The sequence below is a fragment of the Pinus tabuliformis genome, chromosome 1_1 (assembly GCF_031772625.1).
Source record: "Pinus tabuliformis cultivar Carrire ecotype Pingquan chromosome 1_1, CPIR1, whole genome shotgun sequence".
Classification (NCBI taxonomy): Eukaryota; Viridiplantae; Streptophyta; class Pinopsida; order Pinales; family Pinaceae; genus Pinus; species Pinus tabuliformis.
Window position 1 is genome coordinate 581929623 of NC_142297.1, and position 144179 is coordinate 582073801.

The window sequence follows — 144179 nt, forward strand, 5'->3', positions numbered from 1 at the left end:
AGGCATTCAAAGGGGATAAGTAGTCAGCAGAGAAGCAGTCATGCTAAAGCATTTACTATGACAGTAAGAATAGATGCTTGAACAGAAAGTTGGTTCTTATGCAGAGCTTAGTGCAGCTAATAGTAGACTCACTAAAGCTGTGTGGAGACATTATCAGATGTCATGAAGGCTTTTAGAGACTCTGTGTGGACAGTATGAAGAGTTGTAAAGACTCCTTCATAAGAAGGTTGGTTGTCATTTATTCTGTAGCATGGATACTACAGTGAAGTTGTAAACAGACAGAACTCAGTAAGAAGAGTTCTGAGAGCAGAACATTCCTATCAAACATGCCTTGACAAGATTGGGTCGGAACCCTTAGGGTTAGTGCCTCAGAAGTAAGAAGGATTGGAGTCCTTGGGACTGGTGTCTCAGGAATTGGAAGGATTGAATTTCTTGGGAGTTGGTGTTCCTAAGTCCAAGGTTGGTGCCTTGACAAAAATAGAGTTGGTGCTCTGGAGGTTGGAGCCTCACAAAAGTCCAAGTTGGTGTTTGGCAACTAATTGCAACCATTTATATATTGTATCGATTTTATTGCAAAGATTATATTAATAAAAGCATTGATACTTGTTGTTCATCTTGTGTTCTGAATATAAATGTTTTAACTGGTAAAATAATAGTTGAAAAAGAAATATTGATTCACCCCCCTCTTAGTATTTCCAACAACGATCTCCGTTTGACGTGAAAAATACCTTGTTAGAAAGATCTATCTGAGGACTACAATTTTTGAGTGAGAAACATCAATATACGACCCATGTTGCTCCCGGTTTTCCCAACAAACGTCGTTTAGGCCCTAAAAACGGCTCTGGAAGTTCAAGACCCGAAAAACTGCCAAAAATAGTAAATTGCGCTAAAATTAAAGAAACTGAAAGAAACAGTTGTGGGGGTCCAAGTGGGATAGGTGGGTGGCCAACAACATCCACCTGGATCATTCCTCTCCCCTTAGGAAGCAATGGTCCCCATTGCGTTGAGTGCCTCCATGAGATGGGGAAACTTCTATTGAACTTTGTCTTTGGTGAGCTGTTCTGCATCTCTGATGTGTCTAGTAATGGTGGGAAGCATGGTCGAGGGCGGTCCACATTGAACACTCAGTGCAAGCAAAGGTATGGGGGAATGTTGTACTCCAAAGCATTGTTTCCCACAGCCTTGGTAATGGTGTAAGGACCATATCATAGTGGTCTGAGCTTCTAATGGGCTCTTGTAAGGCGTTCTTTCTGCAGATGCAACTAAACTTTGTCGCCCACCTAAAACTTGTGTGGCCCTCGATGTTGATCATGTCGCTGCTTGTACTTGAAATTTTCCACAATGGAGAGTGATAAATCATCCCATTGGGTAGAGGTGCTCTGGGAGTCAGATCGAACGAATGCTTGACCTGATAATGCAACAATACCCTTGTGGGTGAGGAGAAGATGTTCTTGTATTCTTTCATGACTGTATCCACCTGCTTCTGCTGTGTGGAGGAACCCTTCCTGGGGGCCATGGATGTGGCTACGATCTTCCCCTTACTTTGAGAGCGAACCAGAAAGAAAATAAATTTCCTAGTCTAGGAGATGATCTTACTGCATTTCTTAGCAGAGATCAAAGAGGTGGCAGTAGGTGGGGCTACCTTCAGTATCCTGTATAATGAATTACCCAAAGAAATAATAACAGCGTGAGGCCTTGACTCATACACAACATGTCGCCTCCACAAGTATGGTTGGCCTAATAATACATCACAAACATCAAGAGGTGCAACATCACACAATACCTCATCTGTGAAGGGCTTAATGCTGTAGGGAAGGCGGCACTACTGGCAAACTAGGAGATCTTGTTCTTGGTGAATCCACCTGATACTATACGGTTTCGGGTGTGGTGTAGTCGGTAGGCCCAACCGCTTCATGACCTCTACTGAAATGAGGTTCTTTTGGCTGCCACTGTCGACAATGAATTGCAGTGGCAAACCCTTCACCCACATTTGTGAGTGGAAAAGATGCTCCCCCTCCTTTGGATCTTCAGGCTCATCCTTATGGATCTTGGTGGTGGCAATAGTGACGTTAGGCTCCACATCAATGATATGCTTCCCTTTATCATTCCTCTTGTCGAGTTCTGACTCAAGGTCAAAACATGCATCTGATTCTGAAGCCTTCAACTCAGCCACCAGTGACTGCTTGGTCCGACACTCACTTGTGCTATGAGTGGGACTCTTATGGAACTCACACCACTTTCCTGTGTCCTTCTTTGACTTTGTGGTGGTTTTCTTTTCTTGTGGCTTTGACTGGTTGTCTTGGGTCACCCCGTCTTGGCTTTGTCCTCGGTTCTGCAATTTAGGGAAGCCTTTCCCATGTTTTGGATTCGTGGATCTAAAGTCTCGCTTCTTTTGTTTAAACTTTTACTCGATCTTGATAACATATCGATATGCCATGCCAAGCGAGGAGATGTCCAGGAACTCCATCTCGTCCTAGATGTACCTATGTAGGCCGTCGTGGTACTTGAGAACCAAATGCTTCTCAGAATCCTTGATACCCAACTTTGTGCGAAGGGTATGAAAAACATTGGTAAACTCTTGCACATCTTGGTCCCTTCCCTGCTGCAACGTGGTCCACTTTATTTATTTATCCTCATAGCTTCTGACAAGGTAGTATTAGTCCTTGATGGCATCCCAGAATGAATTCCAAGAGGGTTCGGCTGAAAATAGTGAGGTCGTACTTTCATCCTTCTACTCGTAATAGGTTTCCAACTAGTCCTTGACATGGGAATCAGCTTTGAGAAGAGCGGAGGTAATATTTTCCTGGCTGGAAAAATCATGAGCAGAAAAATACCCTTCTAGCAAATTTAACCATTTATTTACAATATTTGCATCTATCTGACCCTCGAATATGGGTATTTCAAAGTTAACTTGTACCTTAAATGGTGTGGCGTTTCTAGAGTAGCTGCTGGAAGTAGATGCATCGCCCCTGGGTAGTCGATGAAGGATCTGGGCAAAGTTGTCCAACATTGCGTTCCTTTGTCACTCAAGGGCTTCTTCAAGCAAGATTTTGATAAGATCTCCTGCCCCTCATCTTTATTTTCATCCACCATGGGAGGTCGTCGAGATTTGCAAGGCTAGTCTTGCAAAGATTCGACCAATTCAAGCCCTAACTCCTTATATCCCGACCTTGTTGGGGACATGCAAAGAAAAATAGAGAAAGAGCAGACCACTCTAATACCACTAATCCAGATTTAAACAGGAACGCAAATACAGAGATAATCATAAATACAGAGATGCAGCAGAAATAATACTTCATTTCTTTAATGTGAAATACTGAAATATGCTTACAAACATAAATGGAAATAAACTAGCTTGGGTGATGGTAGCTTATCTCTAAGGAGAGATGTAGCGGCTACATGCCTTTGAACTATGTTATAATGAGGCTCGAAGGCCTATTTATTGTTGAGAAACAATGGAAAACCCTAAACATCCAAAAACTTAACCCTAGGAGATGAAACGCCAAACTATGGGCCCCATTTGGGTAAATTGGCACATCAACTTCCTGGGGTCGTAACTTTGGCATACGATCTCCATTTGATGTGCACAATACCTTGTTAAAAATATTTATTCGAGGACTACAACTTTTGATCCATGTTGCTCCTATTTTTCCCAAAAAATGTTGTTTAATGCCTCAAAATGGCTCCGAAAGTTCAGGACCAGAAAAACTGCCAAAAATAGTAAATTGTGCTATAATTAAGGAAACTGAAAAACTGAAAGAAATAGTTGTGGGGGTCCAAGTGGGATAGGCGAGTGGCCACCAACATCCAGTTGGATCATCCTCCTTCTTCAACTCTTCGATTTTCTTTTGTAGTTCCTTTGACTCATTAATTTTTGTGATCCTCTACGAGATTGGCAAAGTCTTCGTAGCTGCCCAACTCTCTTCCAACTTATACTTCTTTTGTTGCATCTCCTCCTGCAGTTTCCAAACATTTGGATCTTCTTGCAGCGAAGTCCAAATTTCCATGCTCTCATCCAACAATTTTCCACAGTCTGCCAATGTTGCGAAGATGTTGGCGATCCCACTCTTTAAGTTAATCTCCCATTGTTCACGCACTTCTGGTGGTGTGTCGCGTTGCAGCTTTAATTGAAATTCACTGATCTTTACCTCATACTTGAATTGTACATCTGCAATTTTTTTCTTGGATAATTTGACTACAAAATTGAGCTTCGTGACCTTGTCTTCTATTGATTCATCCTCACCACATCCATGTCTGGAACTTTGCTACAAGTGGCTTCGACCACCTCCTTCAGTCTATGTTGTTGTTGCTCTACCTATTCCTTGTCCTTGATGGCCTGGTTGAGTTTTTTCTTTAGTGCAACGTGACCTTAGTCTATCTAAATGTTTTAAGTGTGAGGTGTGATTTTCATGCTCCTTGAGCTCATTTGCGATACCCTGGTGCAATTCATGTAGGACCGGAGTGGGCAGTGTTTCCATCTTCATATTGACATGGTCCCAACCTTTTGCCTGTTGCTTGACTTCGATGGAGTCGAACTGTAGAGCTCCGGCAGGTATCTGCATTATCCTCATCCCAAATTTTATTTCTATCAATCTTTCTCGATGGAGTCCTTGGCCTATCTGCATTGGTGGTTTGGATGTTTGCACCCAAATATTCAGCTTTGCAATACTCTGCTGCACACATGTGATGAGCTCACCATAGTGATCTTCCACCCTATTCTAAGATTCCATTCTTATCTCCTAAACCTTGTCTCCGATTTGATCCAGGTCACCTTTAGTGAGAACCATTGGTGTGATTTCTTTTGTTTTATCTGCCTTATGCTTCTTTCTTCTCTTAATGGTAGCTTCGCCTTGGATATTTCTTTTCTCTGCGGTAGCTTTCTTTATTTCTTCCTTTTCTATCTCCTTAGTCGTATCCTCACCTCCTTGAGGATCCTCTTCATGGTGTTCTTTGTCATGGTGTTCTTCTTTGTGGTGTTCTTCTTCCTCTTCCTCTTCCTCTTCCTCTGCTTCCTTCTCCTTGTCTTTTCCATTGGCTTTGCCATGGTGCGAAGTGTCCAACTCTTCTTATTTTGTTGTGTTGTCTCCTGCTTCCTCCAATGGAGTCATCCATTTTGTGGGCTATGTCTGTATTACTTCTACCAGATCATCCTATTTGACCATATATAGAAATGCATGCCATTCCTTCTTCGTGTCTCTATGCACCTATATGTACAATTTATGAAAATATACCTTGAACCTCGCCACAGGATTGTACTATTTGTGCAAACTCAGCGAAAGGCACGGATGTTGGTTTACTAACATGTGTAGATCCATTTGATATAATATGAAGAATATTATATTCTCCTGCGCTCGCGATGTTTGAGTGGTATGGCATAGCCATGCATACCTCGCAACCTCACATATATCTACTTCTATTGAAGGAAACTATGTATCCTCCAGCTCCTTCCATGCCAACATATCAATGTTCAAGATTAACGAGGCAGAATGGAATGATGTACCTTTCCTGGACCTCACGGTAGTCGTCCAGGAATTCCTTACATAAGTATCTAGCCTAGTTATACTGGAATCCATTTGTGCATTGTGTGGCTAAAGATACCATTGACGCAGGAACTTCATTTGCGCGGTACTTCCTCATAATTTTTGCTACAAAAATGTGTGCGGAAAATAAGACTACTTGGTCACTGATTGTGTTTATGTCATAGTAGGATTCTGAAAATCTCTTGCAAAGTGACCTGCCTGGCCGCAGTTGTAGCAGATAATCTGTCCACGCCCTCAACTAGCTCTACCACCTTGACCTCTTCCTTGATAACCACCTCGACCACTCCATTGTCCATGTTCTTCAACTTTAATTCTATAGGCATCAGTACTTTGCTGCATCATCAATTCATAAGCTCGGTAGTTGTTATCATCATGTCCCATTGATTTACAGAACTTGAAATATAAATTCTTTGGAGTCTGCACATATTTTTGCAACAAATAACGATCTTTTGCATGATGTTCGCCTCTAGTTCTGCATATATCACACCATAAGTTGAATCTGGCATTCAAAGCATTTGGTGTTCCACTAGCCATGTAATTTCTAAAGGGAGGGCATTGTTCTTTAGAATGGCCTTCTTATTTCCACTTTGTACACCACACTTCTTCGTGAACTTCTTTACTTTTCTTCATATCTTGTATCTGTAGAGTCAAATTTGTCAGTTGACTATGGATTTCCTACATAACTGCATTGTATCCCCTATAGGTGAAGCTTCTAATTTCATCTCAAGTTCTAAAGCTTTGGCTTCAGTTTCTATCTTATGTTGCGATAAAGGCAACCTTATATGTGGAAGCACCGCAGCTATAAACCATTCCTTATGTTGTTGTGGATCTATTTCAAAGCTCACCTGATCTAATAATATATTGGATCTTTGATTGAATTCCCAAACAGACTCAGTAGGCTTCTGTTTGATCTCTTTTAGCTATGTGATACACTGCGACTCAGACTTCGGCTTCTTAAATTATTTTACCACCGTTGTTTTAATGCATGCAAATGATCTGCTCTGATTGCTCAAATACTTCATGTACCATGTCAGCGCTCTATCTCGAAATGTTGTGACAAGTTTCACTTTCTTCATATTTTCATCAAAGACCTGCTTCGTTTTCCATACTACTTCGCATAAAATCCAGAACTGCTTTAGATCCTCTGATCTAGTCCCTTTAAATATAGGTAGCTTAATATCATCAGCCATAGTTCTTGTCAGAGTGGGAGGCGTACAAGGGGTAGGGGGACAGGGAAACCCAAAATCACCCTGATTACTACTTGATTCTGGCTTCGGTGAACTTTAAGGCTAGAAAGGTGAATATTGCGAAGTTACTTCAGGGTTCTTAGGGCGGTTTTCCTCACTTTTAGAGTCACTTAAAAGAGGGCTATAGTTAGTTTTTATAAAAGTCTTTGGTTCTTGGCCACAAGATCTCTTTCTAGTGTCTATTCTATAACTTTTTCAACGTCACGTTGTTCTAGTTTATTCTTCAGACCTTCTCCCAAACATAAGTAACTAATAATCGGACTACATTTGTAAAATCCCCTTTTCGCACAAATGCATGTTAATCCAAATTTTTAGAGATCTCAAGAACTTACCTTGTAGTCCTTTGAAAGAAATTTGTTTTTCTTCGTTGTAGGACACAATCAAGTCTACCACCAACTCAGTAATAAATCCTACCAAGATGATATCGATCCAGAAATCAACAGCTCTTGACATCCTATTGTTGGTGTTCTTGAGTCATTATATCAATTAAGGAGTCCACTCCTTAGGTTCGTCTCCTTTAAAACAATTCTTTCTCTCAGTCAACCTTGATATCCACTCATATAGCTCCACATGGAATGAACCGAAGAAGATTTCGTATTGATCTTCAAAAATATACTTCTCCAACCACCTTTCAGTTGATAGACGAGGGTTTCTATTTTCTTGTTCTGCAAATTCTCGTTTTTTCTGTTCTACCCACTCTTGGATTTCCTTCTTTGGTGGATTCCACATAAACATATCTTGATCATGGCAATAGAACCATTTGTTGGCTTAGGTTGGGCTGACCCAGGTTCGATTCTTTACTTCACACCAACAAAACCCTTAATCACTAGCCCTTTCGGCAACAATATGCAAGCAAGTCGCAGTCTCACCCGAAGTGACTATGGGAGGTTGCAGAACCAAGTTTCTGCAGCCTTGAGGGATACTGCAATGTGGAAATTTTGTATTTTCTTATGCTTTAACACTTATAAATTAATTCACATTCATGACGTAATTCATACTTATATATTACTTCCCAGAATTATATTTATCACTTAAACATATCATAAACATCCATAAGCTTTACAGTATTGAAATAAAGTGCAGATAATAAGCAAATCAACACATGAAGACACAGACTTTACCGTGGTTCATCCCAATGTGGGACTGCGTCCATAAGAACTATTTCTTATAATAGATAATGTGGTACAACAAATAGTTCTTCACCTGCACACGCAACTGCAAGTTGTCTGCGCACTAAGTTGCAAACAGTCTGTGCACTAAGCTACAAACCCAGGCCTCTGTGCACTCATTTTTGGAGCCTCACCCCTTTTCTCTAAAATACAGATCATGAAAATGCAACCATAAACATAGATCTAGATTCAATCATGCCTTCCTTTTTTATTATTCATCCCTATATATACTCTTACATTGAGGGATTACATTGCTACATTACCATGGACTCAATACCATGGTTTTCCAAAGTATAAGGGACCATGGTCCAAAACCATTCAAATTTTACAATATTATATGTTTTTACAAAAAAGGAGTGCTTCACCGTAAAGCCCCTATACTGCACACTGAGTTTGTTGTGCGATCCTTGTTATACTCTACTACGCAGTCCATTTCACACTCTATGACATCCTTTCTATTGCATGCTCCACAAAGTTCGGAATCCTTGCCCAAAATTTGTCCAAGTTTGGTTGCACCCAACATGTACACATGGCTACATGCAAACATCAACATGCATAAGCAATGTGTAAGAAACCACACACACGCATGGACGCATGTAATCAAGCATAAGCAAACAATACTTGTAACCAAACCTATAAGAATGATACATGTAACCAAGCATACAAGAATGTAACCAAACATTAGAGAAGGTAACCAAGCATGCAAATGATACATGTAAGTGACATATAACAACATGTAACCAGTCATACACTCATGACAATGCACTCCACAATAACAACATCAAGCTCTACATGGTGACATCACTACAACCATGATCAACAACATGCAAATGCAACAAGCACATGGAATGCAAGTGTAAGAGACACACATGCAACTGACATGCATGCATGACCAACACATAGCCCATCTAGTCTAAGGGGTGAACCACACTCTGATACAACTCTATAACACCCTCCTCCCACATCTACCCAAGCAACCAGCCAACCGGGGTAAACATGCGAGGAGAGGCTACTATGGTTTGATTCGACCTTAAGGAAATGGAATCAATGGAAACACAACACACAGACCTTCCCCATCAACTACAGGACCCCTGAGAACCATGCCAACACTTCAAGTAGCTTTCCCCTAGGTCACACTAAAGCTTTTGATCACTTGCCCTTTGGATGCTCTCATGTTATGGGCATGCCAGCGTTCGGGGACCTATGGACACTCTCATAGGCCTGCAATCTAGTGTCCGGAGACCAATTTGTCTAGTTCTGTGCCAGCAACCCCAGGATTTGAGCCACTTTTTCAGACCCATAGCCTAGGTCACTACCCAGAATGGAATGACATCTTAAGAAAAGTAAAATAACTTGGAAACAATGATGCAAAAGCAATTAGTTAAACGAGCCCTTAACCATACCCCTACTAGCCATGATAGGAATTCCATCAAACATATCACAAACATGTAATATATAGGTGTAAACAACAAAATTAAGCATACAGATCTCATACTTATATGAGAATCGCTAAGAACCATTGTTCCCTCATGTCATTTGTTGCATTATCATCTATTAAGTGATAGATACATTCTCCATTCATTTACAAGTAAAAACATGATGAGAGCCATACATAGTTGTTGTCATAAAACATATACATAACTAGCATAGTAACAACAAAATACATAAATACATCAACCATAAAATCCACATATAAACTAGTAAATTTACACATAAAAACCAAGGGAATGAATTTCTCATTAATGAATGCAGAAACCAACTGGGGATGGGAGCACCACATTCCACTTGACCATAGATTGGTTGAGCCAAGTCTCTCTTCATCCAATCACCCCTGTGCCATATTCTAAGCATGAATGTGGGACTCATAACCAACTGAAAAGAACCAAACAAGCATGGATCTTACCAAAGTTCTCCACCTACATCATGAGGAATTATAGTGCCTCCTAGTCTCTCAAGATTTACCGTAATCCATAGTATTATCCAGGTATCACTAGGCCCTACATCAAGACCCACTCTCTAGGCTTTACCATACATCCCATCTCGAGACTACTAGGCCCAACGGAGAGAAATCCACCTCTTGGATTTACCATATATCCTGCCATTCACCAGCAAGGATTCCTAGGCCCACCGAGGCACACAATCCTAGCTTTACTGCAACCCACGGTCTGGATCAAGGGTTACTAGGCCAGTGGCTTTACCGTGATCCATAGTCCGGTTCAGGGATCACTAGGTAATGTGTTTTTCATTTCAGAGATCCATCCCACTCAGCGTCGAATCCATTTGGAAATCCAGCTCAACCGAAGTATGAGAACCCATCTCATCGAAGCTCTCAGGAAATGGCAAGGCTAGGCTTAAAACACGGTTACACCTGGAAAAATCCATGCCATGACAGAAAACAACCACATGAAACACCATGCATGCCAAATCTAGCAAGGAAAATACACATGCAAATCAATACCTACAAAGAATCTTGTTGTAGCTGCTTGATCTTGATTTTCCCTGCTTGATCTTTTCTTCCTCTTGCCTTCTTTTCCTTTCTTGCTCCAATGCCAAAGTGCTCGAAGAAAACTCTAAGTGTCCAAGAGTGTGAGAGAGAGAGAATAATGAGAGAGCTCCAAAACTGAACTGACAAAAGGTTACCAACTGATCCGCATAAGCCATTTTATCAATGAGGCCTCTAATTTCTTCATTTTCCATTATTTTCCTTCATTTTCCTCCTCACATGCAACCTGTGACCTTTCACCTCCCTTTTCTCCTAATTTCCTTTATTTTCATAAATAAATGTGTCAAAAATGTCATTTTTCCTTTCCAAATCCTTAGTCATCGCCTTTGCGAATTTCCATAGCCATTAATAACCAAATGAACACCCACACTAGGATGTCTTACCCAACATTCAGCTTGGAATAAGTGTCCCATCAACCGTGGTTATTATTTAACTTTTATTACATGGAATTTTCACGAGGGTTACTACATGTTAAGGAGCAATATGCACACCTTGCTAACGATTGAAACTTCAGTGTGAATGTACAAGGATTATTCATATTTTAGTTTGTGTACCTATATGAAATATCACGAGTTATAGGGATGTTGAAAATATGTACATCTTCCTATACCTTTGTTTGAGTAACTAGAAAGTTAAAACCCTTTGTTGTACAAAGAGTCAAAAATCCTTCTTCAAATGCATTCACACTTAAGGGAAATTTGCTCCTAGTGGGGAATTTTAGACGATGAGATGATGTATATATAGGTTGTTAGGTAATGCATTCTTTAATATGAGATATGTATTCCTTGATAAGAAAATGCATGCTCAAAATGGAAATTATATGTTTTTTGCATGAAAATAAGGCATGCTCTAAAACACACTCCCTATAATGAACAACGCAAGTCCTATGTTAGGATTTGCATGATAGCTTCGTGAAATCAAAATGTTGGTTAAAATTCATATATTTATATGAATTATGCACATTAGGCACATTTTCCCTATCAAATCTCATGAAAACAATTATTTGAGGGAAATGCATGCACTATTAGGAAAAAAATGTATTCCCTCAACTTAAAGTGCATGTTGAATGCCTAAAATGGTTTTAAGGGTGAATATGCACACCTTGCTAAGGATTGAAACTTCTTTGTTAATCTACAAGGTTGATTGACATTTTAATTTGTATACCTACAATAAATATCATGAGTTAATGTTGGCATTCTCAGTTTGGCGATTGGCATTGGTGTGTTCGTAGATTGTTGGTATTGTCAAGTTGGCAATTGGCATTAGTGTGTTGGTGTGTTGGAATTGATGTCATAGTTGGCATAGTTGCTTTATCTTCAACCTTCATGAAATAACTACTTTGTTCTCCATATTAACCCTCCAAAGGGTCTTGGATCAGCATCGGGACCTTCTGAGTTATCATGCAACGTCTTCATTCTGTCATGGTCTAGGATTTGCTTCATGTCTTCATTAAGGTTCTTCTTTGTGTTCTTCTCTGCAAGTGCTTCTTTGTTCCTTTCCTTGAAATATTCCTTGAGAATCACCATGTCATGTTGAGATGGTACACCTGCCAATGAAGATCACTCGTTACAAGGAAAGATCAGTGTTGAAAATAATCTATTCTACCCCTAATTTTCTCATGTAATAGGTTGACTGTGACGAGCCTATGTAAAGACAAAAAAAGAAGGCTTGCTGGGAATGGTGCAATTGAGCTTAGAAGTGGCTGAGGAAGGAACCAATGCTCACTACAACTGTCACATGTGCTATCAATAGGGGCTCCTTAGGGTCCATCGCAGTGGGAAAGTGCAAGAGACATTGTGATGAGCTTTCTGACTAAACCTGTGTAATGCACATGGCTCAAGGAAGGAGGAGATAGTGATAACGCAATTGAGCTTCACAGTGACTTAAGGAGGCCCTAACTATGGACTAGAACAATGATATGTGTTGAGGAGGCAGGGTAGGACTCAGTGACTACACAATGAGGGAGTCTAGTGGATAAGGGTTGATAGTTTATTGACAAAAATTGCGACATGCGCTAAGACTAAGAGGCATAATTAAGGAATAGTGTAGCTTTTCTCAGCAGTGATCTAGGAAAGGCTCCATTTTCCACTAGAACTGTGACATGCAATAGCAAGTCAAGAAGAACAAGGCATGGTGCAAAGAGGAGTTCCAATCAACAAAGAAGGCAAGACTAGGCATTATAATTGTGACATGAGATGTACTTGAGAGGCAGGCTTCCAAGATAGCACAATCTACTTCTTCATTGGTTGACTATTCACTAGAAATGTGACTTGTGCTTAGGAAGGCTCACTGAAGAGGAAATTGCGCAGTTGGCTAAGCAAGCAGCAAAATGTCAAGTCACTTAGTTAGGAAGGTCTCACTGCATACTGATAGGGAAGAGAACTTGTATAGCACAGTTTTCTTTTGCAAAGGGCCACTAGAAATGCTCCATGCTCTATACAAGGCAGAATTGCTCAAAATTTAGCGTAGTGAGTCAATGCATGCAATAAGGGTTAGTGACTATGCTTTGAAAGTTCTCAATGTGCATTGATAGGATCTGACCTTAAAGAGGACTTGGTGCACAAGTTTGGGAAGGTGAGATTTCATTATTGAGGCTCGTGGACAAGCTATGTTCATCACCTGGAGGAGAGTTCATGTATTCACAACTTTCACTAGGCCGGAGGACTAAGAAGAGGTCTAGAATGGCTTAGTGTGGTACCTATGGAGTAAGAGAGGAAAAGACATTTGAACAAGTCCAAAACGTTAAATTTTCTTAGGGCTATATTTTTCTTTGCTTTGATAATTGCATTTCTTCATTAACACATTAAATTCACCCCATAAAATCATAACATTATTCATATTTACATCATTATTCAATAACATATGAAACTATATATAAATAATAATATCATAATCATCAATGCAGTAGAACATAAAGGAACAATAGAAGAAAAAAGCATTCACACATAGAGACACCATGATTGGTCAGATACCGGGGAAAAACCCACTATGGGGAAAACCTTTTCAAATTCTTCTTCTTATTAGATTGTCATTGAATGATTTAGAAAAAAATAACACAATGATCCATATCTTCATTCATTCAACTATCCAACAAAAACAACCACACAATATCCATGAAATGAACCCAATAATTCTTGTACTCAAAATTCTAATTTTTGAGCCTGTAATGAATTGTCCCTATCTGCGGTTAACTACCGAACATTACGATAACTGAGAGAAATATTCAAAAAACTGAAATTTCATCATTTAGGTCTCGATCGCATGGAGGAGTCATGCATGCAACTATTAAGTTTCTAGTCGCTCCCCGAAGCCTATAAGCCAGTGACTACGGTCTGCAAATGAGACTCAAAAACCCTAGATGTTGGTCACATGGAGGAGGCGATGAGCATGCGACTGAAAAGTTTCAGTCGCACGGATTCTTTGGTTAGTGTGTGACTGTGGTCGAGTTCTTCCTATTTCATGCCTGCGACTAAGGCCCAAAATCGTAAAATAGAGATGCGAGCTTTAGACCCTACAATTTCGGCTTCGAGCAAACCCATTCCTCTGCAAATGTGCCTCATACTTGTGTTAGCCAAAAACCAAGAAAGAGAATAGACGAATGTCTCATGATGATTTCCAAATGAGGTAGAGGTCACTTGTATTTATATCCTTCCAAAAGTGTCCACTTTTATTTAGGGTCAACCTAATCAAATATGCACATGGCTCATAATTCAAAAATACACTTTCCCTTCTCCAGATTTGATGATCTTTAGGTCGATTTTAGTCCTCTCGAAAAGAGGAATTAAATGAAATCATTATCTCCATCAAGTGAGTTTTCCAATGTGGAATTTGACCATAGTTTCATATTCTAACACTCCCTCTCAACTAGGGAGAATTCCACCTGCATCATGTCATGTGTATTTGGTCATCAAATCATATCCAATATCAAGTATCTCATCATCTCGTATCATCATTGTTCATCTTGATTCATATATTTATTATTCATGCTTGTATCTTGATTGTCCTCGTTCATATTTTGAATATTCTCGAATCTAAAAGAAGAATTTGTTATCGGATGGGAGCCTAAGCTATCAACCTCTATTCATCGATGAGCCATTGCTACCACCTAGAATCTCTGCTAGCGGGGAGCCCAATGCTACTAGCCAAGAAACATTAGTGGGAAGCCAAATATATGAACCACATCATCATTGGGGAACATATCATTAGGGAGCACATCTCAGCCTTGAACCACATCGGGGAGCTCAATCTCAGCCCGAAATCTCATGGGGGAGAAAAACATTTACAACCCCATATCAAGCAATAGGTGATATAGGGGAGCTACTACTCAACTCATCCTATTTTCTACCGATCTTCCCAACAATGACCCTCAAGTGGTATAACACCTGCATCATAATTAGCTTGGGTTGTACACCCCAAGTACACTCTCAACCCATTGGCCAGATGGGGAGTGGTAATCCCAACAAGCCTAACTTTTCGGTAACATGCCAAGTGGGGTATACTTTACAAATATCAAGATATGGGAGAAACATATCCAACCCTATGGGTGATAGATAGGGGAGAAACACCTATGAACCTATTGTCCAGAGATCCCTTAACCCTAGGAGCCCTTTATCTCAATTCCTCACCCTGGGAGCTCAGACAGGGGGGAGAGTTGGCTCAATGTTCTCGATCAGCGATGCTCTCTGTAGATCAGCAACATATCATCATGCTCATATCTGATAATCATCATGTCTCAACAACAGTTGTCTCATATTCATACAGGACATCAAATCAAATATCATATTAGAACAAAAATATATATCTCACAAAAAAAAAGATACCATAGTCATCCTCCTTCTTAAGGAGGTACCAACCACAAGCCTAAGCTTGTCTCGTACAGTAGCATTGTCTCAATATATGAAGGCCTCTCATTCCTAGCTATATATGGGATTATTTTCCAATCGGTTCCCACTCTTCGTCATCACAATGTACCCATGTCATAATCAATATATGTTCAAACAGCTCTCCAAAGAGCATCTTCATCCTACCTCATAGTTAGCTATGCTAGCGACATCATACCCAACCTTGGTCGAGTTTAAAGATATTTACTTCTCATCCAAAACATCATGGATGTTATCATACTAAGGCAACACCCAAATGTTCTTATCTCATCAACAATGATCCCAAATAGCATCAATACATCCATGCAGTCACATATCACAGGAAAAATGTTCCAGACCAAAAATTTATCATCTCATGCAAATATCTCGAAGGGTGCTTGGTGGAAATTCAATGTGTATGAAGTGGCTCAATCATGAATTCACTCAGGTTCTATGCACAACATATATGTATATACATACAGATGTCCACATGGAACATCGATGCTTTAATAAATTGTCGGTTGCTAAGTCAAGTTCAACAATATCTCTTCTTTAAATTTAAACGAAGTGCCCAAGAATTTGCAATTCCACTTTCCAAGAATTCTTCAATAGCTTCACGATATAGATTTTATGTTTCAAACTTTAGGATGTGATGCCATGATTCTTCATTTCTAACTTCAGAGGCCATCTCCCTCTTACTTTGATCATCAGATACTCATTACCTGTCAAGAATATACCATCAGCATATAAAACCAAAATCAAAAACATTCCTTGGACCCCTTTTGAAGTAGAGACTTGGATCGACACATCTTCTTGGCTTCACCAAGTAACTGTCAATGCATACATACCCAGCTCAAGGAGCTTGCTTCATACAATGATTTCTACATACATAATACTTTACCAAACCAATATTCTCAGTCTTACATAAATAAATATTGTCCCATACCCCGGTAACCTCACATGAAAATGCAGGGAGTTAGAAATTTTTTTACACAAACTACCCACATGTAATTATCCAAATCACTATTCCACATTCCTCATTAACCATTAGATATAGTGTTCATTAGTACATAAAGTAACTTTAGTAGAGGAATAGTATGTTGCATAACCATTAACAACCACTCTTGTAGTATATTAACATAAACTATATGTTGTAACCTTGCATCTATTTCATGATTCCTTCAACCACATTAATTAATCACATACTTGACATTATCAACATCACATTATGCAAGGAATCAACATCACCAAACTGACATAATAAGCAATCACATCATTGAACACCGATATACCTTGGAAACCCTGTAGGCAAACGTTTAATTTTATTATTAAACGCTCGTGAGGGTGTTCACCCCTCACTCAATGGCTTATAAGGGAGTCCATCCCTTAACCATTGTCACAAAATATTACAATGAAATATCATTAAAATACAACATACCTATCTAAAATCTATTACAATGATCATGAAACCATTTACCCACAAATGACCACTCTCTACATCCTTGTGGCATGATTATTCCATCAGCAGACCATCCTACAACTCATACTCATCAGCATGGACCATTAGTTCTTATCTGCCACAATGTTAAACATAATTTGTCTTTTGCACAAATCACCATCCTTTCCTGTCATTATTGTCGCCAACAATCTTTGGTAACATGAAAAGTAATGATCAATCAATAATCATTCTTTAAAAGCAATCTTTTAACATCTATTCATGTGCATACATGAGATGTAAATATAATATCACATGCTTCTTCTAACAACATTGTGAATGTATAAACAAATAACTATCAAGCATGTCAAAATAATTACCCCATTACTATGATCATTCTCGCACCAGCACATGTTCATATCCAAAAGAAACCATTGTAACCATCCATTTCACTTAAAGGGTACTAGAAACTTATATTTGTTTTTCATGCATGTAAATAGATAAAAACTTATTCGAAGAGAGCTAGCCCATTAGCTTCTTCTTTGTGCATGTAACAGTAGATGTTATTATAGTACATAAGAATGCATGTCCCCTTCTAAGGGAAGGCTAACATGATAGGCTAACATATTAGACATCATTATCATGCAAGCAAATGCAAGTCCCTTTTTGAAAAGCTTCTTTCCCAAGATAGCACTATTTACAAAATCTATTGTATGCACAAAGACATGTGTTGCTCTAAAACAAAACTATTGTGTTAGTCATTATTTCTTGCATGCAGATATATGTATCTTACAAAGGAAAGCTAGTGCATTTATTGCAAGTAATTACTTGTTTTACTTTCCAGGATCTAACATAATGCTTATTATTTTCTGCACACAAATCCAAGTTTCTCTTTAAAAGATCTAACACAATACCTCTACAATCCATGTTTCTCTTTTATTTTTTCACCACCCGTGAAAATATTTCACAATTACCCTCTTTAATCTATATTCACTTCCAAGAAAATAACTTGGATTTGTTATTATTTCATACACCAGTACGAAATTCTTTTTTAAGAAAAGAGAAAGCATCCTATCTTTTCTTACATAAAAGGCATATGCAATGTTATATATAGACAAGCAAGGTTACTTATCTTTTAATGATGCAATTATATAATAACAATATTTATCTATATGTAGTAATATATTTTCTTTACTAAGAAAAATATATAATAACAATATTTTTTTTTCTAAGTTAGGCTAATTCTATTACTGGAAAAATATTGTACACTGAGGCCTTAGCCTGTGCCTATACACATGGCTTCACAAGCCTACATCGGTGCAGAAAATAAATTAGACTTGGCTATCCGCCCACATGGTGCTCATGGTAGCATGAAATAGCCCTGATAACTTGTCTCAACAACTGATGCAGTCTCGTGGAAACACCTACAGTGTGTCTCTGGTACCGCAATGGCACCTCATTGTTGGGTTGTGTTATATTCTTTCCACGACTAGCCCACGTAGTTAACCGGGGGGTTAGAATGGGGGCGGAGGCCCCCCTTTGTTGTGCGCAATTGCGTAGCGGGGGGAGTCACAGTGGGTTTGAGGGGTACAGGTAACCCCACTCTATGGGGTCTGGGGCAGCGGCCCGGAAAATTTTGGTTTCGGACACTATGTTAGGTTGGGCAGACCTACCTATGGTTTTGTGCACGATTTTCGCACATGTTTTTGGACGCGATGGTTTTCGATCCATGGTTTTGGACGTGATGGTTTTTGTTCCATGGTATTGGATGCTTCAGCATGTATAAATATGTGTTGTAACATTGAAAGGAACATAATGAAAAAACAAGCTAGTAGTCCCAGTTTTGGGATCCAGGGGAAAATACCTGTGTATATGTGTTTTATGTGTTATGCTCTCACATTGTTTATTTTCTGTGTTTTAGAATTTGTATGCAGGTAATTTATGTATAGGATTAAAACCTACATTTGGTATCGGAGTTGTTTTGGCTTCAAGGGGATGCCTTTGTTGCTAAGGGGTTTCGCTCAGGCCTGTGGTAGACCCCATCTAGTGGGAGATCTGTGGGATCTATTCTGGTGGTGAAAGAAGATGGCGAGCAGTGGAAAGATAGAGATTGATAAATTTAATGGTCAAAGTTTTGAGTTATGGAAACTCAAGATGGAGGATCTGTTGGTGGATAAAGATTAGTGGATCGTGATATATCTGGTACCAAACTAACAGGAGTGTCTGATGAAGAATGGAAGAAGTTGGATCGGAAGATAAAGAGCACAATACTATTGTGTGTCTCAGATTCAGCATTGCTGAATGTATCAAGGGAAGCTACGGCGAAGGCTTTGTGGAACAAGTTAGGGACTTTGTACCAACCAAAGTCTCTAGTGAATAAACTGTTCCTACAAAAAAGGTTGTATAACTTGAGGACGAAAGATGGAGACTCAGTGACAGAGCATCCGAATGTGTTTAATACTGTGGTAAGTCAGTTATCATCTGTTGATATCAAAATTTCATATGAAGATAAGTTCATTTGTTTGTTGTGTTCTCTACCAGATTCGTGGGATAATCTGGTTATTGCAATAGGTAGCAATGCAACTGCCTTGCAATTTGATGAAATAGTCTCATCCTTGCTAACAGAGGGGATGAGACAGAAAAATATGGAGAGCCAGAATGGTGATGCCTTGTTTGTACGAGGACGGTCCCGGAACAAAAACAAAAATAAATCATCGAGTGGGAGATCTAAATCTCCAAGAAAACCTGTAAAGGTGGTGTGCTGGAAATGCGGAAAGGAAGGGCATTACAAAAGGGACTGTAAATCTAAAGCTCCTGACAAAGGAAAGGGATCTGATGATTCTCCTTCTGCAGAGGCGAAAACCACCTTAGATGAAGGTGGGGATGTGTACTTGGCTTCTTCAAGTACACATGTAGATCATGACATGGTTGATTGAATCAGGTGCATCCTTTCACTTCACTCCCCATAGAGAGTGGTTCTGTGAGTATGAGAAATACGATGGTGGTGATGTCTTCTTAGGGGATGATAGGAAGGCTAGAATCGTTGGTCGCGGAAAAGTAAAGTTGAAGTTGCAAGGTGGAAGGGTTAGAACACTTCCAAGTGTTCTACATATTCCTGCATTGGCCAGAAATCTGATTTCTGTAAGCAAGTTGGATGATGCAGGTGTAAAAACAATGTTTGAGAAGGATACCTGCAAGATGGTTTGGGGAGCACTAGTATTGATGCAGGGAGTTCGGATTGGAACTCTGTACAAGCTACAAGGTAGCACTATTGTTGATGGGTGCAACAGTTCTGTGGTTCCTGAAAGTGGAGCAGAAAATCTAGTGGTCTCTGGAGAGAAGACCATGTTGTGGCATCAAAGGCTTGGACATATTGGAGAGAAGGGCCTTCGAATACTTCATAGTAAAGGTATGGTAGAAGGTATGAGTAATAGCTCTCTGTATTTTGATTTCTATGAAAATTGTGTATATGGGAAGTAGAATCGGGTGAGTTTCCCCTCTGATGGTAAGAGGGCGAAACAGATATTAGAGCTTGTGCACAGTGATGTGTTTGGACCTGTGAAGGTTCCATCACTGGGTAAGTCCATGTACTATGTATCATTTATAGATGACTTCTCAAGGAATACATGGATATATTTCCTTAAGAAGAAATCATAAGTCTTTGACAGGTTTAAAGAATTTAAGGCTCTAGTGGAAAACCAGACAGAGAAGAAGATAAAGGTGCTGAGTACAGATAACGGTGGAGAGTTTTGCAGTAAGGAATTTGAAGAATTCTGTAAGAAGTGTGGTATAGCACGGCAGAAGACTACTCCATATACACCTCAACAAAATGGAGTTGCAAAAAGAATGAACAAGACGTTGATGGAAAGGGCAAGAAGCATGCTCAGTTGTGCCAAGTTAGGACAGGAATTCTGGGCAGAGGCGGTGGAGACATCATGTTACCTGGTCAATAGATCACCTTCATCAACGTTGGAGGATAAGACTCCACAAGAGGTATGGACTGGTAATAAGCCCTCTCTTTCACTTCTAAGGGTATTTGGATGTGATGGATATGTACATGTTCCAAAGGAGAAACGAACAAAGTTGGATAGTAAATCTGAAAAGTGCATCTTTATTGGGTATAAGGATGGTTTAAAAGGTTATAAGCTTTGGAACCCAGTAACAAGGAAGGTTGTGTACAGCCGAGATGTGGCGTTCAGAGAGGTGAAAGATGTTATTAAACATGAATTCCAACTAAAGGAACTTGGGAAGATAGAGTTTTAGCTAAAGGAGGAAGAATCAAACTCTACATCAGAGGAGGAATGAGAAGATGAAGAGCCACAAACTCCGGGTGTGAGAAGATCAGTTTGAGAAAGAAGGCAGCCAGAAAGGTATAGTCCATCTGCTTTCTGTTCAAATTTTGCTTTATCTATTACTAATGATGATCCCAGAACTATGAAGGAAGCAGTAGATTCAGAGGATGGAAAACTCTAGAAAGAGGCCATGGTTGATGAAATGGAATCTTTGCACAAAAATGAGGCTTGGGATCTGGTGGAGTTGCTGGCTGGAAGGAAACCCATTGGCAACAAATGGGTGTTCAAGAAGAAGATGAATGCAGAAGGAAAGGTGGAGAAATACAAATCTCAATTGGTAGCAAAAGGTTATTCCCAGGTGCCAGGAATTGATTTTGGTGATATTTTTTCTCCTGTTGCCAAGGTAACTTCTATTAGATTACTTTTATCTGTTGTTGTTTCTTTTGATTTTGAGTTAGAACAGATGGATGTGAAGACAACATTTCTTCACGGGGATCTGGAAGAGGAGATCTACATGAAGCAACCTGAAGGCTTTGCGATGAAGGGTAAGAAAAATCTAGTATGCAAGTTAAAGAAGTCTTTGTATGGGTTAAAACGGTCACCAAGGATGTGGTATCAAAAATTTGATACATTTATACGGGGACTTGGCTTCACCAGAAGCAATGCAGATCACTTTGTGTATTTTAAATTAATTGGTGACCGTGTTATTTATCTGGTCTTGTATATGGATGATATGTTGCTGGTTGGAAATGACAAAGAAATTATCCAGGATTTGAAGACCCAATTGTCCTCCAAATTCGACAAGAAAGATCTTGATGCTGAAAACTATATTTTGGGCATGGAAATTAAAAGAGATTGGGCAAAGAGGAAGCTCTGGTTAAACCAGAAGAAATATGTCGAGAAAATATTACAGAGGTTTGATATGCAGGATAGTAAACCGGTGAAGGTTCCTATTCCTGTAGGTGTAAAGTTATCTGCTGAACAATGTCCCAAGACACAAGAAGAGGAAGAGGATATGTCCCATGTTCCATATGCAAGTGCAGTCGGTAGCCTGATGTATGCGATAGTCTGTACTAGACCAGACATTGCACATGTAGTGGGAGTATTGAGCAGGTTTATGTCAAAACCAGGGAAGGAGCATTGGACAGCAGTGAAGCGGGTTTTCAGGTATTTGTGTGGCACTAGTGATTATGGTTTGTGCTACCAAGGAAGATCAGGATTGGATAGAGTTTTGGATATATGTGGCTTTGTTGATGCGGACTGGGCTGGAGATCTGAATCAGAGAAGATCTACAAGTGGATATGTGTTTAACCTATTTGGAGGTGCAATCAATTGTATGAGTAAGAAATAATTTGTAGTGGCACTATCAACTACAAAGGCAGAATACATGGCAGCTACTCATGCAAGCAAGGAAGCAGTTTGGTTGCAGAGATTGTGTTCAAGTATGGGGTTAATACAGGGAGCTATAAGGATAGACTGTGACAGCCAAAGTGCAATTTTCTTAGCAAAGAACCCTGCATATCATTCAAAGACAAAGCACATTGATGTTCAGTATCACTTTGTGAGGGATATGATAGAAGACATAAAGGTGTTGCTGGTAAAGGTGGACACTTTGAAGAATACTGCAGATGCATTGACAAAATCCGTGAGCTCTGAGAAGTTCCCTTGGTGTATAGAAACAATGGGAATTGCAGGGCTGGATAAATGACTAAGCTCTCTTGTGGCCCCCTGTGGAAAGAAAACAACAAGTGGGATAATGTTGGGTTGTGTTATATTATTTCCATGACTAGCCCACGTAGTTAACCAGGGGGTTAGAAGGGGGGCGGAGCCCCCCTTTCGTTGCACCGATTGCATAGCGAGGGGTGTTACAGGGGGTTTGAGGGGTGCAAGTAATCCCACTCTATGGGGTCTGGGGCAGCGACCCGGAAAATTTTGGTTTTGGACCCTATGTTAGGTTGGGCAGACCTACCTATGGTTTTGTGCATGATTTTCGTACATGTTTTTGGATGGTATTAGATGCTTCAGCATGTATAAATATTTATTGTAACATTGAAAGGAACATATGAAAAATCAAGCTGGTAGTCCCGGTTTTGGGACCCATGGGAAAATATCTATGTATATGTGTTTTATATGTTATGCTCTCGCATTGTTTGTTTTATGCGTTTTAGAATTCGTATCCAGGTAATTTCTGTATGAGGTTAAAACCTACACTCATCTATCGAGGCATACTTTGGAATGCCCCTGGTTAAGGCTTCTAGGTTATGCTCTACCTCAACAATCAGATCTGCTCCCTCCTCATAAGGAGCCTCCTCAATCTGGCATGCCACTCATATGTCTATCAGAGAAACCCTTGGAGGTCTCTCTTGTGCCACATATGGAAATCATCATAAGTAAAATCTCAGTACACATACAAAACAAATAAAAAACTTCAAAATAATTTTTACCTGCATCAGTCCACTGTGCGCCTGGTGGAAGTGGAAGATCTGAATCTCCTTGGAAATTTGTGCTTACTTATGCCCAATCATCAACCAAGATTAGCTGCTAACGCAACAATCCAAATAATGTCGGAGGGAATGACATTTGTTGGACACCTCCATGTCGAGGGATCAAATCTCCCCATCTAAGTAATTGTGGATCTCAGGACGCTGGTGCGTCCACCTCTATCTACTAATAACAAAACAATGACACATGTTCCAAAAATAACGTCACCAAAATGGAATCGTACCCGAATTGTTTCAGTTTTCCTATTATGGACTTGGTTAGTTGGTCTTTTATATTGAACAACAAACCCTCACACTAGTCGAAAGTCATGGGGTTCAAATAGTGAATAGCATACTGGAAGTTAGATTTCATTGCCTCATGTGATGCTTGGGCTGCAACAATTCAAGCCATAGTATGCAAGATATTTCTCAAAGGGATATTTTTGATCATTTTTATATCGATCTTCCCACTTTTGGTCTTTCAAGAACCTGGGCAGTGCTTAGCAATCAATGTCTCTATGCTCTACCCAATAACATGAGAACTAGATAGCTAAATCCATTCTCCCATCCTGGATAACCGATGATGAAGTATATGTCTGAGATATCTATCTCGAGCTCCTGATCTCCAATAATGATCATTTGGTGGTTTACATCCCACCAGCTGACTAGATGTTGTAACAACTCAGGCTGGCTCCTAATCCCAAGAATCTTGAAGAATTTTAGTAGCCCACAGTCTCAAAGAGCAGCAATGCAATTCAAATCTTAATCTTCTTGATGATCTTTAGCTTCATGTTCTTGTTCCTTCCATTCAATCACCATTTTGGACCAATTATCATGTGGAAAATCAATAAAACAACATTTCATGAGATTCCATGGAGACAAAGTTCAAGAAAATCCATTAAGCATAGAGGATTTCATTAAAAAACTTTTACCTCAGCGACAACGTGACTATGTATAAATTTTCACGCACTGCCAACGCACTAGCACAGTTTATCACAGTGTTATCAACACGGGTACAATGGATAAAAACTACATTGACCGCCCTCGACCTAAATGTTTAACCAGTCCTCCTAGCAGCCTAATCTATGGACAGAAATGCATGAAATATCAGTGAAAATGAGGGGAAGGGAGAGAGTTCTTACCCGCAGTAGACGACTCAACGAATAGTGTCCTGAGTTGATCGTACTCCTTGCCTGAAGTTTAAGGTAAAATAGGGTAAATTTTCTCTCCAAGTTATGATATCTATAAAAGAGGAGGAGAAGGTCATTTGGAAACATCTTGGATCTTGGATTTGGTACTATTTCTCCTCCAACAGTACCAAAAACCTGGTTCTCTACTCCAACAGTAGCCCCAAGACAGAAACCCTCAGGTGATTTAGTGAGAGTGGGTGAGCACCCATCTCTTCCCTTGATGAATCCATTCAAGGTTCACAGGTTGCAGTTATTTGATTTCATGTTTCAGTTTGGAGGCCAGTTTCAGTATTATTATCTTGGAGGGTCGTTTCCAGCTATTGTATTGGATGCTTTGGATTACCTTTCCTTAGTGTCACACACATAACACTGTTTTTGCACTTACAGTCGTCGTTTCGGCGAATTTCTTCATGAGCTTCTTGGTTCTGTCATTTGAATTATTTTTGCACTCGCTTGAATTGTATGCATCTATAACAGCTTCGCCCACACATTCACTCCTTCGTGTTTCTGGGTTGCCATTAGGTAGATCCGGCCTATCTCGACCTTGGTCCTGTGTCTCCCAACAAGTTTTGTGCATTCTTGGCAAGCAAGGCTCTGCCTTGCCTCCAGGGATTGCGTAGAGGCTGCCCACATTGTCCCCAGGTTGTTCTTTGCGCAATCCCAGGAGGCAGTGCCCAATCCTGCCCATTGGAACTGTGCAATGCACAGTTCTAGCTAGCAACCCAGCTTGACTATTCTGCACATTGCGCAGTTTCAATCAGTAGTCAACCTCTCTTGACTGCGCATTGCTCAGGTCCAGCCAACAGTTAGCCTCACTGGCAGTTGGGACTGCGCAATGCATAGTTCCAGCTTATAGTCTCCAGCTTCCTAAAGTCAGTGTTTCGCAATCTTGCCCAGCGGTCATCAGTTTGTTGCCCGAATGTTTCTCGAAGTTGTTTGATATTTTTAGCTGACATTGTCTCGCCATGAGTGTCTTCTTTGTCTCCAGGTACTACAGATTTTTGAGCATCTTCTCAGCAGTACACGTATCATGGCCTCCAAGAGAGTTGGATCAAATGACAGGTATCTTCCTGAATAATGAGCTGAAGTCGACAGGAATTGATCCATCGAAGGAGGGCCATAATGAATCCCACATCATTGACACAAAACAAAGCATGTAGTAGAGTAGATAAGTGTGATCCAAGAATGTGGAAGAAAGTCAGACAATGTATAAGTGGTAAAGAAATGTAGATAGGAATTCTCTTCAACATATCGGTGACGCGACTCTGGAGTTTGGCAGCATTTGACTCAACATAAGATCATAGGTCATGATGAAAAAGTGGTATAATCAGATGAGAGGCAAAATGGATTTCCCAAACCCAGGAAGGAAAATGACTAAGGGAGGATGTCCCAAGCCTGGCACGAGCAACAGATGAGTGTCATGTCCAAGAGTGACATGTTGCATTTACAAGATACAAAAGATGATCAATTTCACCTTTTCCCCCGCCATTTCTAGTGGGTACCCCACTATTTTTTATCACAAGCTTGAAGGGGATAGCATATGCTTGCTATATAAGTTCATCCTTCGGATGAATCCATCCTAGTAAGTTTTATGAGCCCTAGGAAGGAGAAACTCAGTCTTGTCATGGTGACAAGTCCTGCGTCATTTAAGTTTTATGAATCCGACGGAGGGGAAACTCGACATATTTTCATTTTTAGAGAGTTTGATAAAGAAGCAGAAAAGAAACTTCCAAAGGTCCCTTTTCATAAATCGTCTCTTGAACCCGAAAAGGTAGAAAACAATATCCAAGTGAACCACTTAGCCATATTCGACTAAGGTATTCCTTTTTCATACAATAGTGTATCTCAGTTCGAAAAAGGATTAAACTTATACTAATTAGATGTCATTTCATTTACTTTAACGAGTTTGAAACGACAAGTACTCGGCAATATCAGAAAAGAGCTTAAATATGACTCTAGGGGTTGACTTTTTCATTTATTTTTTACGAGTCTAAAAAAGTTATAAAATAAAACTCATTTGAATCAGTCAAAATAAATTATCGTCACCAGCTAAAATGACCTGTCGCTGCACATGTGAATGCACATTACCGATTTTCGAGGAACAATATATAAAAATAAGTGAAACTGCCCTAATTTTGGTAAAAATATTATTGGGGACTTGTAAAAACATGGAAAAACAAAACATTTTATCATTTTACCAAATTGTACACTGTGTCAAGACCAACACTACAGAGATGCCAGAGAGCCCAATCAGGAGACATCTAACCACAATTTTTTAACCAAAAACACTTCAAAATGACTTAAATAAGATTAATGAAGTCAAGAAGAGTCTACTAGGGTATAATATGATGAGGGTAAACTACCAGGAATGCCAATCGTCCCCAGTATGGTTGCCAATTTGTTATATGGAATTTGTATCTATAGATAAACTCATTTTCCCTAAGTGGGTAGCTATCGACACAAAACAAAGGATGTAGTAGAGTAGATAAGTGTGATCCAAGAATGTGGAAGAAATTCAGACAATGTATAAGCGGTAAAGAAATGCAGATAGGAATTCTCTTCAACATATCGGTGACGTGACTCTGGAGTTTGGCAGCATTTGACTCAACATAAGATCATAGGTCATGTCGACACTTGCCTGTTGTGAGGCCTCCGTGTTGCCTGCCTGTTGTGCCAGATGTTCCTCCTCGATGAAACAGTGATAAGGGTCCATGGCTTCTTCTTTGTGTTGGTCCTTGTCCGCCTCCTTCCCCGCTTGTCCTGTCTCCTTCTCAGTTTGCCTCTTCCCTGCTCCGTGGGTGCTCGTTTGAGCCATGTCTAGTTTTGCTTTGGTGTGGCCACCACCTTCAGTGGCCTGCTCCTCAATTTCTCTGGTGCGACCACCACCTTCAGTGGCCTGTCCCTCAATTGCTTGCTCCGTCTCGTGAAAGAAAATGGAGATAGTGGCAGTGATGATGGGCCTGTTCAGGGATGAACGAAATGTGAATTGGGCAGTCTGGAGATGCGGCTGTGGATTGGATTGAGTGCCTCTGGGAGGCAAAGCGGAAATGGAAGGAATGCCGCTGGGAGGTGAGGTAGGGGGCGTCGAATGGAGGCGGTAAGATTGAGAGCGGCCTCTTCCACTACGGGTGTTTGGGTAGCGCCCAGTAGTCTGCTCAGCCAGAGAGGAAGTGGATTCAGAAACTGGAGAATGATGGGGACGAGTCAGGCTTCCTCTACTTCCGCCCCTGCGACTGCGCATACGATGACGCGTTCTCGGCATGTTGGCTCTAGAAGTATGAGAATTTCTTTCAGGATTGGGCTCAGAGTGATGCAGAGGCTCAGTCAAATATATGAGCTGCTCAGCAGAGGGACTAGCAGCAGAGGCCGAGTGGAAAACAAAATGGCAAGCCAGGCTCTGGGTGAAGTGAATTCCCGGGCCTAAATCAATGCAGCAGAGGAGGTGGCAGCATCTCCCGGTGGTAGTGCGGGAGCTGGGTGCTGCAGCGGCTTGAGGGTAGAGGCATTGCAGTGGCAGAGGATGATGGATAGGTGCAGTGGTAAGATTATCCCTGGAATTCATGTTTACGCAGAGCCGAGGTGGGTGGTTGCTTACAGGTTGGAGACGGCACCCCCTTAAATGCCATTTATGGCTGTTGTTAATGTCAGTTTTAGACCACTGTGCCAGACTATGGAAGGCCATGTGGTCTAGCCACATGCCATTCCATTCGACCGCCACCTCATTGTCCTTGTTGAGCACCCGCATCTGAGAATATAATAACATTATTCATCTACATGTAGTAATATATTTTCTTTACTTACCATATAGTATTTCTAAAATAACATGGCTAGTATTTTATGATATCTATATAATCAATTTCACTTTTACCATGCTTTTATGAAAGAATATTCTTAACTTTGAAACATGCAAACACATGTTTATATATATATATAAAGAAGTCAAACATAATATGTCTGCAAAGGCATGTTTCTTTCCAAGAAAAATCTAATGCCACAGAACATGTAAATGCATGTTTCTTTTCAAATGGTCTTTTACCACAATTATTATTTACTGTATGGTTTTCCAAGGAATTTATCATAATCACTTATTCTTTTCAAGCAAGAACAACATATATAACACAACATAATGTTTTCCAAAGAACCAATTAATCCTTTCATGAAAAAAGCAAAATGATCTCTTCCCAAAGGAACGAGTATTCTTTTCTATGAAAATCTAACATGGTAACTTATTTTTCATGCAGATATGTGTTTCTTTCTTAAGACAACTTATTACCATGCTTCTCTCTCAAGAAAAATTATTTTGTGCATTAAGCACATATTCTTTTTTCAATAATCTATTAAACAAAATCACACGTTATTTTTAAAGAAACCTGGCTACTTATCTTCTTATGCACCTGATTCTCATACATTATTTTCATAAACCAACACATAGTTTCTCTTTCTTTCTATATGTAAGATTCTCATGATTTTTAACCCATCTTTTATGTATTAAAAAAAAAATGACAAGTAAACCTTTTAAAGCAATAAGGTTGAATTAACTTCTATCCATATAAATCATGCATTTCACAAGATAAATTAGCCATGAAAACTTTTGAGAATTCAATGCATAGGACACTTAACTTTTCTTTGAAGAATTTTCCCCTTTTGTTTGTGTTTTCCCTCCTTATCAGCTAACCTTTTCTGCTTTATCTCACCGCCTTTTGTTAAGCCCATAAGCAATTATCTCCATATTCTTTTCATGGTCTCGTCCTATTAGAGTTCAACTAACTGTAGAACCAACAAGTAATTGATACCTGTAATTGTTGGAACCTCTATGCTTTTAGGTTTTTTTATTAACAAAAAGTTTATGGGAAAATGGTAAGACCGTGCAGGTGTTTAGTTCATCCCTTCCATAAGTAATGTAAATTAGTTATTGAAGAACCCATTAAACGTTTTCAAGAACTAATTTTAACTTATAAATATTCTCGGTGGGAACATTTAATAATAATTATTTTCACTCATTTAAACATATATATTTTATGGAACCTTATACGGAGGGTTATTACACTTCACCAAGTAACTGTCAATGCATACATACCCGTCTCAGGGAGCTTGCTTCATACGATGATTTCTACAAACATAATACTTTACCAAACCAATATTCTCAGCCTTACATAAATCAATATTTTGCAATAAAATCAACTAAGTCATCTTTTCAAAGTATAGATTTCATATCATAACTAATATAAAAATCATCAATATCACAGTATCAATTCTTTAGACTAGGTGACAGGTAGTGTCTTCATATTTTATCATGCCAATAAGATGTCATCTACCAAGTAATATCAACCCAAATGTCATTAAGTCATCCTCATGATCATAATATAAGTCACTAGATGCAAATACATACACCAAGAATAAGGTATGCAAGTTCCATTCATTTATTGTGATATTACTTCAATGAGGCTAATACAAAACCATTATTGAATACCAATGTTAGTCATTGAAAGTCAATATGCCCATATAGCATTGTTATCAAGGAAAATCATCAATCATCAAATCAAATCTTTAGTCATCAAGTCAAAACCCAATTTTACTATCACTATGATATATATAGCCCAAAACATATCTCAACATCAAGTCAAAGTTCTAAATCATTATCAAACATCATATCAAAACTCCAAACATTGCTCACATATATCAATCATCCAAATCAGGTCAAACTCTTGCAATTGTTATCAAATATTGTCATACACTGGCCTCAATGGATAAATCACAATATGCATATCCCAGTCACCTTCAAACACAATTTCAGTCAAAACGTTCACATTCTCTATAGTAAATCAAATATTCAAACTTCCCTACTCATAGGACATTTTATTGTCTGCTCCATGTTTGTAGGACTATCATCCTTCAGGTGCATTCTTGATTTCATGCTTAAGGCTTCATTTTTATGACCTACAGACATAATCCCATCCATAGGCCTTCTTCCATGCGGCTGAGAGGCTACAGTCGCACCCTTAAGCTTGATTCTGTGTGACTGAGGGTTAGAGTAAGGAAAAAATCTCTTTTCCTAGGATTGTAACTTTGTTGCGAACCAACAATATCAGATATTTATCTATTCATGTCCATAAATCATACTTCAATAGTAAAGAATATACATATAATGCAAATGATAATGGGAGTAAGAATATTATGGAGAGATTCTCCCTCGGAATAGGAAACCACTTCAATCATTTTCATTCATGCCACTGTTATGTTCCTATACCAATAGGTGTCATATTTCATGATTGAGTGGTAAAATCCCAAATATGTTCATCCTTTCCATGCTGCAAAGGTTCCATATTTTGAAAAGATCAAAAAAATTAAAAAATGAAAAGAGGGTATGCCCTAAAAGAAAGATCAAAGGGCAAAAAGAATGAAATGGTCAAAAAAGAAAAGAAATGAACCCCAAAGAAAAAGACCAATGAAAGTGTGCTAGTCCAAAATGCCACTACTATTCTATTTTTGTAAAAGAATCTCATTGTGTGCAATTGGTTGACTCATGCCACCGTTGATGGATGGCCAAACAGCTTAATCTTGGCCAGTGCATGTTTAAATTTCTTGTTTTGGAAATAGAGAATAAATCTGTCCAAACAGTTCAATATTGGCAGATAAATAGTTAGATAGAGAAGCAAAGGTGCTCAACAGCTAAATCTGAGCCCTTGGAAGAAATAAGGGCAGACTTAGATAGAATTCCCATGAAAAGAAAAAGAAAATTTGTAAGGGTTTTCTATTCCAAGTGCACCCATGCAAGAACAAGAAAAATGTTAGGTATAATAGGTTGGGTAAATAGTTTTGGTGTTGCAGAAGCATGCTTATGATTAATTTTTGTTTCTCAAGAGGTTCATCTTATTATTATCATAAGTACAATGGCAATTTTTTGGCTACAAATCAAGTGATGCATGTCTAACTTCCCCTCACACTTCTCCCAAAATCACTTCCTAACCTCCTCCTATGGATATTGAGATCTGCTCAATACTCTCAAATCACCCCATTTCATAAGAAAGCCTAAGAAATATAACCTTCTTGCCATAGGAAAAGAAGCCACATTTATGGTGTAAAACCCTCTTCATTTCCCTAAGCCTAAGTTCTTGACTCTACAACTTAGTGCTTTTTTTTCAAACATATCTCTCATACTAACACATTAACCTTACTATATAATCCCCATATAGTTTGTTCCCCCCCCGTATTATGTAAATATATGAAAAACCCCAAAAAATTTAATATCCCGCCGCTGGTTAATCTATAACCATAACACTATATCAAAGGGGATTCAAGGTTTATCCGGAACCTATGAATAACCCTATCAACGACCTCGGGATTGATTAACCACCCAAGTTAATCAATAACCTTATTAAACCCTCCTCGCGCGCACATATGCCAAGTTTAATTAATATCTGGTTAATTAACACATTAAGCGCCCCGATAACCAATCAAAGTGTCCCCGATATATTAAAATCATTGTTTATTATGTTGGTCCCCGCGCCATAACCATAAGCCACCTCAGATTCGCGCCAGCCATTAGATCCAGGCTCGTTGATCGGACAGCCCACGATTATATCGCAAGGCCCTCCGCGCCTGATATTTACCGCCCGGGGAGCCGGCGGTTTTCCCGTCGTACCGGGGACATGTGGCCCCTCCACCCGATACCACCTTGGCCGATAAGCGGTGTGGGCCAATACCGCTTACCGCCCTCCCGCTGACCCCGTCCGCTTACGTCACCTACGCATCATTGCCACGTCAGCCTCCGTACCCTCCGCTACACGACAAACTATCCCGTCATGCTGACGTCATCTGACCAAAAGCACCAAAAAGCCCGCGAAGCCAATTTTTGTTAAAAAAACCCGTAAAAAATGTCATTTTCATTCATTTTCATTTGTTTGTTTCCCAAGAATGTTGCATGTAAAATTACGTTCAGTAGCTACTGAAACTCCAGTCCGCCACCCCAACCACCAAAGTCCAGCATCTCGTTGCTCAACTCATCGGTCGACCTGCAAATTACTCTCGTGCGTACCCAAAACACAGGTATTTACCCTCTTCCACCTCCAGAACTTGTGTTTTTGGTTTTCCTCTGCAAAATTGTACCTGTAAGAGCCAAATTCAAGCCAAAACATTCTATAATTGCCATACCATCCCATTGTAACTGCTTTTTTATCCTTTTTTCCACACAAATTCAACCTCCAGTTCAAAAACATATAAAATTGAACAATGGAAGCCCCTGTGGCCCTCAATTTCGCACCTCTCAATGCACCTCATACAGACCAGCATCATTTACCCTTGGTTGACAGAGATTTCCAAATAAGAGACCCAATTGGCTGCCAAAATCCTCTTCATACTTTTTGCCTGGTCAGAAACAGTCATTTGAACAACTCTGACATCTATGGAATATAGGAATCCAATCTCCCCAGGTACTACCTTCCCTCAGTCAATGTGTTCCTTAATATTGTCCGCCACTGCTGTGCCAATTATGACCCTGTCAGTAAAGCAGTTTTGACCCCATCACAAACTATCATTTTCTACATAAATGCTGAGTCTATCAATGAAATGCTATAATTCCATCCAATTCAGCCTCTTGCTCCTCTTTCCATGGGATATCTGCTGGAGCAAGGCTCTCAACTGTCCAGTGCAGAAATAGCCCGTATTGCTAAGTTATTAATGAAACCAGAATGCCAGCCCCAAGGCCCACCTCCTTATTTATATGTCTCATTCAATGAGACTGGAAGAATTCTTCTTGACATGATATCAGTGATCTTGGGATTCAGGTCTAGTGAATTTGTGGATGAGATGGTCCTGGTTCTGTTATCCACCTTTACTCCAGGACAGCCCCCTACTATTAAGTATGACTATGCCTCTTTCATTGCTGACAAAATCCATGGTCAATTTATGAATTTGGAAAGAGAAGGAGTGTTTAAATACACAAGTTTCATATACCATCTGTTGTTGTATTATCACCCAGACATTTTTATATTTCCCATCAGGAAATTGGATGCCAAAGGAGAGAGGAGGTCTGTAATATTTTGGACCTCGGTCTTCCATAGAATTGTTGAATCCCCTTATACCTACTGTGAGTTCATTGACCTGTTTATACATCTAGCCTCCACTCTATTGATAGGAGCTCCTCCTCCTAGGCTCTTTGGTGACATAAGGAAGATTCTATAGCTTTCCAAGAACTATAGGATAGGTGACTGGTATTTCTTCCAGGATCACACTGAAATCAGGATATATGGCTGTGAGCTGTGCCCTTATAAGCTGCCAAAATATGTGCCCATGAGACTGTTTGCTCTGGAGTATTTTAGGCAACTTATTAATGCAGATTTGACTCACTTTTGCAATGTGAAGAAAAAATCTCGGTTGAGGATAAGAAACCAATTAGGCCCCTTTATCATTAACAAAAGGGAAGCATGGGAAGATGCTGATAAAATATTAGGGGAAGTCCTTAAATTGAAGAAAAGCTTTTGGTGGGTACCATATGACCCAAATGGCTTTATAAGTGAAAGAAAAGTAAAAAATCGGCTGTCAGCTTACACACATCATAGGATCCCTGAGGTAGAACAATATGCCAATCAGGATGAATGGATAGAGGGTACATTAGTAGAAGAACTTACTCAGCAACAAAAAATGGAACAAGCTATGAAAGATTTAGAAAAGACCCTTGACCTGGACTCTTTTGGACAGGTATATTTCAAGTTGCCTCAGCAAGCCGGAGTGGGAACATCTTCTGCTAGGACTTCACAGCAACCCATACAAGAGGCCAGCGCACGAGTTTCAAGTTCTTCAAAGGGAAAGGAAGTAGCAGGCACATAGCAGCAAACCATGACAGGTCAGCAGGAGCAAATTCCTCCAGTACAGACCAAAGCACCAGAGATACTAGCATTACACACTCCTCTAAATGAGGAAAAAGGAAAGAAAAGGGATAGAGAAGAGACCACACCCATCAGTGGACCTACAAAACAGCTAGGTGCTAAAAGGCAAATACTCAATCTTCTATCTGAAGAGGAAATCATTGAAGAGACAATAGAAAGCCTAATAGGTGAGAGGGCAACCAACCCACAGACCTCCCCAGTGATAGATACCTCAACCAGCTCACACAGGCAGGAGCTGGAAAGGCAGCATAGTGTGGAAGTTTCATCCACAAGGCCACCAAGCAAGCAAACCTTGGATGTCAAAAGAACTTTTACAAAGATAAAGGCTAGAAATGATCCATTGAGGCTACAAATTTATGACCAATATCTCAAGATGGCCCCCACAAAACAGCAAAGATTAATGTCAGCATATGAGATTAAAGAAGGGAAAATGATCATGAGCTACTTCAAGCCCAAAGTACAGCAACCACAGTCAACAGCTGATTATATCAGGACAAATCTGGAGGTCTCGGCCAAAGACATTCATCCAATAGACCAGATTGAGCTGCACAAACAGACAAGAGAGATGGTGTATTCTAAACTAGCTGACAAAGCAATGTTGGCTCATAAATTGCAAAACTCGTTGGAGAACACCTCTGCTCAGCTAGATTTAGAGAAAGCTTCTTCTCTAGCAAAAGACAACAGGATAAAATCCTTGGAGGATATTATCATTGAGATGGGACATGATCCCAAAGATGACAAAGGCATAAAAGCATTAATGAGGAAAAAGGAAGAGGACATTGCTGCCCTCAGGAAGCAGCTCAAAATGCCTCCTTCTATGCATCCACAGACAGCATATGTAGTACAGCAGAAATCCGAGGAAGACATGATGGACATGCTCATGAGGTTGAATGAAAGATTGAGTGAGACAGAGCAGGCATTGGAGAAAGTACTACAAGAAAAGCAGGGAGAGTCAACCTCCCAGCCACCTGAAGTAACTCCAACGGCCACAACTACCCCTCCCACAGTTATAATAGCAGTGCCTCCCACTGTCCCAGCATCAACTGCAGAAATCATCACAGGAGCAACAGCAACAGCACCAGGCAACAGTACAGCCATGACCACAGAGCAATTAATCAAAGCCATGGAGGAGTTGAAACTCCAAGTATCTGAATTGAAGCAAGTCAAAGAAAAACTGGCAAAGGTTGAGCAAAGCTATGATAAATCTAAAATGAATGTGGCAGAGAAAACAAGGGAAGTCAAAGCATTGGAGAATAAGGTAAGATCCTTAGAAAAGGATCTCTCTCTGCATAAGCCTCTAGCAGAAATCAAAGGAATTTTGTGGACGAACATCATTCAATCACTTAGTAGTGTATGGAGGTATATTTAGACCATTTATGAACAGATTGATTTGATAAAGGTAGCCCAAGTGGAAGTTCACAAAACAAGAGTCTTATTGGGGAAAATGCCTGAGCAAGCTAACAGGCTAATCCATTTTTTGAATACCAAGACCAGTGAAGAACTGGAGGCACTGGACTTTAGAGACATAACAGGTACCATTTTGGATGTCAAGGGAGTTCTAACCATGAGAACTCTTATGCAAAACTTGGACAGAAGATGCCAGGACATGCAGCTGGAAATTGATTCTTTCACAGACAAATTTACAGTCCTGAATCAAAAAGGTTTGCCGAGTCCTGTAGGAGATAATGAGCGTCTAATGAAGCACAAGGACTATATACACAAATTAAATACATTTTCTGTCAATCAAGCTAGTGCATCTTCAAGTACTTCAACAGAAAAGGCACTTCCATCTGGCCAGTCCCTTTATGACAGCCTGGAAAATCTTTTTTACATAGAGCATGAAGTAAAGCATTTGTTCACCACCCCACCTAATTTTTTCAGGTACACAGAGACTGATGAGACTTTAAGAAAGCTACAGAGACATCAAATACCAGGGCCAGAGTGGTGGCAAAGCATGCTAGAGATCCTGTAGACTTATCATGGGTCAAATCAAAATTGTGCACCATCTGTTGTAAATGCGCAGAACAGAAATGAAACACGGTCCTGCAAATTAAAGCATATCACATCAGCATTAAAGAAGGCCCAGCCAAAGCAGAAGATCATCACAGAAGATTAGTGGAAGACAACTGAGAAACCGACTTGCAGCATCTACCTCCAGTACTTCTCTTTAATTCGGATTAACCAGCGCAGCACAAATTTATTGCACCATTTATTGTCTCCCTGTTTTCGAGACTGTCTGTCTCTATCTATGTAAGAGAAACATTAATTGTCAGCAGATATTTATTTCTATCAGATATTTTGCATAATATCTTGGCATTTTTGTATAAATACCCCCTCAGACGAAGTATTTGGGGTTGGTTGATTGGGATGCATTCTCAGACTTTGCTGTAACTCTGAATTTTTGGAATAAAAGGTTGTTGGAACCATTTTTGTCAAGCTCACTGGATGAAGAATTGACGCTAAGGACCATGTTGCAGAATTCTTGAATTGTTTTATGGATCAATAAGTCTCTTCTAACTTGTGTTTTATAGTTTTTGTGTTTAATATATCATATATGTTTCATGATCTAAATAATAGAGAAAAATAATAACCCAGAATTTGCTTGTTTGCACTCTGTGTTCAATCTCTGTTATTACTAATGTTTTCTTCAGAATTAGCATAAACAATGAATTCTTAATTGCTCATGTTTCCCCTGGTTCTTTCATTTTGAATACTAGTTAAGGAATTATTAATTGCTCCTTGGTAGTAATCATCCACTTTCCCCCTGTCAACATGATGAAGGATTCTTAATTGCCCTTCACCCATTGACTCCATTCCATCAGATTTTCAGCCTACAAATTGTTCCATATTTGAATACCTTGCTTTATAATAAATCCTCTGATAAGAAACTTAACCCAGGAAGCCACTCTCCCCTGACTCCATCATGCCCAATGGACTGAAACTCTTCAGTTTTACCTCACTGTTCTATTGAGTCCCCATCCTTCCAACCAAAACTTTAAACAAAACCCTTGCACTTCATAACTAGCCTAACACACCCCAAAACAAAGCTAAATTATAAAGAGAGAGCCCTCTCTGGATGCAGATTGGCTAGAATCTGTGTCTAAAAGATTGGTCTGTGGTTACCTCAGCCGTATTCCCTTTCTTACAACTTTTGGGAACAACCTAAGTGATAACACCATCAACTTGTCTATAATGTTATCATGCATCAACAGATCTGCTAGATCATAAAGTCGGACTATATTATATATTTATCATGATCATATCACGTTAGAATCAATTGATTTACCATTACATCATGACATCAATCTTTCATCACGGGTTAGTGTCAAATAGCTAATAGGAGTATACTTAAAGAGTTATGATCACAACATTACTTCTTTGTCACATAACTCAATCCATCAAGTCAAGCCATTCAATTTTACCATATGTCATAATTACTAAGCACATCAAATCATAACTATGGTCAATAAAAGATCTTGAATATCAATCTCATCGTTATACTTCTATCATTATGGCTACCATGCTTTTTGCAAACAGTATCAATAGTATCATGTTACTATCTATTATAATCAAGGTGCTAGCCTACTTTATGGGATCAAGATACCTAAAATGATAGATGTTAACAAAACATCAAGTATACAAATACATCAAAGATCAATATTAAGAAGTTCATCATTTCTAAGAGGTAAGATACTTGTTCACTACCAAGTGCATCATTTCATCATAGGTACCATGAATCAAACTTCCTTTCATACATGAGCCATTTGTGAAGGAGACATTCTCACAATACCTTAGGGCTTACCTTGTCATCCAATATTGCAGCTGAAGCATGACATTGAAACAATATACCATGCATACCTTGTAGTATACATATATCAATGCACCTTCTCATAGGCAACTTATATCACTTTGTCACCTTTTTCTTCAAGTGCCTCTTTCCCTTTTCCAACGTTATTTCTTCTCTTCCTACACTAGCCATGATCCTCAAGAGGGATCCACTTATCACAGCTCATCAGGAGGTTAGAAGCATCCAAATACACAAATATACAGGAAGTATAAGTAATAATAATCAATAATTAGATCCATAATTCAAAAGTGATGATATAAAGGAGCACCATAAGTAGGAAAGTACTTATCTTCAATGAGAGGTGATCATCTCCCTCTTGAACTAGCCTTTAAGAGCCATCACTGTCTATTGTCCATATGACAATATTGCCTTCAATATTTCAACCAACTTTATCAGCAACTAGGACTAATAGAGACTATCCCATCTAGGGCTTCATCAATTTGACACAAGTGCTTAAGCATCTTCACATTGACCCTGCTAGGGTTTATAGATTTCATAAGTCAATTATTTTCCATAAACCAGGGTTTTTCTCAAACACTAATACATAAATTGCTTAGGGTTTCCTTCAAACCTTAGAATTCTTTTAGGTCTCCTCCATCTTCTCTTGCTTCCATTAATGGTGTCATCATACAGGTGATCTTCGTGACTTTTCTTCAGCCCAGCTCTGAAACCATGTTAATTTTTATTAGGGCTATATTGTTCTTTGATTTGATAATTGAATTTCTTCATTAACACATTAAGTTCACCCCATAACATGATAACATTATTCATATTTACATCATTATTCAATAACATATGCAACTATATAGAAAGAACAATATCATCATCATCAATGTAGCAAAACATAAAGGAACAATAGAAGAAAAGCATTCATACATAGAAACATCGGGATTGATCAGACACCATAGTAAAACCCACTATGGGGAAAACCCTTTCAAATTATTATTCTTATTATATTTTCATTTAATGATTCAACAAAAGAGAGTAAAATTATCAATATCTTCATCCATACAACTATCCAGCAAAAACAACTACACATTATCCATGAAATGAAACCAACAATGCTTATACTCAAAATTTTGATTATGAAGCATGGAATGAACTGTCCATGTTTGTGGTCAACTTCCAAACACTACGGTCACAAAGCGAAATCTTCTGACAACTGAAATTTCATCATTTAGGTCTTGGTTACATGGAGGAGTCATGCATGTGACTGGAAATATTCCAGTCGCTCCCTGGACGTATAAATCAACGATTATGGTCTGCAACTGAGACTCTGAAACAATAGATGTCGGTCGAATGGAGGCACTGAGCATGCAACTGAAAAACTTTAGTCAAACGGATGAACCAATTAGCATGTGACGGTGGTTGATTTCTTCCTATTTCATTTCTGCGACTGAGGCCTAAAAAACCTAAAACATAGATGCAAGCTTCAGACCCTGCAATTCCGCCTTCGAGCAAACTCGTTCCTTCGTGGATGTGCCTTAGACATATGCGAGCCAAAAACCAACAAAGAGAATAGGATAATGTCTCATCATGATGTCCAAATGACGTAGAGGTCACTTTTATTTATAGCCTTCCAAGGGTGTTCTCTTTGCTTTAGGCTAACCTGATCAAATATGCACATGTGGGCTCATAATTCAAAAATACACTTTCCCTTATCCAAATTAGATGATATTTAAGTCGATTTTGGTCCTCTCGAAAATAGGAATACAATGCAATCATTATCTCCATCAAGTGAGTTGTCGAATGTGGAATTTTACCGTAGTTTCATATTTTAACAAAAAACGCTAATCACACACATGAATGCCATCAATACAAGCCAAGGGAATGCATAGGACTCATGAACAACAATCACACCTTGAAACAATAGCAAAGTGACACTTATTTCTAAGTGAGACAATTTAAACGTATCATTGCGACACTTAGAACACAAATTACAACATAAGTGTCGACTTTGACTAGAAAATACAGTAAGCTATTGGAATGTGTCTAGCGCATATTCTCATGATAAGTAGGACAATCTAATGCAGAAGAGTGTGTTAGAACTAACTCTAGTGATGTGTGTTGGCTAGTTGAATTGTTTATTAATTAACAATCAAGTACCACATTAAATTGTCAACCTGGGAAAGTCTTTTTATTTCAAAGGCCACTGCGTATTGTATGTACTTTAACTCTAAAAGCATTAAAAAGTTGTAGTATGCGTAGTTCTCACGTTATGTTATAACAATGTACTGTAAAGGTAAAATAAAAGCAGTTAATAAATCCGCGAAGAAAAGTGATGGATGCTCTGTTATCAGAGGATCAGGACCCTATCCTCCAAACAAGGACGTTCAGCACCTGCCCCTGTAACCAGATTGCTAATACACACTGAAAGTCTAATTCACCGGTGAAGTACAGCTTCAAACGATAATCGAAACAGAGTGCTAGCAAAAAGGAAACTGCCAAAGGTAATGCTACAGAATCCAAAACAGAGTACCAGCATAAAGAAATCACCAAACACACTTACACACTTGTCAGGAAAGTAAATGGGTGAATCTTGTGAGGAAGGTGGGCCCAGTCCCTCTCACAAGATTCCCCAGAACACAACTGTTGGATTAGAAACTCAGAACAATCTTCTATTCATCTGCCAAAAGGTTTAATACAATAAGAGTTCATACTTTGTTGTTCGTCTGTAAAATTCCCCTTACAGAATTATCCCCCCCCTCTAATGTAGATGTCTCCTCTTTATAGAGGAGACATCTATTACAATAGATTATCACGGTTCATTCAGTTAGCCAAAAATAAGAATTACAAAATGTTGTTATAACAGTACAACAGTGTATTCCTTCTTAAGTTTATTTCTGTTACACAGCTGGTGCCTGAACTTTGCCCGTGCTCTTGGGATCCTTTGTATTATCCTTCGTCGTTTCCCCATGGTTGCTGACTTGGAAAACCCGTACTGTTCCTGATACTTGAGCAATCGTAACTGTGTTTTGCTCTTTTTGGGTGATTACTGATTATGCCGCGTCATCGTGGAATCCTGGCAATCTCCGGATAGTTACCGTTTGTTATTTCCAGTTGGTGCAAAAATAACATTCTCCTGCTTTTAGATGGTTGCCGTTACTGGCTGTGGAAACTGCGTAGTTGCTGCTCCTGGTGTTGCAACAACTGCGTAGTTGCTGTTTCTGGTGTTTCCGCAACTATAATTATAATCCCTGCAGTCTTTAAATAGCCCAGCAATTATTTGGCAACTTAATTGACTTTTCCACAGATAAATATAAAGATATTCATGAATATGCAATGAACAGTTAAACATATAGATATGCGGAGAGTTACTTCGTACCTTGGGGTGATTAAGTCATTATACAATCAAAAGCTTTCAACCTATGACTGAAAAAGGATAATATTATGGCAAAAATATAAGGTCAAAATTGGTCAATTCTGAGTCCCAACATCCCCCCAACTGAAGAGATTGCATGTCCCTGTGCAATGCCTACTCTGAGTCTGAGTCGAAGTACTGGGATGAACAATGTAGATTACTGAGACAATAGTTATAGGAAGTGGCATCAAACTTCTTCCTGAACCCACAAACAGTCTGTATTTGCCTCCATGCTGCTGCTTCTTCCCTGTTGGATAATCCAAACTGGCCCTTGTATTGTTCACCAGATAGCCATAAAAGTGGAAATTTAAATCTGTAACCCATCCAATTTTCATCGTAGTGTTGCATGCATTTAACATAATGAGGTACCCTTGAGAGTGCTACCTGCAAATTAGGTGGATTATAAGGGTGATATTCCTGCCTCTCCTTGGGGCAGTTCTCCCAAAACAGTTTATTTGCCTTGACAGCCAAGGATGCCTTAGTCTTCACATAATGCTGACAGTCTCTCAGGACCATTGCTTGCAGTTGCCTAACGTGGTCCTTCATTTCAGGATCACTTACCATTCTCAGGTGTTGTGCAATGAAGGTGGCTGCGTTCTGCGGTTCAGCTCTAATCCACAGAAGACAATTTTGTTCATTATGTTGAGTTGAAGCAAAGGCGTTCTGCCATGTACGTTGGTTAGCTAAAAAGGAGATAAAGGCTCTCAGCTGTATGTCGCCAACTACAGGTATCATATTCATATTTCTTTCTTCGGACATGGCTTCATTATGGAGATAGAGCTCGCATAACAAATTTTGATCATTTTTAGGTGCCTCTGCAAAGGTTTACATAAACTGCTCTGATGTAACTACCTGATGAGGTCTACCTTCTTTGACAGCCTTTATTAGTAAAAATGTGAGTCTTTCCCTCAAAAATGTTGGATAATTAAAAGAGGGTTTCCTTGTGGCAAGTATTGTTTGGAATAACTCAAACATCTGGGTCAATCTGGCTTTTAGTTCCTTGATTTCTTTGTACTAGGCTCTGCACTGCTCAAGTGCTTCCCAGTTCTTGTATGCATAACTGAACCAGATCCCCTTTTGCTGTTGGAACGCTTTGCCTTGAGACAGCTCATATTCTCTCCACAATTCTCCTTTTATTTCTTGAAAACTGACTGTTTCTGTGCATGCATTACTAACAGAAGGAAGTTCTGTTTGTGTAAAGGCATCACAAAGGGTAGTCTGCTCTGTGATTATTGGAGTAGGCCGGGATGATCCAATGTCTTCCTTTCCATTTCCAGCTACTATTTCTTCTTCATGTTCTATATTCTGTACTGATTCCTGTGTATTTGATTCCTCTTCTTGTTTGGTGGTGATTTGGGTGGGCCAGGGTGAGTCTATATTTTCGTCTTCATTTTCCTCTTTCTCTATGGCAGTCTAAATAAGCTTGGGTGAGTCCCTGTTTTCTTCCTTGTTTTCCTCTGTAAGCATTTTTTCTTCTTGGGTAGGCCGGGGTGAGACTATGCCTTTTTCCTCATCCTCTGTTGTAGTTTCTTTTTCTTCTTGTTTCATGGCAATTTGGGTAGGCCGTGGTGACTTTTCCTCTTCTTTATTTTATGTTCCCTTCTGCATAGTTTCTAGAGAGCTTACTGGTTCTTGTGTAACAGTAAGTTCTTCTGTTTGCTCTGGTGCAGTTTCAGGAGAGCTTACTGGTTCTTGTGTGTCAGTAAGTTCTTCTGTTTGCTCTGGTGCAGTTTCGGGAGAGCTTACTGGTTCTTGTGTGTCAGTAAGTTCTTCTGTTTGCTGCTGCATCTTTTCTAGAGAGCCTGTTGGTTCTTGTGTGACAACAGGTTTCTCTGTCTGCTCCTGCACCTTTTCTGGAGAGCCTGTTGGTTCTTGTGTGACAACAGGTTCTTCTTTCGGAGTGAAGGGTTGTGGTGTCTCCATCTGTGTCACAACAGGTTCTTTTGTTTCAACCACAACCGCAGGATCTTCATTCATTGGTTCTGCCACTATCTTGTATCCTGCTTGAGTATATAGTTCACCACAACCGGTACACACATATTCATTGTCCTTACTCTTTTCTGCTGCAGATGCTACTTGTGCTAAAATATGCAGGCTAAATTCCTTTTGATAGGCTTCCTTGACCCTTATAATTTCCTCCTGGTAGTCCTGAATCTGAGTTTTCAAAAATTCAATTTCTTCCTGCAGAGCCGATATGGTGGGCTGAACTTGTGGAGTAGCAGGTTCCAATGGAGGCAGAGGTTGTGCTTTATCATTGGTTTGATCCCTTATACCCTTAACAGGTGGTTCTTGTGTGTCACCTGGGGTAGTGGTTGTTCCCTGTGTTGCAGCGTCTTGGCCAATATTACCTTGGGTGTCGGCAGATGGTTCTTGTGTGTCAGCTGCCTCAAAATATGATGTCACGAAACTGTGAACACTCTGCATCTCAGCCTCCGAGGGTGAGGGAGAGGAGTTTCGAGGACTGGTGGGAATGCGAGTTTTCAGGGTGATGGGCGGTGAACTGGGAGGGGTATGGCTAGGAGATTCAGCTATTGCAGACGACCGAGTCCTTTGCTTTGGTAGAGAGGCAGGGAATTCAGTCATTTTTCTTTTCCGGCTGGCTTTCTTAGGGATAGTGGCAGAAATAGGAACTGCTTTAGCCGAAGCCCTAGTTCTTCTTCTTTTTGGTGGGGTTTCTATTTTCCTCTGCATTTTTCGTTTGAGCAAGGTGATAGGGATGTTATCCTCCGAGTCATCGGTAGAAATACCTAGTATGGGAATGGATGGATTAGTTCTATCAGGGGATGGGGTTGCTTCTACGGGTATTTCTGCTGCTGCTTGTTCATTTTCAGCAACTTGCGGGGGTGTTTGCTGGGGGTCTTCTTTGGGAATTTGCTCTGGGATGTCGTCTGCGTGCTGAGGGGTTTCTTCAAGTGTTTCTTCGGGAATATTCTCTGTTTGTTGAGAGATTTCTTCGGGTACTTGCTCAGGAATGTCCTCCATTTGTTGAGGGACTTCTTCGTCTTGCTGAGGAATTTCATGTTCTGGCTGGGGAATTTCTGCCTCTTGATGGGGATTAATGGGAGGTGGAGGGTTATTTAAAGCAAGGCCTCTATTTATCAGCAATTGAGATAGGCGGTGATGTTTCAGGGAAAGAAGCGGACGCTTTGCATTAACAGTATAACGTGACATATTTTTAAGACATCCCAATAAATAATATGGCATGTTTATCAACTGACGATTTTTCAAATGATTCAACAAGATGAAATCATGCTGGTAAATTACCTGGTACCGGCCTTCGCACTTCAGGTATTGTTTTACAAATTCAGCGACTTTCGGCCATTGTTGAGGTAATGACTGCAGTGCTACACCTCTGCCCTTCGGTTCCACCTGCTCGCCAGGTTGAAGAAAATCCTGCTGCACATTAAGGATCAAGTGCTTTCCGTTGAACCATCGTATGCCATTAGCTGGTAGCCCGGTGACTTGGGCTATGACTTCCTCCGTAACTGGGATTTGTACACCTTGAACAACAGAGAATCCCTCTGTTAAATTGCATGCAAATTTGAGGACTTGCTACTCATCGAAGTCTGGAAGTCTCCGGAAGTAATCTATCCATCCCGCTTGCAGAAAGATCTGGTAAACCTCGGGATAGCGCTCGAGAAGTGTTGTTGTGCCAGGTTCATGTGTAATGAGGTTTCCTCCCATAGTTGTTATCTCAGTGAATTTCACAGTTTAGAGCCGAGCTTCCGAATTCAGTTCAGAGTAAACCGTTGCAAATGGTGACATGCCGTGATAAGGTGACTTTTACATATTGCCGGGAGAGTTAAGGACGGCGGCAGTTGGCGTAGTATGTAATTATGAGAGCGCTTTGGTAATCCCCCCCTACGCGTAAGTGATATGATTGGAAGTACAATTATTTGGTAGTCCTATCAGCTTCTCCGCATTAACTATTATTTAATGTCCATACATAATCATGCGTACCTTTATGTTTTACCTTTTTGGATCGCTGCGTCAAAAAGTCTTGTCTTATCTTTTGCTGGATCATAATGATTACCACGGGTTTAGGAGCATGGGAATACCGGCGATAATGACGGGAAGTGATAGTGAAGGGTTGTGATCATCACAAAAAGTGGTGTATTTCATAAAAACTCGTTTCTTGGGAGCTAAGGTGATAAGACTGGTGTTTTTGTAAATGAGAGGATTGCTAAAAAGGTATTATGGGATCGGGAATTGGTGTTGCAGCAACGGGGGTTGGTGTTGTAGCCAGTAGGAATGATGTTACGTCATCGGGAAAAGATGTTGTAGTAACGGGGATCAGTGTTGCAGCAACGGGGTTGGTGTTGCAGCAACAGGAAATGGTGTTGCAGCAACAGGAATTCCAAATCCGCAAAGTTATTCCTTTAAAGCTTTTCGTTCTCAGCTATTTCTCGCAGCTTCACATCTGCAAAATACTAAAACATAATATGGTAACCCTTGGCAGGGATTATTAGTGATTAAATAAAAAGAATATCTAATCTAAAAAAAATGCATAATTAAACAAAGATTTAAGTGCTTTGAGGGACAACAAGTTCCCCCAGAAAAGAATATTGTTTAATTGCCATGCAAGTGGCTTTAAAATCTTCTTTAGAAACAGGCCTCTGATATAACCGATGTCGATAGCCATTCACTAGTAGCGATGTTCTGCTTCCATCAATTGTTAAAAGTCTGACTGTCCCATTTGGAAAAACAGCATCCACTTCATAAGGCCCTAACCACCTTGTTCTTAACTTACCTTGGAAATTCTCAAAACGGGAATCATAGAGTAGAGCCCAGTCACCTTTCTGAAACTGCTTTTGCTTGATGGTTCTGTCATGCCATCTGCTCCTCTGTTGTTGTATCATGGTTGTCTGATGGATGGCATCCAATCTTTTCTCGTCCAATTCTTGAAGTTGTTGTAACCTGGTTGTCTGTGCATCAGTCAAATCAAGGTTAACAGCTAAAGCAGTTCTTAAAGTTTTGATCTCAAACTCTAGAGGGAAAATAGCATTCTTTCCAAAAACTAATTCATAGGGTGAAAAACCTGTGGTATTCCTCCAAGTAGTTCTATAGACCCACAATGCCTCGGGCAACCTTTGAAACCAGTCCCTTCTGTTTTCCTTTATTGTTTTTGTTAAGATGGCTTCTATGACTTTATTGGTGCTTTCTACCTGCCCATTTGCTTGGGGGTGGTAAGGTGTAGTCATTTTGTGCTTAATATGATATTTTTGAAGCATATTTTTGAAGCCATGAGAGTTGAAAGGAGGTCCTCCATCTGTGACTAATTCTCTGGGTAGTCCAAATCTAACAAAGATTTCTTCAAATAAAAATGTTGATACTGCTTCTTCATTAGCTTTAATGAGTGCCTTAGCTTCTACCCATTTAGTCATGTAATCTGTGCATACTAATATGTACACTCTTTGATTGGATGGAGGATTAATGGGACCTATGAAGTCTAATGCCCATTTCTCAAAAGGTTCAAGAATTACCTGGGGATTGAGAGGCATTTCATCCCTGTGATTAGGCTAGCCCATTCTTTGATAGCTATCACAGGCCTTGACATATTTTCTAGCATCTTTAAAGAGTGATGGCCAATAATAACCCATTCTGAGTACCTTGTGTGTTGTCCTTTTATCTGCAAAATGTCCTCCACAAGGGCCATCATGACAAGCTTTTAGTGCATCATAAATTTCATCTTCACCAATGCACCTTCGGATTTCCTGATCAATTCCTGTATGGAAAAGACACCCGCTTATCCAGTTGTACCTAGCACTCTGCTGAATGATCTTTCTTCTTTCCCTGTGTGATAGGTGTGATGGTAATTTTCCTGCAACTAGATAATTGGCAATGTCTGCATACCAAGGTGAGTGAGCAGATACTGCAAATAAATATTCATCAGGAAAAGAATCATCTACTAGAGCATTTTCATCAGTTTTTAATCGAGAAAGGAAATCAACAACTACATTTTCTTTTCCTGGCCTATCCACAATTGTGATGTCAAATTCTTGCAATAATAACAACCATCTGGTGACTCGGGCATTTGTAACTGATTTGTTCATCAAATATTTAATGGCCGAGTGATCAGTATGCACAAAAGTAGTGTAGCCAGTAATATAGTGTCGAAATTTATTTATTGCATAAATAACTGCTAAGAATTCCTTCTCGGTGACTGTATAATTTAATTCAGCTGGTGTCATGTTCTTACTAATAAAATAAATGGCATAGGGAAGATTATTTTCTTCCTGACCCAAGACAGCTCCAATTGCAGTGTCTGAGGCATCAGAGGATATATGAAAGGGTAGTGCCCAATCAGGTCCTCTCAAAATGGGAGCTGCAGACAACTGATGTTTAAGTTCATTAAAGGCTTTTTCACAATCATCAGTCCACTTAAATTCAGCATTCTTTGTTAATAACACAAATAAAGGAGAAGCTATTTTGGAAAAATTCTTAATAAATCTTCTGTAGTATCCAGCATGTCCTAAAAAGCTTCTTACATCAGTTTGTGTTTTGGGGATAGGGAGAGTCTGAATTACCTGTATTTTAGCTGGATCGACTTGAATTCCAAGGAATGAGACAAAGTGACCCAATACAATACCTTGATTCATCATCATATGGCACTTTTCAGTGCTTAAGGCAAGGTGTGCTTCTATACACCGCTTAAGTACTTTTTCAAGATTCTGCAGTGCATCCTCAAAAGTCACTCCATAAGGGGTAAAGTCATCCATAAATATTTCTAATGAATCATTTAACATATCAGAAAAAATCCCTATCACAGCTCTTTGAAATGTTGCTGGAGCATTACATAGCCCAAATGGAAGTACCCTGTAGGCAAAGGTCCCCCAAGGGCTAGTAAACGTGGTCTTGTCCTGGTCTTGGGGTGCAATCTTAATCTGATTATATCCACTGAACCCGTCCAAGAATGAAAAGAACTTCTTACCTGCCAAATTATCCAATACCTGATCGATGAATGGTAAAGGGAAATGACCTTTCTGGGTGGCTTTATTTAGTGCTCTATAATCCACACATACTCTCCATTTACCATTTTTCTTGGGTACAATTACAAGTGGGGAAACCCACTCACTATCAGATATAGGGTATATAAATCCTGCATTCAAGAGTTTCTGAAGTTCCTCCTTGACAATTTCCCTTAGATTAGGATTCATTCGCCGCTGGGGTTGACAGACTGGCCGGGATCCTTCTTTGATGTAAATCCGGTGAGTGCACAATTCAGGGGAGATCCCTTTCATGTCTGTATAGTCCCATGCAAATGCTTCTTTATTTTCTTGGAGTAACTTTATTAATTGCTGTTTTTCATTGTCACATAAATCAGGATTTATATTTAATGTTTTGCGAGGCTCAATTTCTATTGTTGTGCTTTTGGAGGGGCTGCCTACTGCTGACTGAAATAAATTCTTATCTTCTAGGTTCTGCTGAGTTTCAGATTCCAAGATTGCAGAAAAATGACTGTACATTTCTGGGTTGACCGAAGAAGGTTCAGAAATGAAGCTGCTGATTAATTCATCTTCGGTAGAATCTTTAAAGGTTAAAGCTTGTCCGATAGTTAGTATAGGTTGGGTTTCTTCATCCTCATAATCCACCCATACAGAGTTGTCATTATTAATCATGGGTGTAGCATGAGGATAAAGGGTAAGTTGTTTTGTTTCTTGTCCATTGGAGATGGTCATTGATCCTGATCTACAGCTAATGAAAGCATCTACTGTAGCCAGCCAAGGTCTTCCCAGAATCAGCGGATGACCCCCCAACTTTGTTTTAGTTTGTAACACCACAAAATCGGCCGGGTAATTCCAGGATTCTACAGAAATTATTAAGTCTTCAATGACCCCCTCAGGTTTAATTGTAGAACGATCAGCCAGTTCTAGGATGGTTGGTGTTTCCCTAATAAAGTTTTTCAACTGAAGTAATTGTGTTGTTTCCAATGTCATAATATTTATTGCAGCTCCTAAGTCTACTAGAACTTTAGAGACAAGGGTTTTTCCAACCTGCACTGTTACTGTAGGGTGACCAGGGTCACCATATTTCACAGGAGGATCTTTCTCTGTCATTAAAGCAGTCAGCTCTCCCATCACATGAACTGTGAGGGGGTCCTTAGCTTTTCTTCCAGGTTTTTTTATACAAATATCTCTAACGGTCCTAGCATAAATGGGAACATCTCTTAGCGCTTGCAACAGTGGAATTTTAACGTATAAATTCTGCAATTCACCTAAAAGGTTAAAAGCAGGTTGCTCTAGTGTTTTAGTGAGAGCCAGTCGTTCAGGGAACGGTGGATCTGTTTTCCGATCGATGTTGTTAGATGTCGATTCGACTGTTTCAACATTATTGTTAATAGGTTTTTCTTTTCTAACTTCCTCCTTATCAGAGTCAGTGATGTCATCAATGATGGGTTCAACAATTATTCCAGAACGAAGATGGATATCATTACATTGCATGGGGAAGACAGGCTGATTTTGAATATCAATTACTTGCAAAGCTTTATTATTATTTGGGTTCGGGTTGGGTTGCACAGGCAGTTGCGGTCTAATTGCCTGGTTATTTGGAGGAGTATTAGATGGTAAAGAAAGAGACTGTTGTTGTTGAGGAAATGGCATCTGTTGGGCTGCCCAGCCTAGGTTCCATTGGTTGAAATATGGTTGCTGGGGAGCCCAAGGATTCCATATAGTAGGATCAGGAAAAGGGAGATTTGGTTGTTGCATAGGTGGAAAACTCATTGTGTTAAAGGGTGGGTACTGCATTTGGTTCATGGGTGGGTAATTTGTTTGAAAAGGAGAATGATTATTCCAACGATTAAATGTTGTGTTAGAATTCATACCTTGTCTTTGTGGCCATTGCCTCCTCTGTGTCATCAGGTACACTGCTTCAGCCTCTTCTTCAGTTGATTGCAATGCTGCTTTAATTCCAGGCAGAGAGGGGCATTGCTGGGTCTCATGGTCCTTTTCACAGATTGTGCAGATTGGTACCTTATCTAGCGGGCATTCCCTGATTGGGTGCTTTTCTCTGCATTTGGAACAAAAAATAGCTAGGGCAGCTTCTGCTTCTGCCTATTTCTTCTTTACCTGCAGAGCATCAATTTGTGAAGCAAAAGATCTTAACATCTTAGTTTTAAATTCTTCTAATAAATTACCTATCTCAGCCCTTATTGCTCCTCCGCTTGCTGAATTCTGAACTCTTGAATATACATTATCTCTGCTTTTTGATCTGCTTACTGCTCCCCTTGAACATCTCATGTAGAGATTGATAATTTCATCAAAGGGTTCTTTGGAAATGTCCCCTTTTCCCAGCATGTTTAACATGTCCAGGCAGTCATCTCGTACTCCTTTCAGCAATATAGTCTTCAGAATATCTTTACTCATATTAGGATGGTCAAACCTCTGCAGATTATACTGTAATCTTTCCACAAAATCTTCCAAATTCTCGTCCTCTTTCTGAACCATTTTAAACAATTCTTCCTTCCTTTCTCTCATCCGGCAATAGTCTTGATACTTAGCCAGAAATCTCTCTTTCATCTGATCCCAGGTAGTGATTGCCTGAGCTCCTAGGCTCATAAACCATCTTAACGCATTCCCTTTCAGTGTTGCTGGAAATAGTTTTAGTTTCTGATTAGCGCTCACATAATCATAACTCCTACATAGTATGTCGAACTCGAAGAGGAATTCATCCGGGTCTTCAGAGGATAACCCATGAAAGTTGGGTAATGCTGAGAGTGGAATGTTGTTCATGGGGGTTGTTCCTCTCGGGAGCTCCCCAATAGGGAATTCCAGGGTAGAGAGCGAATTTTCCCCTCTTCCTTCTGTTCTGTTATCCTCCATTGGTCTTTTTCCTGAATCACTTGCTTTATCTTCTGTGTCTTCTGTTTCTTCAGGTTCTTCTACCGTTTCCTCGGTGTATTCTGGTACTTCCAGCTTCCTTTCAGGTCCTAGTACTTCCTCCGTCTGTCGATCTATTTGTGAGGAATACTGGATCTGAGGTCTCCGGGAACTTGTCCTCTGTGATGTTTCATCCTTTGAGATGATTTCGTCAATATAAGTTTTTCTTCCTCCTTTGCCGCCTGTGAAATTAGGTTTCTTGCGTCCTCTCATGCATCTGTTATTCTCAAAAAGAAATCATTAATGCCTTTAGAAATCTCTAGTTGCCTTCCCCGGCAACGGCGCCAAAATGTTGGCTAGTTGAATTGTTTATTAATTAACAATCAAGTACCACATTAAATTGTCAACCTGGGAAAGTCTTTTTATTTCAAAGGCCACTGCGTACTGCATGTACTTTAACTCTAAAAACATTAAAAAGTTGTAGTATGCGTAGTTCTCACGTTATGTTATAATAGTGTACTGTAAAGGTAAAATAAAAACAGTTAATAAATCCGCGAAGAAAAGTGATGGATGCTCTGTTATCAGAGGATCAGGACCCTATCCTCCAAAAAAGGACGTTCAGCACCTGCCCCTGTAACCAGATTGCTAATACACACTGAAAGTCTAATTCACCGGTGAAGTACAGCTTCAAACGATAATCGAAACAGAGTGCTAGCAAAAAGGAAACTGCCAAAGGTAATGCTACAGAATCCAAAACAGAGTACCAGCATAAAAAAATCACCAAACACACTTACATACTTGACAGGAAAGTAAATAGGTGAATCTTATGAGGAAGGTGGGCCCAGTCCCTCTCACAAGATTCCCCAGAACACAACTGTTGGATTAGAAACTCAGAACAATCTTCTATTCATCTGCCAAAAGGTTTAATACAATAAGAGTTCAGACTTTGTTGTTCGTCTGTAAAATTCCCCTTACAGAATTATCCCCCCCCCTCTAATGTAGATGTCTCCTCTTTATAGAGGAGACATCTATTACAATAGATTATCACAGTTCATTCAGTTAGCCAAAAATAAGAATTACAAAATGTTGTTATAACAGTACAACAGTGTATTCCTTCTTAAGTTTATTTCTGTTACACAGCTGGTGCCTGAACTTTGCCCGTGCTCTTGGGATCCTTTGTATTATCCTTCGCCGTTTCCCCATGGTTGCTGACTTGGAAAACCCGTACTGTTCCTGATACTTGAGCAATCGTAACTGTGTTTTGCTCTTTTTGGGTGATTGCTGATTATGTCGCGTCATCGTGGAATCCTGGCAATCTCCGGATAGTTACCGTTTGTTATTTCCAGTTGGTGCAAAAATAGCATTCTCCTGCTTTTAGATGGTTGCCGTTACTGGCTGTGGCAACTGCGTAGTTGCTGCTCCTGGTGTTGCAGCAACTGCGTAGTTGCTGTTTCTGGTGTTTCAGCAACTATAATTATAATTCCTGCAGTCTTTAAACAGCCCAGCAATTATTTGGCAACTTAATTGACTTTTCCACAGATAAATATAAAGATATTCATGAATATGCAATGAACAGTTAAACATATAGATATGCAGAGAGTTACTTCGTACCTTGGGGTGATTAAGTCATTATACAATCAAAAGCCTTCAACCTATGACTGAAAAAGGATAATATTATGGCAAAAATATAAGGTCAAAATTGGTCAATTCTGAGTCCCAACAATGTGAAAATTTGTGACACATACAGGGGTGAAAATAGCTAGAAGTAACACTTGCGACAGTAAGAAAATGTGAAAAACGACACTTACAAAAGCTAAATAAATTGAAAGCGACACATGACAAAGTGAAGACAACATGAAAATACCACTTCTTAAAGTGAAAGATAAAAAATGATAGTTGCAAATGTGAAAGCGAAACTTATGGAAGAAAATTTGTGCAAAAGTGATAGTTGAGAAAACTCACCAAAATAAAAGTACAATTGGAACCAAAGTGAGAGGGACTATCAATGGAGAGTGTCCACTAACTGTCGACAGTGTAGTCTTGCATAAGAAATATGTACTCATGCATTTATGAAGAACCAAGAATGTGAGAGCAAGTGACTTTAACGCTTAGAATCTAAGAAGACTTAAACAACTTTACAAAACGTCAACTAACCATGTAGTGATGGGATGACATATCATAAGATCCTTTGTATGCTCCAAAATTCAAGTGTAGGAAAAATTTTGGAGGGTGTTGATAACAACGTCAACACTTGGTGACACATTAATAAAACTCCAGCTTCTTTGTTCAGGTTTCACCCTTAAGTGAAAGGTATTAGTCTTTAAGCAAGTATTGATTCATCAAGTGGATTACCTTGGCTTCCTGATTTGACCTGGTTTTAGATATAGTCTCCTCTATTCCTTTTCTTGGTTAAACTCATTATCAGAGCTTTCCAAATAACAATTATTTTAGTCTCGAAGAAGGGTAATATGTAATTGAGAGTTTAAGATAAGTAGAGTCTTGTTTTTCATCTCTGGTGTTTCTCTACTACCAACAGACCTAGACAGTACCCCGGCAGAGTCACTTCAGGAACACAAGCATTACTTCGCTACCAGCGAACCTGGGTAGTACCCCGATGAAGTTACTTTCTTTACCTCTCTACGCAGGAAGCCTTTCTCTTCCTTCACCCTTTATTCCATTTATTTATAAGTTTAAATGTGCTTAGGCACTTATTATTTTACCGAGGCAGAAGAGGGATCCCGACTTATTGAGAGTAGGAAAGGTTGTTCCTTCATAGACAAGTATATATACCTCTGATATTGATCTACTCACTACTGATTTTCCCCTTTCCATTCTCTACTTTATTAGATCGGCAAGAAAAACACTATTCAATTACCATCTCAAGTTAAGGAATGAATATCTTAGGATAAATACAGACATCATGGTTATGCTAATGGATTTCCATTCAAATGGATTGTGTTTTCCATTTCGTTGACGGTGTTGGACCCACCAACATTCAAGGGATCTCCCTGGTATGAATTCCCAATTGGACCTCACACCATTTAGTGTAGGAGTCCCATCTGGTATAAAGTCCCAATTTCCAAATCCTTAAAGATTTTCCTTACCTTTAGCTATCAGCATGAGAGACAGATGCAACGGTGTCTTAGAAAAGCAAGGGGGTGTGCCTTGTGAGTGTTCAGTTGTAACAGTGTCATGGTTCTTCTATTGCAAAGGGGGGAGAAAAATGAGCCTCTAAGTGAGAGATAATACTACCACCGACGAAAAGATGCACACGAACCACAAATATTTTCCTAACGTCCAGTGGAATGGTCCACAGTGGATGCAACAGACGTTACAACCAATAAGTGAAAAAATATTTGTCTAGTATCCTACGGAATTCTACAAGGATGGGACAACAATAACAACCATTATATCACATTCTCAACAAGATAAGCACTAAAATAACCAAAATAGCTCAACTATCTTAGCATATGTGAAATAAAACATGAAATACAAACATCCACAGAATAGTCTTACAAACATTCATAGTCCATGCATGAAGAACGTGTTGGCCTTAAAGGATTTTTTTTTTAGGTAAAAGTTACAAGACACACGTTTACAATGTACATCACTATCCCCAATAGTGGGACATTGGAGCCACTCCTTGCTCCTTAAAGAACTATTTGATCTCTCTAATGCCTTGCAGGAGGAGTCAAGGTGAAAAGTGCTTTGCTCATACAATGAGGGAGTATATATAACCAAGGGTGACTCTTTGACTACCCTCATAAATGTTTGACTTCTTATGACTTTTCGACTTACATGACTCTTTACATTCCATGTGTTTCCTTTAGACTTCCACTTTACAATACATTTGAATACAATATACATGGTCCACAATAATGATGTGGCATATGACCACTCATGACATGAAACTGCTAACATGGATTACTTGATTATGTGGAAATGTCAAATCATTGTTGCTGCTAAGTGTTGGATTTCTTCTTATATATGATTTATCTTCATCTTTGTATGGCTTAGTGATGTAGAATCTTCATTGATCTTTAGTCTTGGATGGTGGTTGTAAACTTGTGTCCCTTTTCTTTCTCTCGATTGATCAACTTGTGAGTTCAGCTACAAGAGATTATTTAGGCATGCTTCCCTCCTGTTTCTCCTTCTCCATCATATTTCCATGACATGATAGTGTACATGTTCCTGCAATTCACTCATGACAAGACAACATCAATCTAAAACCCCCTAGTCTAAGATGATGTATTCTGATTCATCAACTAAGCCCAAGACAAGTGACAGGCTAGGGAGAGGGGCTCAGTGACTGCACATTGTGCAGTTCTAGTAGTCAAGGGGAGAGCTTAGGCTTTGAGACTGCGCAATTCCTAGCTTATGGAGGCTTGAAGGATAGGAGTGCATAGTTTCTGGAGGCAGAGGAGTCAGGATGAGGGGAAGGACACTGGGAAGTCCAACTGCAAAGTTTTGGATGTCAAGGGAGGTTGGGCTTCTGTGCATTGCATAGTTCCAACAGCTAAGGGAAAAGATTGAGGGTTGAGATGAAAAATGCGCAGTTTAGGGCACGATGGGAGACATAAATGTGCAATTCTTGGGGTCAATTTCGGGAGTTAGGCATAGGAATTGTGCAGAACAACAACCCTGGGGGATAGGGACTGTGCATTGCACAGTTCCAAGCAGCAAGTTTGCAGCTTAGAGGGATGAGACTGCGTAGTGCACAGTGAAGTTGGGGCTCAGTGAAGATAAGTTTCTCGGTCGGGAAGATTTTTTGAAAATGGCTAAGTGTGGGATATGTGATGAACCTTGAATGTGATCACACAATTAGCATACTTTGACGACACCAAAAAATAGATCATCAGAACACATGAACAAATCATTCCCCTCTGTGTGACTTCCTCACAACAAGGTACGACAAGTGTGACACTTAATATAGGCTTTAGGATGACCGTGACGACACTTGTGCGACAGTGCTCAAGATTTTGTGTATGGATGCGACATATGTTTACATGGTTGGGACAACTCATATACACAAAGACCGACCTTCGAAACCATCAAAATAGGCTTGCAAACATTGCACAACATCCAAACATGCCAAAATATGATAGTTAACCCAACATGCAAAAGGGACCAAAGCACCGCAAAAAAACTCATGAAACGACCTCTAGTGTTTGCAACAACAATGTAAAAGACCAACAAAGGCTCCAGAATTGAATGTAAGCCAAAATTTTGGAGGGTGTTGCAGCAACAACAACACATTCAAACATCATTGACTTAAAAATATATGTGAACCCAAATAGAGAAGAGGTTAATAGATTAGCCAAGCAATCTTTGTTGTCACAATCGCCCTTTTCAAGTTTTGCCACATTATCTTTTGAGCCAAAAGAGAGCAGTTTTCATGCAAAATCTTATTAAACAAAACATGAAAGAAAGGAAATAACAAAACCACATGAAACACTATCAAAAGAATAAAGCAAATGGAGTATTGAAATAAGAAAACATGGAAAGACTAATAGAGAGCAAGTGCAGGATGAGTGTAAAGGAAAAATAGGATGCAGCTAGACCTATTCCTATCCTAACTAGCTAGAAGTTCAGGGCTAAGTGTAATGAAATTCCGAATGTAGCCACTGTAGTTCCCAACCTACAAATACAAAGATGCAAACAATTAAAAGCAACATAAAGTAATGTGCAAAATAAAAGATAACAACTTGGAAAGCTTGCACAATTAACTAAAGGTCTTAGCTAATGCCAGAAAGATGTGCCATAACAACTAATTCTAACCATTTCGTAACTTTACCTTTTTGCTCAGAACAACAAACAAACAAACCTCGAAATCTTGTTGTGAATGTACATGCATTTGTGTTGCCCTGCTTAGAAAACATCATAAAAGATTCAATGTTATTATTAGCGTAGGAGATTTCCAAGAGAGATTGCTTTAACCATTCGATGATTGGATCTTGATATTTAAAAAAATCAATTTGAAAACCCTGAGACTCATGAGAAAATAAATTTTCAGTAAACGCATTCGAATCGCGAAGAGAAGCTTCGGTGTTATGTTCGGATTGGTCGATTAACATATAAGATTCTTGATTCTCTATTGGTTCCCGTCATATATGATTACATGCAAAACCAACAATGTGAAAATTTAGGGCATTAAAAACAATTGTTGACATTGTAAATCCAAGAAACCAATCAAAATTTTGAGTTGACAAAATATTAGAAACATGTGCCACATCAAACCCAGTATTTGTGTCAACACAAGGGCTTTGGTCCTCCTAGTGACAAGCATTTACTAGCAGTAAAGAAGAGAGATTGTGCTAGAAATATGATTAACTTCATGACATACACAAAATGGATAAGAAGATGTTTGATCATGGAAGAGTTTGATAGAGAGAAATCCTCCAACCCAAAATGACCTTTGTATTGATAATCAAAGTGACAAGCTTTGAAACCGTAAATATTTTTGAAAGATGTGCTCTCCAATCCTTCGTCTAATACAAGGGATTCACATGAAAATGGAATAACCAAACAAGAATTATTTATCTGATCATAAACTTTATCTTAAGGATCAAGAAGATTAACTTGGAAATGCTAAAAGTTGAACTCACACCCAGTGGATAGATGTTAAAGAAAGAACTATGCGTGAAAATAAGGATCCATATTTGTTCATAAATCTCAATAGGATTATGATTACCTGACATAACCATCTATAGGGGTTGAAGTGTCTCGGCCTCCTGATATGTCTCTAAACTTTCGGATGGTGGATTGTCGAAATTGGGTGGCTTAAAAAAACCGAGAGGTAGCCATGCACCACTATTGTCAAATGTATTGATGAAAACATTATTAGTGCCACTAGTTTGATCAGATTTAATATTTGGCATATCATACTCTTGATGGATAGAGCATTTAAATGCATTGATCGAAAAACTCCCTTGATCATATAGAGTTGGAACATCTTCCTCCTGATTTATGAAAGATTTACAGTTGAATAGTTCATGAATAATATATTCAAAATTTTCATCCTTTGATTATATGATCACACCATCCTGCACCTAATTGCAACCACGACTAGTTGGATAAATATTTAAGAATTTAGAGGGACTCTTGTTATAATAGTATTATCAAAAATATCTAGGTACAATGAATAATGTGTTAGAGGTGAGGAAGGATGAAAAGACTTAGGAGGAGGAGCACCAATTGTAACTAAATCAGATTGAGCTTATATGAAAAATGGATCAATATCGTTGTCATCAATATAATGGTCAAAGAAAGGCATACCAATGTGACATTGAGATTGACCTTGATTTTCTCCAACGGGATATACCAAAGGTTCAAAATACTGACAACTTACCTATTCAGGATTTTTATCTGAAGATGAATGAATTAGAGGAGTTTCAGGATCATTCTGAATTGAAAGAGTATCCCAACCCATAAATGGAGATTGTAAACTATGAGAAACAAATTTTGGATCAATACCTTGCAAATCTAAATCCTCTAAAGAAGAAAATATATCATCCCATTTACTTGGGAATTCATCACCACATGTATTAGTGGAAACATGGATGTCAAGGTGGTGGTTTTCCAAAGTCTCAACTTGAGTGCAGGGCTTAAAATCATTTGACAAGTTATCAAGACTACAAGATCGGTGATCAGCCAAAGATGCAAAATTATCATCTTGAAAGAGGGAAGAAAGGTAGGACATATCTCCAACACTTTGCTCCTCTATATGTGAAATACAACTACCTTGTTCTTGATTACTGCTTGAAACAACAGGTTGAACATCATTAAGAGTTGAAGTAGGTTGATCAAGCGGATTAAGGAAAAAGGAATCAGGAAATATGGATGGTAGAGGTTGAAGGGTATCCCTTGAGGAAATCATACTTTCGATCAAATCAAATTCAAGGTTAAAGTTATGAGTGTTAATATCATCTTGAAAATTCAAGGGATTAGTCTTCACCTTAGGCTTCATGAACCACTCCAAGCTTTCTTCCATCGGATCTAAATCATGGGGGGTAGTCGAAGGTGGAGTATATGGATCAGCAATTTGATTTATAGATTTACAAACTTCAACATCATCACAAGGAGGCACCCAAATTGGTATTGAAAAAGGAGGAGGAAAAGTAACAAAAGGAATAGTAGGTTCCTCCCCACATATTTGGGGTGTTTCATGATCAACGTAAGTTGGAATAGCGGAATCATCAAAGGGTTCAGATACAAAATATTTTATGGAGATAAGAATCATACTCTGGAACTTTTTGCTGACAAAATTTTAGTCAAAATCTTCTTCAAGAAACTCACAAAAAAGGTGAAGAAACCAATTAAGGAAACCCTCTAAAGAGTCACCTAACTTAATTCTAAGTTGATCGATTCTATGACATATATCTTGATAATCATTCTTATCAAAGGCTTCATGAAGCTCCTTAACAAGTTGATCAAATGAATGGATAAAAGCAATCGGTAATGTATGACACATTCCTTGACTCAACCTTCAAATGCGAGGGTCAACGACCTACTCTAAACATCTTTACAATGAATTCCATTAGAGAGACAAAATTGAATAAATAATTAAAAGTGTTCAAGGACAATTAGTCCATCCTTGCCATCAAACTTAAATTGAGAAAAGTTATGAATAAATTCACGGGGATGGTGTTATCATCAAAAAATTTATTTTTGTATTTTTTTATAAAAATTTTGACAGCTGCGTTGTCAGCATTTAAATTTGTAATAAACAGGTAAATGCTCCTAAATGACATTTCAAGACCCAATATAGTTGGGAAGCCAAAATCACTGACAAAGGATATATCATTGTTTTTGTTTTATTTGTTGACAGGCTAGTTGTTAGCGATTAAATTATTTTTTCAACATTTGGAATGTTGACTGTGTTGACCACGTCAATGTCAGCATTAGCATTTGAAACACATGTGTCCCGACTATGATTGAAAAGGTAAAGTACGAAGGTTAAATCATGTTTACCAATGTAATTATTGAAAAACATGTGATTGATTTCCTTCATAATAAACAAACTCTGATCCATAATGATGTTCAAAGGTGTGATGTTAATTTTAACTTAACGCATAATTACATCCATTGTATTCTAAACCTCATGCCCTGTAAGCAGATATATGGATAAATTATCCAAGAGTTCCACTTGGCGATTGAAATTGTTTGCACAGCAGGGACACAACATCGAATCTTGCAGATAATATCAAGGGAGGCATGTTAATCCAAACTAAACCTAAAGTGTCAGACTTGTTATATGTCTATCCTGATCTCCTACATTTGTTCCAAGAGGCAGGGTGGAGTCAGTTTTTCTACCGGTGTTCCGACTACCATAGTTTGGTAGCCCAATCTTTTGCAGCGAGGTTCAATGGCAACCAGGTACAGGTGGGTGGATTAACGTTTGAGGTCACCGAGTAGCCTATTTCCAAAGCTACATCCCTGCCAATGGATAAAGACTGACTTTTTCACAGTCACATCCTGACCGGCATCAACATCTCGTCATTCTTCAAAGACGAGCATAGAACAAAAAATTGGGGAGTTGGGGTGCGAAAGGATTGGCTACATGATAAAGGGTATGCTCCTCTGAGACTTTGTTAGAACTATTTTACTTGTGAAGATTATTACAATAGAACCAATTTATATCATTTTTACTTCCTAGCTCATTTAGATAGGAAAAATAGGATTAACCCATGTTTGTATTTCTTGTAGAGTCTCAAGCACATGGCTACTAGATACAGGGCTAGGGTTAACCCTTCATCACACTTTGTCTATCATAATCCCTGATTAAGCTTCTAATAGAAATCCATTTAGCTAAGCTAGGGAGGACCTGGAACCATTTCCTTTTCTGGGGAGGATTCTAGCCTCAACCTACAAGGAGAAAAAGGGGCAGACCCCAAACCATCAGGAGGATGAAGAAAACTCAAACTCAGGTTTCTGTCAAGACTCTTATCATTCATGAAGACTATGAAGCCCCATCTACCTCATTTTCCCCAAAGACTCCCAAGGTTTATCAAAGAAAGAGTACTCGGCTTCATAAGCTAGAACCCATACCATTTCAAGGCCCAGATATCGACATAGTTTCTAATGATGTTTCAGCTCTACCCTCATAGAATTCCCCTGTAGACACAGTTATACCTGAAAATTTGAAGGGAAAACAACCATTTACAGAGGGAGGAGAAAACACACCAACATCTAAGATTCTCAGACAGAGTAATAAGCACACTATGCCAAAAATTAAATTGAGGTACAATATCAAACTCAAAATCAACCCTGAGTTACATAAGAAAGTCATTGACATAGATGATGTGCCTTTAAAAGAATTTATCATCAATAAGAATTCTATGAAATCTAAGAAAGGGTCTACAAAGTCTAAGAAGGAGCCTGTAAGCACCAATAGCGAAAGAAATAAATAGTCTGCCAAAGCAAAGCCCATGGAGACTAGACAGAACTAGAAGCAAAGGTTGGAAAAGTTGGATGTGTTACTTGAGGCTGCAAGTACCCTCAGCTAATATGCCAGGGTATGAGAAACATTTTTTGTCTACTTGTTTAAAATCAAAACTTAGTTTTCATTTTGTTGACAGTTGGACTACCACTTTTGTATGCAATATAAACATCGGGAAGAGTTGACAATACCTTTGTAAACATTTTTGATAATCCTAATAGTGTGTCTGTCAGCTATTTCAAACGGATATGCATATTGGTTATAAAATAAATCCTACAAGAAAATGTTGATAGCGCGCCTATCAGCGATTTTGCAGACCTGCTGATAAAATGAAATCTATAGGAAAATGTCGAAAACGCGCCTGTCATCAATTGTACAAAAAAAAACCACACAAATATATCAAAAAAGGAAACCTACATGAAAGGATGGAAGTTTGTTTGTCAATGATTTTGAGGTGAAATAGAGATGTTGACATCTCTGTTGTCAGCAATATTCGAAAAGGTTGATCTCCCAACTGTCATGGATTTTTCCAGAAAACAAAAGAACAACAAAGCACATCTAGGAACAATGTTGAAAGAGTAGACAGAGGGACCTGTTTTGATTGATACGATGATGATAACATACATAGGTACTTGTTCTATTTTCCAGCCAATCAGTTGACCATATCAGTTTATTTTTGCCTACATATTAGCAAATTTCCCTACATTTTTCTAGGATTCATTAGATATTTTCTAAGTTTATTTTTATGCATGAACCTAAAGGATATTTTAAATATCTCAGTATTGTAATTATGAGGATTCTATTATTTTGAAAATTGTTATATGAAACTCTATAAAGACAGTTTATGAATAATGAAAAAGGGTTGGAAATCTTTTGGAAAATTACTTGTAATCTAGATATGTTTGAGCAATCTTAAATGTATTTGCAGTGTTTGATGAGCAGCTAGTATAAAACTCATGTGTTTCATTTCCCTCACAATATTTCTCTATTATTAATTGTCTCTTTCATGTAGGAATTGTTAGTTTAATGAGATTGGATTTAATTTTATGCTCCTCTCTTAAATTATCAGCCATTAAATGCTTGTTGTTCTCAACTCTTATAAGCTTTGTTTTCTCCCAGTCCTCCTTTCTTCTAAATATCAAAAACAGTCAAAGGACGTGTTACTCCCATGCTTTGTGTAAATTGCTTATTGATCTATGATTTAATTTGATTGATAGTTTGACACCATGCCTAATGGTAACTTTTGAGGATCATCCAACCATCTTATACCTAAACCCAAATCTGGCCACCTAAACTCAATTTCAGAAACCTACTACAGTGACAATAGAGTAGTTGAGTTTTACAGACATATCCCCTTCCGATTTGAAGGGCCATCTTTCAACCTAAAAGTGATTTGAGGTTACCTTAGGGTTTTTCCCTGCAGCGAGGGTTTTCCCTGAGAGATAACAGATGGTAAGATCAATCTCCTTAGAAAAACTTCTTGGGATGATGATTTAGGAATGATCGATTTAAGATAAGACGTTCAAAAGAGACTCAATGGGCATAGTTATGCATCTGGCCCTCCTTCTAGTGCCATAATGTTGACAGTGTTGGAAATCTGCTAGCATACAGCAGGTCTCCCTGATGTGAGTCCCAATTAGACCTCACATCATTTGGAGTAGGAGCCCATCCGTAGTATCGTATCAGCCCCCATAACTTAAGGTTTGCCTTGGATACAATGGATAACATAAGATATTATACACATAAGATTTGAAAAAATAAGTAAGTTGACATTGAGAAACACAAATTACAATGTCTAAAAGGAGGCCTTCACAAGAGGGAAGACAAGAGTGAGTCTCTAGAAGGAAAGTAATAGTACTATCCTAATAGAGGTGCACGAGAGAAAGGAAGATTAATTAGTTATCTAGCGAAGTAGTTCACATAAACACAATGATCATTAAAATAAATAGAACACATGTTCAACAAGATAAGCACCAAAGCCAATGAAGTAGTTCAATTTCTTTAGTACATAAGAATAGAAACACATACCGCAAACATATAAAGAATAGTCCTACAATATTTAGAATACATGCATGAAAGTGTGTTGGCCCAATGAGCTTCAATTCTTAAGTGAAAGATCCAAGTACACGGTTACAATGATGAGACACTAGTTCCAGTAGTGGAACATTAAGTCCCTTCTTGCTTCTCCAAGGAATGATCTTCTCTCTTATTCCAAGCTAGAGAAGCCAAAGCTAGCTCTCCAAAGCCTAAACCTCCAAAATCATCTTACTCAAGTTATCAGGTTTCTTTTATAACAAGAGGAATGACCTTTCACCTCCCCTTATCACCCTTGAGTTACCCTCATGACCCTTGGACTCCTAAATGACCTTTTAACTTATATTGACTCCTTAGTGACTTTTTATATTCCACATGTGACTCTTGGACTTCCACACATTTACATTTTGCCATCTCCCTTTTGATAATACATAATTGCATTCCACATCATGTGGCAAGACACACTGACACATATGACATTGTGATGGCACTTGTAAAAGCCATAACTTGGCAATGATGACATGGAACTTTATGATGATGTGGAAATTCCAAGTTGCTTTGTCTTCAATCTTCATGAAATATTTGCTCTGTTCTTCATATTCACCCTCCAAAGGATCTTGGATCAGCATCAAGATGTTCTGGGTTATCATGCAATGTCTTCATTCTGTCATGGTCCAATATTTGCTTCATGTCTTCATAATGATTCTTCTTTGCAAGTGGTTTTATGTTTCTTCACCTTGAAATCTTCCTTAAGCATCACCTTTTCATGCTGAGGTGGTACACCTGCCAATGAAGATAACACATGACAAGGCAATATTAATGTTGAAAATCATCTATTCTACCCCTAATATGCTCATGGAAGAGGTTGACTATGACAGTCCTGTGTAAGGATTAAAAAGGAAGGCTTGCTTGGAATGGTGTATTTGAGCTCAGTAGTGGCTAAGGAAGGTACCACTGCTCACTAGAACTGTGACATGCATTATGAAGAGGGGCTCCTCAGGGTCTAGCATAGTTAGCAAGTGCAAGAGACAATGTGATAAGCTTGTTGACTGAAATTGTGCAGGGCTCAAGGAAGGAGGAGATAGTGATAGTGGAGTTGAGCTTCACAGTGACTGAGGGAGACCCTTCCTATGGACTAGAACTATGATATTTATAGGGAGGCAGGGAGGGACTCACTGATTGCGTAGTGAGGGAGTCTAGTGAGCAAGGGTTGATATTTTGCTGACTAAAAATGTGACATGCGCTATGACTGAGAGGTAGAATTAAGGAATAGCATAGTTTTCTTCAACAATGATCTAGGAAAGACTCCATTTTCCACTAGAACTGCAATAGAAAGGCAAGTAGAACAAGGTATGTCACAATGAGAAGTTCCAGTCAACAGAGAAGGTAAGACTAGGCACTGTAACTGCGACATGTGTTGTGCTTGAGAGGCAAGTTTCCAAGATAACACAATTTGCTTCTACAGTGGCTAATTGTTCACTAGAAATGCAACTTGTGCTCAAGAAGGCTCACTAGAAGAGGAAATTGTGCAGTTGGTTAAGGCAACAGCAAAAGGTCAAGTCACTTAGCCAGGAAGGTTTCATTGCACTATGAAGTGAAGAGAACTTGTATTGTGCAATTTTCTTTTTCATAGGGCCACTAGAACTACTCCATGCGCTATACAAGGTAGAATTTCTCAAAAGTTAGTGCAGCGAGTTAATGCATGCAACAAGGGTCAGTGATTATGCTTTGGAAGTTATTAACATGAATTGATAGGAGTTGAACTTAAAGAGGACTTAGTGCACTAAGTATGCTAAGGTGAGATTTTATTATTGAGGCTCATGGATAAGTTATGCTCATCACCTAGAGGAGAGTTAATGTATTCACAACTTGCACTTGGCAGGAGGACCAAGAAGAAGTCTAGAATGGCTAAGTTTGGGACCAATGGAGTAAGAGGGGAAAAGACATTCGAACAAGTCCAAAACACCAATAACACATATGAATGCCATCAATACAAGCCAAGGGAATTCATAGGACTCATGAACAACAATCACACCTTGAAACGACAGCAAAGTGACACTTATTTCTAAGTGTGATAATTGAATCATATCATTACGACACTTAGAACACAAGTTGTGACATAAGTGTTGGATGTCACCAAAAAGTGAACCAAGGTGTTGGAATGTGTCTAGTGCATATTCTCAAGATATCTAGGACCATATAATGCAAAAGAGTGTGTTATACCTGACTCTAGTGATGTGTAAAGGTGTGACACATACAAGGATAAAATAGCTAGAAGTGACACTTGCAATGGTCAGAAAACGTGAAAATGATACTTGCAAAAGCTAAATAAATTGAAAGTGACACATTCCAGAGTGAAGAAAACATGAAAATACCACTTTTTTAAGTGAAACAAAGAAAGAAAAATTAGTCGCAAATGTGAAAGCAACACTTATGAAAGAAAAGGTACGCAAAACAACAATTGAGAAAACTCACCGAAATAAAAGTACAATTGCAACTAAAGTGGGAGGGACTGTCAATGGAGAGTGCACACTGTTTTGGACAGTCTAGGCTTGCATAATAAAGATGCACTCATGCATTTATCAAGAACCAGGCATGAGAGAGCAAGTGACTTTGACACTTAGAATCTGAGAAGAATATTTAAACAACTATACAAAACATCAACAGACCATGAAGTGACTATGGGACGACAGATCATAAGATCCTTAGTAGGCTACAAAATTCAAGTGTAGGAAAAAATTTGGAGGGTGTTGATCACAACATCAACAAGGTGCCTAAGTGGGTTATTTTTGGGTGACACATGGCACCACATGGGGATTGATGACATCAGCATGATGTAGGCATAATGTAAGCATGATGATGTGGAAAAGTCTTCGATGTTCATACCAGGGGTTCAGTTCGGTGAAGCTTTCTCGTATTATTTTTTCAGGTTACTCAGGCCTTTGGGCTAGTTGATGAAAAGTGTTAGCACACAATAGGAAAATGGACCGGCCTTCAACCTACCAATTAGCATGGGACCTAAGGTAGGCACACAGATGGCACATAGTTATTGGTTGGCAAGGATGATATGTGGCACCACTTGGAAATGGACATGATCTCAATGACATCATTCGGTTATTCGATGTTTTTAGTATTATTGATTTACTTGGGCGTTTAAGTCACTCAAGCCTGTGTAGCATTCAAAAGGCAAAATTATGCTCGAACATTTAAACCCACGAGAAACCACTTTATGACTAAAGGCACGGTCATAGGCCTTGGTCTCATAAGGAAAATTTGCCAAAGATTTAAAGGAATGGGAGATTTTTGTGGGCATGGAATTAAGTGCCTCCACTATTTATTCAATTTCATGGAATTCGGTCACATATGCAAAAAGAGTTAAGTGTGGTGGTGTAGCACTAGTTGAATGCAACAAATTATAGTTAATGCAGTTTATGGATTCAATTGGTTCGGCGATGGGCTTCCTCATCAATATTGTAGAGAAGATGATGGATTACTAGTCTCAGATAAAGCAGATGATATCGAAGTACTCCATGTTCCATAAATAATTAAATGAGAATTTGTTTTCTCAAACAATTTAGATTAAGAATGGACACTCTGTCGAAAATCCTGAGTATGTATTGTGGTCAAGTAATAGGCAAGGGGGGACATAATAAAGAAATTAACATCTATAGTATCATGTTGCATTTTTTCCCCCTATGTGAGCTCTATGACATTTATTATATGTTCTCGTACTATCACATATAGTTGAGTTTACTCTTTGTATATTTTGGTGGAAAAAGAATGGAGTGTCACTGTCTGAAGTGGTTGAATGTGAGAGGAAATTGTTGTGAAACTATAGTGAGTGTTGTGTAAAAAATTGGAATGGTTGTGTGCCAATGCTAAGCATGAGGAGAGAGAAAATGCAACAGTTGGATAGGGGTGCAACATAGAAAAGAGAGTACTAAAGTGCAGAGAGTGCAATAGAACAAAAGCATCAAAGTTGTGAATTGAGGAGAGTTGTGAGAGCTATCTGTAGAGTGAGGCTTAGACAACATGTTGTGTAGTAAAGACTAAGTGATATTATGCAGACTGTATGAGGGTCGAGTACTATGAGGATGCTACTGAAGAGAGGAGTTGGAGTGTTGAGGATGTCGTTGAAGAGATGAGAGCAGAGTATTATTGAGTGTTCTCTAAGGATAATAGAGGGTAGAGTGTTGAACTGAGGCTATGTATGACAACAAGAGAGAGGAACAAAGAAGAACAAAAAATGAATTATGGAGCTACATCTCTTAGTTTAAAATCCCATGAAATAGTATATTAGATTGTCATAAGTGGGTTGAAGCTTGCAAATATTTGAGGTAGTTTCCTTAAGCAAGTTGGAGTTGGTTGAACCAAGGGGGTTGGAGCCTCTTGTGAATGAGTGCTCATAAAGAAATGAGGTAGTTGCCCAAGAAATTTGGAGCTTTTTGAACCAAGGGGGTTGGAGCCTCTTGTAAGTTAGTGCTCACAAATATTGATGTAAATAGAGTTGGAGTTCATATTTTACATCATAATACAAATAAAGCTTTGGTGGTTTATGTCTGGATGCAAACTTGGCGTCCTTTTTGTACCTATTTCCCCTATCTTTTCCTACCATTCTGACCCTAAATAGCCATACCTTGTCACTTTGTTAGTTATTATTGGCCAAAGTACGTTCCTTTTGCATGTCACCTTTATCATTCAATTTTGCTTGTAATTTGATATAAAAGCTAGTAGATTTATGTTATTTTACTAATAAAATTGACAAAGGGTGGTTTCATGTGGTATGGTTTGTTGAGATGTTGTTACAGGATGATATGTTCCCAGTATTTCTTTGCTAAAGACATAATTAAGACCCCCCTGATGTTGTTGCTACAATACCAATGCCTATTTAGGATACCCTCCTCTTTAGTCATTAGCAACAAATATCGATATGGACAGACACATGATCATATATGTTTGACTGTTGAAGTGAGACACTCATGAACAACACAACCAACTTAGTTGGAACAATTGAGATTTCCAAATGTTAATCCATTGTAATTTAGAAAGTTGTTACAACTTTGTTTCAATTAAGGCAATTTGCTACAAGACAGTTTTGTATAGTCTTGATTCAGATCACATGAGAATCGAGAGATTGTCATGATGATCCTACTCTTGGAAAAAGGAATGTAATCTAAACTATAAAGTAGTGGATTCTCTGCCTGCAGAGGCATGCATAGATAAATATAGCTACAAAGGGAGCACCATAATTGTAAATAATCTTCTATTTACAACTTTCATCAATGCAACTCTTTATTGTTCGTGGCTCCATATATCTTTCTTGATTAGCTTGTGTGTTGTGTAAACAACCAGCCCCTGCTAAGGAGGAAGGGCCGTCCTTCTTAGCAGGGATATATTTCCTTGTATATTTATTTCCTTTGAATTATGAGTTATGTATGATTTACTATTACCGTTACAAATCTTGTTCGTGTATTGGATAGTTGCAGGATTGTAGCCTTTATTTTTGTGTAAAAATGTAGGTCCTGAACTGGTCTATTCATAGGTGTGATGGTTGTTTGATTACTATTACAATTATTTTGTATGATCAATTATTTGAGTGGTTGTTACAACCATTTTTATTTCATTGTTTGAGTGTTGAATGGTTTCTAGGAGTGCTGTTTCTTTTGAATAAGAGTGATCGAGTGACAGAGTGATTTATTTTGCAACACAGGTAATTTCTTTTGGAAATGTGAGCAAGATTTGATTGTAACAATAAGTGTATTTGAAGTTTTGAGAGTGATATTTAGAATGATTAGTTTTTATATTTTTTAGGACTAGTTTTCATTTGTTCCTGCATATATTTTGCACAATAGAATTGAGATAAAAATATATACCTAGATTGACCATTTATGTGTGAGTAGGATTGTTAGTTCGTAATTAAAAGGAAAATTAATATGCCCAACATTTTGGCACCATTTTTGAAGAGGCTATTAGAGGTGTATATGTGTGACTAGCATTGTTTGTATGCATTGACTGAGAGTGTGTCAGTTGTGCTCCTCTCTTTGAGGTTTCCAAGCGGTAAGATGAGAGGTAAGAACCTGTGCATCACTTCGACATACCAAAGTGGGCTTGCCCTCATAAGGGTTCGGGGAATATAATATTGCATTGCATGAGGAGAGAAGAAGAACAACACAGTGCCCCAAAAGAAACTAACCATTCAAGTAGAAGAGGACACGGGAAAATAAAAAGAATCAAGATTTGGAAAGAGTAACATACTTGTAGGACTTGATTTCAAAGGCTAAAGTAGAATCATCTATTTAGGGGATAATATCAAAGAATAAGGTGTTGTGTGTGGAGCATGACTGTTCAGAGGTCTTTGTTTCAGCCGGATGTATACCCCAGGAAGTTTGTACACCCCTCCACGCGGGGGGGGACTTGTCCCCCCCGCGGGGGTCCGAGGGGGCCGAGGGCCAGCGGTCCCTCGGCGGGGGCTCGGGGGCAGCGCCCTCGAAGCTAAAAACAAATGTAAAATTGCCTTGTAAAAGTATAGTAATTTCTAGTCAATCTGGGTCATTCATTAGGCGGATGATCTGACGGTAGAACTTATGTTTAGTTTAGGGTTTTTTGCCCTAGAAGGCAACCCCTCTCTTTGTATGAGGGTATTGTATTTGAGGCTGTGAAATAGATGTGTATTCTGTGAGCGAGAAACAGAGAGGTGAGACTGTGAGAGGAAACAGAGGATATTACAGTGGATTTGTTGTAGGTTGTGTCTCTTCATTTTGCTGGATAATAGAAAGGAAGCACTGGCTGTTCGGGGTGGACGTAGCCCAAACTTGGTGAACCACGTATATCTGTGTCTCTCTTGTTTTGTGCATTCTTGTTTTGTGCGTTTTCTGTGTTTATATTTCTGCAATATTTTATGTGTTCCATTGCTCCATAATATATAATTTTCTAACAACTGGTATCAGAGCCGAAGGTCTATTTGGCTAATAAACTCGCAGGAAAGAAGGGTTCCTGGTTCGAGTGGGAGCAATGGCGGAAGATGGTAAGTTTATGGTTGAGAAATTTAATAGCCAAAACTTCTTGCTGTGGAAGATGCAGATGGAAGATTATCTGTATCAGAAAGATCTATACCTACCATTGGGCGGAAATACAAAGATGTCGACGGGTATGAAAGACGAAGAATGGAACCTTCTCGATAGAAAGGCACTCGGAACAATACGGTTGTGCCTTGCTGCGTCAGTCACCTTCAACATTTCGAAGGAAACCACGACAGAGGGTTTGATGCAGACGTTGTCGAAACTATATGAAAAACCCTCGGCCTCAAGCAAGGTATTTCTTATGAAACGGTTATTTAATATGAATATGTCGGAAGGTGGATCTGTTGCAAACCATTTAAATGATTTTAATACAGTTACAAGTCAGTTAAGTTCTGTAGGGGTAAACTTTGATGATGAAGTTAGAGCTCTGTTATTCTTGTGCTCATTACCAGAAAGTTGGAATGGTTTGGTAATGGCCATTACTAACTCCGTTTCTGGATCTAGTACTTTAAAGTTTGATGATGTTGTCGGTGCTATCCTTAGCGAGGAAATGCGACGGAAAAGCTCCGGTGAGACATCGGGAAATGCTTTGAGTGCAGAGTCTAGAGGAAGAAAAATGGAAAGAGGAAAGAGCTCAGGATATCGCAGTAAATCAAGGAAAGGCATATCCAAGTCCAGATCGGGGATAGTCTGCTGAAAATGTGGAAAGAAAGGACACCTAAAGAAAGACTGTAGATCTCGAAAGGGAAAAGAAGGAGATGCACAGCAAGAAAACAATCATGAAGCAAATGTGACAGGTGAGGTGTTACAATATGCTTTGATTCTTTCTTTCGAAAATATTACTGATTCCTGGGTGGTAGATTCAGGGGCTTCATTCCATGCCACACCTGATAAGAAATATTTTCATGACTATGTTTAAGGAGATTTTGGACAAGTTCGTCTGGGTGATGATAAACCCTATAAAATCGTTGGAATGGGTAAGGTTCTTGTAAAACAACAGAATGGAAACCAATGGCTATTAAAGGAGGTAAGACATGTTCCAGATCTAAAGAAAAATCTGATTTCAACAGGGCAGTTAGGCGGTGAAGGTTGTGTGACAACTTTCACAGATAAAGCTTGGAAGGTCACCAAAGGAGCCCTGGTAATAGCAAAAGGCAAAAAGGTTGGCACATTGTATTTTATGCAATGGTATTTCTAACTCTGTTAATGCTTTAACTTCTAAAGGAGCAGATGCAACATTATGGCATCATAGGCTCGGACACATGAGTGAAAAGGGGATGAAGATTCTTCACTCAAGGAATTTGTTGCTGGGTTTGAAGAATGTTGATTTGGACTTTTGTGAGAATTGCATTTATGGAAAACAGAAGAGAGTCGGATTTCTCAGAGTTGGGAAAGAAAAGAAGAATGAAAAATTAGAGCTTGTGCATACAGATGTATGGGGACCTGCTCAGGTATCATCTCTCGGTGGCTCTCGTTATTATGTTACTTTTATTGATGATGCAACTAGAAAAACTTGGATTTATTGTATTAAGAATAAATCTGATGTATTTGATACTTTCAAGAAATGGAAAGCTTCGGTTGAGATTGAGACAGGAAAGAAATTGAAGTGTCTGAGATCAGACAATGGAGGTGAATATTGCAGCAAAGAGTTTGATAGGTACTATTCAGAGCATGGAGCGTGCAAGGTGCATGAGATTGCAAGCAGGATTGCCTTTACAATTTTGGGCAGATGCTGTAGATACTACTGTTTATCTAATAAACAGAGGGCCTTCAAGCTCCTTGGATGGTGGTGTTCTAGAGGAAGCATGGATAGGTAAAAAGGTAAACTACTCCTTTTTAAAGCCTTTTGGTTGTGAGGCCTTTGTCCATATTGATAAAGAAAATAGAACAAAGCTTGAGGCAAAGTCAAAGAAATGTACCTTTATTGGATATGGTGTTAATGATTTTGGTTATCGCTTATATCATTACGAAAATCACAAAATCATTAGGAGCAGAGATGTAATATTCAATGAAAATGTCTTGTATAAGAATCAGTTGCAGGAAAAGAAACAGGAAAAGGAAAACAAGGAATACGCAGTCCTTGATGAAATCAATGAAAAAGGAAAGGTGCCTGAAAATAATAATAATCAACAACCACAACAACAGCAACCACCACAACAACAACAGGCACCCCAAACACCTAAAAGTGGTGTTAGAAGATCTACCAGGATAAGTAGACCCCCTGAACGATACTCTCCTTCATTATATTATTTATTGTTGACTGATTCCGGTGAACCCGAATGTTATGAAGAAGCAATGCAGGTTGAAAGCAAGAAGAAGTGGGAGGTAGCCATGGAAGAAGAGATGGACTCCTTAATGCATAACCAGACTTGGGATTTAGTCAGGTTGCCTGTAGGAAAATTACATTGAAGAATAAATGGGTTTACAGGCTGAAGGAAGAAGATGGAGGAAAACAGAGGTATAAAGCTAGACTTGTGGTGAAGGGGTTTGCACAAAAGAAAGGTATTGATTTTGATGAAATATTTTCTCCTATTGTTAAAATGACTTCAATCAGACTATTTTAAGTCTTGTAGCAGCTGAAGATTTGCATCTTGAGCAGTTAGATGTAAAGACAGCCTTTCTCCATGGGGATTTGGAGGAAGAGATATATATGCAGCAGCCACAAGGATATGAGGTGAAAGGGAAGGAGAAACTAGTGTGCAGGTTGAAGAAGAGCTTGTATGGCTTAAAACAGGCTCCAAGGCAGTGGTATCTAAAATTTGACAAGTTTATGTCTGAACAAGGTTATACTAGATGTCACTTTGATCATTGTGTTTATTTGAAAAAGCAAAATGATGGCAGCTATATTATATTGTTATTGTATGTAGATGACATGCTTGTTGCAGGATCTAACATGCAGGAAATAAATGTGCTCAAAAGAAAATTGGCAAATTCATTTGCAATGAAGGATTTGGGAGCTGTGAAACAAATCCTTGGTATGAGAATAACTAGAGACAGGAAAAATCGTAAATTAACATTGTCTCAGAATGAGTACATACAAAAGGTGTTGAAAAGATTTAACATGCACAATGCAAAACCAGTTAGTACACCTTTTGCTAGCCATTTCAAACTTATCAAGGAAATGTGCCCAAAGACCCAAGAAGACATGGATTATATGTCTAAAGTTCCATATGCATCAGCAGTTGGAAGCTTAATGTATGAAATGGTCTGCACAAGGCCTGATATTGCACATGTAGTGGGAGTTGTAAGCAGGTACATGAACAATCCAGGAAAGGAACATTGGATGGCAGTGAAATGGATTCTCAGATATTTGAAAGGTACCACAAATCAAGCATTATGCTTTGGTGGATCAAACATCTCCCTACAAGGATATGTTGATGCAGATATGGCAGGTGACAAAGATAACAGGAGGAGCACTACAGGATATGTATTTACTGTTGGAGGAACAGCTGTTAGTTGGGTTTCAAAAATCCAAAGTGTTGTTGCACTTTCAACAACAGAAGCATAGTATGTTCCTGCTACGGAGGCTAGTAAAGAAATGATTTGGTTACAAAGGTCTATGGGTGAATTGGGTAAGGAGCATGATATGGGCACGTTATACAGTGATAGTCAAAGTGCCATTCATCTTGCAAAGAACTCAGCATTTCATTCTAGGACTAAACACATACAGCTCAAGTACCATTTCATACGATCAGTGTTGGAAGATGGAGAGTTGAAGCTGGAAAAGATACACACTAGCCAGAATCCTGCAGATATGCTAACAAAAGTTGTAACCAGGGAGAAACTGAGAATATGCACAGTTTCAATTGGTCTTCAAGGATGACGATGAAGATGAGAAACAGCCAGGTCCAAAGAGGAGTCATTGTCCAGCAAATTAAGCAGCGGTGGAGTTTCTACAATCATTCTCCAAGTGGGAGATTGTTGTGTGTGGAGCATGATTGTTCAGAGGTCTTTGTTTCAGCCGGATGTATACCCCAGGAAGTTTGTACACCCCTCCACGCGGGGGGGACTTGTCCCCCCCGTGGGGGTCCGGGGGCCAGCGGTCCCCTGGCGGGGGCTCGGGGGCAGCACCCCCGAAGCTAAAAACAAATGTAAAATTGCCTTGTAAAAGTATAGTAATTTCTAGTCAATCTGGACCGTTCATTAGGCGGATGATCTGACGGTAGAACTTATGTTTAGTTTAGGGTTTTTTGCCCTAGAAGGCAACCCCTCTCTTTGTATGAGGGTATTGTATTTGAGGCTATGAAATAGATGTGTATTATGTGAGCGAGAAACAAAGAGGTGAGACTGTGAGAGGAAACAGAGGATATTACAGTGGATTTGTTGTAGGTTGTGTCTCTTCATTTTGTTGGATAATAGAAAGGAAGGACTGGTTGTTCGAGGTGGACGTAGCCCAAACTGGGTGAACCACGTATATCTATGTCTCTCTTGTTTTGTGCGTTCTTGTTTTGAGTGTTTTCTGTGTTTATATTTCTGCAATATTTTATGTGTTCCATTGCTCCATAATATATAATTTTCTAACATAAGGGATCAAACAAAGATTCTCCACATAGGTCAACATCTCCTTACTCATTTGTGTTCGGTACACACATTAAGGAAGTGGAATTTTATGAACCCTCAACCTTGGAGACAAGCCCAAGAGTTTCCAGTACATCCATATCAACAGAGGAATAATATCAAGGCTTGTTAGAAGGATAAGGGGATACTGATGACTGTAACTTAGAATTGAGTCTAGAGGAACAACCACTAGATTATTAAATCCTAGACTCAAGAAGCGTTGTGAAATAACCCTCTGACCACTATGTTGCAAGAAGTATTGTGAAACATTTTGTTCCAAATAGTGTCATGAAACAACCTCCTAAGCCTTTTTTCGTAGAGGGTATTGTGAAACAGCTCAAACAATTTGAGCATACTAAGCAACCTGAGCAACTACAGCAGCTTGAGCAACATGAGAAATCGGTGGGGGATTCTGTTCAATTAAAAAGGCAGACACTTGTTGTCCCTGACTTCAAAACAAAAAAGGTGGAGAAAATGGCAGAAGAGACAGTTACTACCTTTGATTTCCCCATTAGATATGTGTGGGGGTAGTATTCGATGAAAAATATTCCTTTATCATCCCTCTTAGTCTTATAAGGTATTGTTAATGAAGATCCATATACATTCCTTTTTTAATTTGATGTCCTATGTAGAATTTATGATTATACCTCCAACACCCAAAAACTAAAATTATTGCCTGCTCCCCTAAAAGGAGAAACATTAAGGTGGTTCATGGGATTGAGGGGTTCATCTATTTCTTTATGGGATGATATGAAGAAAAAATTATTGCATAAGTATTAGGATTACTGTAGAACAAGGGATCAAAGGGAAGAAATGTTCTAAATGTCTCAACGAGACGATGAAAGCTTTGATGATCTCATAGAACGTCTCCATTATAATTTGTGCAAGTCCAAACATAGTGATATAAGTAAGGAAATCTTGAAGGCTATTTTAATTAGAGTAAAGAAAGAGGACCATCTAGATATGTTGAATCTCATGGGAAATGGTGATATATCTAAATAATCCTATGATGACATTGTTGAGCTTTGCTTAAGAAGTTATAGAGGATCAACAAAAAGTGAGGCTTCAGCGAGAGATGTTTCTATCAAAGTACAGAGGTCAGCTAATTGTGGAGTAACTAGGGCACAAATTAGGAACCTATTAGAGGATTTTAAAACTGATATTATGAGTTCCTTGACTTCCCAGTTCGACATGTTCGAGGCAAGACTAAAGCATAATGAAGCAGATAAAGTGTTGTTTATATTTTCCCTAAGTACAGAAAGAAACACCCTCTTAGGGTGTGCCCACTTAACAATATAGGGCTCTGTAACATCTACAGACGGAAACATGCTACATAGTAGTGCTCGTCATTGTCAGGACTAAAAGCAGTCTACAAGGAATCAAGAGAGGAATCTGAAATAACATACTTCGTCAGTTCCAAGAAACCATGGCAACCTTGACCACCTTGTATGATTCAAGATCCTTTTTTCCTCTTCTAATTTATGGCCTAATTCATACAATTCTCAACAATTTACTAAATAGGTGAAATATCCTCCAGTACCATGTCATCCCCCCAATCCCTCTATAGTTCAATATCCAATGTCATGGCCTTAGTCGTCTTCTTTTCAAACCAATCTCTCCCATGGCTTGAGTGGCCTTCTTTTCCAAACCAATCTCTCCCATGGCCTCAGGCATGGCAAGGATCTACCTTTCTTAATCAACCACATGTTCCATTTCTAGTACAATAACAGCAACTACAAATTCCCTCCTAATTTAATAGTGAGTAATCCTCCTTTACAACGCAACTACTGGTACAGCCTAAACCTAACCCTAATGATAAGGCGATGCAATAGATTAAAACATTAGTTCTCCCCCCTTACTATATCTCATAAACCCAAGAGTTCCCCTAGTCATTATAAAAGATGAAGAAGAAAATTCACCAGGGGGAGCCCCAATACAAGAGTCACGTGGAAAGTAGCAGGTTGAATCAACCAATACCGACATCATTGTAACAACTGATGTCTTGGCCCATGTAACAACTGAATCTTTTAAAATAGTTAATACTATCATCACTGTTGATACTACTGTAATAATTAAGCCTTCTAAGAAAAATTTTAATACCTTTGTAGAAGTGGTTATACTAGCCGAAGTTGCTGTCAATATTGAGACTATTATACATCCACCATAGCCTAAGAGATTAACTATAGCAAAAGATAACTCTCAACCATAATCATACTTTTTGAAATTATTGAAAAACCTAGAAAAATACCTATGGGTCCTCCTACTGTGCATGTGGTAAGGAATTTGTCAACATTAATGTTAGGGGAAGTTCGACCTACTAAATATGAGGGCCCAGGAAACCCAATAGTAACTTTTCACATTGAAGGCACAGTTGTTCCAAATACTCTGGTTGATTTAGGAGTTTCAAATAAAATAATGACCATGTATACTTTTGAACTATTTGTGTTTACCAATTTAAGGCCATCACTGACTATATTAGAATACATTGTCATTTCAGTTGATTCCTAGAAGTACCCAGTAGATTTTGTAGTAGTACAACCTAAAACTCACCTGGGAGGTCATCCTCTTATCTTAGGCAGATCCTGGATGGCTACTACAGACGCTTTTATAAGTTGCAGATCTAGGTTTATGATCATATTTGATGGAACCACCACCGAGAATCTTGTTCTTTATCCCCCAACTAAACCAAGTGTGGAATGTGAGAATCCCTTATGGCCTGAATTTGAACCGGAGGAAAATTATACATGTCCAATTCTCGTTATTGGGAAAGATTTATATTTTTAAAATGAGACTGAGGACAATGCTATTAATAGTTTTATTAATGAAACCTTTGTTGTTACACCTCCAGTATCATAGATGTTGAGTCCTATGATAGACAAATCTGATGAGGAAGACATAGTTGATGATCCTACTCTACAAGAGATACCTACTACCTCTAATCTTAAGAGTATTCTAGTTGAGATAGAACCTATAAAAACCTTGAACATCAATCCTGTTATGAAACCAGCTCACAAAATATAAGCCTCTTTGAGGGGGAAACCTCCTTTACATTGCACAAATGAACAATTCTTGGATTATACAAATGACAAGACCTCCTTTCAATATATAGGAGTCTAAGGGGTCCCAATACAATGAGAGCCTACATAACAATAATATTGTAGGGGGGTAACAATAGTGGGCTTCTATTAGGCACAATAATAACAACATGGGGACTATATGGGCACAATAATACAATAAGGGAGTTACACTAATAACAATAAGGGGTTACACTAGTAGTATAGGGACCTAATATGCCCCTCTCCTTCAAAACGTGTTGTCCTCAACACTTGAGTAGTTCTGGATGCTTCTGTATAAAATTTTCATCCTCCCATGTGGAATCTTCAGTGGGTAAGTTCTTCCACTTGATGAGATACTCTGAAATGTATCAATTTCATAGCTGTCAATTTCTTGCTTCTATGACTGCTTTAGGTTCCAATATGGATTTTCCTTCCTCGTCAAGTTCTAGCAATATTGTTTGAACTGGGATCTTCTACAACTTTTGAATGAGTGCCGACACTTCTTCGTAATTCTTCCATTCATCCCTTCCTTCGTTTATCCAATCTTGTTGGATAATAGAAATGGCACAAAACAATGCTTCCACATCCTCATCCTTTCTTAAGAGTGCATCTGCAACAAAATTTTGCTTCGCTTTTTTGTAGATTATTTTAAATTCATAATCCAACATCTTTTTGATGCATTTTTGTTGTTCTTTTGAAGATAATCTTTGTTCTAAAAAGTATTTAAGACTATCATGATCTGTTTTCACCTTGAAGTGTCTTCCCATTAGGTAAGGTCGCCATTTCTTAAGTGCATGTAGTGTTACCAACATTTCCTTCTCATAAATAGCTTTGTGTAAATGTTTTCCTTTGATTTGACGACTTTCGAAAGAAATTGGTCTTCCTTCTTGCATGAAAACAACACCAATTCCATTTCTTGAGGCATCACATTCAACAATAAAGGTTTTTGTGAAGTCTGGCGTACCTAAGACCGGTGCTTGGCACATTGCCTCTGTAAGATGTTCAAAGGCCTTTGTTGCTTATGGAGTCCAAGAAAATGCACCTTTGTTTAGTAATGTTGTTAGAGGTGTTGCTATTCTCCCATAATTCTTAACAAACTTGCGATAATACCCTGTCAACCCACGAAATCCTCACATATGCTTTATGGATGTGGGAATTTTCTATTCCTTAATGGCTTTAATTTTTCTAGGGTCTACCTTAGCACCTTCATAAGATATAATATGACCCAAATATTCCACCTCTTGTACTCCAAAGAAACATTTGGATCTTTTTGCATATAATTGTTTATCCTCCAACAGTTTGAGCACCCTATCAACATGTTGAACATGATCCTTCGAAGACTTGTTGTAGATTAGTATATCATAAAAAAATACTAACAAAATTTTCTAAGGGTGGGTTTGAAAATGGAATTCATCAAACCTTGAAATGTAGAAGGTGCATTGGTAAGGCCAAAAGGCAGGACCAAAAATTAAAAATGACCCTAATGAGTTCTAAATGATGTTTTTGGAATGTCTTCAGTGTTCATTCTAATTTGATGATATCTTGAACGAAGATCCAACTTGGTGAAGTAAATTGCTCCATGTAATTCATCCAATAATTCATCAATGACAGGAATGGGAAATTTATCTTTAACAGTAATCTTCTTGACTTGCCTATAATCCAGACACATACACCATGATCCATTATTCTTGTGTACAAATACCACTGGAGCAGAGAAAGAACTTTGACTAGATTGAATTATACCAACCTCTAGCATTTCTGCAACCATATGCTCAATTTCACTCTTTTGGGCATATGGATATCTGTAAGGCTTGATGTTTGGGGGAACACTTCCTAGAATCAAATGAATAACATGATCATGATCACGAATAGGTTGGAGGCCTTTGGGAGTCTCAATTACCTTGGAATGATTGTCCAAAAACTTTTGTAGATCTGGAGATATAGATGATTTCAATGTGGGAACCTCTAGTGAACATAATTGTGCAATTACGCCCTATTGTTCTTTCTTTAGAAGCTTTGGTAAGTTTAGAACTGATTATCTTTCCCAGTTTCCCTACGATACCCCTTAATTCAACTTCATTGCCTTCCCCAAAAAAATTCAAGAAAAGTTCTTCAAAAATAAAACTATCATACCCAAAGATTGTAGCAATTGGACTCCTAGTACAAAATCACCACCACCAATTGGAATGGAAAGAATTGAACTATTCATTACATATTCTCCCATGGATAGCTTGATATTATGGAACTTTCGAGAGAAATTTATGGTTCCTCCATTTGCAACCATCACTTGACACTCTAGTGCTGGATATAGGAAGCAATCAAATGCCTTGGTTATTTTACAATGAATAAAATTATGGGTACTACCCGAATCAATCAACACTACTACCTTTTTATTCTTGATATGTTCTTCTATATTGAGAGTTTTAGGAGTGGAAATTGATGCCAATGCATTACAAGATATGGCCGGATTCATTTCTTCTTTCTCTAGGGTTGTTTCCTGGTGTATATCCTCTTCTTTTGACGTTTCTTGTTGCTTTTCTTCCTCCTCTTCCCCAACTATGTAAATTAATTTCTTCTCAGCACACTTATGACCTTTAGTGTATTTTCTATCACAATTGTAACAAATCCCTTTTGCTCTTTTTTCTTTCATTTTTTGTGGTGTCAACCTTGTAGGTGGTCAAAGGCTAGGAGCAAGAACACTTCCATCTTTATAGTTATGAGTGGTAGGCTTCCTTGTTGCCATAATTTTTCTTTCAATTTTTTTTTGGCAACCTATATGCCTTCTCCAATGAATCGGGTTCCCAAAGGTGAACCTCATGTTGGATGTTATCATTTAAAGTCCATATCAATACTTCAATCCTATGCTTCTCTGGAATATCATTTACCCTTATATTAAATTTTTGGAAGTCCTCAATGTGCTCTACAATTGAACCCTTTTGTTTGAGATTTATCAATTGGCTAAATAACGTGTTGCTCTTTGTATCCTCATAATGTGCTACCATTTCCTCCATGAAAATTGACCAGGTGACAAGTGGTTTACAAGAACAAATCCATCTATACCATACAAACTGATTTGGTTCTAAATATAAAGATGTAATACGTACCTTTTGTGGCGGTTGCACATCATGTAGATCAAAATATTGCTCCATCTGTAGTATCCAAGTTATCGGATCCTTGCCATCAAATTTCCTCATATCTATATTTGGAATATGGTGGGTCTTCAATCCAATGTTAGAGTCTATGAAATCATGATTAAAATTTCTTTTGTTCTCATCATCAGTTTCCTCTACTACCTTTTCGGCATTAGGAAGTCTTTCTTGTAGTGACTTTGTCCCACCTTCCTTCAAAACTTCCATGTCTTTCCTCAAATATTCCATGTTGTCATTCAATTTTTCTTCTATACAATTTATTTTATTGATCATATCTTCGATCACATTCTTCAAATCATCCGTCCAATTTTTCTTACTAGGTGTTTATATTTTCTTCATTCGAGTCATTATTTTCTTGCTTTTAGGAGCTCGACCTTGAATCTATTGTGTCTCTGAAATTTCGGATCTCCAAGGTCTGAAATTGCAACCTATGGTAGCCCTCTACATCCTCTTTCTAATGCCACCAGTCTGATCGAAATTGGATTCTCCAAGGGAGAGTTATGCCCAATCTCCCAAGGTGACCTGATTATATACATTTTCAGTAGAACGAACTTGTTCAAAGTGCCATGTGTCATTGTTTTGACTTTCAGACCTAAAAATGATACACAGAAAACTACAATGCATCATCTTTCTGTAAATTCTTACTAAATTTCAATTCGATGATCAGAGGGAAAGTTATGATGATTTTCTTCAGGTCACCTATTTGGGATGTAATTCAGGAGCCTTCAAAAACCCTAACTTCCTTGGATCATATCTATGAAAATATAGCGATAAAAGATTTGAAATTCAAACACGAGGTTTATCGAGATTTAGGATCAAATGGGTTTTAATTTCAACTTCTGAAACGTCACAGAAAAATGTTATTACGAAAATTGCACGATGACCTGTTTGGAGCAGCGAAGCCCTAGAATCCAAAGCTGTGATACCAAATGTTATGAAACCAACTCACAAAAAGAGAGAAAATATAGATCAAAAACTTCAAAATCAGTCTCTTCAATGGGGAAACCTCCTTTACATTACACAAATGAACAATTCTTGGATGATACAAATGACAAGACCTCCTTTCTATATATAGGAGATTATGGGGTCCCAATACAATCAGAGCCTACATAAAAATAATATTGTAGGGGCACAACAATAATAATAGTGGGCTTCTATGGGGCACAATAATAACAACATGGGGACTATATGGGAACAATAATACAAGAAGGAGTTTTCACTAATAATAATAAGGGGATACACTAGTAGTATAGGGACCTAACAAATCCCAATTTATCTCTTGCACAAACAGAAAAATCGATATAGTTCCATCACCGAAAATTTAGGGAAGCCCTTGAGATTGAAAGAAGGCCTAGCAATCTCAATAGAGATGACAGTTGGAAGATTAGTAGTTGTTGGGTCCCGACCCTCGCTTCCTAGTCGTTTCCTTCCCTTCCTCCCCTCCCTCTTTTAATAGCTTGTTCTAGTTTTCTTTTAAAGAAAATTTCCCCTTGTTATCCTTTAACCTACTCTCTTTAGCCATAGTTCTTTGATTTTCTTTGGTATTCTTCCTTGATAGTCCTTTTCTAGGGGTTAGCTTATATAGTATAAAATGTTTAAATAGCAATTTATGTTCCAAGTAGACATCTTTACTAATAAAATTAGTTACCCATCCTTTAATTAAATACTATTATTATAACACTATTAGATTAATAATAATAATAGATTTTTTCTAAGTTAAAAGGAAAAGGGAGATATGGAGCGCTCTGCGATAGACCGTAAGGGTTTCGGCTAGCACCCTCACTGTTACCTGTTAACTCTCTGCCCGCGAACCTGTTGCTGCCTGTTACCCGGCCCAGTTTTTCAGGTCCATCTGTCGCTTTCAGGATGACTACTGCTATAATGGGTGATGTTATGGAAACGGAGGAGGCTGTAGATTATTCAGAAGACCCGCATCCTGAGCAGGTGATATTTGGGTGCCCTAATTTCTCTTCTACTGAAGCTGGTCCTAGCCGACCTTCGATCCCATCGCCGCAACAAACTTCTCTGGTGGTAACCCTACCGGATCACCGTCCTGCACAGCATTCTGCCGGAAATTCCCCCCGGGAGCCTCCTGCCTTGGACCTCCCCCCTCTGTCCCCTGGGACCCTTCACTTTCTGTCGACTGTTATCCCCCCGTCGCCCTCATTTGACCCGCATCCGCACAATACAACTTTCTTTGCTGCGACATCTTCGGGTCCTCCCACTTCGGTAGCTGCAGCTCCCTCTGCCTCCCTTCACTCGCCCTCGGGCTGTTTTGAGGCTCCTGCTGTTAGGGTTAGATCTTCAAAATCAATTCATTTGGAAGGCTCCCCGGATCCATTAGTGGATCACCCATCTGCACCGCGTACCGGGAAGAAGAGAACCAAGTGTGTCAAAGCGACCTCAAGGGACATATCAATTCGTTTTGGAGATACGTCTACTATTGGGGAAGCAGCTATCATGGCAAGCACCATACTTGTTGGGCATGTTCGCGGGAGAGCGTATTCGGCGACCCGCCTCACCCTATGGGTGAAGGAAATTTGGGGAGGGGTTCTCAAGGAATTACCTGAGGTGCAAGTTTTACCCAGAGGCTGGTTTTCCCTACACTTTGCAAAGGAGAACTACACAGACTTGGTGCTGGCGAGGTATTGGCACATTGAGATGGCGCCGGTACTGTTAAAGAGATGGAGCCCTCTCTTTGACCCGGAGAGAGAACAAATTGGAGCTGGTCCACTGTGGGTTCGTCTGTCGGGGCTCCCCCTACAGTACTGGAGTGAGGAGGTCTTCATGCGCATTGGGAATGCACTGGGATCATATCTTGATCATGATCGAACCTTCGTAGAGTCAAGGAACAGAACTCTCGCTCGCATCCTGGTATATCTGGATACCCGCGAAGGCTTGGAGGAGAATATTACTTTACACTGGGGGAAATACACAAGGGTTCAGATATTGGATTACGAAGGGGTTCCATTTAGATGCCGCCGCTGCCACAGGGTGGGGCATATATTCAAGGACTGTCCACTCAACAAGAAACAGGAAGAAACCCCTGCGCCATCCAATGTACCCTCGAGGACTATATCGCCGGTCTCTCTGCGCACTCCGGCACCAGGACCCCCCATCAGCAACTCTCAAAATGTACCTGGAGCCGCTCACAGAACACTATCGCTGCCGGTCACCAGATCTCGGGCTGCTGCAGTAGCTGCCACCGCATCGAGTACATCTCTCTTCTCTCCCTTATCTTGTTATTCTCCTTGCTCCTCATTGCATTCTCCATCCATGTCAGTTGCATTTTTCACTTTACCCTCATCCCCGGTCTATGCTCCAACAGCACCCTCATTGCATTCTCACCCCTCGCCATCCTCTTCTCCTTCCTCATCTCGGGGGTCAAAACACCATTATAATTTGCGCCCTCGAGTACACTCTCACGGATCTCATCTTAAGATTGCTGGTTTGGGTCTTGTATCATCTGGGTCGACTCCCTTGACTGTCCGGGGGAGAAAATCTAATTTGTCAAAAGCTATCAGGCGGGCGGGAGTGGAGGTTGCCTCTGGGCGACAATCTACTATTGATGGGGTTCTTAGAGCAGCAAACACCCCTGACAATCTCCCCCCATGAAGTGCCTTTCCTTCAACTGCAGAGGCTTGGCTAGTGCCTCCAAGAAACTAGCTCTGCATAGACTTTTTGAATCTGTTCCTGTTGACATTATCCTCCTCCAAGAAACCCTTGGCCCAGCTGACCCTATTACTGTCTCTTTATCCTCCATCATCCCGGGATGGCAGTTTTTGGCTATGGATTCTACTGGTAGATCGGGGGGCCTTGCGATTGGTTTCAATCCAGCATCCATCAAAGCACAAGCTTCCTGGGGAGGTCAGGGTTTTATGGGCTTAGACCTCTTCTCGGCAGACCTTGGGACCAGCCTCAGAGTTATTAACATATATGGCCCCTGTCAACAAAGGGAGAATTTTTGGAATCATTTACTAAGCCTATCTATCTTCACTGTTGACAACATCATTATTGGGGGTGATTTAAACTTCTCCTTGGGATATAGTGAATCGTGGGGATCCATGGCTCAAGTAGACTCGATCACAGGTTATATGACAGACCTTCTGGAGCGACACAACCTGATCGATGTCCCTATGCACAAACCACTCCCTACCTGGAGGAACAGAAGAATTGGTGAAGCTGCTCTTGCCCGCAGATTAGATAGATTTATAATGAAAGGTACCCTTATACAACAATTGCATTTTTACAAACAATGGGTGGGTACTGGTGGCATTTCGGATCACTACCCAATATACCTGGAGATATTGGGTCCTCATAAAAAGCCAAAAGCCCCCTTCAAGTTCAATCATGGCTGGCTACAGGATCCCTCATATATCAAGATGGTTAAGGATTTTTGGACTCAAAACCCGATAGATAGGTCAGATACCTTGGCAAAAGGGTTCTGCTCTAACCTTTCTCAGCTCAAGCACCTCTCTATTAAATGGGCCAGAGAAAAATACCAAAAGGAAAACACAGCCCTACTGCTTATAGAATCTGAACTATCCTCACTATCGGATGAAAGAGGATTGGGGTTTACCACAACAGAGGACAAAATCCACCTGGTGGAACTAGAAAACCAGAAGACAAAAATACTAAGAGATCGAGAGGAATCCATCCGTCTTCGTAGCAGAGCCATTTGGTTAAAAGCAGGGGATGACAACACTCGATTCTTTCATAACTATGCAAAAGGTAGAAAGGTCAAAAATACAATCTGGAATATCCCATTGCCAGAAGGTGGAGTAGCAGACTCCTTCAATAAGCTCTCACACCTGGGATCATCACATTTCAGGAACCTCTACAAACAACCTCCTGGCTCAACTATTGCTGATATTATTAACATTGCTGGACACTTCCCCAGGTTTGTAAATGAGGATGAGTCGGAGGCACTATTTGATCTAGTGACACCTGGGGAACTTGAGAGCACTCTAAAATGGTTCAAAAGGGAGAAAATCTCGGGGCCGGACGGTTGGACCATTGAGTTCTACATTACTTTCTATGATCTGCTCAGCAATGATTTATTGAGGGTTGTGGAGGAATGCAGGGTATCTAGGTCACTGTACAATGCCATCAATTCGACTTTCATAGCCCTGATCCCCAAATCAGACTCTCCTTCCTCTTTCGATGATTATCGCCCCATCTCTCTGTGTAATGTGCTCTACAAGATCATCTCCAAGATTATAGCAAATCGCCTCCGACCTATTCTGTCCCGTAATATTGCCCCTCAACAATTTGCTTTCCTTGAACATCGTCAAATTCATGAAGCCATTGGTTCGGCTCAGGAAGCACTTCACACCATCTGGACCAGGAACCATAAAGCCATTATCCTAAAGATTGACTTGGCAAAGGCATTTGACCGTGTCAGCTGGCTCTACATCAAGATGCTCCTCATCCACCTGGGTTTCCCAATCAACTTCATTACCTGGATCATGGCTTGTATCTCCACCCCCACCTTCAGTGTTCTGATAAATGGGTCGGCATCTCAGTTTTTCCACTCTGAACGCGGCCTCAGACAGGGTTGTCCTCTGTCTCCCCTTCTCTTCTTGATTGTCATGGATGGTATGAGTCGATTAATTGCTACAGCAAAGAGAAATGGGGAATTTAGTGGACTCAAAATATTTGATGACTGTTATCTCACCCATCTTCTTTTTGTGGACGATGTCATGATTTTCCTTGATGGCAGCATCAGGGACTCTCGCACTTTCTCGAAAATCCTCACCCTTTTCTCATCAGCCACTGGGATGCTTGCAAACCATTCAAAATCATCTATCATTCTTTCCAGAACCTCTATCCATGAGTCCCATTTTGCTCGTCAACTGTTTCCATTCTGCATTAGTCCCTTAGATCGTGGTCTCAAATATTTAGGTTTCTGGATCAAGCCTATCAGCCAAAAGATAGCTGACTGGGTTTGGCTTGTAGCCAAACTGGAAAAGCGCCTTAACATATGGAGCCACCGATATCTATCCAGAGCTGGTAGACTTGTATTGGTTAAATCTGTCCTGGAGGCCACACCGGTCTTTTGGATGGCTCTTGCCTGGATTCCGAGGAGCATCTTGGCAAGATTACACCAAATATGCAACAGATATCTTTGGAATGGGAACCAGGACAAGCGCATATTTGCATGGGTAGGATGGAAGAAGATAGCTATACCCAAAAAATGGGGAGGCTGGGGATTAAAAGACCTGCCTACATTTGCACAAGCCCTTGCTGCAAAAATGGGGTGGACTTTACTCACAGGTCACAATCTCTGGACCAGCATTACATACCACAAGTACATCTGGCCTCTTCACATAATGGAATGGATCCGACTTCCAAACTGGCCTAAATCTGGCATCTCATCTGTGTGGAAAGCACTTCTAAAATCCATGCCTCTCATCAGGGACAACCTGGTTTGGAAAATCAACGATGGATCTATGGCTCGTATTGGTACAGACCCATGGAATGGATGCGGAGGCAGACATATACTATCCGAGGCCCTCATACAGCACCTACATTCTCAAGAGATCAAAGTGCTAGCTGACATTGCTGATCCTCACAATTCATCCATTTTAGATCAGCGCTGGAAATCTGCACTACAGATCAATCTTCCACCCCACTGGCACCAGGAATGGACTGACTATATTAATGCTTTGACAGAGTCACACATCAGGATTAAACAGGGGCCGGATGAGCTAATTTGGCATCAATCCGAGAACGGAATATACACACCAAAGACAGGCTATTTAACGCTGATATCGCACAAGGTACCGGATATGATCTCATTTTGGTGGAAGACATTATGGAAGCTCACTGCGCCCCCCAGGAAAAAACTCTTTTTTTGGTGTATCCTCAAAGGTATAGTCCCCACTGGGGAATATCTCATGCGCAGAGCAGTATACGGGCCTACCTGGTGCACCCTATGTAAATGCACTTCTGAATCGAGTCTCCATCTGTTCCTAAATTGCACAGCGCTGATGAACCTGTGGCAATCCGTATCCACATCTATACATTTCACAGGCAAATGGGAAGGCGACGATATTAACAGAGCCTGGGAATCATGGTTTTATCGACACAAAAGCTCCAAATTACAAAGCCTTCCCATTATTATCAGCTGGTACCTCTGGCTGGCTCGAAACCGGGCTATTTTTGATGATAAACCAGTGAGTTGGCCTCATCTAACTGCACTCATCATATCTGCCTATAACGAATTGCCTGAGCCTCCGCAACCTCGTACTCGAAGACCCCGCGACCCTCCGCATATTGATAAACGTTCTCCATGGGCTTTTTTTGATGGCGCTGCCCAGCAGCAGGGGTGCGGGGGTGGTTTTATTTTATACATCAATGAACATCATTTCTATAAAGTCCAGATGGGTTTGGGGATAGGCTCAAACAATTTTGCAGAAATCATCACTCTTCGTCATCTCATGCATTTCTCATTGGGGCATAATTGCATGCACATTCATATATTTGGAGACTCGAAGATCATCATAGATTGGTTCAACAATATTACTGTTTGTCACACACATACACTCAGTAACATATTGGATGAAATAAATATATTGAAGGCACAATTTATTGACATTACTTGCAATCATATCTACAGGGAACACAACAGCAGTGCCGACCAACTTTCCAAGGAGGCCACGACACTACCCAGAGGAGAGTGGATGATACAGGAGCAGCAAGGATCAAATGCATATCAATACTATCATCGACCTTATATAGATCCACATTACCATAGGGCAGCTAGCCCATGAGATGCAAAACAGGATATTGTTACTTTTTTGAACAACTTTTTGTATATAGTTGACAGAACTACTTTTCAGAAGCCCTGCGTGGCAAATATGTATATATAAATAGAACAACAAAAAGAACATCTTGCGTGATGATTTTGGATATATATCTGATATATTAGACCATATACTGAGCCCTCAAAAGGCTGACAGACTCTATAGCATATGCATAGTGCATCTACAATATGTAATTTTTCAAGTTAATGAAAGATTACGATTTTTCCAGTGGAAAAAATAATAATAATACAATACATACTTACAATTACTAATATCCCTTGAACTATTAATATTAGTTCTTTTTAGATCACTAAAAAATTGATACCCTAACCATTAATAATAAGAATAACACTATTACTATAACTAATATTACTTTTAATATATGTTAAATATTTTTTTTGAATTGATCGGAGAATCCACAGTATAAACATTTTTGAACCAACGTTTCGAATCCCAAGTGGGATCCATCATCAGGGTTGAAGAATGATGATAAGAGAAGAGCAAGCAGGGAGAATAAATACTAACGAGGCCAAACCTATCTAAGGATGAATAAACAGTCGGCTAGAACCCTAATTTTATTTTAATTTATTATTATTACTCTTATTTTTATTTCATTTTAATTATTATTAATACTTATCATTTAAATAAATTAATATAATAATAACTTATACATTAATTAATATAATATTAATATTAATAAATAATTATTATATAATAAATAATTATCTATTACTAAATCATAATAATTAAACTAAAATTTTTATAATACCAATTATTAATTAATAACTTAAATTAATAAGACCAAAACATATTCTTAAATGATTAATAATCACAGTTAACCTAAATAATAAATTTTTAATTCAAATTTATTGATTAATATATTAATTTATTTATAATAACTTATACATTAATTTATTTATAATAACTTATACATTAATATATTAATTTATTTATACATTAATTATATTATTTATACATTAATATATTAATTTATTTATACATTAATTAAATGTTATATTAATAATTATTATTAATAAATTATAAAACTAATGTCTTATAAATTATAATAAAATTTTTATTAATATACTAATAAATTAATAATAACTTATACATTAATAATCACTTATACATTAATATATTAATTTATTTATACATTAATTATATTATTTATACATTAATATATTAATTTATTTATACATTAATTAAATGTTATATTAATAATTATTATTAATAAATTATAAAAATGATGTCTTATAAATTATAATTTTTTTTTTTATTATATTAATAAATTAATAATAACTTATACATTAATAATAACTTATACATTAATATATTAATTTATTTATACATTAATTATATTATTTATACATTAATATATTAATTTTATTTATACATTAATTAAATGTTATATTAATAATTATTATAATTTATTAAATGTTATATTAATAATTATTATTAATAAATTATAAAACTAATGTCCTATAATAGATTAATAATTCTTAAAATAAAATTTTTAAAGAATAAATTAATAAATTTTTATAAATTTATTATATTAGAAAAAATAAATAGTTAATAAATAGTTAACTAATGAATAAATTAATTGATAGCTCTATATCGAAAGAAATTAGATTATTATAGAATAAAAGAGGACAACATACCTGAGGACGCATTACCTGGTGATGGGATGGCGACTTTTAACTTCATTGATCAAGGGCAGCCAACTTCCGCTAATTTCCAAACCATTGTCTCTGTTCAGATTCTGAGGATACTTCATAATTTCAATAGCCTCTCTGATCTTCCGTCTTTGATGGTGTTCCTCTCTTCCGACTCAGAGCATCTGAATGAAGAAAAGAGGCATTTGGTTTCAGTTTTCAAGAATATAGGCTACAAAGAGCATGAGATTAAAAAAGCCATAGAGAGAGTTGAAAGAAGGTTGTCATCCCATGAGCATAAGGCGCAAGATCAACCTCAGGGTAAGATTTTTCTTCCTTATATCCGTGGTGTTACAGACAAAATCGCTAAAATCCTAAGAAAGAAGGACTTTTTCACTCATTTCTCAGCTCCGGGGACCATCAGACAAGGTTTGAAGTCTGTTAAAGATGATATTGACAATTTTCAGCTTAAGGGAGTCTATAAGATAGACTGCTCTTGTGGGAAAAGCTACATAGGTGAAACAGGTCGCTCCCTCCAGACAAGGCTCAAAGAACAAGGCGCTGATATCAAGAATGGAAGATCTCGTACCTCAGCACTGGCAGAACACTCCTTGAAGACCAAACACCACATTTGCCTGCAAAACGCTTCTATTATCGCAAGAGAGGAACACCATCAAAGACGGAAGATCAGAGAGGCTATTGAAATTATGAAGTATCCTCAGAATCTGAACAGAGACAATGGTTTGGAAATTAGCGGAAGTTGGCTGCCCTTGATCAATGAAGTTAAAAGTCGCCATCCCATCACCAGGTAATGCGTCCTCAGGTATGTTGTCCTCTTTTATTCTATAATAATCTAATTTCTTTCGATATAGAGCTATCAATTAATTTATTCATTAGTTAACTATTTATTAACTATTTATTTTTTCTAATATAATAAATTTATAAAAATTTATTAATTTATTCTTTAAAATTTTTATTTTAAGAATTATTAATCTATTATAAGACATTAGTTTTATAATTTATTAATAATAATTATTAATATAACATTTAATAAATTATAATAATTATTAATATAACATTTAATTAATGTATAAATAAAATTAATATATTAATGTATAAATAATATAATTAATGTATAAATAAATTAATATATTAATGTATAAGTTATTATTAATGTATAAGTTATTATTAATTTATTAATATATTAAAAAAAAAAATTATAATTTATAAGACATCAGTTTTATAATTTATTAATAATAATTATTAATATAACATTTAATTAATGTATAAATAAATTAATATATTAATGTATAAGTGATTATTAATGTATAAGTTATTATTAATTTATTAGTATATTAATAAAAAATTTATTATAATTTATAAGACATTAGTTTTATAATTTATTAATAATAATTATTAATATAACATTTAATTAATGTATAAATAAATTAATATATTAATGTATAAATAATATAATTAATGTATAAATAAATTAATATATTAATGTATAAGTTATTATAAATAAATTAATGTATAAGTTATTATAAATAAATTAATATATTAATCAATAAATTTGAATTAAAAATTTATTATTTAGGTTAACTGTGATTATTAATCATTTAAGAATATGTTTTGTTCTTATTAATTTAAGTTATTAATTAATAATTGGTATTATAAAAATTTTAGTTTAATTATTATGATTTAGTAATAGATAATTATTTATTATATAATAATTATTTATTAATATTAATATTATATTAATTAATGTATAAGTTATTATTATATTAATTTATGTAAATGATAAGTATTAATAATAATTAAAATGAAATAAAAATAAGAGTAATAATAATAAATTAAAATAAAATTAGGGTTCTAGCCGACTGTTTATTCATCCTTAGATAGGTTTGGCCTCGTTAGTATTTATTCTCCCTGCTTGCTCTTCTCTTATCATCATTCTTCAACCCTGATGATGGATCCCACTTGGGATTCGAAACGTTGGTTCAAAATGGTTTATACTGTGGATTCTCCGATCAATTCAAAAGATAAAAACCACAGATCTCTCAAATCCAAAATGTTAAATATTAATATAGATATTCCCTTTTAATGACTAATCTATATGATCTAGTATATATAATATAACAATAATTAATATTATTTGTGTTAATATTAAATCCTTACTTTTACTATTATCCCTAGATCTATTAATACTTATTCCAATTAAATAGTCTTACTATTAAATTTATATTAATTAGTTACACAAGACATTAATAATAAGATTAATACTATAACATTATTATGATAATAATATAATATTAATTATTATTAGTTATTATTAAATCCTTTCGCTTACTAATAATTACTTTCCCTAGATGTATTATTATTTGTTAACATTTCAAGCAATTTTATTATAAATATTCCCTAGTTAACTCAAATATAGTTAACTTTTCACTTAAATAACATATGATAGTTATTAAAATAATGTTTGTTTTAGCATAATAATATTATATAATTATACAACTTGAATAGTCAAATCTAGCCATTCTTGGTCAATCTTAGTCGTTTTTCCAATATGATCTAATGTAGTCGTTTTTCAGTATAACTGTTTTTTAGTCAAACCTAGCTGTTTGATGATCTCCTCTCCCTATTTAATATGCAGCTATGATCTGATTCTTCAACTTGTCCTGACGATGAACCACACTCGTTGGTTCGAAACGCGTCGACAAATGAAATATCATGTGATTTACGCCGAAATAACATTTTCTCATAAACTTGATATGGATAACAAAAGCCTCAATTCAACAGTCGATATAGTTGTTGAGAAAGTATAAACATTATTCACATGGGACTAGAAGGACATTAAGGGTATCCATCCTTATTTGTGTACTCATCACATTTATTTGAAAGAAGGATCCTAGCTTGTCTAACAACCTCAGTGAAGAATGAACCCTGCCTTTAGGGATGTTGTCAAGGAGGAGCTTCAAAAACTCTAAAATGAAAATTTTATATATCCAATTGTCGACAGTCGATGGGTATCTCCATTTGTGATTGTTCCAAAAAATAATGGTAAGTGGGTAATCTGTTTTGATTATAGGGAGTTTAGCAAAGACACCTACAAGGACCATTTCCCACTACCTTTCTCATTCCTTAACGGGTTTAGTGCTCATAACCAAATTTAGATTTCTCCTAAAAAAAAAGACCACTTTCACATGCACCACATGCACATGCATTTTCACTTTCACTTTGGGGTACATCTTCTTATAAGGTCCTTCCTTTTGGGCTCTATAATGCATCTGCAACTTTTCAACACGTGATAGGAATTTTTTTTATTTGGTTAATGACAGTTTGGAAGTTTTTGTGGACGATTTTACACCTTATGGTAACAAGTTTGATGAAGCATTAAGCAGTCTTGAGAAAGTACTTGAATGTTGCATCCAAACCCATCTCTCTTCAACACTGAAAAGTGTCACATGATGAACAAGGGAATTGTACATGGACATTATCTTTTTGTTTTAGGTATACAAGTAGATCCAACAAATATTGAGGTAATTATGAAGATCCCTACTCCTAAGACACCAAAAGAGGTACGTAGCCTTTTAGGGCATGCAAGTTACTATAGGCACCTTATAGAAAATTTCGCTAAAATTGCATCTCCATTATTTTCCCTATTAATGAAAGATACAGATTTGATCTGGACTGACAAGTCTAACAATGCTTTTGTGGAGCTAAAAAGATGTGTAACAACAACTCCTATTTTACGAGGACCAAACTGGAATATGTCATTTCACATCTCCACTAATGCTTCTAATACAACTATTGAGATTGTATTAGGATGGAAAGAGGAAAATAAGCCTTACACCATCTATTATATCAGCAAGAACTTGACCTCTGTAGAAGTAAATTATACGGTAAGAGAAAATGAATTTCTTGTTTTTATTCATGCTATCAACAAATTTAGGCATTACATCATTAGCTACAAAACTTTTGTGCATATTGACCACTTTGTTATTCAAATTTTAATGAATAAACCAATTACTAATGCCAAGATTACTAGGTGTTTGTTGTTACTACAAGAATTTCATTTTTCTATTATAAATAAGACTCGTAAAGATAATGTTGTTGCATGTTTTCTTTCTAGATTGACTAACACTAATGACAATCAGCTTGTTGAAGACACTTTTCTAGATTAATATCTCTTTGTAGTATCAACTTATTCGCCTTGTATGCAACTATTTCCAATTACCTTGTTGTAAGAAAGCTTCCCCAATACCATTTTCCCAGTGAAAAGTGAAAAATCATTTAGCAAAGTGCTTGGTTCTTGGGTGGATGGCCACCTCTTCCACACTGGTTTTTATCAGCGAATCAAAAGATGTGTGAGGGAGGATAAGGTCCATGACATTCTCAAGGCTTGACATGATGAGCCATGAGGAGGAAACTTTGCAGATAGGAGAATAGGTCATAAGGTGCTTCAAACATGCTATTTTTGGCCTATTATATTTCAATATGCAAGGAAATATGTGTAGGGGTGTGATAACTACTAAAGGAAGGGTCAGCTTATTCAATCAGATGAAATTTTGTTATAACCTCAATTGGTGATGCAGTTATTCAAGAGTGGGATTTATATTTTGTGGGATCAATTAATCCCCTTTCTCAGTAGAAGACTTATATTTTGTTATGCAAAGACTAAGTCACCAAGTGGGTCGAGACAAGAGCACTCACCAAGAAAACTGAGCATTTTGTTTAAGACTTTCAATTTGAGGAATTTGTTTATTGGTATGGAGTGCCAAAGGAGATATTCATGGATGAATGTGCACAATTTACTTCTCGATTGGTATAGGACCTTGTCAGGAAGTATATGATTCATTACTCAGTTAGTTCACCTTACCATCCATGTGCAAATGGGCAAGTGCAAAGCACCAATAAGGTGCTTGAAGCAGTTCTCACAAAGTTTGTGGCAGACCAATGAAGGGATTGGGTTGAGATAATTCTAGAAGTGTGATGGGCTTATAAAACTACTTGGAGGAACACCACATAATTCTCTCCCTATGAGTTGGTATTTGGTAAGTACCTTATCTTTCCCATTTGAAGACACATATAACTACTTTGGAGGAAAATTTGTATTTGACAGCAACTCAGAAACATCGACTATAATAGTTGAATGAGTTATTCAACAACAATGTGCCAAGTGGCATGATAAATTTATCAAGAAGAAGGTGTTTTAGAAAGGTGATTGGGATTTGTTGTATGACTCCATATTCAAATATTTCAAAGGGAATCTATGCACCAGGTGGCTAGTTCCTTATGAAGTGGATACAATCTTTGATAATGGGACTATGAAACTAATTTCCAAACATCTCTACTTACTAGTGGACAATGTCTGCGGTTATATCATAAGTCGACTTAAAAGGATTCATTTGTTAACATTGTCTCAAATTCAGATTCCTACCTTGAAGTTGTTGGGGCAAGGGAAATTTTTCCTGCACTACCAACCACTTAGTTTTTTTCTTAAAAAAAAAAGGAGAAAAAAAATATTTAGTGGTCAAAACCCCTTTGGGGCATTATTAGATGAATGTGGTGGTTGAAAGCTTGTTGGTGGCCAACATATCTTTCTCTTTATTTATAACAATGTCCTAACATCTTTTTCTTTTCTGCATGTAATTGGTTTATTATTTAAATTTGTTGTTGTTTTAGACTCGATTCTAACCAACCATTACAAGTTGCTAAACTTATCACAGGCTTGATGATACTAAAGGACATCAAGTATTTAAACAGTTCCTATTGATATAGTTCTACATAGTTCCTCTTGATATAGTTCTATACATCTTCAAGCCACTTCTACAGTTCTACACAGTTTCGCTAAAATAGATCACCGATATTTTCATTTTCTCACCACCACAAGTTGACACACTATGTGTTTTACATTATCATGGTTGACTGCTACTATCTTGTGCTGATACACCTGATTTTGCTGACACATAGACCTCGACCACCACATTGCTGCAATGGAAGGCTTCACCAATAGACAAATGCCATGAATCAATTGTTGCACAGTCAATCAAGTCAACATTACCTATACAGTTTCTAAGTCAACATAATGATAAGTCAACGACGAGTATGCTTTTTATCCTTTACTTACATTACTGGATTTAAGGTTGACATGACCATCTATCAAACATATCGAGGATAGTTATTATCATCAAGTTGGGGGAGAAAGTGGATGTATCTATTGTATGTTCTAAGTCACGTGGTTCGAGTTCGCGTTCGGGTTCAGCAATGATTAGGTCCGGTTGGTGTTCAATTTTTTTGATGAGATTCAGATGAGGTTTGCCATTAGGTTTGTCTACATATGTTTTCTATATATATACATATATTAATTTTAAAATGAAATATAGGATAAAATAGTAATATATCAACATCCAAAAAAAAAAAACTATCACGAACATGGAAATTGTAAGGATATATTACAAGCTTGAGTTGTGACATGAGGTTATGAGTTTTGATCTATGGACTTGGTCAATGGCTATGAGGTTTAATGAGGTAGCCAAACCTCAATTTTTTTTTAAATTTCACCAAAATTCGAACCTTAAGGTTGAAGTTCGACGAACCTTGTGACATAGCGTATGATGCACCACCGCCACCATCCCAAATTAGTAATTATTGACTAGAATTTGAATTAATAACAACCAGTCACCATTACTCTTATAAACTTCATGTCACCACCCTAAAATCATTCCTATTACTTGTCAATTATGGCATAAAACAGTCAAAAGGGTAAAATTACCAATTTTATCAAATCGACATTTTCTTGTCCAATGAACATTTGCATGAGCGAGTGCCAACCTTGTAATAGTCTTCTAAGCAGACATGGGAGGAGCAGCAGTCTGCAACAAACTTGACTCCATTGATGCTCTATTACATTATCCAGATGCCCTGGAAGTATTTTAGAATGCGGTTTGGTTGGCATATTTTAAGAAATTGCAAGGATTCAATGAGAAAATTGCCTTAGAATTTGCAGAGACATTGGACAATAAAGGCTCAATACTTAGAGGAATAAGGGTTATTATTATAAAGGAAGTTATTTCTAGGGTAACGGATCTACCATAGACAGGAATGCATTGTTTCTACTAAAAAATAATATTCCTGACAACCAAAGATCATTTTCGCAAGAATGCGAGGAGGTAAGGTATAAAAGAAGAGGGGTTGACAAGACCTCCCTTCCTCATCCTTGGGATAATGTGGCTTATTTCATTCAGAAGTTTATAACTTGAGAAGGGTGTTTTGGGATTGTGTTCCATTATCATTTTCAGATTTTGGCACACTTGCATAATGGGCATGCAGTCAATATGTGATATTACTTGTTGAATTCATTACAACATATGGAAGACTTTGTACACATGGAAAAACAACCCAAAACTTGCATAATTAACCATGTGTTGATTAAATTGATCATGATTGACTCATTACAATAACAAGGGATTACATGGACTAGACTACTAGCAGAATTGTGAGTACCATCCCCAAAGGAGGAGAGGAGTGAAACTGAGGAGCAGGAGGAAAGTGCAGCAACAAGGCTGAAAGCAAAGGAAATTACACCTCCTAGGCCTTCTAGCCAAAATCTTTGAAGTAGGAGTTTTGTAAAATCTACTAGTGATAGACCAGCTAAGGGAAAAAGGGTGCATAACGAAGAACCAAGGGATATCTCTAGCGGGCAATTTGAAAATTCTGGGTATTGTTTCTCTATTAAGGAAGAAGTGCCTCTACAAACAGGGCTAAGAAAAAGGTCGCTAAAAAGTAACTAGGGGTAAAATCCATAAGAAAATAGTAAGAGTGATTGTTATGTCATCATCTTCCTTAATGCCTGGAGTTCATGATGCTATAGCAGAATCAAAGAAGCCAGAGGAACAACCTAGCAAGGAAAATAAAGAAGAATCCAAGCAGGAGAGGGAAGGCATTCATCCACCTGGTAAGACTAAAATCAACCCCCTAACCGAACAAATTAACGATTTAAAAAAGGAAAATGATAAATTGAAAAGACAACTTGACATACCTAAAGAGACAAATCAATTTAAGAAATAAACATGGTTGGAAACCCTAGCAAAAGTCGTAGAAATGTTGTCACTTGTTGACACAGTTAGGAGGTTATGCAGGGGCTGTAAATAATTTCTTAAGGAAGTAGATTGTGAAGGGTCAAAAACTATATTTGTTCGAATACAAGTGGAGGTGTATGATGTATAGTTCTAGACCACTGACACACAAGAGCATGCTGGCAACATTGTTGTTACAAAAGAACCAACAACTAAAGAAAAGTGGACTGGAGAAAATGAGATTGCTAAGACATAAGCACCTCTTGTCAATGCTACTGTTACACAGAACCAATAGTTGAAGCAACACAAACTAAGAAAAAATCAAATTGTTGATACACAAGAACCTATCAATGACGTTGTTGACACATAAGAACCAACAGTCGAGATAGTGCAACAACAATAAATGCAACGCAATCAAGATTTGGAGGACCGTTGAAATCAGTGTCTTTGCATGATGAATTAGAAAAATGGAAAAGGTTAGTAATCTCATTGAAAGGTGAGGTCATCCCTCTAAGCAAACATGGGGATATTGTTAGCAATATCAAAAGAGTTTGGGCAAAAAAATTGTTGATTCAAGATTCGAAAAAGATCGAGGAAAGAAGGAAAGTAGTATTGCGGGTAGGAAAATTATATGAAAAAGGTAAATTTGTTATAGGAAGAGAAACAATAGATGCGTGATCTAATAGAAAATGTGTTAAGTTGCAAAGCTCCTTCTCCTTATTACCCTCTTTATTTATGAGAAAAAAAATCATTTTCTCTGACAACAATAAAAGAGAAGCGGTCACATGATGTAAGGGACGTTCAAAATTTTTCTAGAAACCTTTTAGAAGGTTAAATTTTAATAATAACATTTGTTATGTGAGTTATATTTGCATGAACTTGTTTGTTTTGGAGCAAAGAGTTTTAATATTATGCCTTATGTGGGAGAGGTTCAACTTACTTCATTTGTACAAAATTAGGTCAGCTAGAAAGTCACCTTTAACACTATAACAACAAATGAAGAGGTTGTGAAATTTCCCATTTGAAATAAACCAAGGCTTTCCCAATTAGTGTCCATGACATATAATTAAAAAAAAAGTAGTTTTCATCAACTAAGTAGTTGTTTATGAGAGTAAAAAACAAGGTCCTGGAGCATCATTCTAGGAGTATTAGACTATTGAAACATGATGCATTGGAAAGAAGAATGAATAGATGGGAAGCCTGTAGAGAAGAATTGAGCAATGAGGATCCCTACTATTTTGCAAACTTTGTACATGCATTTTCTAAGGTACCTTAGTATGTGGAATGTATAAGGAAATGTAGGCCTGACTGGCACAAACTTAGGTTTTAGTTTCCACTCATTTGGCTTCCTCTTTATAAGTACCATCACCCATATTAACTATATGAAGGAATGTGGGAAGTAGAATTACTTGTTTCTTGAGGATACAGAGGACCGGTCAAGATATAACAAAAGCATAATTTTTCAGAGTTTCATTCATAGCATATCAGAAACTTGTTACAAAGGTTTGCATGAGGACATACAAATGCTTAAGTTGGGGGGAGATGTTGGGATGCAAAATTGGCATCCTTTTTGTACCTAATTTCCCTATATTTTCCTACTAATTTGACCCTAAATATCCATACCATGTCACTTCGTTAGTCATTATTGGCCAAATTACGTTCCTGTTGGATGTCACCTTAATCATTCATTTTGCTTGTAATTTGATATAAAAGTTAACTGATTTAGGTTGTTTTACTAATGAAATTGACGAAGGGTTGTTTCAGGTAGTATATCTTGTTGAGATGATGTTATAGGATGATATGTTCCTAGTATTGCTTTGTTAAATACATAATGAAGACATTGTTGATGTTGTTGCTACAATATCAATGCCTATTTTGGATGCTCTACTCTTTCGTTGTTAGCAACAAATGTTGATACAGATACACACAGTGTCAAAGTCAGTTTGACCGTTGAAGTGAGACACTCGTGAACAACTCATCCAACTTAGTTGGAACATTTTAGATTTCCAAATGTTAATCCATTGTAACTTAGAAAGTTGTTACAACTCTGTTTCAGTTAAAGCAATTTATTACAAGACATTTTTTTATAGTCTCAATTTGGATCACACAAGAATCGAGAGATTCTCATGATGATCCTTCTCTTTGAAAAAGGAATGTAATCTAAAACTATAAAGCAATGGATTCTCTGCCCACGATGGAATGCATATATAGAGATAGTTATAGGGGGAGCACCACATTTAAAACAATCTTGTATTTACAACTTTAATCAATGCAACTCTTTATTGTTCGTGACTCCATATATCTTTCTTAATAAGCTTGAGTGTCATGTAAACCATCAATGCCTGCTAAGGAGGAAGGGCCCTCCTTCTTAGCAGGGGTCACTAATTAGTGAGGTATCGTAATTATATGTTTATTTCCTCTCAATTGTGAGTTATGTATGATTTAGTGTTACTATTACAGACCTTGTTCATGTATTGAGTAGTTATGGGATTGTAGCCTCTATTATTGTGTAACAATGTAGGTCCTGGACCGGTCTATTCATAGGTGTGATGATTGTTTGATTATTGTTGCAATTCTTTGGTATGATCAATGGATTGAGTGGTTGTTATAACCATTTTTATTTCATTGTTTAAGTGTTTAATGGTTTCTAGGAGTGTTGTTTCTTTTCAATAAGAGTGATTGAGTGACATAGTGTGGTTTATTCTACAACATGTGTCTTTTCTTTCAGAAGTGTGAGTAAGATTTGAGTGTAACAACAAGTGTGTTTGGAGTGTTGAGAGTGATATTTACAATGATTTGCTTTGAGATTTTGTTAGTGTTATTTTCCATTTGTTCCTACATATATTTTTCACAATAGCCTTGAGATAAAAAGACCTACCCGAGTTGACAATTTATGTGTGAGTAGGATTCGTAGTTCTTAATTAAAAGGACAATTAATTGCCCAAAAAAATTTCTCATGGAAGGGTTTCCACATTAAATCTTTGTGTCTCATGTGCATGTTGTTTATGGTGTTGTGTATGTTCATGTGTTGATTCATATTGTTGCTACATGATATGTTGATAATGACTCACATGAATGATTACCAAGTTAAATGAAAATATAAATTCGTATTGAAATTAAAATTAGCCTTAATATTGATTCACCGTCCTCTCAGTATTAATTATTGTTTCCAACATTTATAGAGTTGCAGAAAAGTTTTACATCTACATATACCTTTGTTTATGCAATTGGAAAGTTAAAACCCTTTGTTATGCACAAAGACCAAAAGCCTTCTTAAAATGTTAGTCAGCTTGAGGGAAATGCACTCCTAATGGTGAATTTTGTAGGATGAGATGATGGATATATAGGTTGTTGAATAATTGATTCTTTAATATTAAATATGTTTTCCTTAAGAATAAAATGCATGCTCAAAATTGAAATCAAGTGTTTTCTACATGAAAATAGGACATGTTATATGCATGCCCTAGAGTGAACAATGTGAGGCTTGTGATAATATTTGCATGAAAACTTCCAAAAATCACAATGTTACTTAAAATTCATATCTTTAGATGAATTGTGCACATTATGCATGCTATCTTTATGAAATTTCATGAAATTAATGCCTTGAGGAAAATGCACGGTGGAGATGAGATGGAGGCTAGGAGTTTTCTGGCTTTTGGATCTCTACTTCATGTCACTGCAATCCAAAGCACTACATATCACTCTTTGAAAGATACATGGAGGAATGAAAAGCTTCTAGGTTATCTCCTGCGCGAGGATGAGCTAGTTTTGTCGCCTCTGTATTGAGTGGATATATCTATCATTTGTTATGATGCTCGTTTGTCCATCGAGGGAGAAAGAAGACAGTTGGAATGTTGGGAATTTCCTCCTAGGTCAGTAATAGCTTCTATGTTCTCCTCTATTCCAATATTTTTTATTGTTTTTGCTCAAACTGTGATACAGTTGTGCATGAAGAGATGGATGTGCACAACATGGGGTTTTTCTTGGCCCCTGTCCTTTCAAATTTATTTTTTCTTATGTGCTCTGCCTTAAGAAAAACGGGGATGGGGCTGGCTTCATCCTCTATGCATACTCTAGTGGCCTCATGACAAAGAGTCACATCCCATCTATCTTGATCTAAGAACCTATCCTCTCATACATAGAAGGACCAGAAAAATATTCTCTAGATATTTATTAAAAATATCAGTGGGAAGACTTCTGCTCTTTAGATAAGAAGTTCAACATCTATCTCTTCTCTCAAGCAGTTTATTAAAGATAAATGGGGCATGCCTTCTAGGTTATCTCTTGTGTGAGGACAGGTTAGTTTTGTCACCTCTGTATTTTGTGGATAGACCTAACATTTGTTGTGATGCTTGTTTGTCCATCGAGGGAGGAAGAACGCAGTTGGAATGTTGGGAATGTCCTCATGGGTCGGTAATAACTTCTATTTTTTCCTCTATTCCAATATTTATTATTGTTTTTTCTTGAACTATAAGACAGTTGTGAATGAAGAGATGGACGCGCACAACATGGGGTTTTTTGTCGGCCCCTATCCTCTCAAATTTATTTTTGCATATATGCTCTACCTTAAGGATAGTGGAGATGGAGGTGGCTTCATCCTCTATGCATACTCTAGTGGCCTCATGGAAAAGAGTCCCATCCCATCTATCTCGGTCTAAGAACCTATCCTCTCATATGAAGGACCAGAGAAAATAATTTTCAAATATTTAGTAAAAATATCAGTGGGAAGACTTCTACTCTTTGGATAAGAAGTTCAACATCTATCTCTTCTCTCAAGCAGTGTACTGAAGATAAATGGGGAATTCCTTCAAAATTCCAATGTTCGCAATTCGAAGGGAAGGTACTCCAAGACTCCTTTTAGCTCAAAGACTACAATATCATAAGAAACTCAACCATCATCTTGAACTCAAGATTGTGTAGGGGCATTAATGGATCCAGGACTTCAAATGGAACTTTTGTCTCTTTCAAGGACGCAGTGCAAGGGAAGATCTCAACCACAGTAGATCAAAGTCAAAACATTCTGGGCCCCTATATAATAGATCAAATGGAGCAAGCTCCAACTATGGAATTCAATATTTTTAGGGTATCTTCCCTCTTTTTTGTCCTTCCTTCTAAGGTTGTTATTTGTAGACTTAATGGATTTTGACCAAAACCTAAAGATTTATTCTACTGGGTTTTCTCTTTTTGGACACCTAACCATGACATTTTCCTATGCTCCAAAGGCTTCTTCATAGTCCAATTCAAAACACAAAATGATCTGGATTTTGTTCTAAATGAAGAGCCTTAGTTCTGGGGTAGGGTTGGAATTTTCAACAGTCCATGGTTACATGAGTTTGACGCCACAAACATGGTGGTCCCAGCTATGCCAGTTTGGGTGAGGCCTCCAAACCCCCCTCATCCTTTCTAGCACCATAAATTCCTTGAGTATGTTGGACACTTTAGGAAAATTCAAAAAAATGGACCTAGAAAGAACAGAGAAAGGCCTCTTCACTGTCGCTAGAATATGTGTGGAGATTGATCTTAGCAAAAGGCTCCCATATCACATAATATTTAAAAACAAATTTTTTTCATTGGTTTTAGGTTTTAAATTATAAGAACACAACATTTTTATGTTGAGTATGTTTCCAAATAGGACATTTGCAAAACACGTTTCCACAAGCAAAGAAGAATAAAAAAATAAAAAGAGGTAGCACAATAGGCCAAAAGGATGGTAGTTATCAAATGACCATATTTCAGAAGATGAAGAAAAAGAGATCAAGAAAATTGAACTTTTCAAAGTAGACACATATGTTATAGATCTACATGGAGATCAACTGGATAGGGATGCTACGGTACAACTAGAAACAATCACCCTTCTTCAAAAGGGTATGGAATCTGAAGTTTTTCAGGCGTTAGATGGGAATGGGGGCACAAAAGGAGTTGAAAGAGCTAATGTCTCATAGAGTTCAGATTTAGACAAAGAAGTTTCTCATATGGAAACAGGGCAAAAATTAGCATTGGTTCTTGTTGAACCAAGTTCAGATGGTTGGCACAAAGTGCAAAAAAGGAAAGGTAAAAAAGAAAAGCTAATCACAAATTGTCAGTGTTAATTTGTTCTCTTCTTATGTTGTATGTTTCTAAAAAGTTGTTATGTTCTCTTTTTAGCTCATTTTCATGAGACGACTTTATTTGGAATGCTTATAGCATATGAAAATTGTAATTTTATTTTTCCTTTATGACGAATAAAATTACACATCTGCTTCTATGAACAAATAAAAATAAAAATTCATGTTGAATGCATGGAATGGTTTTTGTATATGTTAAGAAAGAATGTGTATAGCTTTCTAAGGGTAAATGCATGCTTGCAATATAAAAATGCAAAACCTTGACAAAATGGGCAAACCTAAAATGACCTAAACCCTAATTGATTCTTCTTTGGCCATATGGATGGTCTTCATGGGAAGAATATTGAAGATGAATAGTGATCTATTATGAGATGGAGATGATGGTATTTGCATGGTTTATAACAAACCACCTTGTAAATGAAAATATGCATAATAATTCATGACCACAAAAATGCATATCTAAAAATGCATCAAAACATGCAATGTTGGAATATCCATGCCCCAGGAAGTAAGATGGATCCCTTGTGTTGGTAATTGGATGTAAGCCTTATGAAATTGCATGAAATTAAACATGATATTGAGGAAAACGCATTACTCAAGTTGATAATGCACATGAAGTCCATGGGATTACATGTTGAGATAGTAAGTAGGAATATCCACACCTTCTTAATGACAAATACATGCATGCGCTATAAAAATGCATGCCCTTGACATGTTTTGAAACCCTGGATGGTCTAAACCATAAATGGTTATTCTTTACACCACATGGACTAAACCCTAAATTTTTCTTCCCACAACTTCAATTCAACAAACTTTATTAACATAGATGGCATCCACAGAAGAAGGGACAACTCTTGTTTCCATGTCAACAAGCTCAATAAAGCCAAAGAAAAATAAAAATGTAAAGGGATAATCATGTCTCAGAGAGGATTCTTCTGCTATTTGACTACATTTGTAATAGATTATATTATATTTTATTTACTTTATAAACTTCATGCTTCGAATTAAAAAGTATTATGTGTACTTGATCTCAAGAAAACCTATTTTTGTATCCATTCAATTTTTTTAATACAACAACAATTATATTCAAATAGCACCTAATATTTTTAAGCACTATTATTGTTTTGTTATTATATTACGACTTATTTTCACTAGGTATAATTACAGTTCTTGCTACCAAATATGTCAAGATAGGGAATAGCTCATTAGACAATATATAAGTTCAATCCTTTTTTATTTTATGATTTTGAAGAAATAGTTCCACCTTTATAATTATGTATTTGTGTTTTTATATTTGCAAAATTAGAGATTTCAAAAATGTATGATTTATAGTTTCAAGTTATTTATAATTAATTGTTACAAGTCTTGAACTTGATAAACAATCAAGGTTATAAAAATCCTATAGCGTGTACTATATATGCAAATTATAGATTATACAATTTTGTAGGTTTGTAATTCAAGCTTGTTTTTACAATAACATGTGTGTTTGACAAGTCATAGGCATACTTGATACCATATATATTTCAACCCTTTACCATGTGTCAATTTCAAGCAACATTGAGCTATTTTATCAATTGGAATTAATATTTAAAATGTAATTTTCTTTCAATAATAAAAATATGATTTTTTGAAGGAAAATTTGTTAGTTCACCACGACATATGTCCATTAAGACCAAATAAAATTAGAACTATCAATGAATTCGAATTAATGTTCTGTCAATAAAATATGTACTTTAACATAAAATAAATAAATAAATACTACAAATGGCCTTAAAATCTTTAATTGGATAAAGTAAAATACATTGTCAAGTAACTACCATAAGAATGATATATATTACATGTATTTACATATGCATTGTATATAAGCAAATGTTATTTTTTAACTCTAGACTTCTTGCAATGTTTCTGCAATCCCTCCTCTTAATACGAAGAAAATTCACTAGAATCACTCTTTCCTTTTCTAGAGGCTAATAATTGCTCTATAGCTACAATAGGCACATATTTTAATTGTTTATGAAGTTCTTGAACTAGCTTTGCATAAATTTCTAATGTTTCTTGAAATTTCCTTTTATCTTCTCTTGAATTTCAACATTTCCACATTCTTCTTGTACTTCTCCGAGTGTTTCTTTTCATTCCTTTGAAAATCTCTCTTTGTGATTTCAGTTGGGATTAAACTTCGGTCAATTGACCCTTGAGCTTTTGTATTGTAGCCTCAAGTTATTTCTCTCTCAATTGCTTCTCAGTTGTAGTACAAGGCAAAGTTGGTAGTGTCTCAACTATGGAACTCTTTGTTTGCTGATAAATCAACAATTTTGGATTTCACATTTTGTATTTCCATGTCACGTCCCAAATGTTATGCTATTAATATATACAAGAATTGTTTTTTTAGCCCTGCAATATTTTTTCCTCTCTCATATAACTTTGCCCTTAATGATTCAATGACTGGTGATGAGGCATAAACATCACCTATAGCACTCATGGATGTGAGAGCTTCCTCCAACATCTTATCTCATGTTTGTAGGGACTTGTCCAAGTCAATTGAAGTTATTTGTTTTTCTTGACTACCCTCACTTTCACCTTACTTTTACCACATTATTTACTATGCCTTTCTTTTTTCTATTCAAGTTCTTTAATCTTGGATGATGAGCTACTACTTTCCATTTCTCTCTCTTTCAAATCATTTGCTTTCCTAGCACAAGTTTTTCATTGTTTTGTCATATTCTACAACCTATGGATCATGCTTCAGTCATTCATTGTTCAATTTATTTTGAAATTGAACATTTCAATTTTCAGTCAATTTATATTTTTTCTTTAACTTGTAACTTAATTCAGCATCAAGAGTACTTACATTTGCAATGGGGGTATGGATAAAGTCCTTTTGAAGTTTTCTAATAGTGTTTTCAATTGTAGCCTTAATAACTTCGAAATTTCCTTGATGATATTAATATGCCTTGTAGACACATCTCTAATTATGGATATATCATTTTTTAATCCATCAACAATATGATTCTTACATTGAGCATACACTTATACAAAAGGATTGGGCGAAGGGGGAAGGGGGGTTTGAATTAGCATAATGCAATATTTTACTTATTTAAATTCAATCATCGTGAAAAAGTAATCACACATAAAATTCGTCAAATGCAAAACACAGAACACAAAATTTACATCTCAACATCTCCAAGTTGAGTAGGAACACAAGTGCATCACAATTTTACCTCATTTTTTTGGTACCACATTTAAAGTACTAGAAAAAACGTCATTTCCAATATCCATATAATTGTCCACACCAACTTCCTAGTCCTCAAATTCATATGTACAAACATTTGGGTATATTAAAACCTGGCAACATTAACTTCATCTTGGGTAATTGTATCAATAAAAAAAATCACGCCTTCAACTAGAGTCCATTCAACTACTTATTGGTTTTCTTCCATTTTTATTTCTTAGTGTATGTCTAAATGGGTCTTTTATTAACATTTCGTCGATATAAACTAGTAATGTTTTGTAGTGTTCCCAAGTAACTAAACTTTATCTTCTTGTTTTTAGTTTGTTATAGGGCATAATGTAAAAAAAAAAAAAACCAATAGATGAGGGACATGTGCGGCTTTGTCTTCAACCCAATGGACAACTAGCCTCATATAATCACCAAAAGTATCATGCTTATGATGATTCATAATTACCCCAATCAAGGTCTTCTATAGTGCCTGGGGAGTATTTTACTTTTTAAACCATTCTTAAGAACAAATACCTTTTTTCCACAAATTTTATTGGCCAAATCAATATTTTCTACATTAAGGAATTTTTTTGGAGTTAAATGTTGCTCCCCCTTTGCATGGAATTTATGTTTCTCTTGCAACAAAATTAGAGTATAGATAAACCATCTACCCAAAAACATTCAATTCCATAGCAATATCATCATAATTAGCTATGTCATCTTTTATCTCCTCTTTTTGGAAATTAAATTATCCAAAGATAAATTTATGAACTTCTTTTCTCAGGATATATGGCATACTTGTTGGATAGTTGTTTGTATCTCTATATGCATCAATACACTCTTTGAATTTTTTAACAATGAATCTTCCTTCCTAAAACCCAATGTTTCAACCATTGTGCCCATGGTAAAGGATGCCCCTATTTCGATTGTGGTCATGGTTCTCTGGGTTCAAATATAAAAGCATAGACAAGAGGTTATTGAATATGTGTTGAGAAGTGCATGTTGACATTGGGGTATGCACACTGACACCGAGGAATGCATGGTAATGCTAGGGAATTCACATTAAGGAAACCCTTGCGAGGAAAATGAGTTTTTTTCTTAAATGGATTTTGTTAGATTGGTATATTTTAGTTAGAGTTTCTTGTTAGATTATTAACAAATGAATTACAACTATCAAATGAACGCAATCTACCTTAGTATTCATCAATGAAGATGATTCAAAATATAATTCAATCATTTTCATTAAGGCTTAACAATAAAAATATAGGATATCCATATTACCCTGAATTCTAGTTTCAAGAAATGTCATTCCCAAAATTTGCAACAACTCAACATACAAGGTTAACTACCCAAGTCTAATTCAAAACATCTTGTCAAACATGGGTTCGGGGTTTTTACAAAGTACGCCATACCAACATCAATCATACACAATGGATCAACATCCATTTTCATTCGTCTCCTTATGAAAACCGTTCACATGGGCTAAGGAAGAAATATTTAGGGTTTAGGTCATTATAAGGCTACAAAACATGTCAAGTCATGCATTTTTATACTGCAAGTGTGCATTTGTTATTAACAAGGTGTGTGAATCTACAAGGATATTAACCAATACTTGTTTATCAATTATCTCCTATATTTCTTAACCCCATATTATAACAAACATTATTTCTTTCAGGGAACTTAATCATTTTTTTTTGCATATTTAGGTTGAGGAAGACCTTTTCACCCAGTTTTTTCTCGCATTATTCACATTACAATTAAAGAGCACAAACATTGAATTACAAAACCACAATCATGAATTTTCAATCTAAGATCCACATCATCAGGTCTTCAAGTCGACATCAAGGAACTGCTACATTTTGAATATCGATATGAGGAAGTTTGATGTAACAATCTTGTAACATGGATATTTCAGATGGAGCAATACTTTGACCTACACCAAGTGGTGTCCTTACAAAAGAAACATATTACATCCATGTTTTGGAACAAGACCAACACGTATGGTATCAATGGATTTGTGAAAGGAAAAAAGGATTTTGTTATGTCTTGGTACATGTTTACAAAGGAATTAATAGCACATTATGGGGATATTAAGAGAAATGCATTCTTTAGTCAATTAGTAAATCTTTGACAAAAAGGTCAAGTTACAAAACACATTCAACATTTCCAAAAGTTTAGGCTTGGAATAAAGAATATTTTAGAGGATAATTTGTCAGGAATATTTATAGGAACTTTCAAGGAAAACATCCAACATGAGGAGCATCTCTTCAAACCTAAATCTATAGAGCATGCTTCCATTCTCCCAAGGAAAGTTGAAAGTAAAAATATGGCCACTAGAAACTTGGTCACTAATAAAAATAGAGAAAATCATGCTCCCTCTCCTAAACCGACAAGGTTGATTCCTTAGCAAATGGATGAAAGAAGAGCAAAGGGAGTATGTTTCAATTGCGACAACAAGTATAGAAGGGAATTTATGCAGTAAGAAGAAATTATTCTACATAGATTGTGAAGATGAATAAAATCAAGAAATGAAAACTTTACAATATCTAGAGCTAAAAGAGACAACTCCAACAATATCGTGTCATGCATTGGTTAGCATTGATACTCCATAAGCCCTCAAGATAGAAGGATATATCAAAGAGAAAAAGGTAAAAATATTCATTGTTTCAAGCGCTACCCATATCGCATAGGACAAATTGTAGGGGAGATTAGGAGATTGAGAAGAAACAGAGAACCAACCAAAGAAAGGACCTGAAATAGATCAACTCAATTCAAGTGTCGTGAACCATTCACATTCCCTATTCAAAATGGAATGGAAGTCGATATCAAGTCGTATCAAGGTGAGATCGACACTCTGAAACTAAATCATTGGCTGCAACAATTATAAGTGTATCTTAGTGTCCATCATATTGAGGAAGAACAAAATATTTCATTTGCATGGTTGAAATTAAGGTCCATGCCACGAATTGGTGGCAAAGCCATACAAAGACCTTGAAGTTGGAGGAAGATCCTTTAGTGACTAAGTGGGAGGATTTTAAAGACCTCATAAAGTCAAGGTTTTACCCTATTGGGTATGTAGATGACCAATGGATCCGATGGCATTACTTTATGCAGAATCAAGGGCAAAGTGTATAGGAGTACACCACAAATTTTAGAAAGATGGCCATAATGTTGGGTATCTCCCCAAAGAACCTAGATGTACTCTTCAAGTATCTAGGGGATCTACACTGCCATCTACAGAAGTAAGTGATGTTGTTCAAACATATATCAGTGGATAAGGCTTGTGTACAAGCACGATACTTGGAGAACATGTGCCTAAATAAAGGGCAATCAAGTGGATTGAAGGAGAAGGATGCTTATAAGGAGGGGAAGAAGAAGAAGTGGAAAGAAGGAAATATAAAAATACGATAGCCACAACACACCAATGCAAATATCCCAACAACCTTGCAACCAATGCACCATTGACAGTCATAATGAGGAGAAGTGTTTGAAGTTGTATCTAGAGCTTGACCTAGAGAAAAAAAGAAGGATAATAAAAAGAATAATCTCATGGCCACTGAATTGAGCAACTAGGTTGAAAGCAACTCGAACTTGGACGAGAATATCTTCTATACGTCGATGAAAAATGAGGTTAACCTAAGTAGCCTAGAGAGGCAAGGCATCCCTAGAGAGGTCTACCAAGAAACATAAACAACAACTGGAAGAGTTGTTATAGGCATATAAGAATGTTCTTCAGGAACCCAAAGGGTTACCACCCAAGAGGGAAGAGGAGCAAGAGATCTAACTATTCCCAAACTTCCCATTGCTAAACATTGGGATATATAGGAAATTTGTTATAGAAGCAAGTCAGGTGAAGAATTCATTGCAACAACTACTAGAACATGGTGCCGTTTGACCAAGTATACCACCATGTGGGTCACCCATCATCATTGTACCAAAGAAGGATGGGACTTAGCATATGTGTATTGATTACGGGGCATTGAACAATATCACGCTCAAGAACAGGTACCCCCTACCTATAATACATGATCTGCTAGATCATTTACAACAAGTGACATACTTTACCAAGTTGGTCTTAAAGTCTAAATATCAGCAATTTCAAGTTAGAGAAGAAGAAACTTGGAAGACCGCCTTCAAAACTAGGCAAGGTTTGTATGAGTAGATAGTCATTCCATTTGACCTATGTAATGCACTAGATACATTTATGATGTTAATGGATGATATACTACAACCTTTTATAGATTCATTTATTTTTGTCTATTTGGATGATATACTAGTATATAATGCTACCTGGGAGGAGCACATCTCAAATTTGACGCAAGTGTTGGAGACATAAAAGAAGCACTAGTTTCTAGAAAATCTCAAGAAATGTGAGTTTGCACAACAATATTTGGTGTATCTAGGGCATGTGATAGGTGGAGGAAATTTGAAGATAGATCCCACCAAGATGGAGGTCATCACGAAGTGGCCCATGACTATTGATGTTTTTGAGGTTAAGAGTTTCATTGAGGTATCACAATACCTTAGGATATTCATAGCCTCATTTTCAGTGTTAGCAATGGCAATCCACACCCTAATAGCAAGTGGCGAGATTTTCCAGTGGGGAAGGGTCAACAAAGAGCCTTTGAGGAGTTAAAGAAGAAAATTAATTGAGCACCAATTATGGCATTACTTAACTTGTAGTAGCCCTTCAAAGTGGAGATAGATGTGAGTGGGTATGCTATGGGAGTGGGATTGATGTAGGGAGGAAGGCTTGTATGCTAACATTCTAAAGTATTTCATGGGGAAGTTATTAACTACCCTGCCTACAACATAGAGCTCTATACCCTAGTGCAAGCTCTGAAGAAGTGGAAGCATTATCTGATGGGAAAGGAGACAATAATCCACATAAATCACCAACCACTATAGTACTTGTAGGCCCAAAGTAAGATACAACAGAACAAGACTTACAAGTGGATGGGGTTTCTATAATAATTTATTTTAGTGATTAAGTATAAGAATGGCAACACAAACAAGTTAGTTTTCCTACTTTCAAGGCCACCCACATCAAAGATCATAATGTTTGGAACTTTGATGCACATGGATCCACTCACCCATGATGCATATAGAGAGACATACTCAGAGGATGGTGACTATAAGGAGGTGCTTCAACAGTTTCAAGGTAAGAGTCATGTGCATGATGGAGACACCACTATTGACTATTATATCCATGATGAATTACTCTGTAGGCTGGATAAGTTATGTGTTCCTAAAGGTGAGCATTTGTAACTAATCAAAGAGGATCATACCTCTAAGGTTGCAAGGAAATTTGGTGTAGGGAAGAAAATGGTCAAGTTGCAGAGGTATGTGTATTGGTCTAAGATGCAAGAACATGTAGCTAGCTTTATAAGAGGATGAATGCTTTATTGTACCATCAAGCCTAGTTACAATAAATAGGGTATATATCATCCCTTAAATGTACCCACTCATCTTTGGGAAAGCATTTCCATGGAATTTGTGGGAGTTTTACCAACAACCAATAAGGGACATGACTACCTATTCATGGTAGTTGATAGGTTCAACAAGATGTGTGTTATGATTCCCTATAAAAAGACCATCAATTGGTAAGAAGCAACAAACTTGTTCTTTAGACAGGTTTTGGTGCACTTTAGGATACCAAGGAGCATCGTTTCATATAGGGACACAAGATTTCTCAATGCAATTTGGACTACATTGTGGGAGAATATGAACACTAAGTTGAAGAGGTCTACAAAATTCTATCCTCGAACAGATGGGAAAATAGAAGTAATCAACAAAACTTCGGTGTAGCGTTTGAGGGTTTATAATCAGAATCATCCGAAGACCTAGGATGAAAATCTAGTATATGTACAACACTCTCATAACAGAGCAGTCCACACTTCTACAGGTACCTCCACATTGAAACATGGTTTGTATATTTCCAACCTTCACTTTTGGATATTTCATATGGGTAGCACAAAGGAGTAATGGATGATCTTACAGGGGATGCATTGAGGGCTAAAAAAATTATAGAAAAGATCAAGCAGATTCATATACAAGTACAAGAGACACTACAAAATTCACATAAAATACAAGGCGGGCATGATTACCACAGAATAAAGAAGCCATTTATGGTGGGAGATAGAGTACACTTTTTGTTAAACAAGGAGAGGCTAAAAGGTCATGGTAAGAAAATCAAGGCTCTGCAATATGGCCTCTGTGAGATATTGGAAAAGGTTCGAGATAACGCATATAGACTCAGTCTACCCCCATACATGTGCATTTACTCAATTATGAATGTGGAGAATCTAAAGCTCTATGAGCCTTCCATGTTAGATCAAGAACCAGATTAAGTTCTACCTTCTCTAGAAGATTTGGCACCATATGCTCAGGTAGAGTTAACAGAAGATAGAATTTTGTAGAAAAGGTCCAAAACTACAACAAAGGGACAACATGACCTTTGGTGGATTGAGTTGAAATGACAACTTCTAGGTAAAGATAAAAGGTACACTAGATATAAGGTGGAGGAAATTTTCCTCAGCTCATTCTATAGAAGCTATTAGGGACCAAAAGCCTCCCAAAAAGAGGAAGTGTGATCTAGATGAGATCAATATATTGTTTTTCACCCATCTCGATGCTTTAAGAGTGGAAAAAGTGGAGGAATAAGCTCACAAGACCATTTTTACCAACGAGACTTAGTTTGGCAAATTGAGGTTTGAAACCTTCTAGGGGCATTTTGAGGCATTATTGCTATTAACAAGGCTTCGACCTTATCCCTCGAGCATACTAACATTATGTTTCTTATATTCTTAGATTTTAAATCTATGGTAGGATCCATATAAGGAATGCAATACATCCTCGTGCAAAAATCCTATGTAGTTGTGTTGTGGCCACAATCCCCCATCCCAAAAAAAAAAAAAATTGCACAAAAAATATGGGGACCCTCCATTCTGAAAAAAACTCCCTTCTTTATTGGCATTTTGGCGGTTAATGATTCTTCTGATTTTTATTGCTTGACTTTTGGATTTTCGTGTATCCTTCATTATCACCATTATCATTGTTGTTTTACTTATTAGATTGTTATAGTCTCTTTACTTCCTTTCACATTCACGATGACACTAGTCATGAGGAGGCGATATGGTACCTTCGGTTGCCATCACCTCATATTTTGCATATGGCTTCACATGGCTTGGCACATACTTGCATTAAAGAAAGAGATATTAATAAAAAAATGTTGTAAGTTGTTTAAATCATCATACCTTGTAATGTAATTAATATGACGTAATAGATTATATATAGCAAATAAAAAATATATTGTTAATAAATGCATTATAAATAAAATAATATAATATAATTGTATTAATAACATTTTGTAAATTTTTTTTTTTTTGTAAGCTACAGTAGGACCTTTGATTTTCTATTTATCCGGGTTGAAAAAGTACAAGCATTTGGTGGCCTCAACCCGCCCGATAGGGAAACCGGATCTGTTGGCCACCTTAAGTCTTTATACGCCGACCAATAACAAAAGAGTCTAAGTCTGCAAGTCCATGCCAAATACACTTCGCTGCCAAAGTGGCTAATCTGGTTTCCTATCAACATAATCTACTTAAAACATAACAAAAAGGAGAACTACTTCTCGACAAACTAACAAAGAAAACCATTTTCATAATCTAAGGAGTTTAGTCTACCATGATCTCAGGCTTGATATCTTCTCCTCAGGGCGTTGTAGTTATCTTCTTCAGTTGTTGTTGTATTTCTTCCAGCTTACTGTCCTGCATCAGCAATGTAATTTGGAGGTTTTCCATCTCCCTCCTCAGATTTGGTATTCCCTGAGCCATTTCTGCCATCTCCACTGCTACCTGCTCCATTGCCTTAGCCAATCATCGTTTCACCACCCAGTATACATGAAGGGCCTATTTGTATAAGGACATACGTCCCCTTGTATTTCCCGGGTCAAGGATCAGGTTGCCCCAATCCTCCATCTCTGGATCTGATTGGTCCTGCATAGCATTGTTTTCCAATTCCTGAATAAGTCTACAGATGTTTGCATCAGTTTCTTCATTGTATGCCTTCTCTGCCTCCTGCACCATTCACTTCATCATTTTTCGACCCCATCTTTGTCGTGTTGGAGAAGGTGCTTTTGAGCCTTGGTTGCCTGAATGTCATGCTCCCCTCTACCCCTGCGTCCTCTTCCTCTACCTGAGGCGAAGCTGTCTGCTCCTGGTAGGTGCATGGCTCCCCTGCCCAACCTCGAATGAAACATTCCTTGCAAATTCCTCTTTGTCGGACTCCTTGACTTTCCTGTCCAGCTCTATACCTTCTCCCTGCTTCTCTTTCTCCTGCGTTTTGGTCATCCCTGGGGTTCTCTCTTCCTCTAGGCTTTCAAAGTTTCTGTCTCCAGTTGGCCTTGCTCGGTGGCGCCCTGTGTTCCTTGCATGCCTTTAACTTGTCGCATCTACTTGCCTGCCTTCTTCACGTCGACCTCAGCCCTTTTCATTCTCCCTGTCGTTGCCTTCTATCCTTTTCTGAATCGAGTATCAGAGATTATCAGCCAGCTGCTCACTCTCCTCAACACCTTACTTCACACCATAATGTCTTCCACTCTGCCCTTACCTACTCTTATTGTTCTGCTACCACCAACCCACCATCCCATCATCTGATCGTTGCCGATCCTTGCACCTGCTTCCTTCATTATTCCGTTGTCTCCTCTCCTCTCCTCGGGTTTCTCCCTTGCCTGTAGACCATCTCCATGCCCTGGGGGATGATTAAGTTGAGAGGTGGGTTGTATTGCCACCTTCCCACCCCCATCATAATCCCACGCTTCACCCTTTTGTCCACCCCGATCAGGGGAACATTTGGTAAATAATTTAATTCTTCGCATCATAAATATAAATATTTAAAACAAGAAATAAAATTATTATTAATTAAAAATGTTCATATAATGTAACTTGTATATATTAAATTATGTTGTTAAACTCGTCGAGCCCCAATTCCCAAGTCAACTCACAAGCCCACACACTAAAGTCCGCCAAACAACAATTACCAAGTCAACACACAGCCGAGCAAATACAAGCGCCAAGCCATGAATGAGGAGGAGTGTCGCACAACGTGTTATAAAGTAACGTAAACCTCAATGTATATAAATACCTACATATTTTTTTCTCCCATTGATGTAGGATAATTCCCATCAGCTAAAAAGAAAAAATTTAAATAAAATTTAGCTCGCACATTAAGCTTCACAAACACCACGTCACAACCGATTAATTCCCCAACGTCAACAATGCATGTATATGCCCATGTGTTGATCGGTGATGTTGATTATGTATAGTAAATGTCACATATTTTTAGCCTATTAAAAATTGATTGTCGTTTTCTTGTTGATTGCAGGTGCTCTGTGGCACTGCAAACAAGATTGGAGTATTTACTGGGAAAATCTGATTTGTCCAATCTCTGAAAACGCCAAAAGGAAGCCTAAAATTGGTTGAGACTACTAGAAGGAAAATCAGACAAGGAATTTCGATCGTGATTCCTACAATATGTAGCTGGACCGTGGAGGCTTATTGTAGACCGAGGTCGTACTGCACCAAAACGAAATTTAATCTAAGTTGTTAAGGAAAACTCGGTGGAGATGTTTATTGTTAGAAATTTAAATTTCCTATTCAACAAGGAGGGATCTCATAAGTTTTGGTGCAATCTAAAACTTTCTACACATCAATTGAGAACCCAGATAACCAAAATCATCAAAAGTTCTAGATGCTTCCTGCATAACAATGTGCCAATTTTATAATGCTTCGTTGCTTGAATTATGAGGTAGGGGAACATATTTAGAAATTTTCTCCATAGTCCCTAAGGGGTTCTAAATCCAAGAGTGTGGGTTGTTGTAAGGGGTTCTAAATCCAAGAGTGTGGGTTGTTGTAAGGGATTCTAAATCCAAGAGTGTGGGTTGTTGTAAAAAAGTCTTGGTAGTATTACCATGGTTTTTTTTCTATAGCTTGCAATAAGGGGGTCCGGATCCTGAAGGAAGTCTATAGCATATGCTTTCAAAATCATTGGTATAAATTATGCAGTCATGGAGGAGATTGAATATATATATATATATATATATATAACTAGAATCAATAATAATATGTCTTCATTTCCCTTACACTATTGCAATTGAATTGTTGGTTTATTATTATTTCTTGATGTTATAGTCATTTCGGATTATATATGTGTGTACATATACATATACATATATAACTGGAATCAACAATAATATATTTTCATTTTCCTTACAATACTACATTTGAATTGTTGGTTTATTATTATTTCTTGATGTTGCAGACATTTTGGATTAAATTTCATGTTTCATTGGTATATTGGCAACTCATATGAGTACTATTGCTGGTCTCATTTGTTTTATGTTGATGAACACTTTGGTTAAAGTTATCTTTGTAGGGTTGCTTAGGATTTAAACCAATATTGCTTATAATTTCATGGAGACTAGTTGGCAGTGACTAATCATTATAAAACTTGTTTTGATTTCCGTTATATTGGATTGAAATGAACTCCTTTTGTCCAATATGAGTCAAATATTCAGTTCATGATTAGAAATTGAATCTAGGTATATGTACGAAGTCATCTTGATAACTATTTATCAAGATTAATTAATTGCATATTTGCTTGAACCACTTTGTAATTCATCAAACTACTTTGATGATTTACAAAGTGAATCTTGATCCTAGATTCAATCAAAACTCTCTCCTTGTCACATATTTATCTTTGGACTAAGAGTAAGGCTATCCCTTCCCTAGTTGACATTAGGCATTCCTTTGATTCACTTGCACCATAGATTAAATATGCATTTTATTTTGAATTAATTATTTCTTTCTTTAAGTCTCCTCTCGTAGGAGAAAAACCCCTTGTGGCTAGGTTGAGCCCCAATTTCAGTCAATAGAAAGGAATTATCGTTTTTAGAATATTATCGTATACATAGTTCCTTTCCCTTGAGTTTGTTGATCATAGTAATTAACTATCTTACACTCAGAAACTCAAAGCATTGTACATAGATTGTTGTACATACTAGATAACCCTAGTACAGGCTAATCTTAGAACACGGGTAACTGGAGACCCATTGAACCAGTCAGGGTTGCATGACAACAAAAACGAGTCTAATTGGGACTTTGATTGGGAAATTCCTCCCATGTTAAGCCAAGACATTTCTAGGCATCAATATAATTGGCTCTAGAAGGAGGGCCACATATTACTATATGTGTAGAATATTTATTCTTTCTAATTATGGTTCATCCTTTGGGTCATGTTTTTAGTTCACCTGAACCTACCAAGGGTTTTCTTAGGAAACCAATCTTGTCCTTGATCAAACCGACATATGACAGTGAGAATGGTGTTTCTATTGTAGATCATGTCATATGATTTATCATTAAAAGTATTTCTTTCAATATCACTACCGACAATGAGATCTACATGCTATTTGCTCTCACATTTAAAGGATGGATTTCGAGAATGGTATAAAACACTTCCAAACAAATCTGTGCATTCTTGGGAACATTTCATTGATATTTTTCTTTCATCTCGTGAGTGTTAAGATTATGTTAAGTTATGCTTAGAATTAGGAAGTCTTTCAATGCATGGAGACGAGTCAATTGAGGAATTTTATGATAGATTTAAATCACTTTGTTTTTAATTTCATCTCAAAGATCTTCCTTCAGAAGATTTTTTGTCACAATGTTTCAAATCTCTTGTTTCTTCTTCTTGTAAGCATAATAAATCTAACAAGAATGAACAAGACAATCTTGAAGTTTTTCTCAATCCTGTTGAACCCTTGAATGAATCAAAAAATTTCTCAAACTCTCATACACTTGGAGTTTCCTCTACAAATCCTCAACTTTTGAAAAATCATAATTCAAGTCTACCTAGTGGTGAAGTTTTTGCCAAAATTGCTTAAAAGTCAAAATGTTACCAAAACCAGTTGGCCAAACGACAATTTGATGACTAAAATACAAGTATGAATTGGTTTTACATAAATTTAATAATTTCGTTAATTATATAGATTATTTTGTTTTTAAAAATTGGATTTAGTAAAACGTAAAGAAAATATATATTAATTAAATCACGTTAAATATGATATTTCGAAAAAGAAACTTGATGTCTCTAGTTTGTATCTCTATGTGTTATGCTTCCCTGGTGGTCAATGGATTGCCTTTTTTTTTGTTGATTTTTATGTAATGTAAAAACCAAATTTTTCAATATGTGAGTTAAATAAATGATTACAAGAGTGCATTCCAGGGATAAATTATTGAACTATTTGCTTATGAGGAAAGATTCTCCAAGTTTACTACTACTCCATGGCTCCAACCGACAATTGAGAATTTATGGCGTATTAAATAAGGAATTGCCACTGTCCCTCACAGGTTTATGATATGGCTTGGTTGAGATTCGACCAAGGTGTCAAAGGAAAAAGGAGATGAGTTTGATAAAATAATGATGTATTATATTTTCAGAGTTCATTTATTCAATGAGTATTTTATTTTTCATTACGTCAATACGACAAACGTTCCATTAACTTTTATTGAATACTTAACCAATATATATAAGTTAAATATTGTGTAAGAATTGTTTGTATGTTTATGAAAAAAAAAAAAAAAAAAATTAACAATTTTCATTATTTCAAGAATACACAACCAAATTATTTATATTATATTATATTGATTAAAAATTAATTGATTACATATATGGTAAGAACTATTGGTATTATGGGTGAGATACTGGTTTTATCCAAGCAACACAATGACACGCTTTACTCCCGCAAACGTTCATAATGAAATCCCACAATTCAATTTCATTGTTAATGTCGTATATTCAATGTTAATGTAGTGCCTTTTGCTTTTACTTTTACAGACTACAAATTACAACCTCGAAAGTATTGACCAAAATAAAAGTGCGATAATCTTAGAAATCACTTAAAACAAAGTGTGTTAATTTCAAAGACCACTTAAATATTTTTAAAGGAAACGAAGGAAATAGGGAAGAAATTAAATTGTCAAAAATCGCTTCCATTACAGAGAAAGAGTTGCATTTCACCAGCAACTTCACCGTATCCAAGTTGAAGTTCTCCTTTAAAGAAATAATATTTTCTTAAATATTACTTTCTCATTTATTACATCTATAATATAGTAGGATCAGATCATCACTTGAACCAATTTGCTCTATAGATGACACATTAAAACAAGAAGAGAAATTGTTATATAACATCATTGAAAAAAAGCAATATGAAAGAAACATTACTTTTAACCAATTTTTTGACTAATTACACTTAACCAAAACCAAAACTAATTACATCATAGCAATACAAAATCAATTAGTAGCTAAAATAAACTAAGCGGCAGGGAACGCTAGCTATGCGGCCTTGTTTCATTTCAAGCTTTAGCTTTGTATACTCTCTCTTAACAAGCTTATTTATTTATAATGAAGGATTCAAATATCTTGATCATAACATCATAGTGGATTTTGAACATGACTGCACCTTAATTAGGTTTTAAAAAGCATTCTCAACTACAATGTTACAAGACATTATTTATCACCATCTCAACCTACTAAAAAAAGTTTATCAACCTTGAAGTTGGGATTGCTTTATTTTATCTTGTCTTGTCTAATTTTTTTTTCAAGACTTAACAATTTCTTTTAATCATTTTTAGTTCAATTTTAAGCTTTCTCGCTTGCTTGGGTTTTTTTTTCATGTCATTATCAAAATTTTGTTTGAAAGGACTATGTTATCAAGCAACCTTAGTTGGTCCACACGGGAAAAATTTTACTCTCTATATTTTCAATGGGATTTCCTTATCAAGTTCCTTGTTTCTTATCACTTAACCATTTGCCATAAGGAACATTGGGTCATGAACCAAGTTTGTAAGTCCATCAATGTAGATGAATGAATGACTACCAAGCTGAATTTTTGAATCCCTCCCAAACCCTCAACATATAACTCTCTACTTTGGTTGATGAGTATAATATTAGTGATGAATATCTTTAAGTATCTTTAATGCATAACCTCTCATACCACCCCGTTCCTTGCATCTAAAATTCAAAAGTCAATTTTCAAAAATACTAATATAAAAGTAACATAAAAGGAGTTGTAAACACACATGTGCGGGAAATGTATGCAAACTTGTTGAGGTACTGAACATGCTTGCTAGCAGAGGGTCCATGCATACATGGTACCATGATAACTTCGTCGGGGTGATGAACATGCATGTTGGCAGTGAAGCAATGTTGGGTAAAGAGGTAATTGTGTAACATATAGATATTGATCTTCAATGACCTTCTAGTTGTTTTCACTATCCACTAATAGAGATGTGATTTAAAGATTAATGAATATCCCTTTTGATTAGATTAAATGATTTAGCACCAGAGAGTCAAGTACTCTTATCTTTCAGGCACTCACCTTGCTTCATTTCTATCTCATGTGAGACTCTTGGAAGTGGCATTAAGTACAAGTTTCTTCTCAAAACCTTTAATCTAATCCTATCATTAAACCAGAGATAATTGCTTCTTCTCTGTGAGTTTCCAATTGTTGTGGCCACAACCCCCTCCCCTATAATTCTACACACAAAATATCGGGACCCTCCATTTTGAAAAAAATCCCTTCTTTGCTGGCATTTTGGCGGTTAATAATTCTTCTGATTTTGATTGCGTGGCTTTTGGATTTTTGTGTATCCTTCATTATGGCCATTATGATTGTCGTTTTGCTTACTTGATTGTTATCATCACTTTACTTCCTTTCACATTCATGACGACACTGGTCACGACGAGGCGATGTGGCACCTTTGGTTGCCACATCACCTCACATTCTGCATAGGGCTTCGCACATACCTGCATTAAAGAAAGAGATATTAATAAAAAAAAAATTGTAAATTGTTTAATTCATCATACCTTGTAATATATATATATATATATATATATATATATATAGTAAATAAAAAATAAAAATATATTGTTAATAAATGCATTATAAACAAAATAATATAATGCAATTGTATTAATAACATTTTTTAAACATATAAATAATATTGTAAATAATTTAGTTCTTTGGATCTAAATATTTAAAACAATAAATTAGACCCATCTTAACTTTGGATCTACCAAGCGCTGAGACGGATCAAATCTCTCTTCACTTTAAAAGATGTTTGCATAGATTTCATCCCTCTAGACACTTGGTAGATCTAGAGTTAAGATGAATCTAGGTTGGTTTAATTTACCCATTAAATATGCTACATTTCATATGAATACCACGGGTCAATACCATGGGTTCTCAATACCATGGATCATTTTTATTTTTATTTCGTTATTTTTATTTATTTTATTATATTTTGACTTAGTTAAAATGTTTACTTTACATTACATTAATTTTTTAACTTAATTTAATTTAATTTTTATTTTTATGTAATTTGACTTAGTCAAAACATTAAACTCTACCATACTAGGTTGGAGAGTGCCTCTCAGCACAATTAATTAAAAATGTTTATACTGTGTATTGTTAGGTTCTAGATATGTTATTGTATTAGTTATCCAAACCTTTCATTTACAAGCCATATTCATACCCTTACACCATATTTTGTTGTTAATTCTCATCCTTTCCCAACTCAAAAGCTTAGTGTTCTCAACACCTTAGTGACTAGAGCTTTAAGAGTTTCTAATGACAACCATCTCAATGAAGAGAAAGCACATCCCCTGAGTGTTTTCTTTAATAATGGGTATAGTAGACACCAATGTACTAAGGCTTTCCTCAGAGCTGAAAAAAGGTCCTAGGGCTAAGAAAGATACCAAGGATTGATTTTCTGGTGTTCATCTTCCTTTTACCTAAGGGACCACTGACAAGTTTGCGAAGATCCTAAGGAAGCATAAGGTGACTTCAACCTTTATGCCTTTAAATACCATCCAAAGCTCCCTTAGATCTATAAAAGACCTAGTGGACCCCAAGAATATGAAGGGTGTTTATGTTACCCCATGCTCTTGTGGGACTCCCTACATTGGTGACACTGGTCGCTTGATTAATCAAAGGATTCGTGAGCATGTCGTTGACATCAAGCAAGGCAGGACCTGCTCCTCTGCTTTGGCAGAGCATGCAGATAAATCTAAGCATCACATCTGCATTGAGGAGGCTCAAGTTGTTGCTAAGGTTAGCCATTTCCATCATCGTAAATTGAGGGAGGCCCTAAAAAAAAAAACACTAATAATTTGAATAGAGACGATGGTTGGATTATTAGTAGAAGTTGGATTCCTATTTTGTCCTCCTAGCTTTTTAGGTTTCTTTTTGGGTTTATTTTGTTTGTTTATTTATCTGTGTAGGTATTGGTGTCCCTTTTATAGTATTTGTTGTTGGTTTATTCTTCATTAGAGTTTATATTCTTGATCCTTAGTGTTTTATTAAGTATTTTATCATCCTATTCATTCTTAACCCATTTTAGTATTTTTATTATTTGTTTAATGGGCTTTAACCCGTATTTTATTGTTGACCATGTTTTATTTATTGAATACTTTTCTTTGAATATATATATATATATATATATAATTTTTTTTACTTGTGTATATTTTTGTTTTATTTTATTTATTTTCCATTAATTATTTTTATTTTATTTTATTTCCATTATAATTTTTATTTTATTTTATTATATGATCTTGTCTCGATTAGGGTCTTGACTCATTTTTATAGTTTTTGACTTCTCCTTGTTTGGAGTTTGACTTTGATTTTTTTTCTCGTCAGCTATATTTTTCAATTATTTTCCATTAATAGAAATTTTAAATAATATTTGTCTTAATAGATTAATTTAAATATTATTTTTCAAAAACTAGTCATTTAATATAATTGTTATTTAATAATATTTGTTTTTAATAAATTAATATCATAATTTAAATATTATTGACTTTGATTTATTTTTTGTAGTTATATTTTTCGATTGTTTCCAATTAATAAAATAAAATTAATAATATTTATTTTAATAAATTAATTTAAATATTATTTTTCAAAAACTAGTCGTTTAATATAGTCATTACTTAATAATATTTGTTTTTAATAAATTAATATCATAATTTAAATATTATTGACTTTGATTTTTTTATTCTTGTTAGTTATATTTTTCGATTATTTCCCATTAATAGAATTTTTAATAATATTTGATTTTAATAAATTAATTTAAATATTATTTTTCAAAAACTAGCCGTTTAATATAGTCGTTACTTAATAATATTTGTTTTTAATAAATTAATATCATAATTTAAATATTATTGACTTTGTTTTTTTATTCTTGTTAGTTATATATTTCGATTATTTCCCATTAATAGAATTTTTAATAATATTTAATTTTAATAAATTAATTTAAATATTATTTTTCAAAAACTAGCCGTTTAATATAGTCATTACTTAATAATATTTGTTTTTAATAAATTAATATCATAATTTAAATATTATTTTTCAAAAATAGTCGTTACTTGAAATTATGGTCTCTACATTGCTCTCTATTTAGGCCTTTGCCATGGCATGTCTCTTCATCTGGTCCTAATGATGAACCACACTGGTTGGTTCGAAACCCGTCAGCGAAAAATTTATGTTATGTGATTTCTACTAAAGGGTTTTTCTTAAAACTATTATATTACCAATTTTCACTAAATGCATTCATTTTATCTTGTGGCTAATTATTAATGATTTTTTGTATTTTAATTCGTTAAATGAGTTTTTAATATGGTTTTATCAATGATGGTTTACTAAGGTGGTTGTTGGGCAATTTAATTGCTTTCATTAAAGTATCAACCAGGGATACTCGTAAGCTTGTGATGATGCCAGCAAAATATATGCAGGAGTAGAGAAATAACTCTAAGCTAAGCAAATTAAAAAGTCTTTGATTCAAGATGCAGTAAGTGAATGAAGAGGCTCCTAATTTAGGAGGTCCTGGTTGTCCTTTGAAGCGAACAAAGTTCCTTCTACAAATTAATTACTCCAAAAGACTTGGAATGTCAAGATATCCATTTAGGATACAAATATTATATTAAATATAAATAAGAATGAGAATGAATGATTTACAAATGAGAACGAGAGGCTTGCTTATATACCAAGCAAGTGTCTCTTCATGAAGAGTCATGTCTCATTTAAACATGCCTCTTCAACCTAATGACTACTTAACTAATTATTATTTATGATTATTATCATTTACATTATATTTATATTATTTATATATTTTATTCATTACATTGCCTCCTTCCTCAAAAAGCTTTGTCCTCAAAGCTTGTCGATGACAAAAGGCTTGATCTCTTTTTCGGCTTCGAACGTCTTTCTGTCTTGGAACAGTCATCTTCATCGATACACATTGATATGATCTTCTTAGTGACAAACAAAATTGTCGCACTGAGAAGGGATCAGACCATCCCAGATTAATCTTCTATATAGCATTCTGATCACTGGAATTTTGTGTCGACTTGTTAGCATAAGACTGGATTGAGGTTACATCACTATTATATGGAACATCAGTTTGTTGTTTCTGGTCTGAATGGTACCGATATGTAGTGTGGTTGATTTGTCTACTCTCATTATTCGGATGTCGATAGGGAACTTTTCTGGTTTTATTTTCCCTTATTGGGCATGTGGCAATTTTTATATTTTCTTCTGGCGAAGATATTGTTGAGTTGGTTATGGAACATTCACTGGGGATATTTATCATCTGACTTGCAACATCCAAGCACGTCTTTTCTTCAACTTGCTTGTCTTCTTCCTGAGTTGTGATATTCACTTGATCAATATTTGTTATTTTTTCATCAACGTGAATTCCTATATTTAATGTTTCCTTCTCGATAAGTTGTTGTACCTTGTTTTCTAATGACTTCTTATCCTTCTTAAGTTTTTTAATTTGCATCAATAATTTTTCAGTATGGTTTTTAAGTCGAAAAACTTCTTCATTTTTGTCAATAGTGATTTTGTCAATTTCTTTTTGCATATTTTGTAATACCTTTTTACTTTCTTGAGACATTACTTTTGAAATATCTGAGATATCTTCTGGTGTTACTGAATTTGGTTTTAGTGTAAAATCTTGGAGCGTTATTTTCTTCTTCTTGTAAGAAAATGTTAAAAACTTCTTCTTTGTATTTAGAATAAAGGAACCTAGAGTTTCCATCCAAGGTAAACCCAAAATAATGTCACCTTGATTGTTCCATAGGGTCTGAACTGAGAATTGTGATACAAATGTATAATCTTCAATGTTTAACTGTAAATTGGCTATGTCATATATTTTATTGCGAAAAAAGTCTAATTTTTCAGTTATATTTGACTCTGGAATCACTAGTTGGTTTGCGATTTTAGGTGTTATATAATTTGCATCTTCTGCTGGAGAAATAGAAATAATAACATATTTTCCTGCGAGAGTTCTTTTAATGTTAAATAACGCTTTACCGTCTCTGGGTAAAGTTTATGGGAATCTTATGGCCTTCATTTTTGTATTAGACTCCATTTTTGCTTCTTGAATATTAAATATTTTTTAAATTACTCTTTTTTTTTAATAAATCTTTTTTTCTATATATATTTTCCAAATATTCTCCTTTAATGTGGATTGTTAAAAACTTGAATACCCTTCTATTATAAAATATACTCCTTTATATTATTGCCCTCTATATATGTATATATTTCTTTATAGTAAGACCCATTTTCAAAATAACTTTATTATCTTATAATAATAATAGTTTCACTTCTTTTTTTTAATAATAAATTGATCCCCTTTTTTTTATATACTTAATTACTTCCTTGATAAAATTTTAATGTCAACCCACTTAATAAATATAAAGGTCACGTCTTTTCATATGACACGGTCACGACGTTAAAATACCATGGGCTATTATCATGGGTTGTTTTTAAAACCTCCGTTAAAATGTTCTCCACGTAAAAAGTAAAACGTACTCGTTTTTTTTAACTTCTTAAAATACCATGGGTTGTTTTTAAAACCACGGGCTTCTCCACGTAAAAAGTTTTAAATATCACTTGGTATAAATACCATGGGCAATTACCATGGGTTGTTTTTAAAACCACAGGCTTCTCCATGTAAAAAGTTTTAAATATCACTCGGTATGAGATTTTGTATCCATTTTGTTTTTTCTTTTACTTTTAAAATACCATGGGTTGTTTCTAAAACCACGGGCTTCTACCAGGTAAAAAGCTTTAAATATACTTGGTATGAGATTTTGTATCCGTTTTGTTTTTTGTTTTTTTACTTTTTATTTTCTTCTTCTTTTTTTAATTTATTTACTTATATTTTTTTTGGTTAATTTTTTTTTAATGGCCAAAGGCCTAAAAAATGGAGAATCTCCCAATATATAGCGAAATGCTTCAATTATGACAGCAACAAGGTTGATGATAGGTTGATAGCCAAAGGCTTGGTGATCAGCCAAACGTGGCTCTGATACCAAATGAAGCGAACAAAGTTCCTTCTACAAATTAATTACTCCAAAAGACTTGGAATGTCAAGATATCCATTTAGGATACAAATATTATATTAAATACAAATAAGAATGATAATGAATGATTTACAAATGAGAACGAGAGGCTTGCTTATATACCAAGCAATTGTCTCTTCATGAAGAGTCATGTCTCATTTAGACATGCCTCTTCAACCTAATGACTACTTAACTAATTATTATTTATGATTATTATCATTTACATGTAGTATGTGATGTATAGAAAGCAAGAGAAGAGGTTCCTGACTTAAAAAGTACTGGTTGTCCTTCCTCACAGTTCTATTCCAACAACATTACCATTGCATGAAATCATAAATTCAAAAATAACTTCAAATAAAGAAAAGGAAATGAACTTTAATTATTGTTTAGACCAAATAGAAGGAGAGCCTAACTTAGACTCTTGGTTGTCTCCTCATATGTTGATAAGATTTAAACTAAAATTCATTCATTAGTAATGAAAAATATTCAAACATATAAGTAATTAAATGAAAATAAAATCTATAATGAAATAAAATGTTTCTTTGATCCTTTTAGAGTGAGCCCAATTCTGTTAAGAACAAAGTGACAAATTATTCCATATACTACATTAAGACAATTTATATCTAAAACTATAGAATGGAAATTTATGTAAAATGAAGCTTTATTCTATTCCAACATAAGTTGGATACATGCTCCAAGAGTCCTCTCTTTGGAATGGAGGAGGTACTCCTATTTATACAAAAACATAAGCAACTAACTCATTAATGGATATCCACAACCCCTCCTACATCCACAAATCCTTCATATGGTTACAACGAATATGAGACACATATTCCTTTGTTCATGATTTTTCTCCATGAGATAAGCTTGACCCCTATCCCAAATCTCCTTCAAATCTTCAAGAGAATTCGAATTTGAGTCTTGGAGGCCACATAAGAGTGTCTTGGAAGCTTCCAAATCACCTACGCATGTCACCAAACTCATTCCACCTTTAGGTATAAGCAAATACATGTTTTTTTCTAACTCTTAATCATAAATTCACTTTAAATACTTGAATTAAAAAAAATTGGAAAATACAAATATGAACCCATATGGTAATGGAAATGTAGGGTTATGTGATGACAAGGTGATGAAATGAGGCAATAAAGTGAGAATGAAGGTGAAAGTGTATGACATTTTGGAAGCCCAACATACCCCCCAACTGGAGTTATTGCATGCCCTCATACAATATATTGCATTGATTTAATTTAATTGTGATTTGATCTTTTGAATTGTCTTACTTTTATATGAACTTTAGCTGATATCGATTTTTAACTTTGCATAACCATTTGACAACTTTGTTCTTTTTGTAAAGTGTTCTTTCTGAAAAACATTCGATTGCAACATATTGTTTTGGTTGGTTTTTGTGTGACAACCAACTTTTATTAGTATTGGTTCTTGTGTAACAATACTTTTGTTATTTTTGTGTTACATCAAAAGACTTTGAAAACATTTAATCAACCATTCATTCTATTATCATCATTTGCAAAACATGTAACGTTTTGAATCATAATGCAATAGTAGTTGTTTGGAAAAGTATGTTGGTTAAGGTGACATGTGATATAAAGGGTGATGATGAATTATGAATGTGATATGCATCATGAAATTTGAACATGAGGAATGAACATGAATTGGTATTTCCCTCCAACTAAAGGTATTTTTAATTTTTATCATATGAGAAAGGGAATAGGGTGAATCACTTTCCAAAAATCATAATTTCAATATTGAAGGAATTATATGATAAAAAGGTAGAAAAGAACATACCTTCAACTGCCTGAAAAGTGAATAAGCAATGTATCCGTGAGAAGAGTGTGTATGCTGCTTCTGAATCATGAATGTAAATTGAATTAATCTAATGTGCTTCCTCTTCTTTTGGTTGCATGAATAGTGGATGAAGTCCTGAATCTTTATTCCTTGTTATTGTTGGAACTAATGTTGCTGCTACTGATCTCTGAAAACAAAATCTGCTACGGGTTGTTGAAATCATATAGTCTTCATACATATCCGCATCATGGCATAATTATTATCTATGTGAATGGATGTGTTGAGGTCGAACATAGAAAGAAATAGTTGGATTACCGACCATTAATGAATGTCGTTAACCAACTAGAGACTACTCACCATTAATGTCAATGAGAGTCAAGATGCCCAAGTACATCTTACTAGGTATGAATAAATGAGTTGAAGTCGAGTCACCTAGAAGATCCGACAAACAAGAGACATTGATGTATTCCCATTGTTCATTGGCGAGAGAACTTGCCATTAAGGCATGCAAGCCTCAAGGTACTAAAAAGGAACTCTAGCCTTAAACCCAGATGATGTGCTGATGTCAATGGGTCAAGACTTGCTAGAAGGAAGGCCTTGATGAATCCTCCATCATTTGATGCAAGTATGAAATAATGATTTTGAAGGACCGTAGATGGAAAATTTGCATTGAAACAGGGTTTATTTGGAAGAAAAGGAAAATGGGGTGACTCAGCTTTGTAAGGAAGCTGAATGAATTTATTCATGGGCTAGAAATGAAATGTAAGTGATGCAGGAAAGTGTGAAACTTGCAAAGGAAAAATGATTTGAAGTTATGCTCTAGGAAGATGGATGTTGATGGATGGATTACAAGCTTAGAAAGAGGAAAATGAATGAGTAGAAATGGTATTATGGGCATGATTTGAAATAGACTTGACATCTTCGTGTTCCTTTTTGAAAAATAGATTGGTCTTTGAAAATCACTTGTGCATAAATTGGTATTCTTTGATCTTCCTGGAACCTGCAAAAATTTAGCACTAATCTGCAATAAAACGGAAGATTCTCGAAGGAGAGAGGTGATCAGTCCCTCTTCATACGATATATACGTAACAAATTCATAATTAGTGCTAATAAAACAAATTCAAGGAAGACAAATAAAAATAAAATGCACATTTTACCTACCAGGAAGTGGTGCACCTTGGACTACCCGTCAGTGTTTTGTTGATAATTTCTTTGTTTGATATCGAATTTCAATTATTCAAAGACCAGGTTAAAGAAAATTCATATTAGAAACATGTTTTTAATGATTTAATGCTTTTTCCAAGTCCAATTTCTTTAGAATCCATAAAAAATGACCATTTTTTATTGTCTTAAATGTTATTGAAACCTATCTCATCGCATAGAGCTTGCCAAGATATTTCCAACGACATTTGAATCATCTCAAATAGAGGTCGTATGAGAAAGTTATTGATGTTTGAAGTTTTATCAAAACTGTAAAAAAAATGTTGTGAAGGTGCCACGTGAAGCTCTGAAGGGTGCCACGTGGCATGATGACATGTAAGAGTGTTGAGCGCTGATGTGGTAGTGTTGACTATACAATGACATTAATTGAGCAAACCAATATTGTGCTACCACATGGATCAATGTTGGGTTGCCACGTGGCAACAATTTGCCAAACAATAAATGTTTAATGTCACCTAGTTAATAAAACTCTTTTTGCCCAAGAATAAAACTCATGACGTCTTATTCACAATTCCAATGATTTACCAATAAACAAAAGCATAATTTTAAAGAATTAAATGGAAAAAAAATTATTTGAATTTTTAAAAACTATTAATAATACTACAAAATAACACAGCCAATGAACCGAGATCTACTCCGGATTTTCCAAACCGCCCAACCATAACATCCACTTGTAATTTTTTTCTGAAACAACATCAAGACGTTTTTGTTAATTCAAACTCATCCTTTGTCCCAAAAAAACTGGATTTGGATATTTTCAACAATTTCAACTCCTTTCTACAGATCATAAATTCAAAGCTAAAGATAATGGAATATGTATTAGATGTTTTATTTGCAGGTTTTATCGAAGATTGACGCCGAAGGGAATAGAAACCAAATTAGCCATGTACGTCGCTGCAACAACTCTTTGAACGGGCACATCGGCGTTATCCCGTGTGGATGGGACGGCTGGTTAATAGCCTGCCCACCCAGGTTCGACCCACAATGCATGTCAGTGCTATTGTGCAGTTATTGTAATCAGCTCGCCTCTGTATATATGTAAATATTGTGAATCTGGATTAATATATAGCTTCTAAAGAGGGACTACCCCTCATTTTAAGAACAACTCTTTGAACGGTGTTCTATTATTTGTTTTATTGTATGTAGGTTTTTAGCGAAAATTTCTTGTCATTGGAGAGAAGTATTACATATGCTAAATAACCTCAAGATGACAGTGAATCCCACCTATGTGCTTTTTTTGTTTTTATTGTGTAGTTTATTTGTTTTTATCTTGTAGTGTATTTCTTAGTTATTATGTGTGTTTTTTTTTATTGATTTTTTTAATTAAAAATAAAGAATTTAGATTTAAAAGAATTATAAAAAATCTAATTGGTTTGTTATTTTTATTTTCTAATTTTTTAAGAAGAAAAAGGAAATTTTAGAAAAATCTAATTAGGATTTTTTTTTAAATAAAGAAGGGAGAAAAAAAGGATTTAGTTACTTTGAGACAAATCTAAGTTGGAGATCAAAATTTAAACAAATTTTTAGAATGGATAGTAAATTTAGATCTCCTAGTTATTTATCTAGATCTATGAATTTTAGTGCGAAATTTCATTTTAAGGCTAACTTGTCCAGTTTTCCTTTCTGATCTTCTAGGTCGCAACAAGGTGCAAGAAGAGAGCATACTCATAAGTTTCGTCAATTCTTTATACAATTGAAATTTGGAATTTTGAAAAACAAATTCAGAAGAATTGATCATTCAAACCTCAAATTTTAGCTCTCTAAACTCCACTTGTTTTCCTTCTTCACAAATATCCATTTGATTGTAGATTTTCCTGTCAATGGTTAGTGAATGAGGTGGCTCTTACTGCACAACCAAAATTTCCAAGAAAATAAATGAAATGAAATTTGAAAATCAAAAACTTAAAAAACTTTCCAAGCTTGGTTTTATTTTTCCTATTTTATTCTACTCTCTTTTGAGAAAGAGATTTTTATTTTTATTTTCAAGTGTATGAGTATTTCCAATGAAGCCATTTACGGATCAAAATCTCCAGTATGCTCACATCCAAATGTGAAAAATATACCTAAATGTTTACAAGGATATGAGAGATCAATTGCACATTTGGATTAAATGCTAGGATTTGTTGAAGAATGGAAGAATGTTGTGGCCTAGTCACCTTTTGAAACCAATCTTCAATGTAGTCCTCATTCTCTTGGCTCTCCTCCAAATGCTTGAACATCATTCTAGATCTCTTGTCCATAAATGGATTAGTTCAACACTCTAATAGTGAAAAGATTGATTGAAATTTATGCATCCTATTTATCATGATTTATATATGCAACTAAAAATGAGATTCAAAGCTAACCCCTATGTATACTTCCCCATGTTACTAAGATCTTGTTGTCACCAAGTCATCCTATCAACATGAGTTAGTTCTTCCAAAGAAAAATAATAGTACTGAATTAAATTCCTAATGCATAATCCCTTAGCACAATCCCCGGAAACGGCGCCAGAATGTTGGGAAATTTAATTGCTTAAATTGATTTCATTAAATTATCAACCATGGATACTCATAAGCTTGTGATGATGCCAGCAAAATATATGCAAGAGTAGAAAAATAACTCTAAGTTAAGAAAACTAAAAAGTCTTTGATTCAAGATGCAGTAAGTGAAGGAGGAGGCTCCTAATTCGCGAGGTCCTGGTTGTCCTTCCCCACAGTAATGTCCTCAAGAAGAGAAACTAAAGAGTAGCAATATGTGATGTATAGAAAGCAAGAGAAGAGGTTCCTGACTCAGGAAGTACTGGTTGTTCTTCCTCACAGTTCTATTCCAACAACATTACCATTGCATCAAATCATAAACTCAAAAATAACTTGAAATAAAGAAAAGGAAATGAACTTTAATTATTGTTCAGATCAAATAGAAGGAGAGCCTAATTTAGACTCTCGGTTGTCCCCTCATATGTTGATAATATTTAAACTAAAATTCATTCAATAATGAAAAATATTCAAACATATAAGTAATTAAATGAAAATAAAATCGATAATGAAAAAAATGTTTCTTTGATCCTTTTAGAGGGAGCTCAATTCTCTTAAGAACAAAGTGACAAATTATTCCATATAATACATTAAGACAATTTATATCTAAAACTATAGAATGGAAATTTATGTAAAATGAAGCTTTATTCTATTCCATCATAAGTTGGATACATGCTCTAAGAGTCCTCTCTTTGGAATGGAGGAGGTACTCCCATTTATACAAAAACATAAGCAACTAACTCATTAATGGAGATCCACTAATCCCTCCTAGATCCACAAATCCTCCATATGGTTACAACCAATATGAGACACATATTCCTTTATCCATGATTTTTCTCCATGAGATATGCTTGACCCCTATCCCAAATCTCCTTCAAATCTTCAAGAGAATTCGAATTTGAGTCTTGGAGGCTACATAAGAGTGTCTTGGAAGCTTCCAAATCACCTACACATGTCACCAAACTCATTCCACCTTTAGGTATAAGCAAATGCATGTTATTTTTTTAACTTTTAATCATAAATTCACTTTAAATACTTGAAATTAATAATTTTTGGAAAATACAGATATGAACCAATATGGTAATGGAAATGTAGGGTTATGTGATGAAAAGGTGATGAAATGAGGCAATAAAGTGAGAATGAAGGTGAAAGCGTATGACATTTTAAAGACATGTTGGAGGCCCAACAGTGGTTATGTGGCCATGGAGCATGTTCAACTACAAAAATTTCTATCTTTGTATCAGTTCACCAGTTCGGTACTTAATTATGCACTTGCACAAATGGAGGGAAAAATTCAAAATTATAAAATATGTTTTTATTTTATCTAGCATGGTAAATTAGGTGTCGCATTGGTCTAATACGTTGATACAAGCCTTGGAATATACCCAACTCACACGTGTGGGATCCTAGCACATGATTTAAGCTACAACCAAAAATATGTAACAATTTTGAAACTGCCATGTTCTACCTCGATTTACGTGCATATGATGGCGAATATCAAGAATATGAAACATGGGTTTTTGCACAACATAACAATTTACTTTGATCTCAAACCATTTCCAAAAATTCAATACGGTTTGAAAGTTAGAGTTGGTTCTTTGAAGCAGTTTTGTACAAAATTTCTGCAAAACCGAGATTGGTAGAAGTATCTAAACAATCAACTTCATGCACGATTTCCGAGGCCATGGAACTAAATCAGGAAATTCTGAGGTTTTTGTTTAAAATATAATAAGTTAGGCATCATATGAACAACTACCCAAAATACATCATGGTCGAAGATATGGTTGGTTCTTTAACACCAATTTGTATAAAATTACACAAAAATTAGAGTTAGGGGATTGGATCTCATCCTTCCTCAATGGATTTTCTATATAAATAAAGCCTCAAATGGCAGAGGAAAAGAGGTTGTTCATTATTGTAATAGAAGAGATCAATGATTAGTTTCTGGAGAGATTTAGAGAGGTGATTTGTAATATAGTTTTTAATGTGGAAAAAGAATTGATGGTTATTCAATTGTGGTACATCTTCTTAGCTTGATCTAAGATTTTTTTAGTAGCATTAACCTCCTAGGAAGGGCCCCTCAGTGTGGGTAAGAGTTGCTATACCTCATGTGTTTTGTAGATTAGTCTTATATCTAGCAATTTAATTTTATTTTGCAATGAATTTATGTTAGATAAAACTCATATTTATTCACTTTCATGCTTTCAATTTAGTTTGTAGTACTTCTCTTTAGGTTTAAGAAGTGAATTCCATTCCATTGATTCTTCTTTGTGTAGGATTAAGATCTTATTTTCAACATTTGATTGCATATTTTATTTGATGTTTCTTTTCAATTTTTCATTAGATTTGTATTTCACATAGTATTAGATTTATTGCTCTATTTTCATATATGTTAAGTAGAATGCATTATGATCAAATTCAAATTGATTTTTCTTAGGCTTAAGAGTCAAACAAATTTAAATTGGTTTCTTAACATGTTTTAATATTCAAAATTTCAATTTACAGAATTTTCGTACTTAATTCGGTACTTATTCAGAATTTCAAATTCCAGCCTTTCTGTACTTAATTCGGTACTAAGTTCTGTACTAGAACAGGGTATTAAAAAATATGTAATTTGCAGTTTAGGATTCTTTAATTGATTGAAGCTTTGCAACTACTTGATAAAAGATTCCTACAACGAATAAGAACCTACAATATATCTCTAAGCCTACTTAGCATTTATTTTTTATAGTTTGTTAATGCATTTCTTGTAGTTTATTGTCTTGTTTTCTTTACTTGCCTCGCACGCTTTTGCTTATAGTTGCCGACATTTACTTTTCTGCAATTTACTTTTCTATAGTGTGTTTAATGGGTTTTCATCACTATATGATTAAAACCATTGAAGTCTCAAGACCTAATAAGCTACATATATAAAACCACATGAACATTGTTAATGAAAGATTGTGGTTTAAAACATGATAAGCATTAGAGTCCCACAGTCCAGTGACAAGTTATAATCCTTAGTAATTAGTTATTTCTAGTGTTAGTTGTTAGCATAGGCTATAATAGGCTCTAATCCTGCATTTCATGTGCTTGCATCTCTAAGTCTTACGATCTCGGATTCGATAATTAAATGTTGGAATTATAATACATATAATTCCACCAACATGTATATAACGTGTATATATTATATACAAATGTTTATACAAATGTTTATATTGTGTATATAATGTAGCTTTTATATGTTAAATTACATTGTTAAACTACTCGAGCCCTAATCTCCAAGTCAACTCACAAGCCCACGCACTAAAGTTTGCCAAACAACAATTACCAAGTCAATACACAGTCAAGCACATACAAGCGCCAAACCATGAGAGAAGAGGAGCATAGTGTTGCATAGTGCATTGGAAGTCAATGTAAACCTTGATGTATATAAACACCTATATGCTTTTTTCTCCCATCGATGTAGGATAATTCCCATAAGCCAGAAAGCAAAAAAATAAATAAAAATTAGTATGCATATTAAGCTTCACAACTGTCCAACACAACGTCACAACCGATTAATTCCCCAACATCGACATGGCACATATACACCCATGTGTTTATAGGTGATTATCAACATGGCGAGTTTTTAGATAATGTGAGGTTAAGTCGCGCAATCAATGCGAGATATGCAACCGATTAATTCCCCAACATCATGGCACATATACACCCATGTGTTTATAGGTGATTATCAACATGGCGAGTTTTTAGATAATGTGAGGTTAAGTCACGCAATCAATGGGAGATATGCATTGTCGAAAGGGGGAAATAAAATTGTATTTATCTACACCCAAAGCACATCCTCCATTGCAACACTACTTGACCAATATAAACACCTTCGCATCCTGCCTCCTCCATTTTTCTTGGCACACATCCAAACTTATCACATATATAAGACCTTCTCGTCATGTTCACACAACAAATGTGGGATTATTTCCAGCAAACTTAAAAATAATATAGTTTGGTTTTAGCTTTTTCCACCTAAGCCCAAAAGGCATTTGCCACCACAACAAACAATCCAACCAATTCCAACTCTTGCACAAAGATTATGGGATAAAACCCTAATTTATGAAGGATGAGGAATGCAAGCCATTATAAACTAGTGAAGCGCCACTTTTCCAATTCACGTGCGACTATATCTCGATCCCCTTCCATGCCAATGACTACCCACAAAATTTCATGCCTACATTACCGCACAACCGACGAGCAACTATTCAATGAGTGTTGATTGTATATAGTAAATTTCACATATTTTTAGCCTATTAGAAACTGATTATTGTTTTCTTGTTGATTGCGGGTGCTTTTTGGCAATGTAAACATGATTGGAGCCTTTACTAGAAAAATCTGAATTTTCCAAACTCCGAAAACACCAAAAGGAAGTCTAAATTTGGCTAAGGCTGCTAGAAGGAAAATCAAACGAGGAATTTCGATTATGATTCCTATAGGATGTGATTGGACTGCAAAGTCTTATTGCAAACAGAGGTCGCACTGCACCAAAACCAAATTTAATCTAAGTTGTTAAGGAAAACTCGAAGGAGATGTTTGTTGCTAGCAATATTTGGTTGCCTATTCAACATGGAGGGATCCCATTAGTTTTGGCACAAATCTAAAACCTTATACGCATCAATTGAGAAATCAAATAACCGAAATCATAAAAAGTTCTAGATGCTTCCCACAAAGGCCAGAGTTGCATAACATTGTGCCAATGTTATAATGCTTTGTTGCTCAAATTTTGAGGGAGGGGAGCTTATTCAGAATTGTTCTATGTATTCTATAAAGGAGTTCTAAATCCGAGAGTGTGGGTTGTTGTAAAAAGATTCTTGGCTTTATTGCCATGGTCAATTTTTTTGTAGCCTGCAATTAGGGGGTTTGTAGCCTGAAGGAAGTCTATAGTATATGCTTTCAAAATCATTTGTATAAATTATGCAGTCATAGAGGAGACTAGATAATTTCTTGCTTGAAACACCACTATTATCTTTTTTGATGGTCAGTGTGTTTGACACTCATTTTTTATGATTTTTAATTTCATCATATATATATCTCGGTGGACTATCTCGAGCAGCTAAGTGCTTTGAATTTTTTACAAAAAATCTTGGGATAGATTCCACTACCAATTACATTTATTACATACCTCACTCATGTCCTTACTAAACTAAATCAAGGATTATCATCAATACCAACAATGTTACATTAGATAACATCTACAATATGCAAATCCCTCGAGGCTTCGATCAATTTTTTTTATTTAGAGATGAACTAGTGCAACCATATAAATTAAATAGCTAGTAAATATCAATAGACCTCAAGCAATAATAAACAACAAAACACTTACTTCATAATGCATCTCACATTACTAAAAGTTAAAAAATCATAAAAACTAACTAGATTATAAATTTATTAATTATAAAAAGAATTAATATATATGTTAAACATATATATATATGAAAAGACATGGAACAATATTCTTATCCATGGAGATTTACCCCCACTTTACCATGGAGGTTCTTAATTTGTAAATAAGCTTTGTTACAATACCATGTCTTATCAATGCCATGTGCTCAAAAAACCATAACTTCATATGACACATGTTCATATGGCATTTATTTTAATTAATAAATTTAATTAAAAGGGCAAAAAAGGGTAAAAAGAGCATAACTACTTTGAAGATAAATCTCAGCCTTTGAATTGTATATATTACTAAAAATATTCTAAAATAACATGTCGAGGTTAAATCTCTACCATCCACCTAATTAGCAATTGCCCCTAAAGGTGCAAAGTTACATCGAAGGATTAAAAGATTTGGGAAGATCAAAAGTTGCTAGAAATAATATGGTATTCAATATAGAAAATAAGAAGTTGCTTAGAAATAATATGATATTCGATATACATAATAAAAAGACAAGAACTCAAATGATTAACTTCCTTTATGGTACTTAATATTTATGAAAACTATTCACGTTTAAATACTCTATATTTACCAAAACTACTCATGATTAAATACATATGTAATGTCAATAACGAACATTTTCTTGTTACAATTATGATGTCTTGTCATGTCATGATTTAACACGGGGAATACTTGAATACATCATGGTTGGGATTTAATACAAGGAATGGTTAAAAACAAGTTTTAATTTGAGAAATTAACATTTTCATGTTACAATATGGTTTTAAGATGGCTCGAGGCCATAATTAAACGTCTACCAAATAGCCATTTAGGACGACAGGGTATTGAGAATATTAGGTAGTGACCATTAAAATCATCATGATTGCCATCTATATTACATTAAAAGTTTTAGTGTCATGGTTTACAATTAAATGCCTCTGCTCAAGGAGGGTAAAGTGGGAAAAGCTCAATAATAAGAGGCTAACATAGATGATGTGACAATGGTATCGATCTATGCTTTCCTCATGATGTTTGACAGGGAGAAAATTTTGAGTCTCAGTTAGAACACCACAATCATTAACTCGGAGGGTAGATTTATAAAAAAATGTAGCAGCACAATGGCCCATAACTGGGTATACATATGTGCATCTAACCATTGGATTCTCATGGAAAATGAGGCCCAAAGAGTTACAGAGGAAAGCTTCTATTTTCAGTATCAATATTAGGTTAGATTAAGAAGGTTATACGTGAACAAACCTAAACAAACTTGGAAGCTACGAAGTGGCAGTAAATATGGAGGCCCTGCAAAGAAGAAAATTCCAAGCCAAATGCAATTACCATCATGCCTATATAATGCAAATTTGGGGTTGCATGTAATAATGAAGAGAAGATTTTTCATCCTTGGTTGTTGCCTTGGCCTTCTTTTGGGTATTGGCTTCTTGCAACAAATGTACAACCCTACTCATTGTTGGCATGTTGATGGACATGTTGCTTGTGTTAAGGAGTCCTGCTTTCAAAACCATGGCCATTTCCTCCTTGAAGCAATCCACAAACTTGGGATTCAACACTATAAACAATCCATTATTTTTGTCTATTTCATTGTACACCCACTTCAAAAGATCTTTGTTCTCTCCAAATTCAGGATATATTGGTTGTCATCTTGTCACTACTTTCGAGATCACCGCTCCAAAACTATAGATGTCACTTTTTTCATTCACTTTGACTGTGCATGCCTATTTTGCACAATGCTAAACATAAATTTGTCAAAAACTTCCATTTCACTGACCACAATAGACAAAGCTCCACAAAATCCATAAATAATGGGATTCCTGAATCGACCTACAAATCATTAAAGAACAAAAAAAAATACAAGTATATTATAAATTGGATTTATACTAAATTTCCTTACATGTTTTTTTGACATAAGAAGAATCATATACTAGTAAGTTACGAGGGATTTGGGTTTGAAGTTATGTATATAGTTCAAGATACTCTCACTCTGAGATTCCTCCCATATATAAACAATTCCAAAAAATCATTGAGGTAGAGTTGAACTGAATGTTTGATGATAAAATATCTTTGAAGGGAGCATTTTGAATGCCTTCTATGAAACCTGTAGTTGTGATTTCATCACCGACGTTGTCCTTAAATGTTATCCTTTGTATATCTGGAAGAGCATTTGGATCGTATATATCATCAAGGTTTTTATATGATATTTACGATTGTGGACAAAAGTATCTCCCCTAGGTTGGTGGCTAACCTAGAAGAACAAAGAGACAAGGAACCCAATGCTTTTCCTTAGTAAATAGATGATGGAGAGAGGCCTACCTGGAATCCTTCGCACACTTCGCTCCTTCTTTAGCTTGGAAGGTCGAATTTTAGCTCTGATTGCAAAAATTAGAACTTGCACAATCATATAATAGAAGCCAAGAAACTACAACATCTATGCAATATCATCTATGTACTTCATCCAATAGATCAACAAGGTATTGAAATAAGTGAAATAACAACATCACATATAGGAAAAAAAAGAATTCATTACATTACTATAAATGGAAGGAGATTACAACCGTTTGTCTTGTAGAAGGATCCTCCAAGTTGTTGACTTGTCCTTTCCTTGTCACAAAATGCACCTCCAGTCACCCTAAATGCATGAGATGATGACCACTCACTATTGCAGCATAAGGGCATAATTCCTTCTCCAAAATCCAACCACAACCACGTAGAGGGTTGTAAATTTATAAAGGAGTAAGGTAAGATAGGGGTTCTTATCCAATTGCCATTCTAGGGTAAGAGATCCACCTTTGATGGAGGGATATGATCAATGGATAAGAGGTGAAAACTCCAATGTAGGGAAGATAAGATCTAAATTTGTAATCCAAGGTAAGTAGTTCTAACAACTTTTGGAAACTCCTAGAAGGTGAAGCTTCTGGAATCCTGATCATTCTCCCAGATTTCTAGAACCATCGTAGGTGCAAAGGGGAGAAACCTATTGGCGATCAATGATGGACACAATGGAGCAACCTACTGGTGAACACACCCTAGTAGGCTTACAAGGAGCATTGGTCCTCAAACTGGCTCAAATGATTTAGTTTAGGGATCAAACTCTGGGAAATGAAAGGTACATGCTTAAGGCTTTGTGCAAGACTGTGGCAAGGGGAGAATAAGATGTTGATTGATCCCATTAGGAGGCTCATTGATCAGATGTGACAAAATGGCCTATAAAAGAATGACCCCTAAAGTGCAAAGTCACTATTACAATACATTTCAATATGGTATCTTCGTTCGCTGAGGGAGGCATACCCATGCTCAACTCATAAGCTAATATAATATGTACAATGATCAAATGACGCATCCACAGATGAAACAGGCTGACCCATGAGTTGATGACTGTCTATATGATCACGACCATCATACAATGTGATCTTTGTACAATTCCTGAAATCGTAGCCTGGATGGATGAAACTAGATCTAGGATCTTTTATCTCATTCTCACGACCTACCAATGTACGCCTCTAACCATGTGAATCAATGAGTTGGATTCAAACATGGCATAGACCATCTGATTACTGACCAATGATGTAAGTCGTTAATATATGCACGAGAAACCATTGATGATGTTAATGGCTCGCAAGGTACTCAAGTACAATCTGTATGGTGTGAATAAATGAGTTGCTTTCGAACACCACACGGAACCTCTCAGTCGAAGGCCATTTATTTAAACCTATTGCCGAGAGCGAGGAAGCTTGACATTGATGTATGCAAACACCAAGGTACCAATAGTGTGTTTCTAAGTCAACTTCCTGGATGATGTGCTAATGTCGATAGAAAATGACCCGTTGCAGGAGGGCCTTAATGTATCCCCCATCAACGACACGAAATGGGTATCATGATTGAGACAAAAGAATAATAATGATGTTGATATGGAACTAGATCAGGAAATGCATAAATGAAATGAAGGCTTAAGGGAATTGTAGTGAGATCAACTAAATGACTTCTCTTGAACATCGGCGACACTGAATGGAGTTGGCA